Below are 144,179 nucleotides of genomic sequence, written 5' to 3'. Positions count from 1 at the left end.
ACAGACAAAGAGTTTTCCTGGTTTAAACCGTGATCTTCAAGTTATTTTTCAACTGATTGACATACACTGGCCATTTATCCATTTATTTACTAACATGAAAAGCAAAAGTTGATAACCTTTCTCAATAATTCTTTGTATACATTCATGTTCATTTATGTTGATGGAGAAAAATATTCACCAAATGCCATCCTAAATTTTTAATGATGACCAACTCTTAGATAACCTTTACCAAAAAAAAGCATAAGACCTATATTTAGACTTATTGAGGTGAGATTTCCTCAACATATCCATAATATTATAAACATTATCAATATTACATATTCATAACAAACAGAGGAAACAGATATATAAAATCCATTCTGGCATGCTGAAGTGTTCCTTTGGGCAACTTCCATGTTCCACCTTTATCATCAATTTCAGGATTATATTGGATATAATTGATGCACGAATGGTCATATCATCTGTTAAGTTAGAAAAAATTTCCCTGGTGACATTTCCTTAATATCATTTTAAATTTATTCCTATTGTTAAAGTTTAGGACTTCGTTCATAGCTCAGTGGATAAAAAACCTGTCTGCAAAGCAGGAGACCTAGGTTTGATCCCGGAGTCAGGAAGATCCCCAGGAGAAGGAAATGGCAACTCACTCCAGTATTCTTATTAGAAAAATTCCATAAACAGAGGAGCCTGGTAGGCTATAGTCAAAAGGGTCACAAAGAGGCGGACACAACTGACTGTGCACCCAGACTCTCTCTCTCACACACCCACACACACACACATTGTTAAAAGTTGTCTCATGACAATTTTAGAAAACAATCATGAAATTATCTGATGCCACTAGGTTTACTGTGGAGTTATCCCCATAGATTTTACAATCTGACCATATCCAGTGCTTTCTTTTAGAACTGAGGTAAGATTCCACACATCTATGTTGAGATATTTGAATTTATCTATGAATTTGTTTTGCTGTTTATTTTTTAAAAAATCTTTTCACAAAAACTTTTGTAAGAGCAGCCTTTCCAAAATGCTAATCTGCAGAGTTTTTAACTGTTCAAGGCATAAAATGGCAGGTGGTTTATTTATTAAGGATTGATATTTACCATTAAATATACAAATGATTCTATAAGATCTAAAGATAATTTGCTTAATTAATTCCAGTAAGCCATTGTGCTGAGGCACAGAGAATATGCTTTGGCTCTTGGATCAAGAGATAGGCTATGATAAGCTATGATTTTTGAAGTGGGCCATGTTATTGGGTTAATCCCAGTAAAACATGACCTAAATGTTCATACACATAAAATGGGGGAAGACTTAATCTGAAATATGATAAATTCTGATCCAAATGTTATAATTGGGCAGAATCTTTTGCCAGTAGATCTGCAGTCATTTTTAATAATTGGGTTATTTCTTGAGACAATAATTATGTATCTAATGTCAAGGTGTCAAAATCAATTCAAATTTGGTTGTGGGAAAAAAAATTGAACTTCTATTACCACACTTCCTACAAGATATTTTACAAATGGTAGTTCCATTTATAAATGAATTTACTATTAATCTTACATAAGCTGTGTCACAGAGTATAAAGGAGTATTCTTCTAATAATGATCTCAATTTTAGGGACATGTGAAAGAACTTCCAAGGAGTAAGCCTCTTTTAATTTCATGGCTACAAACTTGGAAGGAAAGTTATGACCAACCTAGATAGCATATTAAAAAGCAGAGACATTACTTTGCCAACAAAGGTCTGTCTAGTCAAGGCTATGGTTTTTCCAGTGGTCATGTATGGATGTGAGAGTTGGACTGTGAAGAAAGCTGATTGCTGAAGAATTGATGCTTTTGAACTGTGGTGTTGGGGAAGACTTGAGAGTCACTTGGACTGAAAGGAGATCCAACCAGTCCATTCTGAAGGAGATCGATCCTGGGTGTTCATTGGAAGGACTGATGCTAAAGCTGAAACTCTAATATTTTGCCCACCTCATGCGAAGAGTTGACTCACTGAAAAAAACTCTGATTCTGGGAGGGATTGGGGGCGGGAGGAGAAGGGGACGACAGAGAATGAGATGGCTGGATGGCATCACCGACTCGATGGACATGAGTTTAAGTGAACTCTGGGAGTTGGTGATTGACAGGGAGGCCTGGCGTCCTCTGATTCATGGGGTCGCAAAGAGTCGGTCACAACTGAGCAACTGAACTGAACTGAACTGAAAAAACTTAGTAGTAGCAAGCATTCTCATTTCACTAGTGATTTTGGTACTTTGAGAGATCCAATATTAATAGAGTATTGGTTAGATACAATATCACACATGTCAATAAGAAAGCTGTATTTTGTGCATCTATATTTCCTTTCGGAGAAGGTGATGGCACCCCACTCCAGTACTCTTGCCTGGAAAATCCCATGGACGGAGAAGCCTGGTAGGTTGCAGTCCATGGGATCACGAAGAGTTGGACACGACTGAGCGACTTCCCTTTCACTTTTCACTTTCATGCATTGGAGAAGGAAATGGCAACTCACTCCAGTATTCTTTCCTGGAGAATCCCAGGGATGGGGTCCCCAGATTCGGACACAACTGAAGCGACTTAGCAGCAGTAGCAGTAGCAACATATTTCCTTTGGGAATTTAAAAGATGGCTTTAACAATTATAGGCTACAACAACAAAAATATTACAATTTTAGTAGGGGCTAAAATCTCCTACAAACTGGCATCACTTTATAAATTTTTAACATCTGTCCATCTGATTCATAGTCAAGAGTTAACATTCCTTTCTGTTTTCCCCAGTGACCTTGAAGCTTGCACTGTCTAAGATATCCATACAAAGATTTCCAATTCTCAGAGAACAGCAGATAAATTAGTCTTGTTTTCTTTTAAGGAACAGTTATTTTATTTTGAAGTATAAGTTTTCTTTGATTTTCATACTTTTCAACCCTTTAGATCTTATTAAAAATATTTACCTACTTGAAAATTTCACTTAGATATTGCCCTTTCTAACTTAATTTTTCAAGCAAGTCTCTTTTGCATGTCTAAGCCCACTTACAAAAATAAAACTATGTTTTCTTAATTTGGATATTGGATCTATCCTAGAAAATTGTTCAAAATATGCTCGGATTCTATTTTTGAAGTTTCCTTTAAATTAATCTTGTTACATCACAATTTTGAAACTTTTCCAATCTACCCTCAGGAAAAGACTCTTGAAAAAGTTTTTGTCAGTCATTTACTTTTTGTTTTTTCTCTCTCAAAGCTGGGGACCATTTAAAAACCCTAACATAACAAAATGCATTCAAGACATATTTAAATAATTGAAAACTCAGATGGCTATAAAAACATTTATTTGGCAGTAAAAAAAACAACAACAACTCTATTTGGCCAAGATGTCTATCATAATGCTTTCATGTTCAAAGTTTGTATAGAATGCTTCCAAAAGATAGGCTTCAAAATAATAGTGGTGGAAGCTTCAGTTATCAAAGAATGAGGCTAACATTCAGTATCAGAATAAAACCTGAGTTTATTCTTGGTCAAAGGAGCAGATCTGTGCTGTAGGGCACTGTCTGTCTAAAAAAGGACACTGTTTATCCTGTTAGGATTATATGAATGTAGAGTTCAAGTACTGGCGGCCTTTCAGAAGAGTGAGGTTGCCACTAATTGACTGACATTCTGTTATCACAATTACTCATGGAAAGTTGTCATCAATTATGACAGATTTAGAGGAACTGAAGAATCTCTTGATGAGGGTGAAAGAGGAGAATGAAAAAGCTGGCTTAAAATTCAACATTCAAAAAAATTAGATCATGGCATCTGGTCCTATTATTTCATTTCAAATAGGGAAAAAGTGAAAAGAGTAACAGACCCTATTTTGGGGGGTTTCAAAATCACTGCGGACAGTGACTGCAGCCATGAAATTAAAAGATGCTTGTTCCTTGAAAGAAAAGCTATGACAAACCTAGATGGTGATTAAAAAGCAGTGATATCATTTTACGAAAAAAGAAAAAGCTATGGTTTTTTCATTTGTCATGTACAGATGTGAGAGCTGACGCTTTCAAACAACAATAAAAAGTAGTTTTAGTGATTACGAGTTGCTTTGATTAAAAAACTACTTTTTTTTTTGGAGAAAGTATAAGAGCAAAAATGCACTGTAGAACTGTGCAGGGAATCATATATAGTGCTAGTCAATTACAAAATAAATATAGAAATATTTTGATTATTGGACTTCATTGTAATATGTCAAAACATACATTGCTAAATCTTTAATTCCTCCACATAGATGTTAGGAGAAAATGACCAAAGATTCCTTAAGGGGGTCCAATGAGAGGTCAACTTGCTATCAGAGTTTGTGTGCATGAATATTCTTGTTCTAAATATTGTATAAAGCCACTGTGATTTATGTTTCCTAATGCTTGGCCAGAAACTGCCTTTGACTATTTTTGCCCAGCAATTTTCATGGTACCCTGCTCAGTCATATTATGACTAAGAAGCGATTAAAATCCTTTTACTGTTTGATCCACTCCTACCTATTCACCCTACACCTAAAACACAACTCCCTCTGTGTTTTCATTTCATTAAAATGCACCATATCTCATACAGATACTCAGGCCAAAAAAATTTGGCAAAACCATGCCTTCTCTGCTTTCTCATATTCCCAAACATATGCAAGTCCTGATGCTCTACTTTCAAATTATACTTATAATGCCCATCACTGCCATCTTCCCTTGCCTGTTCTCTTGGAATACGCCTTTGGAATAGCTTAGTGTTTCTCACTATCCACCTGTTCCCATCTCCTATTCTCCTCTAATTCAGCATCCAGACTGATTTTTTTTAAAGGAAAATAAAATATAAATATTATTTTGACACTTTTCTATTTGAAACTTCAATGGTTCTGTAGCCATTCCACTTAGCATACAATTAAACTAATTCTGGCAACCTCTTTATTCTCATCATCTGCTACTTCCTCCCACCCTGATTCATTTCAACCCTCATATACACCATGTAAACAATTATGATTCGTTTCAATCCTCATATACACCCTGTAAGCAATCAACACAAAGCCATATCTGCTGTTGTCTCTGGAATATCCACCTAAATACATCTATGTGGCTTACTCTTTACTTTTACTCATGTCTTTTAGGCTCTCCAACATAAAAGAGCCACCCGTATAAACTCCAGTTCCCTTCTCTCTTTTTTTAGCATATTATTACCTAATATAATTTATACCTGTGTCTCTATAGGGATATTTTTCTGCTTTTCCATTGCTTTATCCCCAGCAGCAGCAAAAAAAAGGGTCACATTTTAACTTTTTAATAGAGCTAAAATAAGCACTGATTATTAAATAGCTTATCCTAGAAATTCTAGTGGAAGTTTGGGGATTGAGGTATGATACATGCTGTCCCTTCTTCTACTGCCACACCCATTACATAGGACTCTAGCTCTCCACTTCAAGTGACTAGTGTTGAGGACACAAATCCATCTGAATTATAGAAATGAGCCAGAAAGGGCTTTAATCAACTTATATATAATCCACTCTGGAAACAATACTCTTCTAATAGAGATTCTATCCATTCACTTGAATCATCTACCTCTCTTCTTTGGTAAAAAAAGAAAAAGAGCAGAAAGCCCAACCAAACAAAAACAGATAAATAACATGGAATTTGAACTTACAAAAAAATATTTTCTAACCTCAGGCATAATGTGTTTAATCATTGGTAAACTGCTCCTTAAACTATTTAGTCCCATGGTAACCACTTAACTTACTATTCTTCAACCAAGAAATTACATGCTAATGAAGAGCAAATGAAGATATCAATATAAAAATTTGGCATTTATATGTACTAATTAGTTTATAACATTTATGTGAATCCTAAATACTTTTCAGTTATTCAGGGGTAAACTTATCAAATGCTTACATAATTTTGTTAATGAAAAATAACAGGAATCCTTCCGGGATACAAAATGTGTCTTTTGCTGTTACAAATCCTTTCAAAGAGCTGTAATAAGAGAAAATGGCTTTTTGACATGTTGAAATTTCATCATGCACTCTTGTATTTGTTAATGCTGTTCACTCACTTTTAGATAACTGTGATTTCTATTCATTTTATTATCAACATAAATATCTGCCAGGACAAAAATTATTCAGAATATCCTCTCAACCAAATTATTTCAAAAACTGAAATAAGAAAGTGAACAAAAATTTGGTTGACTTCAATAAAGAGGATTATAATTTTCTTTCTGTTCAACATTATAGTTCCAACTGTATCTGTATCATTTATTTCTTTTACAAATGCCTAGAATACCTAGGCACTCTCCCATATCAAAGATAATTATTTTAGATAATAAATCTTTGTCCAACATACAGTTTGCAAAAGTTTTCTCTCATTCTGTAGTTTGTCTTTTCATTTTGTTGTTTATTTTTCTTTGCAGAGGCTTTTAGGTTTGATTTAGCCCCATTTGTTGTTTTTCCATTTGTGTGTATGCTTTTAGCAACATATTCAAAAACTTATTGCCAAGACTAATGTCAAGGAATGTCTTTCCTTAGTTTTCTTCTAGGAGGTTTATGAGGTTTTACATTTAAGTCTTTGATTCAAGTTAATATTGTGTGTGGTGTCTGATAGGGGTACAATTTCATTGTTTTCTGTCTATCATTTTCCCAATGCCATTAACGCAAATTAGTTCAATGACTATGGAAAATATTATGGAGTTTACTAAATAAATTAAAAATAGATCTACCATATGTTCAGATTGGAATAAGTGCAATTGGTATAAATGCAATTCCATTTATACCTAAAAAAAATGAGGATAGAATTTCAAGGAGATATATGCACTCCCATGTTGATTATAGCGTTATTCACAGTAGCCAAGAAATGGAAAAAAAAACCCTAAGTGTTCAATAATAGATGAGTAAAAATAAGACAAATATAAGAAAGGAAGACATCCTGCCATTTGCAACAATATAGACAGACCTAGAGCGTAAGATGCTAAGTGAGATGTCAAAGAAAGATAAGGACTGTATCACAGCACTTGCATGTGGAATCTAAAAGATCCAGACTCCTAAAAACAGACTAAAATGATGATTACTATGGGATGACAAGTGGGGCATAGGACAGATCTTGTTTAAGGGTACAAACTTAAGAGGAATAATAAATAGTCCTACAGATCTAAAGCACAGTATAGTAAATATAGGCAATAGTGCATTATAATTATCAAACTTGCTAAAAGATTAGAACTTAATTATTTCAATCACTAAAAGATTTGACAATAATATAATGTGTTAGAGGTGCTAATTAGAGCTACCATGGCAATTGCATTATAATATATAATGTAATATGTTAACATGTTACATACCTTAAATTTATACAATGTTGTATGTGAAACATATTTCAGGTAAAATAGATTATATGAAAATATTCATGTCCTAAAGTATGGACCATATCAAGGATATTTGTGTATGTGTAAATGATTACATGAACATACTCTCAAGTTAAATCATGATAACTTATGTAAGAATCATTAACGAATTTAAATGTTAGAAACTACTTACTCACACTACCTTGTTCAGAAAGGTAAAAGTTTTTTCAAGTCTTCCTGGAAGTAGAGGCTCTGTTGACTTTTTTGTTTCCCGCTGTGCCTCATATAGTTGCATGACCACGTGCTAGATATGGCCCAAGAAAAACCAAGGGAGGGGGCGGTTCTGTGCATTCTTCACAATTCCTCTTTCAATGACATCATGATAATGCTTGAAATCCTCTATAATAGGGTTATTTACACCATACAGATTGTCAAAAATTACAAATTAGAGATTTAAGTGAGAGACTTGTGTGGTTTCCAGCATATAACTAACAGTGGTAAATCAACAAAACATATATATTGAACAAAACTTTGAACAAATATGTTTATTGCAAAATGGCTGCTATTAAAATAGTTTATTTTCAAAGTCTTTGAACTTTACTAGGTTCCATAAAAAGGACAGATGATTTGGTAACCAATTTACTGTGACTGGTATATTTCAGGAATTGTGAAAAGCATCAGTTAGGAAGGAAAACAATCTAACTTCATATTTCTGTGTATGTAATAACTTGGAATATAAAAAATACATAAACTTCATGAATAAAATTCAAAAGATACTTTTTTAATATTGCTAAATGAAATGAAAGTGAAAAAGGAGAGTGAAAAAGTTGGCTTAAAGCTCAACATTCAGAAAACTAAGATCATGGCATCTGATCCCATCACTTCATGGCAGCTAGATGGGGAAACGGTGGCTGACTTTATTTATTGGGCTCCAAAATCACTGCAGTTGGCTATTGCAGCCATGAAATTAAAAGACGCTTACTCCTTGGAAGGAAAGTTATGACCAACCTAGATAGCATATTAAAAAGCAGAGACATTACTTTGCCAAGCAAGGTCCATCTAGTCAAGACTATGGTTTGTCCAGTGGTCATGTATGGATGTGAGAGTTAGATGGTGAAGAAAGCTGATGGATGAAGAATTGATGTTTTTGAACTGTGGTGCTGGAGAAGACTCTTGAGAGTCCCTTGTACTGCAAGGAGATCCAACCAGTCCATTCTGAAGGAGATCAGTCCTGGGTGTTCATTGGAAGGACTGATGCTGAGGCTGAAACTCCAATACATTGGCCACCTCATGCGAAGAGCTGAATCATTGGAGAAGACCCTGATGCTGGGAAAGATTGAGGGCAGGAGGAGAAGGGGACGACAGAGGATGAGATGGTTGGATGGCATCACCGACTCTATTGACATGGGTTTGGGTGGACTCCGGGAGTTGGTGATGGACAGGGAGGCCTGGCGTGCTGTGGTTCATGGAGTCGCAAAGAGTCAGACACGACTGAGTGACTGAACTGAACTGAACTGAACTGAAACTAAATGAATTTCCAGTGTTTGGCAAGTCATTCGAATCTTGTAAGATACTCATTTTGCATCCAAGAATGCACTTCATCCAAAATGTGAAAGTATAGGTTAACAACAAATTAATATATTTCTTGCTATTTACTAGTTTGTGTTTTAAACCATGACATGAATCTCATGAATTGTATTTTATTATTTTGGGAGTTTTTTTAATACAAAGGATCTTTACTCCTGAAGCAAGAAAACTGCCTCCTTATATTTTAATAGCTTTGATATTAATGTATTATTTTTGAAATCCTAATGTAGGTAAATAAAAATATAGAGTTTCAAATTATGTTATTTTGTATTACAATCAAACACAAAGTTATCAATCTTCTCTTAAGGTAGTAAATATTCCCTGTATTTAGTAGCTTTAATTTGAGAACACTATTTGGGAATATGAGAGTAAATTAGAAATTATGATATAAAATCTTCAAGAAAACTAGAGATACCAAGGGAACATTTCATGCAAAGATAAACTCGATAAAAGACAGAAATGGTAGGGACCTAACAGAAGAGAGGTGGCAAGAATACATGGAAGAACTGTACAAAAAAGATCTTCACGACCCAGATAATCACGATGGTGTGATCACTCACCTAGAGCCAGACATCCTGGAACGTGAAGTCAAGTGGGCCTTGGGAAGCATCATTACGAACAAAGCTAGTGGAGGTGATGGAATTCCAGTGGAGCTACTTCAATTCCTGAACTGCACTCAATACGCCAGCAAATTTGGAAAACTCAACAGTGGCCACAGGACTGGAAAAGGGCAGTTTTCATTCCAATCCCTAAGAAAGGCAATGCCAAAGAATGTTCAAACTACCTCACAATTTTACTCATCTCAAATGCTAGTGAAGTCATGCTAAAAATTCCCCAAGCCAGGCTTCAGCAATACGTGAACCGTGAACTTACAGATGTTCGAGCTGGTTTTTGAAAAGGCAGAGGAACCAGAGATCAAATTGCTAACATCTGCTGTATCATCAAAAAAGCAAGAGATTTCCAGAAAAACGTCTATTTCTGCTTTATTGACTATGTCAAACCCTTTGACTGTGGGGATCACAATAAACTGTGGAAAATTCTGAAAAAGATGGGGATATCAGACCACTTGAACTGCCTCTTGAGAAACCTATATGCAGGTCAGGAAGCAACAGTTAGAACTGGACATGGGCAAAAGACTGGTTCCAAATAGGAAAAGGAATATGTCAAGGCTGTATATTGTTACCCTGCTTATTTAACTTATATGCAGAGTTCATCATGAGAAACGCTGGGCTGGAAGAAGCACAAGCTGGAATCAAGATTGCCGGGAGAAATATCAATAACCTCAGATATGCAGATGACACCACCCTTATGGCAGAAAGTGAAGAGGAACTCAAAGGCCTCTTGATGAAAGTGAAAGAGGAGAGTGAAAAAGTTGGCTTGAAGCTCAACATTCAGAAAACTAAGATCATGGCATTTTGTCCCATCACTTCATGGGAAATAGATGGGGAAACAGTGGAAACAGTGTCATATTTTATTTTGGGGGGCTCCAAAATCACTGTGGATATTGATTGCAGCCATGAATTTAAAAGACGCTTACTCCTTGGAAGGAAAGTTATGACTAACCTAGACGGCATATTAAAAAGCAGAGACGTTACTTTGACAACAAAGGTCCGTCTAGTCAAGGCTATGGTTTTACCAGTGGTCATGTATGGATGTGAGTTGGACTGTGAAGAAAGCTGATTGCCGAAGAATTGATGCTTTTGAACTGTGGTGTTGGAGAAGACTCTTGAGAGTCCCTTGGACTGCAAGGAGATCCAACCAGTCCATTCTAAAGGAGAACAGTCCTGCGTGTGCATTGGAAGTACTGACGTTTAAGCTGAAACTCCAATACTTTGGCCACCTCATGTGAAGAGCTGACCAATTGGAAAAGACTCTGATGCTGGGAGGGATTGGGGGCAGGAGGAAAGGGGACGACAGATGATGAGATGACTGGATGGCATCACCTACTCAACGCACGTGAGTTTGTGTGAACTCCAGGAGTTAGTGATGGACAGGGAGACCTGGCCAGCGGCGATTCATGAGATTGCAAAGAGTTGGACACGACCGAGGAACTGAACTGAACTGAACTGAACCTTAGAAAACTTACATTTTCAGTTGTGTGATTAAATAAAATAGAATTTTTAAACCTTTGATCAAATATACTTCTTAGATTTACCTATAAAGAATGGAAAAAAGATTGACATAATTCCAATTCCAATATAAATTTCTAAGGTCCTTTACTATATTATACTGCATTATTGAATAATTGATAAATGTGTGATCTTTGGCTTTTCTGCTTATGACTTTTATGATCCCAAGTGTTATTAAATCTCCTTGTCCACAATTGAAGCAGTTATATGAGTATGACTTAGTACAAAACTTAAGGTTTACATGAAAATTAAATGAGAAAGTATTTGTAAGATATTTAGAACAATGTCTAGCACATAATATTCGCCTTTTTTGCTATTAATTAGTGTCCACTAAATAAATATAAGCATTTAAAAAGGTTTGCTTCTTCTCATTCCTAATTGACTTCCTTACTTATCTCTTCAGTATATACTCTGAAATGACTGGTATGTGATAATTTGTCATAGAAATTGGTATTGATGAGGTAAAATTTAATAACTATTTTATTTTGATTTTTAGAAACCTGAGTATTATTAAGCTGCAAAACTTCATTTATATGTGCTATTATTAGTACTTTCGCCATTATGTGCTTTGCACTTGATATCTACTAAATTATTTCTTTTCCTTTTGAAGAATTTACCCAGCCAAAGAAATTGGCAAAGACTCTTTTCTGTCTCCTGTCAATATTTTTAAAGTCAATACTCCTAAGAGATGCTCTAACTATTAAAATTAGTAATGATACAGTATTATGTAAGAAGAACATCTTTCAGAAACTTTTTAAAATCATGTTTTTCTCAAGAACCAGTGTAAGTAAAACATTATTTATGTTTCAGTTAATTGTCACTTTTTTCCACATAAATTTGTGTGAACTTAACTCTACCTTTCAAAATGGAAGAGTAGCTTACTTATCTCTGAATCACTTAAAGACTGGATAAAGTCAGCAACTTTGCATCACTTTAAGGTACTCACAATTTCAATTCCATTTTCTGATTCACATTTCATGGAGTATTACGACAGAGACATTGCACTACCAAATGCAAGAGTATAAATAGAGAACAGGAGATAAAAGTTAGATTTATGATGATAAAATTGATCATGGTAATCAGTTCAATGAAAATTATCTAAAGGAACAAATTTCACCCTCCATTAGCACACATAGAGAGAGTAGGTACCAGATGCTGATTTCTTTCTCTGTTAGATGCTATATTGCAAGAAAATTATGTATTAGTTCAAAGGACTTTCATGATCAATCCTGGGTGTTCATTGGAAGGACTGATGCTAAACTGAAACTCCAATACTTTGGCCACCTCATGCGATGAGCTGACTCACTGGAAAAGACTCTGATGCTGGGAGGGATTGGGGGCGGGTGGAAAAGGGGACGACAGAGAGTGAGATGGCTGGATGGCATCACTGACTCAGTGGCATGAGTTTGAGTGAACTCCGGGAGTTGATGATGGACAGGGAGGCCTGGCGTGCTGTGATTCATGGGATCGTAAAGAGTTGGACACGACTGAGTGACTGAACTGAACTGAACTGAACTGAAGTAAATTGTAGAGTATTCAACAGAACTAGCCTGAGTTTTTCCTTATGACACCGCTGCCACCATTTGAGGTGTCTTCCAGGTTCATGGACTTTGACACATTTCTGTTAGTAAAAGCACATAAAATAAATGCACACATTTACTCACACACACACAAAAAAAAAACAAAGGACTTTCATGCATGGGCTCGTTTTACCTTCTAACTTTTGTAAGGAGCTGAACAACAACAAACTCAGATTATCCATTTATATCAATGATAACAAACATGATTCACAAGACTAGAGAAAATAATGAAGAGAAATTGGAGATTGTTACTTCAGCTCTGCCAGTCCAACCTGTTTATCAAATATTAAGTAAAATTTATTATGATTATATCAATAGTGTGAACAAACACACTCAATTAATCCAATGTTTTTCAACAATTTCACCATAAGGTATTAAATCTATTTGAGTTTGACATGTGAAGATGATTTTATAAAAAGGAAATTAGTGGATATTTTAATTGTTTAGCAGTTTTCTCTTTGGGTATTCATAGCAACTTGATTGTCACTACAGCAGTTGAGGTTATATGGAGTAACTGACATATGAACATCATTCTTATTACACATTGTTACAGGAGGAAAAGGGATTCTTTCAGTAAATAAAATGTCCCCCATATTTAAATATCAAATATCAAGAAGCATTTTAATGGTAAAGATCAATAATTTTCATTCCAATACAAGCCTACTAACTCAAACAAAATTCCATTTATTGACATCAAATATTTATTTTCATCTATTAAAAATTATTAAATTATTACAGAATTGTGATGAAAGAATATGTAGACTATTATTGCTTGGCTATTCCTAAATTATTGAGATTCTTCAGGATGTTTAGTCTACACTGAAACTTCTTGGTTACTTTGAAAATTAAATAAGAAGTACATAGCTATAATTATATATAGGCATGTGTTAATTTTCCTCTGACAATAAAATTATAGAATCTATAATATACTTGATTCTTGAAAACTTTTAAGGCAAAAACATTGATGCTGCATGTACACGCTAAATAACACTCATTCAGGAAATGGCAATACATTTCATGTGCTTTTCAAAAGTGAGAAATAGGTTTCACAGGGTTTACCATTATATTCCTCAAAGTGAAATAAGTCTTTATCTGAAAAATAAATCTGGAGATTCCAACTGTAGATTTCATGTTATATTTGAGTTTTATTTTAAAATATTTTGAAGTTTGAGATTCTTTTGTGTGGCCATATTTTGCATTTACTTGTCAGTTCCAAATTAAACTTAAAGAATCTGATCTGTGGTGGGAGAAATATCTCTTCAGTGTTATCATAAGCTATTCATTTAGATGATTGTAGAATTATGTCCTTTAGTATAAACATTTTAAATGCTTAAAGCCTTATTGAACTATTTTCCAGCTACTAGGAAACAGAGAGAAGAAACTATATCAAGAGGATTTGTTTGTTTGTTTATCTTTTTTGGTGTACAGTAGTTGAAAAGTCATACCTAATTTCTCAAACTGTTCCTTGAACTAAGATTTGTTATAAATTCATATCAGTCCTGTTGCAGCACTTCCTCGATTTTAAAGTTGAGAATTTCTGTCTTATAAAGTTATAATGGAGAAAAAGACATACAATTTTATAGAAATTATACTTTTACCTAAGATAATGCTTTAAACATTAAATAGAATGCTAAATTCATTTGGTTTGGACTGCATTTCTATTACTTTTTATATAACAAATTTTGATCTGTTCTGAAATTTAACTGGAAATATATGTATTTAACAAAATATAGAAATCAAATGTTTCATAATGCATATCAATATTCAATTCTGAGTTACCTGGTAAGAGCTAATGATAAAAGTTTTTCATTTTAGAAAGGTAGGAATTTACTGACCTATTTTAGGTAAAAGAAAAGAAATTATAGGCCATTCATTTTTGCAAGAAAATATTTAACATATTTTAGTTTATTTTCTCAACAGGCACAGTTATTTTGTTATGAAGGTATAAATAATGCAATTAAAATTACATATCAATATTGTAGGATAGTAAAAGAAAATATAACTATTTGGTAATTAACAGTGAAAGGAACAATAATGATATTAAGTTTTAACCTTCTAATTAATTATAAGAAGATAATATTCAAGTACTAGAAAATTAAGCTTTATGTCTTTAATCTGGTAACACTGAATTAAAATAAGACTTTATACATCACTGATTATTATTTTATTATAGGCTAAACCTAAAAAGGATTTGAACTGAAGCAAATGGGCTTCCCTGGTGCCTCAGACAGTAAAGAATATGCCGGCAATGCAGGAGACCTGGGTTCAAATCCTAGATGGGGAAGAGTCCTTAGAGAAGTGGATGGCTGCCCCCTCCAGTATTCTTGTCCACTCCAGTATTCTTGTGCACACCAGTATTCTTGCCTGGAGAATTCCAAGGACAGAGGAGCCTGTCAGGCTACAGTCCATCAAGTGACAAAGAGTCAGACAGGACTCAATAACTAACACTTTCACTTTTTTATTTTCATTTCCTCTAATAAGTAATATGATTCTACAAACGAAGTACCATTTTCATCAACTCCTATTTACATATCTACATATAGGTAAATGAAAAATCCAAAGATGTTAAAAAAAATAACATTTCTAAATAATTCCAGGCTCAATTATTTAAATGATATCATGTCACATTTAGTATATTTTGCATATTTTATGGATATAAGAATTTTCTCATTGCCAGTTTTTAATAAATGAATCATTAAATTAAGCAATCAATTTCCTTTTTACAATTTTAATTATGTTAGCAATTAGAATTTGGATTTTTGTTGTCTGAATTCAACTGTTAAAGAGATATAAACAGAATTTTTAATGTTAATTATAACTCATTCCTTGAGTAAAAACTAAAACAATTCTTTTCTTGTTATTTAAATGTGACTCAAATTTTTAGCTGGCTATGTTATCAGATGCAATTCTAATTTTTTAAATTTTCCCATATGTTTAAATTCATTTGTTGTCCATATATTTTAGTGTTTTCAAAGTACTAGGTATTAAAAATAAAGTTTCCTAATTTTATTAGTGCAGTAAAGACCTCATTATCTATTGCTATCATGTTTTGAGGTAAGATTTAGGAGCCTTGTATTTGAGTTTTGAGTCAAAGTTTTGTAGCTCTATGATCTCACAGAAGTCGAGCATTTATTACCCAATTTAAAGTAAATATATTATCTCTAACACAAATTAATATTAAGAAATAAGAATGGTAATATAGGCAAGTGCTTTCTGTAACCTGTAAGGTTTAATGTACAAGTCATTAGCTATATGGACTAAAAGGTCTCACTTCATTTAAAAATGAAGTCCTTTCAAAGACTAAATATTTTAATGAGTATTTTTTCTTCATGGAACATATTTTAAAGTATAATAAAAAATGATGCACTAAAATTATATCCAAAGGATTGATAATATCTTGCTTGATAGATTTTGTATTTTTATATCCATAACATCTTAAAGTTGTTCGAAATATTAATAATTAACACTTTCGTTACTGTTGTTCAGTTCTAAGGCACGTCTAACTCTTCGAAGTGTCATTCACTGCAGCATGTTAGGCTTCCCTGTCCTCACGATCTCCCATAGTTTGCTCAAACTCATGTCCATTGTGTCGAAGATGCCACCCAACAATTTCATGTCTGTCTCCCCCTTCTCTTCCTGTGTTCATACCTTCCCATCATCAAGGTCTTTATTAATGAATCAGCTCTTCGCATCAGGTGGCCAAAGTATTGGAGTTTCAGCTTCAACATCAGTCCTTCCAATGCACATCCAGGACTGATCTTTAGGATGGACTGGTTGGATCTCCTTGCAGTCCAAGGGACTCTCAAGAGTCTTCTCCAATACCACAGTTCAAAAGCATCAATTCTTCGGGGACATATATAGTAAATATAGATGGAGTTTGATGAAAATTTATACATAGTTTGAGATAAAATGCTTTCTATTCAATTCCATTTCACATCTTTAGCATCTGGGTGTAACATTAAAATGGTCTCCTAGCCCATGGTGTGGAAATGTTATTTGAAATATTAATATATTTTATTTTATTTTATATTTTATCAATGTGTAATTATGTACTTACATTAAGAAAATCATTTTTTTATTTTCACGGGAACAGTAAAAAGATATTCTCAGTGTACCAAACAGTTGCTGTATTTTTAGCCAATTTCTTTCTATTCAGCACCAACATTTGTGGCTATCACCACAGTTTTTTAAAAATAGTGTGTTTGGTGAGAACTTAAAGACTATCAATTTCATTAGCCAGACAGTATTTTTAATCACAAATTCTTAAAACCAAATAGATCCTGACATTGGGCTTACAATTTCTCCACCCCCCAATAAGCTTTCCTTTTGCAAATTTACTGTAAAGGAACTACACATTAATCAAGTTCATCAGGCTGTAGGATTGATTTGCACACTTATTTCCTACTATTTAAAACTGTCATTCTTTTTTTCCCCATGTTTTATTTTAAGCTCTGTCAGTCATTACTCAATAAATTTATATTCCACTCTATAGTTGAAAATATGCTGATAATTACATATAAATGAATAACTGATGGATGAAAGGAAAATCAACTTAAGTATTTACTTCATAACAGTATATTAAATAGGTGAAGAAAAGACATAAAAATAGAGTATCAATTTAAATGAATGTACAAATGCAAAAGTAGTTGTCAAATTGCTTTTAAATCTGACTGTAAACTTTAAAAATAAACTTTGTATCTCATATTCTTTATACCTTTCATTATTTGTGTTTATTGCAAATAACTTTAAAAAATAATAATTTTGACAAAAATCTCACTTCTAAAAGTTTAAGAGTTACCTCTCTCAGTGTGTCTCACCACACCAAAACTGAAAACAAATATTTAAGTTGTTCCCAGATTATTAAGTAGATCATGTTTTGGCTACTCTGTGCTCAACTCAGAGGTCTGCTTCTTTGGTGTGATATAGAAATGAAGTCACCTTCATCTTGTGGTGTGTTATCTAAAGTTGCCTCATTCACATGCCTCTTCTTTCATTAAAGTCTGATTCATTTCAAGTTAAGAGTGTGTGCAATGTCTGATGGGGTGAAATTTCATTGTTCTGTGTTGGTCCAGTTTTCCCAGCACTATTACCTCAAATTGGTTCAACCACTGTGGAAAACATTGTTGAGTATACTCAAAATTTAAAAATAGATATACCATATGGTTGTATGGTCAAGAAATTCTAGTTATACCTTAAAAAAAAAAAAGGAGAACAGGATTTCAAGGCAATATATGCACTCCTAGGTTGATTACAGCATTATTGGTGGTGACTTTTCCCACAACTTTACTAATATATATTCCATATTTAACACTGCAAGTTTAAGGTGTACATTTTGTTGATTTGATATATTTAGATATTACAAAGTGATTGGTACATTATGTTAGCTACCACTTTTTGTGGTTAGAACTTTTAAGATGTACTCTCAATTTTCAGGTACATGATACATTACAGTTAACTATAATCAAAATGCTGTGTATTAGGTTCCCAGAACTTAGTTATCTTCTAAATGAAAGTTTATAGTCTTTGACAAACATCTCCCCATATACTCCCATCCTGAAACCCCTGTTACAACAATTTTATTCCACTTATGCAAATTTGACTTGTTGATATTTCACATATAAGTGAGATTATACAGTATTTGTCTCCTTCTTCCTCTTTCTGACTTATTCACTTAGTATGATATCTACAAGGTGCATTCATATTGTCAATACTATTGGTGGGATTTAGATTACATACCCACTAACTTGTTCTTTAAATCCTAACTTTCAAACAATTTTCATTTAAAGTTAATGGATAAATTACATAAAATAAAAATCAAAACCATGCAAGTCAAATAAAGCATATTATTTTGATATTATAAATGGTACTTTCTTGCTTGGTTTAATTCTCCAGTCTGGGCTTAAAAGGAAAAATGCACATTTGTAATTTCTACATTTGCTAGTTAATTTGATTTTTATTTTAAGGATGACAAAACATCACTTTAACAAATATTAATCAATGTTATCCTTGCAGAATAATAAATATTGCAGCATTAACAATGCTAGTATAGACAATAATTTGCTAAGCTTTGAGGATTTAACTTATATGCAGAGTACATCATGAGAAGCTCTGGGCTGGAGGAAGCACAAGCTGGAATCAAGATTGCCGGGGGAAATACCAATAACCTCAGATATGCAGATGACACCACACTTTTGGCAGTTACTGCAGATGTTGATAGCAGCCATGAAACTGAAAGACCCTTACTCCTTGAAAGGAAAGTTATGACCAACCTAGACAGCATATTAGAAAGCAGAGACATTGCTTTGTCAACAAAGGTCCATCTAGTCAAGGCTATGGTTTTTCCAGTGGATGTGAGAGTTGGACTATAAAGAAAGCTTGAGTGCCGAAGAACTGATGCTTTTGAACTGTGGTGTTGGAGAAGACTCTCGAGAGTCCCTGGGACTGCAAGAAAATCCAATCAGTCCATCCTAAAGGAGAGCAGTCCTAGGTGTGCATTGGAAGAACTGATGTTGAAGCTGAAACTCCAATACTTTGGCCACCTGATGCGAAGAGCTGACTCATTTGAAAAGACCCTGATGCTGGGAAAGATTGAGGGCAGGAGGAGAAGGGGACGACAGGGGATGAAATGGTTGGATGTCATCATCGACTTGATGGATATGGGTTTGGGTGGACTCCGGGAGTTGGTGGTGTACAGGGAGGCCTGGCATGCTGCAGTTCATGGGGTTGCAAAGAGTAGGACACGACTGAGCAACTGAAGTGAACTGAACTGAAGAAGCAATCTGTTTGATACCTAGAATGTTGTACTGAAGGAAAAAAGTCATTCCTTGAATACTTCTCATGGAATATTTAATTTTTTGGCATATTGTTTGGGCTGATCAGCTCATGCCACCTTTTCTTGCAGCATCTATTTTTGATGAAACACTCTCCCACTCTGATTTCAATGATTCAAGCCAATCTATCACTTTATTTCAGTTATAATCTATTATCTAGATCTTACCCTTAAATGTCCTCTTTTTTTTTATTGGAGGCTAATTATTTTACAATATTATATTGGTTGGTTTTGCCATACAATGACATGAATCCGCCCCGGGTGTACGTACGTTCCCCTCTCTGAATGCCCCCCCCTCACCTTCCTCCTCCCCTTATCCTCCCTCTGAACATATCCTGGTTTAGTCATAGTCTGATAAATCAATTTTGTCAAAAGTGAGACTGGCTATTTTGAATAGAATATACCTATCTTTTTTTTTTTTTCTTTTCTGAATCTACTGGTGACAGTCTTTTGTATAATGTGAGCCTAACTTTCAGTGATACTACAGCCAACACATTTGAAATAGAACTATAGGATAAAAAACACAGTGTCCTGATGACATTTACAATGTTGAGATTCCAGCATTCTTCAAATCAGATGCACCTCTAGAACTTTAGATTCACAAATCACTAAACTTCCAACTTTGCTTCAGTCACTTAGAAGTTGTTTTCTATCACAAGTCATAAGTGGTACTAAAAAATGAAATATTTATTGATACAGTTTAACAAGTGGGCATAAGTAAACAGGAATTCAGAGACTATCAGATCATTTTTATTTGAATGTCTATTCTGTGCAATTAGTTTGTTCGGGAGTTGGTGATGGACAGGGAGGCCTGGCGTGCTGTTGTGATTCATGGGGTCGCGGAGAGTCGGACACGAATGAGCGACTGAACCAAACTGAACTGAACTGATCATTGCCTTTTACTATTTGGAATACCACAAAAATCTCTGTTCATAGAGTGTGGAATGATGTCATTTGCCTTTTATTTGGGAATGATGCATAGTTTGCATATTAAATGGAATAGTTTATTCATTTAAATTAAATTATTTCTTCACACTTTCATTGTGTCAAGAGCAAATTTCAATATTACACTTTATAGGATTAAAATGCAAATTATTTTCAGTTGAATTTATCAGGACAAAGACAGCAGAATACAATATCAGCACAGGACAATTTCAGTTAATGTTAGTGTCAAGACTTGAGTATAGGAGCAGCTATGTATGTTTTAAACACAAAGTGCATGGTGGAGAACATTTATACACTTTATAATAATTTTTAGCTATTAAATATTTTTCATTTAATATTTTGAAATATTTTTATTTTTAATGGTTTTTAAAAGTGATTTGAGAAAATAAATTTAAGGTATCTGTTTTGAAGTATGTTAGGTAAATTATTTTGACTTTCGATTAATGATTATTTTTTCAAATTATCATGGATTTAGTTTCCTAATAAATCTCAATGAAATTTGTTTCATTGATCAATGTCATTGATTAATACTGGCAACTGTTTAAGGAAGTGTCTTATTTAACCTACTTGAAAGATAATCTCTAAGTAAATGGTCTCCAATTGAGTATTGATATTCCTTAAAGAGTCTGCAGTTTTCATCCCCACTGTCAAAAGTACATGTTAACTGGGGAAACCAGTATACCCATGTCAAAACTTTAAACCAAAACAGAATAGCTGTTTCAACCCAAACAGTAATAAATGCTTCATTTTTTCCCCCTCACACAATATAACCAAATATTGCCTAAGAAAATTTTGTACAAAATTACACAACAATACAAAGAAGAAAAACAAAAAATGAAGAAATGGTGGTTAAAGAAGATGAGACAGTAAGATGAAAATAAAAATGAAAAAGAAAATTCAAAGCAAAAAATAGCACAAAGCACTAAGTTGCTAGGATATACTTTTCTGATTCTAAGAAATTTAACCTAAATAGTACAGATTTAGAAAGGTCTCCAGTGGGCATGTATGGATGTGAGAGTTGGACTGTGAAGAAAGCTGAGCGCCGAAGAATTGATGCTTTTGCACTGTGGTGTTAGAGAAGACTCTTGAGAGTCCCTTGGACTGCAAGGAGATCCAACCAGTCCATTCTAAAGGAAATCGGTCCTGGGTATTCACTGGAAGAACTGATGCTAAAGCTGAAACTCCTATACTTTGGCCACCTCATGCAAAGAGTTAACTCACTGGAAAAGACTCTGTTGCTGGGAGGGATTGGGGGCAGGAGGAGAAGGGGACGACAGAGAATGAGATGGCTGGATGGCAACACTGACTTGATGGACATGAATTTGAGTGAACTCCTGGAATTGGTGATAGGGAGGCCTGGCATGCTGTGATTCATGTGGTCACATAAAGTCGGACACGACTGAGCAAGTAACAGTTAATAAGTGTGATCATGCAGTATTTATCTTTCTTATTCTGAGTTATTTTTTTATTCCTCTTAGAATTATGCACCATAGCACTCATTGCTGGAGAAGGCAATGGCACCCCACTCCAGTACTCTTGCCTGGAAAATCCCATGGATGGAGGAGCCTGGTAGGCTGAAGTCCATGAGGTCGCTAAGAGTCGGGCACGACTGAGCGACGTCACTTTCACTTTTCACTTTCATGCACTGGAGAAGGAAATGGAAACCCACTTCAGTGTTCTTTCCTGGAGAATCCCAGGGATGGGGGAGCCAGGTAGGAGGCCGTGTATGGGGTCGCACAGAGTCGGACACGATTGAGGTGACTTCGCAGCAGCAGCATTCACTGCAGCTTTTACTCAAGATAAAGAAGCAACCTACGTGCCTACTGGTAGACAAATAGATAAAGATGTGGTGTATACACACACACTCACAAACAGCATAATGGAATATTGAAAGTGAAAGTGAAGTCACTCAGTCATATCCGACTCTTATGACTCCATGGACTGCAGCCCACCAGACTCCTCCGTCCATGGGATTTTCCAGGTAAGAGTACTGTAGTGGGTTGCCATTGCCTTCTCCGATATAATTTCTAGGATATCTTTATTAGTAATTTTACCATACATTATAACATGAGCGGATTTATTACTCATTTGATAATATTTTTCATGTAATTTAACCAACTAAATAAACACAGTTTAAGATCTCTCTTTCGGAGAAGGTAATGGCAAGCCACTCCAGTACTCTTGCCTAGAAAATCCCATGGATAGAGGAGCCTGGTAGGCTGCAGTCTGTGGGGTCGCTAAGGGTCGGACATGACTTAGCGACTTCACTTTCACACATTGGAGAAGGAAATGGCAACCCACTCCAGTGTTCTTGCCTGGAGAATCCCAGGGACGGGGGACCCTGGTGGGCTTCTGTCTATGGGGTCACACAGAGTCGGACACGACTGAAGTGATACAGCAGCAGTAGCAGCAATATCTCTCTTTGGGATGTTTCAGGGGCCCTCTGAAGCACCCCAAAGTTAGCTAGAGGTCAAAGGAACTTAAAAAGAATTTGATTTAGGACGTTTTATCAAAAAGGTCAATTAAAAGCGTTTAGTACATTTGGTCAGATTTACTCAATGTTGATGTGTCACAATGGGCGTCAATACCAAGGTCTAGTGAAAGTCAGCTCCGCCATCTTGGACCTAGCTGACCTTAACCAGTTTTTTATACTCAGCCATTAAAAACAAAGTTTTTAATTTGTGATAACATATTCTAGATCTAGAGAGGGTTAAGCTAAATGAAACAAAATTATTTTTAAATCATGTATAACATTTCACTCAAACCTAATAAGGACTTTTCCCTAAAAGAAGTAACTACATATCAACCTCAATTACTGACATTAATAAAAAAATTTACATTTGTAAACAGAATTTAGCAGATTGTTAAAACAAGATTAAATGAGCTTATCCCAGAAATACAAAAAGTGTTCAGGGGTGAAAAATAAATAGCAAATATTCCTCATTTTAATAAATCTAATGAGGAAATATCTCTTTTTGCAAACAATGAAAAGGTATTTGACAAAATTCAACACATATACTACAGAAAGACACTCAAAAATCAATAGGAACTACGTCAATGAGATAATGCACATACAGGCCAAAAGCCATCATCATACACAACAGTGGAACAATGAAACACCCAAGACATAGCCACTAAATCCAGGACCAAAACAATAATAGGTGCTGGATACTGTGCGATTTATCATTCTTTTGCACTTCTTAACTTATATTAAAAGAGGGGTAAATTTAGAAATGTAATCATTGGCAAGGAGCAGGTAAAACTGTTGCTATTCATCACTGATATGACAGTATAATGGAATGATTTTCAGAAACAGATGAAAATTATCATAACCAGCAAAAGAATACAGTCAAGTAGCAGTGAAAGTGTAAGTGTTATTCGCTGAGTCATATCTGACTCTTTGTGACCCCATGGACTGTACCCCACCGAGTTCCTCTGTCCATGGGATTTCTCAAGAATACTAGAGTGGGTCAGGTAGCAGCGTATATAAAATTAGCCTATAGAACATTCCTCCTTTTGTATTTGTCAGATTAAAGATTCAGTGTTTTATTAAAATCATATGGATGTGTAAATACATATACATATATATATGAAGTGTATATATATATATATATATATATATCAGGTAGAATACATAGTACTTAACAAAAACTATGGACCATTTTATAAAGGAAAAATCAAAACTACTGAAAATCTTCAAAAAGAATTCCATTAAAATTATATTTAATTAGAATCACTAAATTTTAGCAATTATACATTTTCTTGACTTATGTCTCAAATTAAAAAGTCAAGAATATTTGAGTTACTGGTGCAATACAGTTGTGGTATCTGTCTTTAGGTGAGAAATATTCACTCCAAAAATGTTTTCTGAGTTTTCAGTCTCTCTTCCCACCCCTTCATGTGATGCATCTGCCTTAGAAATACCAAAAAGGAACAAAGCTTGCATTTGAAAAGCAGCTGGAATAGAGGTTCATTTGTTGCTGCCCAGAGATTTATGTCAAGCAAACAAAAAGCATTCTAACCTCCTCTGGTGGACAGTAACGCCTCCATCTAAACGCTACTATGGTTAGTCTCAGGCTTTGGAAAACTCTCACAGTCAGAATATTTACCACAGAATGGCACTCTGACAACTGGGTATGTTTAATGTCATTTATCTATAGAAAAGGCTAAAAACTGCCCTAAAAAGCCTCTGATAAATGGTATCTCTTAACAGCACCTTTTCCCAGTAATATTTCTATTTTATAACATTGTTCAATGAAACTATTTTTCCAAGACTGCAATGCTCATTGCATGCTATTTATTCTCAGAAATGTTTATAGAAAATTAAAATATAATTTATGTGATTGTTATACAGAAAATAATCCATGTGGCCTGTAAATAATCTGAAGTTAAAAGTAATCCTAATTTCAGTCTCAGCTTAAAGAGCATTTGATTCTGTGAAAAGCAAGGCTGTGTCACTGTAGTCTTGGAATCAGGAATAAGATCTATTTAAACAACATATGTAATAAACCAGCATTATAATCAATATGAAAGTGAAAGTGAAGTCGCTCAGTCATGTCCAACTCTTTGCGACCCCATGGACGGTAGCCTACCAGGAGGCTCTGCGGTCCACGAGATTTTCCAGGCAAGAATATTGGAGTGGGCTGCCATTTCCTTCTCCAGGGGATCTTCCCAACCCAGAGATTGAACCTGGGTCTCCTGCATTGCACACAGATGCTTTACCATCTGAGCCACTAGGGAAGACCTAATCAATATGATTCAATATTAAATTAAGTTGTCAGAAAGATGGTAAAACTATGAATTCTAAAATCAACCTAAGTTTGAATTCTGGATACTCAACATATGACTACGCAACCTCATGAAAACTTCTTAACTATCTGCACTCAGTTTCTTCATCTGTGGAATAGGTATAATAGAAATAGCTCCTGAAATGATGGCTATAAGAATTAAAGGAGATAAATATGAAAGTCAGTAGAGTATTTAGCATCTAATCAGCACTCAGTAAGCATTAGGTGTTTTTTATTACTGACATTATTGATATTATTATTCATTTTTTCCAGATGTAGTACATTAAAAATTGATTAGTCACAGAACACTAAAAAGCGATTTCATTACTAAGTTCTTTAAAATTCAGTTTTGCTCACATCTTGACATTAAACCTAATACTTCACAGCAGTCAATAAATTTGAGATAGATCTTACAATTTCTTGAATTACCATCGTAATTGTGCTTCATATTTGCTACTCACAGGCCATGTCAATTCTTGATATGCTTATTAAAAAATGAAAACACTTATCAACTTCAAGGTCAAGGCAGAGGATTGAACACATATTAAGATATATTTTACTGATCCGAGCACATTAGCATCATTGGAATACATTTAAAATACTTTATACTTCCAGATGCAAAGGTAACAAAGAAAAACCTCCAGAACTAGAACAGGAAGGAAATATGTCACCCTGAATGTCAGAAAAATAAAGTCATAAAATGGATACTGTGCAGATATCAAACGTAGACATTCGGGGCTGTGGTTTGAAAGCCATTTTAGATAGAATCTGGGGCTACTTCCTGAGAGTACCTCAGAGCCAGCTCTGGACTTCCTGTTGTAAGTCAAGGAAGCATTATGCACAGAAGAGGATGAAGCTAACTTTTTTCAACCTTAGCCATGTTTGCAGGAAAACATGTCACCCAGTCCTCACCATGCTGATCCAATGGAAAAATTGATTCAAAGCAGGAGAATATTTTAAGATCAGGGCAAATTAACATACCAAACCCACATGTGCTCACACACATAGAAAATGAGCCAGAGTCACCTCCTGGAAAAGACATTATCCAGGAACAATAAATTCACAGCAAAGAAACACATAAACACAAAGTGATAAAACTGAAAATCACAAAAAGCATTGTAGTCACTCTCAAGAATGTGAGAATTCTTATCATTATGAGAGATTATATAGCAATATAAAACATTATACAATGTAAAATTTAAAAGATGTAAAATTACCCATTGAACACAAATAAGGAATACACTGCAAAAAACATGTTTAAAATAATCAAGGAGGAATATATTACAACGACACTAATAATGACTAAAGTAGTTGAGTGCTGAACAGTCCTCTTTTTCTAAGGCCTCTATATGCCATATCTCATGTAATCCCTTTAAAACCGGATCAAAACAGCAGAAAGATTATATAGTGGCAAACATAATTGGGAGAGTCTTTGGAATATATTTAAATGTTGAATGTTGAATATTCATAATATGTCAAAAATCTACAACAGCTAAAACACACTATATCTGTAAAACTATTTTTATAGTAAGTCAACCTGATAAAATTCAGCTGACCTATTTTGATTCTCAAATGATGCACAGAGAAGAGAATGGCCATGATTTTTTATCCTCCCCAAACATCCATGTTTCAGTTGAGAATCTGACATGAATTGCAATTAGCTCTCATTGTTGTGAAAAATGGAGCAAAAATTGCAATATTGACAAAAATGTGCTAAGTATAAATAATATAGACAGATATTTTCAGATCAGTTCTTTAGAGAGAATTCATAAGCTGCAACAAAATATTTTGTGTCAAATATAAGTATTTGTTGTTTGTTTAGATTAAGATTTTTAGAAATATGTGTAAAATAATTCAGTCCATAAATCTCAGTGCAAACAGTTAGGTGACAAAGTTTCTGGGTATTGAATGATTTTTTTTTTTTCTTTGCGGCTTTTCTATTTTAGGGTAAGGTGATATCTTTTGCCATTCGTAATTCAAACTTATGCCTCACAGGGGAACTTGAATGATCTTATCAATTGTGTTATTTTGGAATTTCTCAATATATGTCAAAATTCTTAGTAGGAGGCATTCTTTTTCAATTGCTGCAAATATATTAAAGCCATTGTTGTCATTCCTCAAATCAAATAGTGTGACTTTTTGATCTCTTTTTCTTTTCTTTTCACCTTTACTACATCTTACTTTGTAGTGAAGGATATGCTAGTTTCAAAAAGGACCAGAGTTTGTTTTCAGCAGTTACCTATTCCACCAAATGTTGATTCTTTATTTCCTCCTGTTTGGCACTCCTATTTTCGGGGGGGAGGGTTCACTTAATTTCTCTACTTCCCTTGCTCCATTATTTTCCCACAAAATATTGCTTTGGTTCTCTAAAAGTGTATTCAGTGTGTATATATTTTCTTTTCATTGTCATATGTTTATTCATATATCAATTTGTAAACATATTCACAGTCACATATTAATAGCAACAGACAGTTGATTAGTCCAATTACCAGTCAATGGGTGAATTTAACAAGGCCTCCTAGTTTTGCTTTTTTTTCAACTGCACATCTTAGCTATGCTGACCCTCAGTCTGAGGCAGGTGTTATCTGAACCAATGTAATATGTGAGAGAGAAGTTCAGGTGCTGTGACTAGCCAGTACTTTTGGGCAAGCTGATCTTAGGGCAACCAAACATATACTCAAGTCAGTTACTTATTTTTATAGTTGAGTGGTAATTTGCCCCTTCTTCAAAGGAAAGTTAGAGTGAGAGACCCTACTTTCCCCCCACAGCTCATTAAAGGTAGTGGTTAGAACAATCCCATAAAATGAAGGCTGAATTAATGTACATTGTCTATTTATCAGCTTAAAAAATTTAATAACCCAGTCTACTGTAGGAACCCTGGCATTTACTGCGTTTAGTACAAAGTCCTTCTCCAATCAAAGCCCTTTATTTTCACTGTATCATGATTGCTTTCTTGTCTATTTCTCTATAAGTTCTACGAAGAAAGGCTGACTCTTACTTTATCTGTTAGGTGCTAGGCACAGAATTTGAAGCACAGGAGATGTTAGTAAATTCAGATGGAGAGAGACTGCTTTAAAATCTCTCTGCATTCTTCCCACTGGCATAAACCCAACATCCATTATAAGTTTAAGTAGACCAGAGTGTTGGAAAAATTATTCATTGTTTAATTTCAAGCCTTCTGGAAACAGGCACTTTTCCCCTCTTGGCTTTATTTGCAAATTTAAAACCTGTCAAAATCACAAAATCAGCTAATGGTCAATATCCCTGAGCTAATCACAAAGAGTCGGACACGACTGAGCGACTGAACTGAACTGAACTGAACTGAATGCTATTGTATCAGCAATATGTGATACTCATGAGTGAATTTGTGATGACTACGATAGTCTTAACCCAGCATTCATGTCCTCAGATCGAAACCATTGTTTTCATGGTAATAAACTACATTTTCTGTGACACCCCATTCAGAATTGTCTATATGTTCACAAGGGAACAACAGCCATCGAGTCATTGGGCAACAGAAGTTATACTTCCAGTTACAACAAAATAAGAAATTTATTTAGCATTATTGAAAAGTAGCAATCATCAAGTCACTTCTGCTAAGGTAGAAAATCATCAGGCAGATGAAAAATACCATCTATGTAGGATAGAGAGAATATATTTGAAATAAGAATGATTTCCTTTGGATGTGGCAGGTAAGACATAGAGAAAAATGGTGTTTGAGAAGAAAAATTAGGATTGTTTATATGGAATTACTGCAAAAAATATATTATGAATTTAAAAAATATATCTTGAAGCAGTGTTTTGATATTTAAATTATTAAATACATTTTTAAATAAGATGATTTGTAGTTTGATTAATCAACCTTTGGACACATGTAAATTTAAGATAAATTAAAATACCCTTTGAAAAGAATGAATAACAAGTCATGTTGATTTAAAAACTTATTCTCTATATATTGTCTATCTAGTGATATTACATATATTGCATTATATGAAACTCTTCATTGAGTTCAGGCTGGGAGGCATTTGAAGTAATAGTCATATGGTGAACAGATAAGTCATACAAACATTTGGATGCTACATGCATATTTATTCTTATTTTCATAGATAAGAAACTTCTAATCTGGACATGATAAACATCGTTCAAGTGTATTTTATAGAAAATATCTGCAGTTTTATTCAAAGAAATGTAACATCAAGGAAAACTTTACTGAATAAAAGGCATAGTTTCTGTGATATTTTTAGGATAACAAGTAATGTAACCTAAAGAGAAAAAAAGTAAAATAAGTTTAAAGGAAAATTGAATTTGTGCCACACATAAAAATGCATTCATTAATCAGAATGCTTTTTATCCTGGTTTTCGTAAACATTCCATTTTCATAAACATGGTTCTTCTTATAACATGTGCATTTAAAATGGGCATTTTTCAACAAAAAGACCTCATAGACTGTGTAGACACTTTAAATTATATTAATACTTTCCTTTCCTTCCCCTCTTAATTTTCACTCTCCTAGAATTTGTTTCATTTGAAATAAAATTAAATAAAAAAACTTGAGTATTATTCCAAGACAATTTTGTTCCAGTTTTTATATTTTTTCATTTGATAATTCAACTATACCTTTGTTGATAAAAGAATAGGGACCAACAGAATATAAATTAAAGATATATTCACTTTATCTTGATATTTTGTATCACAATCAAAATCTCATCCTGGACATATAGCAAAGAGATGGGAGATAAGATACTTGGGTGTTCGTGGTGACATAATCTTGCCATCAACTAATTCATTCCTTACTGTAAAACTTTAAATCTCAATTACCAAGAGGTGAAGATTTCAAGGTGTTAATGTGCGGCAATATGCCAATCTAAGGCTGAGAAAAAAGTCATTTGAGAAGGTTTGGCTTTTTGCCTTGTTTGAATAAACATTTAAGTGCTATGCCAGCAATTAATAGCAAGAGTAGGCAAATGTCCAAATATTATCATCTATTATGCACTTTTTAAAGCTACCTACAACTTACTCTATATTTATCACAGGTCGTTATATTCATTATCTCATATAACCTTCAAAAACAGTATAAAGGCTCTTTCTCTTGCTCTCTCTCTCTTCCTCTCAAACATGGTAACTGATGCTCAGAGGAGTAAAGCCCCTTCCCCAGGTACATAGTGTTATATTTTGACTCAAATATGTTGTTTCAAAATACCAACATTTGTCATTAACTTATATTGATTTAACTTGTTACTTGTAACTGAAGGATAGCTTAAAAGAGTAAGTTAATGAAGAATAAAATTTTCTTGTTTCTTTACCATATATTTTAAATTATTAAATGATTTCCTTCTGTCTTGAGGCTTTTCCTCTAAAGTACATTGAACGTTATGATTTCATACCTATGATGTTCATGGAGAAATATGGCTGGAATCAGTCATCAGCCATCTGACTTAAGAAAGATCTACCATTTTAAATGCAGAAAAATATCTGAATTATTCAATAAGATCTGTCAATTGCTAACTTTTTAAATACTCTGAGTCAAAATACCTAAAGAAAAAAAGCTCAGAAGAAAATTTCTGATAATATTACTTTTCTATTATGAGTGATACCAAAGTTGAAAACAATTCTGAATTCTATGCTCTATTATATTTTGATATATTCCATGATATTTTAATATTTTTAGAATTTTAATGTCAGTAAGTCCAAATGAACAAATACAATTGAAGCTAAATTTACTATGGATTCATAAGATAGTGAATGAAATATGTATTGAATGTCTAGTACTAGTAAGATGATTTTGTTCTGTCATTTCTTAGAATTCTTGTTTTAGGATTTTTTCTACTGGAAAGAAAGACAAAAATTATAGAAATAAAATAAGTGTTCTGTCTTTCTGAAAAAAATATATTTTATACATTTATAAGTAAGGATTCAGACATAGTTGAACATTTTACATTCATATATTTTTATCTTTTCTTCATGTTACTATTATAGACTAACTTTCCACTTGGTAATCATCTTCAGTAATTCAGGTTTGTTCCTAGATGTATCAAGACTCTTATTCACTGATTACATTCTACACTTTCATGATTATTTACAGTTCTTTATGTGTTTGTCCATTTTCTGTGTATATTTTGGACAACTCATTTAGCCAAAGATGCATATCTAGTATTGCTAATAAATTCAGTTAATTAAGTAATTTATATTCTCAAAAATATTTACTTTTATTTTCTAGAAGATGAGCCCTACAGGTTGGAAGATATCTAATATGATACTGGGTAAGGGTGGAAAATTAGCTTCAGAAAGAATTAAGAGGCTGGGCCAAAGCAAAAATGATGCTCAATTTTGGATGTGCCTGGTGGTGAAAGTAAAGTGTGATGTGGTAAGGAACAATATTGCATAGGAATCTAGAATGTTCAGTTCAGTTCAGTTCAGTTCAGTCGCTCAGTCGTGTCCGACTCTCCGCGACCCCATGAATCACAGCACGCCAGGCCTCCCTGTCCATCACCAACTCCCGGAGTTCACTCAAACTCATGTCCATCGAGTCGGTGATGCCATCCAGCCATCTCATTCTCTGTCGTCCCTGTCTCCTCCTACCCCCAATCCCTCCTAGCATCAGACTCTTTTCCAGTGAGTCAACTCGTCACATGAGGTGGCCAAAGTATTGACGTTTCAGCTTTAGCATCAGTCCTTCCAGTGAACAACCAGGATTGATCTCCTTTAGAATGGACTGGTTGGATCTCCTTAGACCCATGAATTAAGGTAAATTGGAAGTGGTAAACTGGAGATGGCAAGAGGGAACATGGACATGTGACGAATCAGTGAACCAAAAGGGATGGGAATGGGTAAATTAAATTTAGATGACTATTATATCTAGTACTGTGGGCAAGAATCCCATAGAAGAAATGGAGTAGGCCTCATAGTCAACAAGAGTCTGAAGTGCAGTACTTGGGTGTAATCTATAAAACAACAGAATATTCTTGGGTCATTTCCAAGGCAAACCATTCAATATCACAGTTATCCAAGTCTATGCCCCATCCACTAATGCCAAGGAAGCTGAAGTTTAATGGTTCCATGAAGACCTACAAGATCTTCTAGAAATGACACCAAAAAAAAAAAAATCTATTTTTATCATAGGGGATTGGAAAAGAAGGAAGTCAAGAGATATCTAGAGTAGCACAAAAGTTGGGCTTGGAGTACAAAATGAAGCAGGACAAAGGCTAAAAGAGTTTTACCAAGAGAACACTGATCATAGCAAACACTGCCTTACAGCAACATGAGACAGCTCTACACATGGATATCACCATAAGGTCAATACCAAAATAAGATTAATTATATTATTTTCAGTCGAATGTGGAGAAGTCCTATACAGTGCAAAAACAAGACCTGGAGCTGACTGTGGATCAGATCATGAACTCCTTATTGCAAAATGCAGGCTTAAATTTAAGAAAGCAGGGAAAACCACCTTATGATCATACAGTAGGGATGATGAACAGATTCAAGGGATTAGATCTGGTAAACAAAGTGCCTAAAGAACTATGGATGGAGGTTTGTAGTAGTATACAGGATGTAGTGACCAAACCATCCCAAACAAAAAGAAATGCAAGAAGGCAAAGTGGTGTGTGAGGAGGCTTTACAAATAGTTGAGGAAAGAAGAAAAGCAAAAGGCAAAGGAGAAAAGGGAAAACTGAATGCAGAGTTCCAGAGATAGCAAGGAGAGAGAAGAAAGCCTTCTTAAACAATGTAAAGAAACAAAGGAAAACAACGAAATGGGAAAGACTAGAGATCTTTTCAAGAAAAGAGATATCAAGGGAATATTTCATATAAGGATGGACACAATAAATGGCAGAAACAGTAAGATCCTAAGAGTACCAGGAGAGATTAAGAAGAGGTGGCAAGAATACACATAACTATATTAAAAAAAGGTTTAATGACCCAGATAACCATGATGGTGTGGTCACTCACCTAAAGCCAGTCATCCTGGAATGTGAAGTCAAGTGGGCCTTAGGAAGCATTACTATAAACAAAGCTAGTGGAGGTGATGGAATTCCAGTTGAGCCATTTCAAGTCTTAAAAGATGATGCTGTTAAAGGGCTGCACTCAATATGTCAGCAAATCTGGAAAACTCAGCAGTGGCCATAAGACTCGAAAAGATCAGTTTTCATTCCAACCCCAAATGAGGCAATGCCAAAGAATGTTCAAACTACCACATGATTGTGCTCATTTCACATGCTAGCGAAGTAATGCCCCAAATCCTTCAAGCCATAATTCAGCAATTTGTGAGCCAAGAACTTTCAGAAGTACAAGCTGGATTTAGAAAAGACAGAGGAACAAGAGATCAATTGCCAACGTTCTTTGGATCATAAATAATGTAAGAGAATTCCAGAAAAACATCTGCTTCTGCTTCATTAATTATGCTAAAGCCTTTGATGGTGTGGATCACAGTAAACTGTGGAAAATTCTTAGAGAGACAGGCATGCCATACTCTTGAGAAACAGACTTCCAAAATTGAGAAAGGAATATGTCAAGGCTGTATATTTGTCATCCTCTTTTTTAACTTATATGCAGAATATATCACGTGAAATGCTGGGCTGCATGAATCACAAGCTGAAATCAAGATTGCTGGTAGAAATATCAATAACTTCAGATATGCAGATGATACCACTTTAATGGCAGAAAGTGAAGAGGAACTAAAGAACCTCTTGATGAAGTTTAAAGAGGAGAGTGAAAAAGCTGGCGTAAAACTCAAACTTCACAAAACTGAAATGGCAAAAAGATGGGGAAAACTGGGAAAAGTGACAGATTTTATTTTCTTGGGCTCCAAAATCACTGTGGATGGTGACTGAGGCCAGGAATTTAAGACTATTGCTCATTAGAAGGCAAGCTATGACAAACCTGTGAGTGAGTGTTGCATGTTAGTCGCTCAGTCATGTCTGACTCTTTGTGACCCATGGACTATATGGACTGTAGCCACCAGGCTACTCTCTCCATGGAATTCTCCAGGCAAGAATACTGATGTGAGTTGCCATTTCCATCTCCAGGGGATCTTCCCAGCCCAGGAATTGAACCCAAGTCTCCTGCATTGTAGGCAGATTCTTTACCATTTGATCCTCTAGGGAAGTCCACGACAAACCCTGATAATGTATTAAAAAGCAGAGACATCACTTTGCCAACAAAGGTCCATATACTCAAAATGTGAGAGTTGGATCATAAAGAAGGTTGAGCACCAAAGAATAGATGTTTCTGATCTGTGGGGCTGGGGAAGATTCTTGAGAGTCCCTTGGACAATGAGAAGGTCAAACCAGTCAATCCTAATGCAAATCAACCCTGTTTATTTATTGGAAGGACTGATGCTTAAGCTCCAGTACTTTGGCCCGGTGAAGAGTCAATGTGTTGGAAAAGACTGTGATTCTGGGAAAGATTTAGGACAGAAGTGGGCAGCAGAGGATCAGATGTTTCGATGGCATCACTGACTCAATGGGCCTGAGTTTGTCCACACTCTAGGAGACACTGAAGGACAGGAAGCCACATGTAGTGCAGTCCATGAGATCTCAAAAAGTCAGACATAACTTCTCCTCTGAAAAACAATAACATGCTGCCTTTGACTTTCCTTGGGAAAAAATGGGCAATGTTTTAATCACCACTGACAAAACTAAGTCAAAATGGCAGAGCTAATAATGGGTTATAGCATAGATATTTGATTTATTTTGCCATTCCTGAAACTAATCCATGATAACCATTGCCTATTTGATCTAACGCGAAAACCACAACATGAAGATTTCTGATATATATATTTTTAAATTTATGTACATGTTGCTTTTACATTTGTATTATTCTCTATAAATGATTTATTTTGTTAATTTTTTCTTAATTAGGTCATAGTCAAAACAAAACATATGACAATTATTTTTAGTGAAATGATTTCTGAATTATGTTTCACTGTTTTAATTGTATCACAGATCACTGTTGGTACTTCTGACCAACCATTTATCGTACTTCACTGTCCTCACTTCTAATGTCTGGCACCTGGATTATTTTTCCACAACTGCCCTTGAACTACTGCAGTCATTACCCACAGGAACATTGTACCGGGGATTTCAGTCCACACACTCCGTCCTCAGTGACTAAGCACTGCTGGAGTAGGAATGTCCAACTCTCCTTCTTGGATTTTGACCAAATTCTGAGACATCATTTCTGCTCAGCTGCATGATTACACTGAAGCTTGGACTCTATCTAGAGCCAAACACATTCTTCCGCTGTCAAAGTGTTTTCTTCCACTGTCGACCTGTCCCTCCTGTTCGCTTACTTTTTTTTTTTCTTCTGAGAACCAAATTCTTAATAAATCACTTGCACAAGAATTCTTATCTGGGTTGTTATTCTGGAGGACGCAATAACAATGATGTTTTACTCTATTTTTCCCAAACCTCGAGGAAAATAATTCAATATGGATTATGAATATGTGCTATAATTCATGGTATTGAGAGTGTATTAGTGATAATTATGTTAGGCTGAGAGTGACCACAAACCCTCTCTCTCACATCAGTTCAGTTCAGTCACTCAGTCGTGTCTGACTCTTTGCGACCCCTTGAATCACAGCACACCAGGCCTCCCTGTCCGTCACCAACTCCCGGAGTTCACTCAAACTCATGTCCATTGACTCGGTGATGCCATCCAGCCATCTCATTCTCTGTCGTCCCCTTCTCCTCCCACCCCTAATCCCTCCCAGCATCAGACTCTTCCAGTGAGTCAACTCGTCGCATGAGGTGGCCAAAGTATTGGAGTTTCAGTTTTAGCATCAGTCTCTCTCACATATGTATAGGCAATTCAGGGTTGACCATCAAGGACAAATGCCCCTTCTATTCTTTATCTTGTCCAGTAAGAAAACTTATGCATTGTAATCAAATATGACTGAATCTCCTGGTGGCCCAGGTGGTAACGAATCTGCCTGCAATGCAGGAGATTATCCCTGGGTCAGGAATATCTACCAGAGAAGGGAATGGTTAACCACTCCAGTATTCCTGTCTGGAGAAATCCAAGGACAGAGGAGCCTGGCAGTCTATAGTCCATAGGGTCACTGATAGACACACGGAGTGACTAACACGTTCACACATTCACTGCTTCACAAAATTCAAGAAGATTCAAGAGAAAAGGGAGCAATTCTCCCTCCAGTTTAAAGAGGCAAAATTTATATGTAGGCATATCGTTGATACACTCAGTTAGTACAGAAACTAACACAATATTGCAAAATATTTATAGTCTAATAACAGAACTGGATAAAAATAAAGACACTTTTTCAGTATGATAAAAGATCAGCTTCAAACCAAGATTATCGCAAATACAAGTTTTTGGGCAAAGGAGAATGAGAAATCCAGCTTTTATTATAAAAGGTCATTTGTCTATTAAATATTGATAGTATACATTAAACAGAGAATAAAGGGAAAATGAATATTGGGGAAGAAAGTGCAATATCTGTTACAGAAAGAAAAAAAAAAAGAGTATTTTTTCTCCCAAGTATCAAATTTACTATATAAATGTGCTTTAAGTATTGCAGAAACATCAATTAAAAATATCTTAAAGCTTTTTTATAACCAGTTAACTATACTTCTGTTGTTATTTCAATTGAAGCAATAAGTTTAAAATTAAAAAAAAAATAAATTTGAGGCAAATCTAAAAAGCGTAAATGTCTGTTAAATGCCTACAGATGACTTTTAAAGCTACTCAGTGTATTCTAGCATTCAACTCATTATCCCAAAAGTCTGTTTGCATGCAAGACTTCCTCTCCAGCAAGAATTCATTCTTGTTATATGACTCCAAAGAACTGTTTCTGCTATTTAAATAGGCAGAATTGTCGGTCTCCTTTGTGCTGTGGTTTTGCAGGACAGTTCCCATGAATAAATATTTTGAAACCATCAATTCAAGTATCTAACATTCAGAGAGTCTGTTTAGAAACCTATTTACTGAGAAAATTACCATTTTTTCTCATAGAAAAAGAGTCTGTATCTATAAACATGTATCACTGGGATGACAAATATTCCATTTTACTCTGACTTTAAAGAGTCTCAGAAGTCTTACCACTAATTCATTCAGGTTTGCAGAGAAATGTACTTAATTAATATAGCTATTCACTAAAATGTGGTTTAAAACCACCAATTTCACTTGGTTTTTAAGAATTTTGAACTCCACAGAAACAAGGGTTATAGGAGTTTTCATATTCACATTTTATCACTAACACTTAAAATAGTGTCTGGCCTGAAGTAGAAATGTGATATTTTTAAAATTAAGTATTAATACATAAGTGCATGAATAGAGTGCATGTTAGTAGTTTGCCATTTTTAGTTATCCAAAATAGGAGGAGAAATTATCTTATTAAATTATGTAAGTAATGCCAATTGTCAGAAATCCAAATGGTAAACCTAGATTTATTTCCCCTGAAAAGGTTAAAATCACTTTCTTTTTAATACAAATATCAAACAAAAGTTGAAAAGAAAAGCATACATTTTTCTAAAAGTGAATATAATCTTGCTTAGTATGTGTTATTTCTGTGCCACTCTAAATTTGAAAAACTATAAAGATTAGCAGCCTAACTATATTATTTATTAATGTATGCATGTTTATAGATGTTATTTTTGTGATATAATGGAGTGTTTAGTAACTTTAAAAAAAAATAGGTTCAGTTCAGTCATTCAGTCATGTCCTACTCTTTGCGACACCAGGCTTCCCTGTCCATCACCAACTCCTGGAGCTTGCTCAAACTCATGTCCACTGAGCAGGTGATGTCACCTAGCTATCACATTTTCTGTCATCCCCTTCTCCTGACTTCAATCTTTCGCAGCATAAGGGTCTTTTCCAATGAGCCAGTTCTTTACATCAGGTGGCCAAAGTATTGGGAGTTTCAGCGTCAGCATCAGTCCTTCCAATGAATATTCGGGACTGATTGCCTTTAGGAGTAACTAGTTTGATCTCCTTGCAGTCCAAGGGACTCTCAAGAGTCTTCTCCAATACCACAGATCACTAGTAAGAATTCTTCGCTGCTCACCCTTCACATCCATACATGACCACTGGAAAAAACATAGTTTTGACTAGATGGACCCTTGTTGGCAAAGGGATGTGCCTGCTTTTTAATTTATTGTCTAGGTTGCTTCCAAGGAGCAACCATCTTTTAATGTCATGGCTGTAGTCACCTTCTGAGGTGATTTTGAAGCCCTAGAAAATAAAAGTTTGTCATTGGTTCCATTGTTACCCCATCTATCTGCTGTGAAGCGATGGGACTCGATGCCATGATCTTCACTTTTTGAATGCTGAGTTTTAAGCCAACTTTTTCACTCTCCTCTTTCACTTTCATCAAGAGGCTTTTTAGTTCCTCTTCACTTTCTGCCATAAGGGTGGAAACTGCATATATGATGTTATTGATATTTCTCCTGGTAATCTTGATGCCAGCTTGTGTTTCATCCAAACCAGTATTTTGCATGATAAATTCTGCATATTAGTTAAATAAGCAAGGTGACAATATACAGCCTTGACATACCACTTTCCCAATTTAGAACCAGTCCATTGCTCCATGTTCAGTTCTCACTGTTGCTTCTTGACCTGCATACAGATTTCTCAGGAGGCAGGTCAGGTGGTCTCATATTCCCATTTCTTGGGAATTTTCTACACTTTGTTGTGATCCACACAGTCAAAGGCTTTTGTGTAGTCAATAAAGCAGAAGTAGATGTTTTTCTGGAACTCTCTTGCTTTTTCAATGATCCAATGGATGTTGGCAATTTGATCTGTGGTTTCTCTGCCTTTTTAAATCCAGCTTGAACATCTGGAAGTTCTCAGTTCATGTACTGTTGAAGCCTGGCGTGGAGAATTTTGAGCATTACTTTGCTAGTGTGTGAAATGAGTACAATTGTGTGGTAGTTTGAACATTCTTTGGCATTGTTTTTCTTTGGAATTGGAATGAAAACTGACCTTTTCCAGTCCTATGGATACTACTGAGTTTTCCAAATTTGCTGATATATTGACTGCAGCACTTTCACATCACTATCTTTCAGAATTTTAAATAGCTCAACTGAAATTCCATCACCACCTTCCACTAGCTTTGTTCGTAGTGATGCTTTCTAAGGCCCACTTGACTTCACATTCCAGGATGGCTGGCTCTAAGTGAGTGATCACACCATCATTGTTATCTGGGTCATGAAAATCTTCTTTTGCACAGTTCTGTGTATTCTTGCCACCTGTTCTTAATATCTTCCTCTTCTGTAAGGTCCATACCGTTTCTGTCCTTTATTGTGCCCATGTTTGCATTAAATGTTCCCTTGGTATTGATAGCTTACGGTGAACAGTGTCGGATTCATGATCTCCAAAGAAGATTTAAAATCAGGGACCAGGATTAATTACTCAAGAGCTTTTGTGTAGCAGAGTTTTATTAAAGTGAAAAGGGACAGAGGAAGCTTCTGACATAGACATCAGAAGGGTGATGATGAGTGCCCCACTCACTAGCGTTAGCAAGGGAGTTGTATACTTTTTAAATTAATTATTACAATAAGTCAAAAGAATGTCTCAAGGTTGTAAAAATTTTACCAGACTCACTCCCACAATTTACATTTTAGGTTAACAGGATTAGAAATTGTCCTACTAGACCCACTCCCATAATTTACATTTTAAGATATCAGGATTTGTCAGAATGTTTTCGGGAAGGAAAAACTGTCCTCAAGCAGGATATACTGTTGTTATATAATCCCTAGAGTGGAAGCAGTGTCAGACTTTATTTTTGGGGGCTAGGAAGGATTGGGAGTGGGAGGAGACGGGGACGGCAGAGAATGAGATGTCTGGATGGCATCACCAACTTGATGGACATGAGTTTGAGTGAACTCCCGGAGTTGGTGATGGACAGGGAAGCCTGGTGTGCTGTGATTCATGAGGTCGCAAAGAGTCGAACACGACTGAGCGACCTAACTAAATAACTAAAATCATTGCAGATGCTGACTGCAGCCATGAAATTAAAAGATGCTTACTCCTTGGAAGGAAAGTTATGACCAACCTGGATAGCATATTAAAAAGCAGAGACATTACTTTGCCAACAAATGTCCGTCTAGTCAAGGCTATGGTTTGTCCCGTGGTCATGTATGGATGTGAGAGTTGGACTGTGAAGAAAGCTGATTGCCGAAGAATTGATGCTTTTGAACTGTGGTGCTGGAGAAGACTCTTGAGAGTCCCTTGGACTGCAAGGAGATCCAACCAGTCCATTCTAGAGGAGATCAATCCTGGGTGTTCATTGGAAGGACTGATGCTAAAGCTGAAACTCCAATACTTTGTGACGAGTTGACTCACTGGAAAAGACTCTGATGCTGGGAGGGATTGGGGCGGGAGGAGAAGGGGACGACAGAGAATGAGATGGCTGGATGGCATCACCAACTCGATGGACATGAGTTTGAGTGAACTCTGGGAGTTGGTGATGGACAGTGAGGCCTGGTGTGCTGTGATTCATGGGGTCTCAAAGAGTCGGACACGACTGAGTGACTGAACTGAACTGAACTGACTGAGTATGGAGTTTAAACTGAGTTGTGTAATCATCAGTTCCAGGCTTAAAGGAAAAAAAAAAATGTTTTATGTGACTAAGATTAAGGAATGTAGGGAAAGAAAAGTTTGTCCTTTACTCTTCCTTGAGAATTCCAGACCCCTATTTCCTCCATGAGAATCCCAGACCCCTTTCTCCTCTTCGGGGAACCCCTGACTTCTTACCAACCTGCCTAGGAATTGACTCTCTCATCCCCTCCTTTTCTTTTAGGAGAATTATGTTGCCAAGTAAAGGAGCATTGTTTTCATTTCATAACTACTTCCTGATGTGATGGGGTGCTGTCCCTAAATTGTTGAGGCAACATATTCTCCTCACCTTCATGTTGAGTGTCTCTGATCTGGGGTCCCCACGTAATAGCTGGCGGAGGTTGTGGTACTTGTAGGAGCCTGGGCAACCATTTGTAGCTTAAAAGCTTTCAGATGGTTAGAAACAAACACTGTTATACAGTTACAGATGTAAGGCAAAAAAGTCATTAAATCAAGTTAAAACATAATCAAAATTAAAAGTTACAGTATGTCCATAGTTACATCAGTCCATTTTAGGATTGTTAGATGTCATCCCAGAGTTGAGGAAAGTCCTTTCCCTGAAGCGGAGAAACCCACCATGTGTTCATTTGAAGAGGAGGGGAGTGCTCCACAGATCCAGCAATTATGTCAATTGTGGAATGCAGCATAGGAATGAACTCAAGACAGGAAGGCATTGTCTTGAGGGTCAAATGGCAGACTCATTACTTTTAGAATCAGCAGAAGCAAGCCCACCTAGATTCGCAGGCCCATCTTGGTTTCTTGCTCAAACAAAAGCTATCTTGACTTGAAGTCTGGGTCAGGAGTTAACCTCCTGGTAATGTCTGTTTATAAGCTAAAAGCTGAGTCACATAATTAATTTTAAGTCTTCAGGATCTATTACAATATCTGTGCACAAAAACAGTCTGTCATAGACACAGTCCCTTCTTCTTAGGGGCAATTTGAGGCCTCATTAAAGCTACGGGTAAAACTTTAAACCGTCTTGTGTTTCTTGAGTTAGCTTACGCAGATGTCTCTTAATAACGTCATTAGCTTTTTTTACCTTTCCCGAAGATTGGGGTTTCCAGGAACAGTGTGATATTCTATTCCTAGAGCTTTCAACACCCCTTGAGTTACAGAAGCTTTAAAGGTGGAACATTGTTGTTCTGAACTTTGGAGTTTAAGATCCCACTTAATGTCATGAGAAGTCAGTACAGTAAAATTTCAACCATTAGTAAACTTATGAGTTTTAGGTATTAGCAAAACAATAGTAATAACTACCCTTAGGCAATGTGGCCATAACCTTTATTTTCAGTAACAAACAAATTAAACTCTGATTCTGTGGGCAAGCTCATAGTTGGAGCCTACAAGAGAGCAATTTGAAGAGTCTTAAAAGCCTTTTGAATAACTAGAGACCAAACCACTTTGTCGGTTTGGGCCTGCTGAGTCTTAGTCATAAGTTTTATAAGTTTATATAAAGGCCAGGCAAGTTCCCCATAACCTGGAACCCAAATGTGACAGTAGCCTGTAATTCCCAAGAATCCTTTCAATTGTCTTAAAGTCATAGGTAGAGGATGATCTAAAATAGACTTAACACTGGAAAGCATCAAATATTGAAAAATATTTGGCTTACCCAGACAGCCACATTACAATAGTGGATCGAGAGGAAAGCAGACCAGGAGCTTTAACGAGCAGAGAGAAATTTGCCCCAGTATCCAAAAGAAATCGACTGGTTGGCCCTCCACAGTTATTAATACGCAGGGTTTGTCAGGTGTAATTAGGACAGGAGCTTGTGTGGGGATCCCCAGGCAACTTCAGTCCTGATTGTCTTGAGAGTCACACCTCTGGGGCCCACACCACAGAGGACAGGCTCTTTTCAATATGGTCCTTTGCAGACCTGACCTGGAGCCAGGGGCGGCTTAGATGCCTGAGGGCAATCCTGCTTGAGATGCCCGTCCTTTCTACGGTGATACCTAGTCCATCCCTTTTCATCTTGGTTCCTCTTGGCATTTTTCTCAGGCTGTTTCAGAGCAGATCTATTTTTTTTAATTTATTTATTTTAATTGGAGGCTAATTACTTTACAATATTGTAGTGATTTTGCCATATATTGACAAGTAGAATTTATTTTATTTTTTTTCCTTTTTTCTTTAAATTTATTTTTTTTATTTTACAATATTATATTGGTTGGTTTTGCCATACATTGACATGAATTCGCCCCAGGTGTACATGAGTTCCCCCTCCTGAACCCCCCTCTCACCTCCCTCCTCCCTTTATCATCCCTCTGGGTCATCCCCGCACACCAGCCCCGAGTATCCTGTAACATGCATTGACCCTGAACTGCTGATTCGTTTCACATATGACAACATACATGTTTCAATGTCATTCTCTCAAATCATCCCACCCTCACCCTCTCCCACAAAGTCCCAAAGACTGTTCTATACATCTGTGTCTCTTTTGCTGTCTCGTATACAGGGTTATATTTCCATCTTTCTAAGTTCCATATATATGTGTTAGTATACTGTATTGGTGCGTTTCTTTCTGTCTTACTTCACTCTGTATAATAGGCTCCAGTTTCATCCACCTCATTAGAACTGATTCAAATGCATTCTTTTTAATGGCTGAGTAATACTCCATTGTGTATATGTACCAAAGCTTTCTTATCCATTCGTCTGCAGATGGACATCTAGGTTGCTTCTATGTCCTGGCTATTATAAACAGTGCTGCGATGAACATTGGAGTACATGTGACTCTTTCAATTCTGGTTTCCTCGGTGTGTATGCCCAGAAGTGCGATTGCTGGATCATATGGCAGTTCTATTTCCAGTTTTTTGAGGAATCTCCACACTGTTCTCCATAGTGGCTGTACTAGTTTGCATTCCCACCAACAGTGTAAGAGGGTTCCCTTCTCTCCACACCCTCTCCAGCATTTATTGCATGTGGACTTTTGGATAGCAGCCATTCTGACTGGTGTGAAATCGTATCTCATTGTGGTTTTGATTTGCATCTCTCTGATTATGAGGGATGTTGAGCATTTTTTCATGTGTTTGTTAGCCATCTGTATGTCTTCTTTGGAGAAATGTCTGTTTAGTTCTTTGGCCCATTTTTTGATTGGGTCATTTATTTTTCTGGAATTGAGCTGCAGGAGCTGCTTGTACATTTTGGAGATTAATCCTTTATCAGTTGCTTCATTTGCTATTATTTTCTCCCATTCTGAAGGCTGTCTTTTCACCTTACTTATAGTTTCCTTTGCTGTGCAGAAGCTTTTGATTTTAATTAGGTCCCATTCGTTTATTTTTGCTTTTATTTCCAATATTCTGGGAGGTGGGTCTTGGAGGATCCTGCTGTGAGTTATGTCAGAGAGTGTTTTGCCTACGTTCTCCTCTAGGAGTTTTATAGTTTCTGGTCTTACATTTAGCTCTCTAATCCATTTTGAATTTATTTTGGTGTATGGTGTTAGGAAGTGTTCTAGTTTCATTCTTTTACAAGTGGCTGACCAGTTTTCCCAGCACCACTTGTTAAAGAGACTGTCTTTTCTCCATTGTACATTCTTGCCTCCTTTGTCAAAGATAAGGTGTCCATAGGTGTGTGGATTTATCTCTGGGCTTTCTATTTTTTTCCTAACAGCCATTGTTGGGGCTTCAGTCTTTCGGCTGGTTCTTTTTTTTTTTGGTCTATTTTCATCCTCATATTCTGTATTGTAATATTCCATCTGAACCAGTTGCAACAGATTATCTAAAGACTGATTTGGTCCAAACACCTGTTTTCATAACTTACAGCAGATACCTGGAGCCTACTGAGTGAGAAATCTATCTTTTAAGATCATTTCTCCCTCTGTAATTTCGAGATCAACATCACTAAACTTGTGGAGAGCCTCCCATAGTCTATCTAGGAATTTACTAGGAGATTTTTCTCCCTGTTCTATGTCAGCCAATCTAGAATAGTTTAAAGTCAGCATGTGCTTGCTTAAGTCCTTCAAGAATACATCCGGTAAAGTGACTCTGTTATGGGAACCGCTTGGTTCGAAGTTGAAGGAGAACTATTTTGTGTTCCCTCTTTTCCCTTGCCTCATGCTCAAGCCATTCATTTCCAAAAGTAATAGCCTCCCCCAAAACTCGAGTTCTTGAGTCAGGAGTCAGCCTCTGTCCCAAGACATACATTACATCTCTTCAAGTACACTCATAAAGTAAAGTTAGTCCCATAAATGCTTCTGTGTACTTTTGGATCCTCTAAATAGTCTCAACCACAATTGGGACTGTTTGAAATTCTACTGAGAATGAGGCAACCCCTCCTGGAAGGGTGCCCTGATTCTCAGCCTGCTCAGTTGGAACCCCCTGATACAGGGGCAAAGTAAGAGGACAGGAAGAAGCTGAAGGTTTCACACCCAAATCTGCACCCTTAGCTTTCCCAGAATGTTTCCCAAGCTAGCACTACTAGGGAAAGCATCTCCATTCACATTCCTGAATATAGTCCTGGCCGCAGTAGAAATAGTGAGTCATAAAGAGATGAATAACAACCAAGATGTCCCTTCTGAGTGTCACCACGCCACTAATGTGACAGCAAAAGAGGTGGTAGAGGGTTGGCCAGCGAGGTAAGAGTGATTTTTGTCCTCAGGCTTCTAGGACCAAGCCTGCTCTGGTCCGCTAAGAGCTAGTACTACCAAAGGAAGAAGCCCATTGCATTTCCAATCTGACCAGATCCTGCAATTCCTGATCTGTGTCCTCAAAAACCTCATGGTCCTCAAAAACCTCAAAAACTACATACCAGCAGTGCTTCTATCCACACAGCTAGAAGACACAGCAGTGACAAACACTCACTTTCAGGTCACTGGCCTCTGAGGCGGGCAGCCAAGAGAGTGAGCTCTAGCCTGAGAGACATTCCTGGAGCTAGAACTCCGCCTCGCTCCCAGACGTGTTCGGAACTGTCGGCTCCTAGCAAGGCTAGGCTTCCATACATGGGGTTTAAGTAGAAGTACATTGTGACAGCATGAATCACAAGTCCCTTGAAAGTCTATGATACGGCAGATTATGTTCAGTTCAGTTCAGTTCAGTTCAGTCGCTCAGTCATGACCGACTCTCCACGACCCCATGAATCACAGCACGCCAGGCCTCCCTGTCCATCACCAACTCCTGGAGTTCACTCAAACTCATGTCCACAGAGTCGGTGATGCCATCCAGCCATCTCATTCTCTGTCGGCCCCTACTCCTCCTGCCCCCAACCTTTCCTAGCATCAGAGTCTTTTCCAGTGAGTCAACTTGTCGCATTAGGTGGCCAAAGTATTGGAGTTTCAGCTTTAGCATCAGTCCTTCCAATGAACACCCAGTATTGATCTCCTCTAGAATGGACTAGTTGGATCTCCTTGCAGTACAAGGGACTCCCAAGAGTCTTCTCCAACACCACAGTTCAAAAGCATCAATTTTTCGGCGATCAGCTTTCTTCACAGTCCAACTCTCACATCCATACATGACCACGGGAAAAACCATAGCCTTGACTAGATGGACCCTGGTTGGCAAAGTAATGTCTCTGCTTTTCAATATACTATTAAGGTTGGTCATAACTTTCCTTCCAAGGAGTAAGCGTCTTTTAATTTCATGGCTGCAACAGCATCTGCAGTGATTTTGGAGCCCAAAAAAGTAAAGTCTGACACTGTTTCCACTGTTTTTCCGTCTATTTCCCATGAAATGATGGGACCAGATGCCATAATCTTTGTTTTCTGAATGTTGAGCTTCAAGCCAACCTTTTCACTCTCCTCTTTCACTTTCATCAAGAGGCTTTTTAGTTCCTCTTCACTTTCTGCCATAAGGGTGGTGTCATCTGCATATCTGAGTTTATTGATATTTCTCCCAGCAATCTTGATTCCAGCTTGTGCTTCTTCCAGCCCAGCATTCCTCATGACATACTCTGAATATAAGTTAAATAAGCAAGGTGATAATATACAGCCTTGACTTACTCCTTTTCCAATTTGGAACCAGTCTGTTGTTCCATGTCCAGTTCTAACTGTTGCTTCCTGACCTGCATACAGGTTTCTCAAGAGGCAGGTCAAGTGGTCTAGTATTCCCATCTCTTTCAGAATATTCCACAGTTTATTGTGATCCACACAGTCAAAAGCTTTGGAATAGTCAATGAAGCAGAAATAGATGTTTTTCTGGAACTCTCTTGCTTTCTCCATGATCCAGCGGATGTTGGCAATTTGATCTCTGGTGCCTCTGCCTTTTCTAAAACCTGCTTGAACATCTGGGAGTTCACGGTTCACATAATGCTGAAGCCTGCCTTGGAGAATTTTGAGCATGACTTTACTAGCGTGTGAGATGAATGCAATTGTGCGGTAGTTTGAGCATTCTTTGGCATTACCTTTCTTTGGGATTGGAATGAAGACTGACCTCTTCCAGTCCTGTTGCCACTGCTGAGTTTTCCAAATTTGCTGGCATATTGAGTGCAGCACTTTCACAGCATCATCTTTCAAGATTTGAAATAGCTCAATTGGAATTCCATCACCTCCACTAGCTTTGTTTGTAGTGATGCTTTCTAAGGCCCACTTGACTTCACATTCCAAGATGTCTGGCTCTAGGTCAGTGATAACGTTATCGTGACTATCTTGGTCATGAAGATCTTTTTTGTACAGTTCTTCTGTGTATTCTTGCCACCTCTTCTTAATATCTTCTGCTTCTGTTAGGTCCATACCATTTCTGTCCTTTATCGAGCCCATCTTTGCATGAAATGTTCCCTTGGAATCTCTAATTTTCTTGAAAAGATCTCTTGTTTTTCCTATTCTGTTGTTTTCCTCTATTTCTTCGCATTGACCACTGAGGAATGCTTTCTTATCTCTCCTTGCTATTCTTTGGAACTCTGCATTCAGATGCTTATGTATTTCCTTTTCTCCTTTGCTTTTCACTTCTCTTCACAGCTATGTCTAAGGTCTCCTCAGACAGTCATTTTGCTTTTTTGCATTTCTTTTCCATGGGGATGGTCTCGGTCCCTGTCTCCTGTACAATGTCATGAACCTCCGTCCAGAGTTCATCAGGCACTCTATCAGATCTAGTCCCTTAAATCTATTTCTCACTTCCATTGTATAATCATAAGGGCTTTGATTTAGGTCATACCTGAATTGTCTAGTGGTTTTCCCTACTTTCTTCAATTTAAGTCTGAATTTGGCAATAAGCAGTTCATGATCTGAGCCACAGTCAGCTCCTGGTCTTGTTTTTGCTAACTGTATAGAGCTTCTCCATCTTTGGCTGCAAAGAATATAATAAATCTGATTTCTGTGTTGACCATCTGGTGATGTTCATGTGTAGAGTCTTCTCTTGTATTGTTGGAAGAGGGTGTTTGCTATAACCAGTGCGTTGTCTTGACAAAACTCTATTAGCCTTTGCCCTGCTTCATTCCGTACTCCAAGGCCAAATTTGCCTGTTACTCCATGTGTTTCTTGACTTCCTACTTTTGCATTCCAGTCCCCTATAATGAAAAGGACATCTTTTTTGGGTGTTAGTTCTAAAATATCTTGTAGGTCTTCATAGAACCGTTCAACTTCGGCTTCTTCAGCATTACTCATTGGGGCATAGGCCTGGATTATTGTAAGATTGAATGGTTTGCCTTGGAAACGAACAGAAATCATTCTGTCATTTTTAAGATTGCATCCAAGTACTGCATTTTGGACTCTTTTGTTGACCATGTTGGCTACTCCATTTATTCTAAGGGATTCCTGTCCACAGTAGTAGATATAATGGTCATCTGAGTTAAATTCACCCATTCCAGTCCATTTTAATTCACTGATTCCTAGAATGTCTATGTTCACTCTTGCCATCTCCTGTTTGACTACTTCCAGTTTGCCTTGATTCATGGACCTAAAATTCCAGGTTCCTATGCAATATTGCTCTTTACAGCACCGCACCTTGCCTCTATCACCGGTCACATCCACAACTGGGTATTGGTTTTGCTTTTGCTCCATCCCTTCATTCCTTCTAGAGTTATTTCTCCACTGATCTGCAGTAGCATCCTGGGCACCTACCGACCTGGGGAATTCCTCTCAGTATCCTATCATTTTGCCCTTTGATACTGTTCACGGGGTTCTCAAGGCAAGTATACTGAAGCGGTTAGCAGTTCTAATTCCCCATACAATTATGGAATGGTCAAAGAGAAAAGGAAAAAGTGACTGAGAAAGGAAAGTTCAGTCCACACGCTTTTCCCACTTCTGGCCGCTCCCCTAGCAGGGACCTTGGGTGTCTTTTGGCATTGGCAGGTCGGTATAAACCCCTGTCTAGAGCAGGGAAGGACATTTCCAGGGGAAAAAAGCTGTGGCTGTGGATGCCACTTTTTTCTCTCTTACAGATGGGAGCTAGCAGTTCCAGAACCACTTCTTTAAAATGTATTTTTAAAAGTTGGGGCAAGGTTGATTGTCCCATCTTTGCATGAAATGTTGCCTTGGTATCTCTAATTTTCTTTTTTTTTAATTTAATTGGAGGCTAATTACTTTACATTATTGTATTGGTTTTGCTATACATTGACATGAATCTGCCTCAGGTGTACATGTTTCCCATCTTGAACCCCCCTACCATCTCCCTCCCCATCCCATCCCTCTGGTTCATCCCAGTACACCAGCCCTGAGCATCCTCTTTTGCTTTCTATTGTTTGACTCTATTTCTTTGCATTGGTCACTGAGGAAAGATTTCTTATCTCTCCTTGCTATTCTTTGGAACTCTGCATTCAGATGGATATCTATATATATTTTTTTCCTCCTTTGCCTTTCACTTCTCTTTTCTCAGCTATTTGTAAGGCCTCTCAGACAACCAGTTTGCCTTTTTGCGTTTCTTCCTGTGGATGGTTTTGATCAGCGCCTCTGTACGATGTTACAAACCTTTGTCCATAGTTTTTCAGGAATTCTATCAAATCTAATCCCTTGAATTTATTTCTCACTTCCATTGTATAATTATAAGGTTTGACATACGTTACACTTGAATGATCCACTGGTTTTCCCTACTTTCTTCTACAATTTCTCCCTCTTCAGCTGCAACGAATATGATCAATCTGATATCAGTGTTGACCATCTGGTGATGTCCATGTGTAGAGTCGTCTCTTGTGTTGTTGGAAGAAGGTGTTTGCTATGACCAGTGCATTCTGTTGTCAAAACTCTGTTACCTTTGTCCTGCTTCATTTTGACTTCAAGGTCAAACTTGCCTGTTACACCAGGTATCTCTTGACTTCCTACTTTTGCATTCCAGTCCCCTATGATGAAAAGGACATCCTTTTTGGTTTAATGAATAAGTAAATAAATAATAAGATAAATAACTGAAATTCATAAGAAGATCTAAAATAACTAGAAATACTTTAATACCTTGCAGAAATAGATGTTCAGTCATTAGAGATTATACTCTGGGAACTATTCTATATTCATATCATACAGTCTCTGACATAATAGAAACGATCCCAGTTTTCTAGTGAGAGTTTCAATTTGAGTTTTCTGTCAAGAACAGCTGGATTCATGGACTGTGTATGTAGGCAGATCTCACAGGATAGTAAAGGGTATAGAATGGCCTATGCATTGTCACTACAACAGAGTTCAAATTCAGTAAAATTTCATCCATTTTTGAGATTGCATCTATTATCTGTCTGTTTTTGAGATGGCATCTATTGGCAAATAGATGGGGAAACAATGGAAACAGTGAGAGACTTTATTTTGGGGGGCTCCAAATTCACTGCAGACGGTGATTGCAGCCATGAAATTAAAAGACTCTTGCTCCTTGAAAGAAAAGTTATGACCAACCTGGACAGCATATAAAAAGCAAAGACATTACTTTACCAACAAAGGTCCATCTAGCCAAAGTTATGGTTTTTCCAGTAGTCATGTATGGATGTGAGAGTTGGACTATTAGGAAAGCTGAGTGCCAGAGAAGGGATGCTTTTGAACTGTTGTGTTGGAGAAGACTCTTGAGAGTCCCTTGGACTACAAATAGATACAACCAGTCAGTCTTAAAGGAAATCAGTCCTGAATATTCATTGGAAGGACTGATGCTGAAGCTGAAACTCCATACTTTGGCCATGTGATGTGAAGAACCAATTCATTGGAAAATATTCTGATGCTGGGAAAGATTGGAGGCAGGAGGAGAAGGGGACGACAGAGGATGAGATGGTTGGATGGCATCACTGACGCGATGAACATGAGTTTATGTAGGCTCTGGGAGTTTTTGATGGACAGGGAAGCCGGGTAGGCTACAGTACATGGGGTCGCAAAGAGTTGGACATGACTAAGCGACTTCACTTTGTGACTTATGTAAATACTTGAGAAATTATGAACTAATTTTAACTTCACACTGATTTTAAATTTTCAGATGAGCAATAAGTGATGGATTAGAATTCTTTAAAAATATAATCATTTTGATTGTATCCAAAGTTAAGAAAGGCAAAAGCAAAAAAAAAAAAAGGTTAATATTCTTAATTTTTATAATTCATGAAATAATAATTATCATTAATTATAGATTACTTAACCATATACTATTGTCACTGATAATTTAGACAGAACAAAATATAATACTAGAAAATTCTACATTTGTGTTACATTTACTAGAAACTATAATATACTATGCTTACAATTCAGTATCAAAGATAGCAACCTTTACCTCCAAAACTATTTTCTGTTGAGAGGTTTTCAGTATATTAAAAGCAACATAGTCAATCACTATTTGCATTTACTTGGTTTGCTTCAATAATGTTACAGCATTTTAATGAATATAATTCAGACTGATTTGTAAGTATGGGTTTAAAAAAGTTTTCTATTTGAATTATTCCTTATAAAAGAAAAAATAACACAAGATGAATACAAATGTGATCAGAGATGTATAATGGCAGCTCAATAATAATCACCCATGGTGAGAAGAAATTTCATGGAGTGAGAATCTAAAGGCATTGCTTGTCTTCCTCTTAAAATGAAAATCCACTAGCTGGAATGAGAATGGGTTGCTCACAGGCATGCCTTAATTCACTGAATAATGACTATGCTTTTATGGCAGAAATTCAAGTCAGCTGAAGGACTAAAAGACTACTCAGTGGGAAGTAACTCTACTTCCCAGAGCTGATGAACTTTGGAACTGAGGTAAGTTGAGGAAAAAATGAAAATCAGGCATCCTACTGTATCTGTAGCAAGCCCTCACACTGATAATTTAATAGATATTGATGCCTGCCTACAGAGATGAATGGTTTGAGAAGAAAAGAGACATTTTTCAGCAATTGTTGATTCCATATTATTCTTCTCAAGAGTACTGCTTGAAAGCTTAGTAAAATGATTCAAGAATACCATTACCTCTGGGATGTATCTAATTGGATAAATGGCAGTGGGTCACGGTTCCCACAGATGGAGAGGTAGTTACAGTCAGGCCGTAGTTTTGTTTAAGGAAGCTTTATAATGCTGAGTGAATTTTGTTATTTTTGAAAGACTACTATAATAATGCTTTTATCCCTGTTTCTTTAGACCTGTATCAGCACTTCAGACACTGTATCCAAAACTTGTCATATTCCAGTGCTCGCTTCGGCAGCACATATACCAAAACTTGTCATATTCCATTATCAGCAAAAAACTAAAGGATAACACCTGCTTTAAACCAAGAACATAAAGCCTTTCTGGGTGTCATGTGATTATCTAATAACAAGTTATTCTTCCAAAAACAAAATTTTAATAACCTAATCTTGATCAGGTGTACATGACACTCCATTTGGACACCATAATTTTCCTCATGGTGATCTACTGATAAGTTTAGTACAAGATGATTTGTAAAAATACTTTGGAAAGTTGCTCTGTAATTTTAAACATTTACTAAAATATTATTTTTGTGGTTAATTTTTCATGCCAAAATATAAGTGGTGTTCACTGTATCAACATATGACACAATGAAACAAAATGGACAATATCTATGAGAATAGAAAGGATATGCTAAATTTTTATGGGCTTAAACCTTTTGAATTCTAGGTCATTTTCTGATTGATTTGAAAGCTTTGTTGTCATTTTAGATTTGGTATTGTTAAAAAATTATATAAAGAAAAGAAAGATAAATTGTTTTTTTCTTCCATTTCAAATGGAACCAATTTCCTTTCATGTCTCAATATTATAATTGCAAAATATTACATTATGCTTAGTACTTGACTATGCATATAATATTCTAACATTTTTAAGTCAAAATGTAGTCATTTAACATTTGTGGAAGTGGTTTCATTCTTTGATACATAGTAACGTATGATTCTATATATGGACAATACCATGTCTCAGATGAAACAAATGTTTGTGTGATTCACATGCTCATATGCTCATAGTTCTTTGAGAGGATTCTTGGTTTTGTGTATGTGCATAGAAAAGGGATAGCAATCTGCCAAATCTCACAATGAATGCCTGATAAATGAATCATAATACAATTAAACTTTATCAAAAGGTATGTATCTGTTTATTTTATTTTGAATATAAGTTGTTTCAAGGAGGATTAAAGTTTTATTCTCTTAGGGAATTATACAGCGGAAAAAGTCTGTAAGTCATTCACTCTTATAAGAAGAGTGCTGGACTGTTTTGTTCAAATTATGAATGTGTGGTAAAGCCAAAGCCAGAATTCTCCCATCAATCAAGAGGAGGTAGGAGGGTATAAGGATACCTAAATAGATGATATGAATTTTGAGTCATTCCTACTGTAACCCCCAATCCACATATGTGGCATTGATGATGGTTCATTCATGGGAAACGTAGGTGCTGAGAAAGTTATCTCCTTCTGTGAGCACATTATCCAATTGATTTTATGCAGCTTAAAGTTACAAGTATGATTCCATATCCTCTGTTTGAAGGAAACCTATATCTCACCTATATTTAATGTCATTTTTCTCACAATACTACAACAGACCTTACATTGAAAGTGAGTTTTATGTATATTTTATGATCTGGATTTATGATTAGCATACTCTCAATAAAAAATTAGTTAACTGTAATACTTGAAAAATAATTTCTATAAAAAATAAGTAGAAATTAAAATACAGATTAAAAAATCTCTGTTCTCTATTTTGCTAAAGGCCCAATCCATATTTATCATATATGTATGTAAGTTGATAAGTTAGATACAGGAAAAAATTCAGTTTCTTTCAAGAAAGTAATATCTCGTTTTCTCTTTTTTCCATCAATAAAATAAAATTTATAGGTATTTTAAAAAGTTCTAGAAATCCTATGTGATATGTAATGGAATCTAAAATTTACTAATTTTATAAATATAAAAAATTATGTATGTTCTTCAGCTTAAGAAGAATGTGATCTTATACAATTTTACAGTGATCAAATCTAGACCTAACATAGCAATTTAAAAGGTCAAAATTATAGGATATTAACAAAACTTGTGCTTATTTACTCAATTCAACCTTTTAAAGGAACTTGATTAAAAAATCTCACTATTAACATTAATCTTTTTATTTTCCCTGTTATGTGATCAATTGTGCCACCTTCTTTGCAACCCTATGGACATCCTGCCAGGCTACTCTATCCATGGGACTTTCCAGGCAAGAATTCTGGAGTGGGTTGCCATTTCCTCCTCCAGGGACTCTTCCCAACCCAAGGATCGAAACTATTTCCTGCATTGGCAAGTGGATTGTTTACCACTGATCCACCATGGAAGCATTAATCGTATATAAGAGTAAATACACTAGAGAAGACTCTACACATGGACACCACCAGATGCTTAACACCGAAATCAGATTGATTATATTCTTTGCAGCCAAAGATGGAGGAGCTCTATACAGTTAGCAAAAACAAGACCGGGAGCTGACTGTGATCAGATCATGAACTCCTTATTGAAAAATTCAGACTTAAAATGAAGTAAGTAGGGAAAACCACAAGATCATTCAGATATGACCTAAATCAAATCCCTTATGATTATACAGTGAAAGTGAGAAATAGATTTAAGGTACTAGATCTGATAGATAGAGTGCCTGATGAACTATGGGCAGAGGTTCGTGACATTGTAGAGGAGACAGGGACCGAGACCATCCCCATGGAAAAGAAATGCAAAAAAGCAAAATGGCTGTCTGAGGAGGCCTTAGAAATAGCTGTGAAAAGAAGAGAAGTGAAAAGCAAAGGAGAAAAGAAAAGATATAAGCATCTGAATGCAGAGTTCCAAAAAATAGCAAGGAGAGATAAGAAAGCCTTCCTCAGAGAGCAATGCAAAGAAATAGAGGAAAACAACAGAATAGGAAAAACAATAGATCTCTTCAAGAAAATTAGAGATACCAAGGGAATATTTCATGCAAAGATGGGCTCGATAAAGGACAGAAATGCTATGGACCTAACAGAAGCAGAAGATATTAAGAAGAGGTGGCAAGAATACACAGAAGAACTATACAAAAAAGATCTTCACAATTCAGATAATCACAGTAGGGTGATCACTGACCTAGAGCCAGGCATCTTGGAATGTGAAGTCAAGTGGGCCTTAGAAGGCATCACTATGAACAAAGCTACTGGAGGTGATGGAATTCCAGTTGAGCTCTTTCAAATCCTGAAAGATGATGCTGTGAAAGTGCTGCACTCAATATGCCAGCAGATTTGGAAAACTCAGCAGTGGTCACAGGACTGGAAAATGTCAGTCTTCACTCCAATCCCAAAGAAAGGCAATGCCAAAGAATGCTCAAACTACCGCACAATTGCACTCATCTCACACACTAGTAAAGTCATGCTCAAAATTCTCCAACCAGGCTTCAGCAATACGTGAACTGTGAACTTCCAGATGTTCAAGCTGGTTTTAGAAAAGGCAGAGGCACCAGAGATCAAATTGCCAACATCCACTGGATCATGGAGAAAGCAAGAGAGTTCCAGAAGAACATCTATTTCTGTTTTATTGACTATGCCAAAGCCTTTGACTGTGTGGATCACAATAAACTGTGGAAAATTCTGAAAGAGATTGGAATACTAGACCACCTGACTTGCCCCTTGAGAAACCTGTATACAGGTCAGGAAGCAACAGTTAGAACTGGACATGGAACAACAGACTAGTTCCAAATGGGAAAAGGAGTATGTCAAGGCTGTATATTGTCACCCTGCTTATTTAACTTCTATGCAGAATACATCATGAGGAACACTGGGCTGGAAGAAGCACAAGCTGGAATCAAGATTGCCAGGAGAAATATCAATAACCTCAGATATGCAGATGACACCACCCTTATGGCAGAAAATGAAGAGGAACTAAAAAGCCTCTTGATGAAAGTGAAAGAGGAGAGTGAAAAGGTTGGCCTGAAGCTCAACATTCAGAAAACGAAGATCATGGCATCTGGTCTCATCACTTCATGGGAAATAGATGGGGAAACAGTGGGAACAGTGTCAGACTTTATTTTTTTGGGCTCCAAAATCACTGCGGATGTTGATTGCAACCATGAAATTAAAAGACGCTTACTCCTTGGAAGGAAAGTTATGACCAACCTAGATAGTGTATTAAAAAGCAGAGACATTACTTTGCCAACCAAGGTCCGTCTAGTCAAGGCTATGGTTTTTCAGTGGTCATGTTTGGATCTGAGAGTTGGACTGTGAAGAAAGCTGATCACCGAAGAATTGATGCTTTTGAACTGTGGTGTTGGAGAAGACTCTTGAGAGTCCCTTGGACTGCAAGGAGATCCAACCAGTCCGTTCTAAAGGAGATCAGTCCTGGGTGTTCATTGGAAGGACTGATTCTAAAGCTAAAACTCCAGTACTTTGGCCACCTCATGCTAAGTGTTGACTCACTGGAAAAGACTCTGATGCTGGGAGGGACTGGGGACAGGAGGAGAAGGGGACGACAGAGAATGAGATGGCTGGATGGCATCACCGACTCGATGGACTTGAGTTTGAGTGAACTCCGGGTATTGGTGATAGACAGGGAGGCCTGGCGTGCTGTGATTCATGGGGTCGCAAAGAGTCAGACACGACTGAGCGACTGAACTGAACTGAAGAGTAAATCACCAAGGTAGCCAACAAAATACTTTAAGCAAATATAATGGACATGAATTTCCATGGTAGATCAGATGGTAAAGAATCCACCTGCAATGCAGGAGAGCTGGGTTCTATGCTTGCATTGGTAGGATCTCCTGGAGGAGCGTATGTACTCTTGCCTGGAGAATCCCCATGGACAGGGGAGCCTGATGGGCTACAGTCCATGGGTTCACAAAAATCAGACACGACTGAGAGACTAAGCACTGCATAGCACAATAAACATGAAATTGTTCTAACAGGTGATAGATCTTTGGAGATGAATGTAATAATAGAATGAAAATTCATGATAAATATATTCAAAACACAATAGTTGACAGTGCAGGAGTGCATCCTATTCAAAGTCCAGGACTACTGAAGGCCAAGGGACATTACTACAAGATCAGTTTTGGGGGAATTTATTCCAAATGAAAACTTGTATTCTACGAGAGTTTGTAAGACACCTTTTTGTTCCTACACGTTTTGTCTCTTAGGCTCGCATCCTAGCTTTGACATTATATTTCATAGAATCATCTCTCTGGAGAAGCCCAACATACAATTTCAGTATTTCTCAATTCATTACAGTTGTGTTGATTATGTTTAAACATGTATAGTGTGCAACTAAATTCCATCAACCCCTGTCCCCAAAGATCACAACCTCATTTTTCATAATTATTTTACCTTTCCTTTCCTTGACTCTATCCTTATACCACTGACTGAATAATTGTGGATGATTTGAAAAAGTAGACAGTGTTAAATGAAGAACAGTCTTTAATTTTTCTTTACATAGGTTTGAAAAACTTCAAAGAGAGATCAAAAGTCATTTTATACCCTATGCTTTTTGAGGAAAGAGTGTAGCTAACATACATTTAATTTTACTAGAATAATCTATCCCAAGGTTCTGATTAAGATTTTATTATACTGTAAGATGATATATAGTCAGCTTTTAAATAAATCTATTACTCTGAAGATTGTCCAAGCTCTTATTTGCATAAAACTGAAATTTACAGATTTGGTAAGTGAAACTCCTGCATACAGTAATCAGCAGATATTAGTACATAGAATTTAAAGCCATAAAGTTTGCTGAGTATAGCCAAATTTGGTACTTTTTAGTTTTGTTAGATAATTAGATAAATATAACATGTTAATATTTTAAGAAGAAACTTCAACAGAATAACTATACCTATTGGATTACTCATAACTGCCTAGAGAGCACTCAATAAAATCAAGGATCTCTCATCGTACACTGCTTAGTAATTTAACAATGGAATTAACCACTTTTCCAGTGAAGGAGGACCTTTACAATTTATTCTGTCTCTAAAAAGTTAAGATTTAATATTTTAAGAGTATTAACTATGCCAAGGCAATGGCAAGCCACTCCAGTACTCTTGCCTAGAAAATCCCATGGATGGAGCAGCCTGGTTAGCTGCAGTCCGTGGGGTCGCTAAGGGTCGGACACGACTGAGCAACTTCACTTTCACTTTTCACTTTCCACTTTCACACATTGGAGAAGGAAATGGCAACCCACTCCAGTGTTCTTGCCTGGAGAATCCCAGGGAAAGGGGAGCCTGGTGGGCTTCTGTCTATGGGGTTGCACAGAGTCGGACATGACTGAAGTGACTTAGCAGCAGCAGCAGGGTTGAATAGGTCATACATCAGTGACAAGCAATCTACAGAGATCTGCAGCAAGGGGTTCTGTTTTTAGACACCCAGGGATCCAGGCTGACAGCAATTCAAGCACCTTATATGGTAACTTCAGGACCATGTGGGCTACCTCAGTTGCTGCAACAGAGAAAGACAGAACGATAATTGAGTGTCCTTTGCTCTGTGTCCCTCTGCAAGTGATGTATACCATCATTCAGAGCTCACTAGCCAGAATAAGAAACATTACTTTGGCTAACTACAAGGAGGATGAGAAAATATGGTGAACAAATAGAATACTTGGTATGTGTTTTCATTACAAAAATTTGTATGGGGAAAAATGAGAACTGAAACAGAAATGACAATTTACTATAAATTTTCTATGCTAAGGGACAAAATGATTTAAAATATAATGAACTGATTCAAATATGCCTAATTATACTATGCATTTACATGTCTATATTCCATCTGGATAACATCAGTGCTTAATTAAACTGACCTTCATAATATAAGCCTTTGCACATATCATTCCAAATGATTTTCTCAAGACCCCATGGGCCAGAAGTTTAAGTAAGTATTTATCTGTTTTCTGTGATTTAAGAAGCTCTCCAAAAGCAGTTTTCCCCAAAATCCTTCAATCATTCTCATAGCACTAAACTTGCTGAAGCATTACAAATATTTTCTACTCTAAATGTACAGTTTATAAATTAAATTTTTGCATGAAAATTAACAAATAAAATTTACAAACAAATTTTATCCAACACTAAATTATAATTGCCTTTGGTAAAGATAGAAAATAAACTTAGTATGAGCTCTTGAAAATTTAAAATTTGTGTTTGTGTTAATTAGGTGGCACAGTGGTATAGAATCTGCCTGCCAGGAGATACAGATTCAATCCCTGGGTCAGAAAATTCCCTGGAGGAAGGCATGGCAAACCATTCCATGCCTGTATCCTGGTATTGTATTCTCCATGCATGTATTCTTGCCTGGAGAATCCCCATGGACAGAGGAGGCTGGTGGGCTACAGTTCATGGGGTCTCATAGAGTCAGACACAACTGAACACACAGCCATATATGCATACATGTAGGCATTGGGCCAGGTAAGCAGCAAGAATGAAGAGCACTTAAAGAGTGGATGATTTCTCTGGGTATATATCTAGGAGTGGGACTACTGTGTCATATGGTAGTTCTCTTTTCAGTTTTTTGAGGAAATTAATACTGTTCTCCAAAGTGGCTAAACCAACTTATATTCAAGGTATAGGAGGATTTCCTTTTATTTAAATCTCCAGTATGTATTGTTTGTAGATTTTTTGTTGATGGCCCTTCTGAGTGGTGTGAAAGGATATTGCATTATATTTTCATTTGCATTTCTTTAATAATTATTGATGCTGAGCATCTTTTCATGTGCCTTTTAACCATCTATGGTTAAAAGAAATGGTATGGACCTAACAGTAGCAAAAGATATCAAGAAGAGGTGGCAAGATAATTCCATTTGAGCTATTTCAAATCCTAAAAGAGGACGCTGTGAAAGTGCTGCACTCAATGTGCCAGCAAATTTGGAAAACGCAGCAGTGGCCACAGGACTGGAAAAGGTCATTTTTCATTCCAATCCCAAAGAAAGGCAATGCCAAAGTATGTTCAAAGTACCGCACAATTGCACTCATCTCACATGCTAGTAAAGTCATGCTCAAAATTCTCCAAGCCAGGCTTCAGCAATACGTGAAACAAGAACTTCCAGATGTTCAAGCTGGATTTAGAAAAGGAAGAGGAACCAGAGATCACATTGCCAGCATCCATTGGATCATTGAAAAAGTAAGAGAGTTCCAGAAAAACATTTACTTCTGCTTTATTGACTATGCCAGAGCCTTTGACTGTGTAGATCACAACAAACTGCGGAAAATTCTTCAAGAGATGGGAATACCAGACTAACTGACCTGCCTCTTGAGAAACCTGTATGCAGATCAAGAAGCAACAGTTAGAACTGGACACAGAACAACAGACTGGTTCCAAATAAGGAAAAGAGTGAGTCAGGGCTGTATACTGTCACCCTGCTTATTTAACTTATATGCAAAATATATAATAGAAATTCTGGACTGGATGAAGCACAAGCTGGAATCAAGATCACCAGGAAAAATATCAATAGCCTCAGATATGCAGATGACACGACACTTATGGCAGAAAGTGAAGAAGAATTAAAGAGCCTCTTGATGAAAGTGAAAGAGGAGAGTGAAAAAGTTGGCTTAAAGCTCAGCATTCAGAAAACTAAGATCATGACATCTGGTCCCATCACTTCATGCAAATAGATGGGGAAACAGTGGAAATAGTGACAGACTTCATTTATTTTTGGGGGGAGCTCCAAAATCACTGCAGATGGTGACTGAAACCATGAAATTAAAAGATGCTTGCTCCTTGGAAGGAAAGTCATGACCAACCTAGACAGCATATTAAAAGGAAAGACATTATTTGCCAACAAAGGTCCATTTAGTCAAAGCATGGTTTTTTCAGTAGTCATGTATGGATGTGAGAGTTGGACTATAAAGAAAGCTGAGCACCAAAGAATTGATGCTTTGGAACTGTGGTGATGGAAAAGACTCTTGAGAGTCACTTGGACAGCAAGGAGATCCAACCAGTCCATTCTGAAGGAAATCAATCCTGAATATTCATTGGAAAAACTGATTCTGAAGCTGAAACTCCAGTACTTTGGCTACCTGATGCAAAGAACTGACTGATTTTGAAAAGACCCTGATGCTGGGAAAGATTGAAATTGGGAGGAGAAGGGGACAGCAGAGGATGAGATGGTTGATGGCATCACCAACTAAATGGACACGAGTCAGAGTAAACTCTGGAGTTGGTGATGGACAGGGAGGTTTGGCATTCTGCAGTCCATGGGGTTGCAAAGAGTCAGACACAACTAAGTGACTGAATTGAACTGAACTTAACCATCAACATACCTTCTTTGGGAAAATATCTTTTTAAATCTTCTTTGATTAGGTTATTTTGTTGATATTTAGATGCATGAATTGTTTATATATTTTGGAGATTAATTCCTTTCTGTTGCTTAATTTGCAAATATTTTCTTCCATTCTGAGGGTTGTCATTTCATTTTCTTTATGATTTTGATCTCTATGCAGAAGTTTTTAATTTGGTCTCATTAGTTTATTTTCATTTTTATTTTTATGACTTTAGGAGATTAACATAAATTTCAGCAAGATTTCTTTTGACCAAAGTATGTTCTGCTCATGCTTTGCTCTAAGGATTTTGTAGTGTTCAACTTTAACATAATTGTAAAAGATATATGTACCCCAATATCATTGCAGCAACACTTACAATAACCAGGACATGGAAACATCCTAAATATCCAATCAAAGATGGATGGATAAAGAAGAGGTGGCACCTTGATACAATGGAATATTAGTCATAATGGAGAAGGAAATGGCAACCCACTTAAGTACCCTTGCCTGGAGAATACCAAGGACAGAGGAGCCTGGTGGGCTACAGTCTATGAGGTCTCAAAGAGTCGGACATGACTTAGTGAGTAAACAGCAACAATTTGTCATAGAGGAAAAGAATAGTACCATCTGCAGAGACATGGTTAGGCTGTCTAACCATTAGACTGTCATACAGAGTGAAGTAAGTCTGAAGAAGGAAAAGCATCATAAATCTGGAAAAATGATACAGATGATCACATTGCCAAGCAGAAATAGAGACACAGATGTAGAAAACAAATTTATGGAAAGCAAGGGGGGCTGCAGGAGGGTGGGATAAGTTGGGAGATTGGGATTGACATTTATATATGGCTTCCTTAGTGGCTCAAAGAGTAAAGAATCTGCCTGCAATGCAGGAGACCCAGGTTGAATCCCTGGCTGGGGAGAATCCTCTGGAGAAGGGAATAGTTACCTACTCCAAATCCTTGTCTGGAGAACTCCATGGACGGATGCTCAAAAAAGTTGGACATGACTGGGCAACTAAGACACACACATGTATATATACATACATACACACACACACACACACACACACACACACATAACTGATTTACTTTGCTGTTCAGCAGAAACTAACACAACATTATAAAGCAATTGTACTCCAAAAAAATTAAAAAACATTTTAAAAGTACAGGAATATGTCAAAATGGCAATTCACTAAAACATACTTTGAAATTAAGCTTTGTTAATCATTCTTCACTGAAAAAGAAATGCAAAGCTACAAGAAATACTATATCCTCTGAATTTCAATAATAAAATGCAAAGAAAAAATGTGATGCAGGAAAAACAAGCTAACATTTCTGCTACAATAAATTGTGAATGTTTGGGGAGGAAATTAATTGCATCCTTGTCTATCAAAATTTCTGAACTATGCAATGCACTAGTTACAATCATGCTTGTATATCTGTGGAAAAATGTACTGCTTTTTATACAAAAATGTCACAAATCTTAAAAATGAATAATCAAATAAATCATGGAACATATATTCTATGAAATATATATATATTTTTTAAGTCATTAAATTCAAGTCCAACTCTTTTGAAACCCCACAGACTGTGGCCCACCAGGCTCCTCTGTCCATGGGATTTTCCAGGCAAGAATACTGGAGTGTGTTGCCCTTTCTTTTCCCAAAGTATCATCTTAACCTAGGGATCGAACCTGCATTTCCTGCTTGTCAAGTGGATTCTTTACCACTGAACCATATGGGAATTCCCCACGAAACACTATGAAGCTATTAAAATTGTATATGAAGTAACTGTGGAGATGTTTCTGATAATGAAGACTAAGAAATGGGTCAAGTGATAAAATTACTATCATAGTAAATATATATTGGGTTCTTTCTCAATGTCAAATATTGTCATAAACATCTCAAATACATTACACTTACATTCACACATTTCTTATGTAGTACAGGTACAATTATATCCCTCTTTTCACAGATGAGGAAGTGGAGTCTCTGAGAAATTTAGCATCTTGCTCAAGATTGCAGAACTAGTGAACCTGGTGAAACTTGGAAACAAACCAAGGCAGCTTGTTCCTCAGGCTGTATTATTCCTACTGGGAGATATAATATTAATACACATATACATACACATACATATACAGACAGACATAAACTCATTAGTGAGTGTGCATGTGGGTGAAACTTAAAGATAATGAGATATTAAAGGATCCTGTTTGTACAGGGAAAAACTAGGATAAACATCAAACTTCCACATGTGGCCCCAGAATATAGGCTATTATATTAATCTTATAAAAGCTGTTGCTGTATCTGCTTGTATAAAGATCTGCTGTATCTCTAGCCACAGAGCTTTGCTGAGGTTAAGCATTTGATAAATATGTTGCTAAATTACTGAGTAATGAGACGATTGAATGTTCACAATGCTTGTGAAGTGCTTGTGGTTAGTTGCTCAGTCGTGTCTGACATTTAGTGACCCCACAGATGGTAGCCCACAAGGCTCCTCTGTCCATAGGGATTTGCCAGGCAGGAATACTGGAATGGGTTGCCATGTCCTCATCCAAGGGATCCTCCCAACCCGGGGATCGAACCCAGGTCTCCCTCATTTTAGGTGGATTCTTTACCATCTGAACCACCAGGGAAGCTCAAGAATACTGTATGGGTAGTATTTTCCAGGGTATCTTCCCGATCCAAAGAATGAACCGGGGTCTCCTGCATTGCAGGCAGAGTCCCTGTCAGCTGAGCTATGAGGGAAGCCCCCTTTACACTCTATGTACTCTTAAATTTCTCTACCACAAATTCTCCTATCAGGGCAGTTTACAAATATGTAACCCTTGATATATAGAAGAAATGCTACATCCAAATTTGCCACTATTAGTCAAGGCAATGGTTTTTCCCGTGGTCATGTATGGATGTGAGAGTTGGATTGTGAAGAAAGCTGATCGCCGAAGAATCGATGCTTTTGAACTGTGGTGTTGGAGAAGACTCTTGAGAGCCCCTTATACTGCAAGGAGATCCAACCAGTCCATTCTAAAGGAGATCAATCTTGGATGTTCATTGGAGGGACTGATGCTAAAGCTGAAACTCCAATACTTTGGCCACCTCATGCGACGAGTTGACTCACTGGAAAAGACTCTGATGCTGGGAAAGGTTGGGGGCGGGAGGAGAAGGGGACGACCAAGAATGAGATGGCTGGATGGCATTACCGACTCTGTGGACATGAATTTGAGTGTACTCCGGGAGTTGGTGATGGACAGGGAGGCCTGGCGTGCTGTAATTCATGGGGTCGCGGAGAGTCGGACAAGACTGAGCGACTGAACTGAACTGAAAAAATGTTCATTGAATGGAATTTAATGCATTTAAATCATAAAATGGCCTGCTCTCATTTTGTCACAAGAGAAATGCTATAACCAATGATAGTATTCCTGACCTAGGAAGCAGCAGCAAATCCAGTCACCTTGGAACCTCATTTGCCATAAATGACAAGATAGAATAACCATAAAACCCTATTATCATAGTGTACTTACATGTATACATTTACTGACTGTATATGATATAAACAATGTACTACATGCACAATATACTATAACTAAAGTACTAACCTTTCTTCACCAAGGGGAAAAACAGAAACAGTACCTCATCAACAATGGCCAAAAAAAGAGTAAAACAGAATTACATACACTAAAAAAATCCATTAAGGTTTTTTTAAGGTTCCATCCTTCAGTTCAGTTCAGTTCAGTTCAGTCGCTCAGTCGTGTCCGACTATTTGTGACCCCATGAATCGCAGCATGCCAGGCCTCCCTGTCCATCCTTAAGTTCCATGAAAAATACAGCTCAGTGATATTGCAAATATGATAAATATAACCTAAAAATAATCAAATTTTGATGAGCAACATTCTCACACTAACTTTAAAGACAGGATTGCTTTTATCACTTAGGTTTCTTAAGATTTTGAGAGGAATAAGGATTCTACACATAATGATCAAAGGTTCAATACAAAAAGAAGATATAAAAATTATAAATATATATGCACTTCTTTTAGGTTCGTTGAATGATTGGAAATGAGGTCATATTACTCATAGCCTTATGCTATAACAAATTTTGAAAATTATCTCTAGACATAACTAAGTTTTATAAATATTTTAAGTTCATGCCACCTTAGGGTATCAGTAAGATTTTCAGGCCACCCCTAGTAAAGAGAAATACTCAGTTGAAAAACAGAACTTAAGCATACAGTTTACTAAATTTAGTCAAAAGTTTAAGACCAAACCACTTAATATCATCGTTTATATGATTTTGATAGATGTTTCTATGTTTCCTTTGAAAATTTTAAATATCCTGGGTCACCTTTATAAGTTCACTGAGGTTGTTTCACAGGGGGATGTTTTCATGCATGTGGAAACCACAGTATCAGAATTTAAATTCCTTAGTTTGAAAAAAAATATTTTCAAAGGTGGACTTTAATTCCAAATGTAAATTGTTTTAACTTAGAATTGTTAATTAACTTTGAATTAAATAACAGAATTAAATAATACATTATTATTAATGATGTTAATATCAACATCCTTGGCTAATGTAATTTTTTTTCAAGTTTTTAGGATACTGTTTAGGGGCGTGGTCCTTTTCTGATCTATATAGTAACTGGCAATTTCTTATGGGTTTCTTCTGCTTTTAGTTAAATGGTAAATGTATAGTTCACTGGAATGTTTCTTCATGTTTTCCTGACATTCATTTCTATATTGATAGTTATGTTAACCTGTCAGAATGAAGTATGAGCTTGATGGCATCAATAATAGCTGTTTGAAAAGTGGCTATTATACAAATAAAGAGAGAGGGGCTTATGACTCACATTTTATCATTCTAAATATATATATACTTTTTTTCTATGATGTGCAATATTTTTATATTGTGAGAAAGCCATAAACGTGACACTAGAAATGTCTCCCCAAGAAAATAAATTCTGGATATATTTAATGGTGATATCAACATAAAATCATGCTTTTAGAAATCATGTGTATAAATGAATACTTTCCAATAATTTAACATTGTAAACTGAAAGCCAAATTTCACTAGAGATAAATAAGAGTTACCAAATTAGTATCTAGTACTTTTAATACTACTATTAATGCAACCATAAATGAATTAACTTTGTTAACTTCAGCATGATATGTAAAGATATAATCTTGCTCACAAGTCAATGCCAGAGTCAACTGAACTAAACTTTATCAATAATGCCTGGCACAAGGAAGTTATTAATCTAGTAGGTACAGAATCTAGAATTGCAAATTTATTTCTGAAAAACTAAATTGTTCATCTGTTATTTTACTTAAATAGTTTACATTTCATCAATATTTACTGGAAAAATATTTACAAATATTTCTCTCTAATCTGTCAATCATTATAGTAAGCACTAGAGATGAAAAATTGAGCAAGACAAATGTTTTTGGCCACAATGGAGCTTCCTTTATTAGTATGTATCTGAGATGTGGGGATATAGAAAAGTACTCACAGGATAGAAAAATGTAACATTTCAAAAAGTGATCAATATGATGATTAACTACTCACTGAGAAGTTATTTTAGATAGACTGGAAAGGGTCATAAGACAACATCTAAAATCAGGACTTAATGATATGGAGGAACAAATCCCATCTCCTAGAAAAATAGATTCTCAAGCAGATGCATCTGTACAAAGACCAAGAGATGGGGATAAACCAGAACTAACTGATGCGTGAGACAAATGTTAGAGAAGAACTGACTTATTGGAAAAGACACTAATGCTGGAAAGATTGAGAGCAGGGGGAGAAGGGTCCAACAGAGGATAAGATGGTTGGTTGGCCTCATTGGCTCCGTGGACATGAGTTTGCGCACACTTCAGGAGATAGTGAAGGACAGGAAACCTGGAGGGCTGCAGTCACTGGGGTCTGTAAGAATCGGACACAGCTGAGCGACTGAACAACAAGTATAGAGACAACAGAATGAGGAATGTTGCAGGGGGTCTCACTGCAGGAGAAAGGAGGGGTCAGGTTTCTAAATCACGATAGGAAGGCTGTTGTTGGGCTTCCCTTGTGGCTCCGCTGGTAAAGAATCTACCCTCAATACAGGAGACCTGAGTTTGATCCCTGGGTTGGGAAGATCCTCCGGAGAAGGGAAAGTCTACCCATTCCATTATTCTGGCCTGGAGAATTCCATGGACTCTAGCCCATGACATGAGTCAGACACAACTGAGTGACTTTCACTTCACACTTTCAAAGCTGTTGCTGTTGTTCAGTAACCCAGTCGTGTCTGACTCTGTGAACCCATGGACTGCAGCATGCCAGGCTTCCTTATCCTTCAGCATCTCGTGAACCTTCCTCAAACTCATGTCCATTGAGTTGGTGATGCCATCCAGCCATCTCATCCTCTGTCGTCCCCTTCTCCTCCTGCCTACAATCTTTCCCAGCTACCAGGGTCTTTTCTAATGAGGCAGCTCTTCGCATCAGTTGGCCAAAGTACTGGAGTTTCAGTACCAGTCCTTCTAATGAACATTCAGGACTGATCTCCTTTAGGATTGACTGGTTTGATCTCCTTGCAGTCAAAGGGACTCTCAAGAGTCTTCACCAATACCACTGTTCAAAAGCATCCATTCTTTGGTGCTCAGCTTTCATTATGGTCCACCTCTCACATCCATACATGACTACTGGAAAAACCATGCTTTGACTAGGCGGACCTTTGTTGGCAAAGTAATGTCTCTGCTTTTTAATATGCTGTCTAGTTTGTCATAGTTTTTCTTCCAAGGAGCAAGTGTCTTAATCTCATGTGTGCAGTCACCATCTGCAGTGATTTTGGAGCCCAAGAAAATGAAGTGTGTCACTGTTTCCATTGTTTTCCCATTTCTTTCCCATGAAGTGATGGGACCAGATGCCATGATCTTAGTTTTTTGAATGTTGAGTTTTAAGTCAGCTTTTTCACTCTCGTCTTTTATCTTCATCAAGATGCTCTTTAATTCCTTTTTGTTTTCTGCCATAAAGTTGGTGTCATCTTTATATCTGAGGTTATTATTATTTCTCCTGGCAATCTTAATTGTGATTCCATCTTGTGTTTCATCCAGCCCAGCATTTTGTGTGATGTACTCTACATATAATTTAAATAAGCAGGATGACAATATACAGTCTTTATGTACTACTTTCGCAATCTGGAACCAGTCTGTTCTTCCATGTCCGGTTCTAACTGTTGTTTCTTGACCTGCATACAGGTTTCACAGGAGACAGGTAATGTGATCTGGTATTTCAATCTGTTGAAGAATTTTCCAGTTTGTTGTGATCCACACAGTCAAAGACTTTAGCATAGTCAATGAAGCAGAAGTAGGCAGGAAGGTTGGATTTGTTCTAATACTAATAGAAAGATTTGGGGGTGATTTAATCAAGACACGACTGAGCGACTGAACTGAACTGAACTGAAGCAAGTTGTAGATGTGATTAAATCTGTTTAAAACAGAAACCCAAAGTTAGCTAATTGTTAGGCTTTTGCATTAGTTTAACTGGGGGAAAATGGATTTGTAATAAATGGTATTAGAGGATATGTGGAGAAAAAATTCATTTGAGAAATATTTTGGAGGTACAACCAAGAGAATGAATTTTCTGAAAGCAGGCATGGATTAGATTAATTTAGGATAATTTATGCCACAGAGGAATTCTGATGCCATAATGAGAGAATGAATGAATGATGAACTGATGTAAGGGAGTGTAGAGGAAACAAGTCAAGATATCTTATTTTGGACATATAAAATATGGATATCTAGTACATTTCCAAAGGAAGAATCTGAGTAGTTTGTTAGATAAATGGACATATGAGTCTGGCACTCATGGGAGATCAGGATAAGAAAGCTGTGGTTCAGTTCAGTTCAGTTCAGTTCAGTCGCTCAGTCGTGTCCGACTCTCCGCGACCCCATGAATCACAGCACGCCAGGCCTCCCTGTCCATCACCAACTCCCGGAGTACACTCAAACTCATGTCCACAGAGTCAGTGATGGCATCCAGCCATCTCATTCTCCGTCGTCCCCTTCTCCTCCCACCCCCAACCTTTCCCAGCATCAGAGTCTTTTCCAGTGAGTCAACTCGTCGCATGAGGTGGCCAAAGTATTGGAGTTTCAGCTTTAGCATCAGTCCCTCCAATGAACACCCAGGATTGATCTCCTTTAGAATGGACTGGTTGGATCTCCTTGCCTTATACTGCAAGGAGATCCAACCAGTCCATTCTCCATACACAATGGAGTCAGTTCAGTTCAGTTCAGTCACTCAGTCGTCTCCGACTCTCCGCGACCCCATGAATCACAGCACACCAGGCCTCCCTGTCCATCACCAACTCCCAGAGTTCACTCAAACTCATGTCCACAGAGTCGGTGATGCCATCCAACCATCTCTTTCTCTGTCGTCCCCTTCTCCTCCCACCGCCAATCCCTCCTAGCATCAGACTCTTTTCCAGTGAGTCAATTCGTCACATGAGGTGGCCAAAGTATTGGAATTTCAGCTTAAGCATCAGTCCTTCCAATGAATACCTAGAATGAATACTCCTCTAGAATGGACTGGTTGGATCTCCTTGCAGTCCAAGGGACTCTCAAGAGTCTTCTCCAGCACCACAGTTCAAAAGCATCAATTCTTCGGTGATCAGCTTTCTTCACAGTCCAACTCTCACATCCGTACATGACCACGGGAAAAACCATAGCCTTGACTAGACGGACCTTGGCTGGAAAAGTAATGTCTCTGATTTTCAATATGCTATCTACGCTGGTCATAACTTTCCTTCCAAGGAGTAAGAGTCTTTTAATTTTCTGGCTGCAATCAGCATCTGCAGTGATTTTGGAGCCCAAAAAAATAAAGTCTGACACTGTTTCCACTGTTTCCCCATCTATTTCCCATGAAATGATGATAGCAAGACTATAACAATAAATCTGGCAATCATTGGAATATAGACTATTTTAAAAACTTGAGGGTAAATGACATTATGAAATGTTATGCAATACAAGGAGAAAAGAGCCCAAGGTGAAGCCTTAAAGTACCCTAGAGTTTTGAGACCCCTTTAAGAGAAGCCTTAGCAGTGGGGCTAGGGTACAAAGAAAATCAGGATACTCTATTGTCACTAATTCCTGGCAATGGAGTTTTTTGTTTGTTTTAAAAAATTGGGAATGATGTTCAATCATATCCTGCTGAGAAGAAAATTAAGGTGAAAATATAGGATTAATATTTTGCAAGGTATAAAATGCTGGTATTTTTAGTAAGGACTCTTATTGACATGTTAATGAAGAAAACTATTGCAAACTTAAGAAAAAAAATAAGGATAAAAAATGACAGTATTTACACACATTTGTTGAATTCACTGTACAGTCTTATGGAAAATAGTGGACTTTAGATTAAGTTTCAGCACTTCAGCTTTCTTTAAAAGTAACAATTTAGTGATTAATGGAAGATAATTCTATTTATTCTGCTGATGAAAATACAGAAGCGGCAATGATTTATTACTTTTTTCTAAAAAAAATAAAAGAATGTTCAAATTTTTAAACATCAGTAAAATCCCCATTTAATTGTAAATCTAATTGTAATAAAGCTTATATTTGAGCCACTTAAATATGAAATAGAAATATATTATAATTTAAAAGACCTTTTAAGATATTTAATTTCATTTTCAAAAATATTTATTATATTTATTGAGAATATATTTGTCAAGACTCAGTAGTTCAGCTCTATTATTATTTTAGCACAATCTTTTTTGTAATAAAAATACATGCATGTGAGTATCTGTGTTTGGAGACAGACAGACATACATAGAAGAGACAAAGAAGAGGAAATGAGCTTTGGGAGGGATGAAAAATTTTAATAGCATAAATGTATCAGCTATATGAAGACATTGCTATTCAACTATAATTTAAACAGGAAGATATTTTTACTTGTCCTTCCAGACTAAATATAAGCTAACTTTCAAATTTGTTTTGTATACTTGTTAATAAATTTTTAGACTGTAAAGTCCAGAAATATAATTAATGGACATGCTTCGTTATATCAAATGCCAATTAGGAGTGTTGTAGACCATTTTATATACCATATTTAAGAAGGGATAAACTTAAAATATAAATGAATACTAAATATAAGTGAATAATAAGTATTTCTTAGAATAGTTCAGTTCAGTCGCTCAGTCGTGTCCGACTCTCCGCAACCCCATAAATCACAGCACGCCAGGCCTCCCTGTCCATCACCAACTCCTGGAGTTCACTCAAACTCATGTCCACAGAGTCGGTGATGCCATCCAGCCATCTCATTCTCCGTCGTCCCCTTCTCCTCCTGCCCCCAACCTTTCCCAGCATCAGAGTCTTTTCCAGTGAGTCAACTCGTCGCATGAGGTGGCCAAAGTATTGCAGTTTTAGCTTTAGCATCAGTCCTTCCAATGAACACCCAGGATCGATCTCCCTTAGAATGGACTGGTTGGATCTCCTTGTGGTACAAGGGACTCTCAACATCACAGTTCAAAAGCACCAATTCTTCGGCGATCAGCTTTCTTTACAGTCCAACTCTCACATCCATACATGACCACGGGAAAAACCGTAGCCTTGACTAGACGGACCTTGGTTGGCAAAGTAATGTCTCTGCTTTTTAATATGCTAGCTAGGTTGGTCATAACTTTCCTTCCAAGGAGCAAGCATCTTTTAATTTCTTGGCTGCAATCAACATCTGCAGTGATTTTGGATCTCCAAAAAATAAAGTCTGACACTGTTTCCACTGTTTTTCCATCTATTTCCCATGAAGTGATGGGACCAGATGCCATGATCTTTGTTTTCTGAAAGTTGAGCTTCTTTTTTTTTTTTTTTTCAGGAATGTTTATAGACACTATTTATTTATTTATTTTTTTGACTATACAGACCTTTATTGGCAAAGAGATGTCTCTGCTTTTTATTTTTTATTTTTTTTTAAATCAAATAATCCAATTTTATTTATTTATTTTTTTTCAAGTTGAACACACTAAATTTCTTTAAACAAACTTACTTATACTCCAGAGTCCTTTAAAAACTTAATAGCATTTATACATTGAAGGTATTTGATTTTCTTGTAACTAGCACTTCAAATGCAACAAGCATTTGAAGCAACAAGCATTTGACCCAACAAGTAAAACTTTCTACAGTTCATAACTTTTATAAATAAAATAAATTAAATGTACAGTGAATAAGTTCTCTGAAATATTTCAATATTTCTGCAGGTTTAGTAACATCATAAAATACATTTCCGATGTAACATTGGTCTTCATTTCCAACTTAAAACGCCTAAAAGTGCCTAACAGGTTTTTAGATTTGTGAACTTTAGTTGAAATGAAAGTTGAGCTTCAAGCCAACCTTTTCACTCTCCTCTTTCACTTTCATCAAGTGGCTTTTGAGTTCCTTTTCACTTTCTGCCATAAGGGTAGTGTCATCTGCATATCTGAGGTTATTGATATTTCTCCCAACGATCTTGATTCCAGCTTGTGCTTCTTCCAGCCCAGCGTTCCTCATGATGTACTCTGCATAGAAGTTAAATAAGCAAGGTGACAATATACAGCCTTGATGTACACCATTTCCTATTTGGAACCAGTCTTTTGTTCCATGTCCAGTTCTGACTGTTGCATCCTGACCTGCATACAGGTTTCTCAAGAGGCAGGTCAGGTGGTCCGGTATTCCCATCTCTTTCAGAATTTTCCACAGTTTATTGTGATCCACACAGTCAAAGGCTTTGGCATAGTCAATGAAGCAGAAATAGATGCTCTTCTGGAATTCTTTTGCTTTCTCCATGATATAATCACATTCAATAATTCAATGAAGGCACATGGAATTTTAAATAGTTTTTCAAATAGAATTATATCTTATAAAATTTGGTTTTGTATTACTCAAAAAGGTATATTTGTTGTTTGAAATTTCCTACTGCTAACTGGATGTGAATCCAGATGAGTATATGCTCAGTAGTAGATTCTTAGAATGCAAACTACTTAAAAAATATTTCTCCTTGGTATTACTGAACACTTCTGTTTGCATAACATTTTGTATCACTATACTGAAAAATTCCCTTACTTCCAGGTGGTAATAATTCTGATAAATTAATGAAGAACAAAGAAAACTCCGTAACACCACACATTATCCCTCACTGAAATTTCATGATGACAGGATTAAATGAGAGCTTTTACACTGAGCCAGTGTTGAGGGAGAAGGCAAAGGCAAGCCACTCCAGTACTCTAGCCTAGAAAATCCCATGGATGGAGGAGCCTGGTAGGCTGCAGTCCGTGGGTTCGCTAAGGGTCGGACACGACTGAGTGACTTCACTTTCACACACTGGAGAAGGAAATGGCAACCCACTCCGGTGTTCTTGCCTGGAGAATCCCAGGGATGGGGGAGCCTGGTGGGCTCTCGTCAGTGGGGTAGCACAGAGTTGGACACAACTGGAGCGACTTAGCAGCAGCAGTGTTGAGGGAAAGAGGGAAGGGAAAGTTATGTGAAATCCTTAAACTCACTAATAAAATTTTCTTTAAGCTTATGAATCAATGAAGAATTCAAACTTTATGTGAAAGGAAGAATTTAATGTCTCCTTTCATGAAAACATCTGAACACAGAAACAGTTGGAGAAAACAAAGGATCAAAACAAAACTTTTCAAACTTAAAATGTTGAGCTATATAGTTGAAAAATAGAATACTCCAATTCCAGAGAACATAAATAGTTAGCATCTTATAATGAATAGAAAAATAATGATGCAATATGAAACTAATGGTTAAATTTGCTTTATAAACATTGAATAGATAAGTCAAATATTAGATGTTTTCCAAGTTTTTATACATTTTATACATGTCTCCAACAGAAAAGGATAAATCAAAATAAGAAATTAAAATCTGGACTTTACTATATTAATTATAGCTATCATTTGGTTAACTTTACATAATCCCATTATATATTTATAAGTATAATATTGTAAAGCCTTAGCCAGTTTTTCAAAGCAAGTTTTGGCCCCCATTTAACAAAATGGAAAAAGACTGGAAGTTGTTTGATAATGCCTAAAAGATATTTCAGTCATTTCCATTTCAAGACATATTGTTTATCTTATCCCCAACCAAAATCTCTCATAGGCACACACTGACTTTTTTAAATTTATCAACTACTTGTTTGGAGTTTATATCTAAATTCAATACTGTCTGATTTAACTATGTAGATAAGATTTGCTTTTATTTCACAGAATATGCTCCATAAATAAAATTAATTCATTGTTTTTTGAATGTTACAATGACAATATTTTAAGTGTATAGTAAGTGCTTTTGTTTTGACTTTTGAATATGCATTAATAGGTCATAGTGTAGGTAAGACTCTCCTCAAGATGTGGCAAGTGGAATGTTCTCTTAGGTTTGGGAATTAGAATACTTTCATATTGAAGATTGTTTTTCTGTATATGTTACATTCAGTTCAGTTCAGTTCAGTCGCTCAGTCATGTCCAACTCTTTGCAACCCATGAATCGCAGCACGTCAGGTCTCCCTGTCCATCACCAATGCTATATCAAATGTATGTTTTACATAGAGAAATGTGATATCAAGTATATGACAAATGGGTACATTAAAAGAAAATGGTAAGTACATTTTTAAAATATATTTTTCATTTAAATACTAGAAATTTATGTCTGCATAAAATATAGTTCAGTTATAAAAGTATGTTTCTGTTAAAGCTGGCCATAACAATCTATTTGCACAAAGTGCATTTATGCATTAAATTGAAAATAATAGCACATATTGTTTTAAAAGATTTGATTGATGTGTAATATGTGAATTATATAATTTATGTAACATAAAAATGTTTATATAATTGGCCCCTTTTGACAGATATTTTCTGGACCAGATGAATAAATTCATAAATGATCCCTTTATTGCCATTAAACTTGTCACTTCTGTTTTCTTATCCAAATGACAGAAGCACTGATATTTTATAAAAGCAAATTTATTCTTCTTGTTCTCTAGCTTAATTTCACTCACTCTATCCCTATTAAATTTAGAGTGCATTTCAACATGCCTAGCAGACATAAGCTCTTGCTTCATCTTGACTTAATTTCATTGTAGTCTTTGCTTCATTCATTAATCTCTAGCTACCTTGGTCTCTTGTCTCTATGGGCCTTTATTGCTACAAGAACTCTGTACTTCTTTTCTCTATATTTTGAATACTCGTTCACTTTTCCTTTACCTTGCAGGCACCAGATATAATATCACTTATTTCAAATTAGACTAGTGTTCTACTCTTTAGTGCTTCTATAGATTTATTTTCCTTATTATAATTTGAACATAATTTTTTCAAAAAATATGTTTTCTGTAAATGTCAGAATAGAATGGTGGTTACCAGGACCTGGTGGGTGGGAGACCTGGCTATATGTTGTTTCTGCTAAGTCACTTCAGTTGTGTCCAACTCTGTGTGACCCCTTAGACGGAAGCCCACCCGGCTCCCCTGTCCCTGGGATTCTCCAGGCAAGAACACTGGAGTGGGTTGCCATTTCCTTTTCCAATGCGTGAAAGTGAAAAGTGAAAGTGAAGTCGCTCAGTCGTGTCCGACCCTTAGCGACCCCATGGACTGCAGCCTACCAGGCTCCTCCATCCATGGGATTTTCCAGGCAACAGTACTGGAGTGGCTTGCCATTGCCTTCTCAATATGTTAAGAGCACAGAATTGCAACCAGTAGATAAATAAATGTAGTGATTATACACAACATTGCAGGGTTATAAACTTCAAAGTTGCTAAGAGACTAGACCTATATTGTTCACATCACAGAAAGCAAACAGTTAAGTGAGATGATCGCGCTATTAGCTAACCCTATGGTGGTAATCCGGAGAAGGCAATGGCACCCCACTCCAGTACTCTTGCCTGGAAAACCCCATGGATGGAGGAGCCTGGTAGGCTGCAGTCCATGGGATCGCAAAGAGTCGGATACGACTGAGCGCCTTCACTTTCACTTTTCACTTTCATGCATTGGAGAAGGAAATGGCAACCCACTCCAGTGTTCTTGCCTAGAGAATACCAGGGACGGGGGAGCTTGGTGGGCTTCTGTCTATGGGGTCGCACAGAGTCATTCACGACTGAAGCGACTTAGCAGCAGCAGCAACAGCATGGTGGTAATCAGGCTTCCCTGGTAGCTCAGATGGTGAAGAATCCAGCTGCAATGCAGGAGACTCTGGTTCAATTCCTGGGTTGGGAAGATCCCCTGGAGAAGGGAGAGGCTACCCACTTCGGTATTCTCAGGCCTCCCTGGTGGCTCAGATGGTAAAGAATTCACCTACAATGAGGGTGACCTGGGTATAATCCCTGGGTTGAGAATATCTCCTGGAGGAGGGCAACCCACTCCAGTATTCTTGCTTGGAGAATTCCATGGACAGAGGAGCCTGGCAGGCTACAGTCCATAGGGTCACAAAGATTTGGAAATGACTGAGCAACTAAGCACAGCACATGGTGGTAATCATATTGCAATATATAAATGTATCAAATCAACATTTTGTAAACATAAACTTACACCATTTTAAATCTTATTTTTTTCAAAATCATGGTTTTCTTTGTGTTGTGTAGGCTTTTTATTTATATTTTTGGAATGTTCTAACAGCTATTACAATACTCAAAATGATAAAATGCAGTTCTCAAAGCCTGAAAAGAATTTGGGCAAGCATCAGTATAATTTTTTCTAGATTCCTCTCTCAAATACTGGTGCAAAGAATTACAGTGAGTATGTAATGAAAATAGTTTAAAATCCAATTAAAGATTTTCTCCATGATGAAGAAATTGAATTAAATTTGTATTTGCTTTTAAAACACTAAGATAAACTAAATTTTTTATTTTTGGCATCTCCAGTACTATTGCCTAGAAAATCCCATGCATGGAGGAGCCTGGTGGGCTGTAGTCCATGGGGTCGCTAAAGGTCGGACACGACTGAGCGACTTTACTTTCACTTTTCCCTTTCACACATTGGAGAAGGAAATGGCAACCCACTCCAGTGTTCTTGCCTGGAGAATGCCAGGGACGGGGGAGCCTGGTGGGCTTCCGTCTATGGGGTCACACAGAGTCGGACACGACTGAAGTGACTCAGCAGCAGCAGCAGCAGCATACAAAGGGAGAAGTTAGCACACACAAAAAAGAACATTATTTTCTAGTTAATTGTTTTAATGTTATAATTTATCAGGTAGTATCACGATAATGTGATCACTGACCTAGAGCCAGACATCTTGGAATGTGAAGTCAAGTGGGCCTTAGAAAGCATCACTACAAACAAAGCTAGTGGAGGTGATGGAATTCCAGTTGAGCTATTTCAAGTCTTGAAAGATGATGCTGTGAAAGTGCTGCACTCAATATGCCAGCAGATTTGGAAAACTCAGCAGTGGCCACAGGACTGGAAGAGGTCAGTCTTCATTCCAATCCCAAAGAAAGGCAATGCCAAAGAATGCTCAAACTACCGCACAATTGCACTCATCTCACACGCTAGTAAAGTCATGCTCAAAATTCTCCAAGCCAGGCTTCAGCAGTATGTAAACCGTGAACTCCCAGATGTTCAAGCAGGTTTTAGAAAAGGCAGAGGCACCAGAGATCAAATTGCCAACATCCGCTGGATCATGGAGAAAGCAAGAGAGTTCCAGAAAAACATCTATTTCTGCTTCATTGACTATGCCAAAGCCTTTGACTGTGTGGATCACAATAAACTGTGGAACATTCTGAAAGAGATGGGAATTCCAGACCACCTGACCTGCCTCTTGAGAAACCTGTATGCAGGTCAGGAAGCAACAGTTAGAACCGGTCATGGAACAACAGACTGGTTCCAAATAGGAAAAGGTGTACGTCAAGGTTGTATATTGTCACCTTGCTTATTTAACTTATATGCAGAGTACATCATGAGGAACGCTGGGCTGGAAGAAGCACAAGCTGGAATCAAGATTGCTGGGAGAAATATCAATAACCTCAGATATGCAGATGACACTACCCTTATGGCAGAAAGTGAAGAGGAACTCAAAAGCCTCTTGATGAAAGTGAAAGAGGAGAGTGAAAAGGTTGGCTTGAAGCTCAACATTCAGAAAACAAAGATCATGGCATCTGGTCCCATCACTTCATGGGAAATAGATGGAAAAACAATGGAAACAGTGTCAGACTTTGTTTTTTTGGGCTCCAAAATCACTGCAGATGCTGATTGCAGCCATGAAATTAAAAGACGCTTGCTCCTTGGCAGGAAAGTTTTGACCAACCTTGATAGTATATTAAAAAGCAGAGACATTACTTTGCCGACCAAGGTCCGTCTAGTCAAGGCAATGGTTTTTCCCGTGGTCATGTATGGATGTGAGAGTTGGACTGTGAAGAAGGCTGATCGCCGAAGAATCGATGCTTTTGAACTGTGGTGTTGGAGAAGACTCTTGAGAGTCCCTTATACTGCAAGGAGATCCAACCAGTCCATTCTAAAGGAGATCAATCCTGGATGTTCATTGGAGGGACTGATGCTAAAGCTGAAACTCCAATACTTTGGCCACCTCATGAGACGAGTTGACTCACTGGAAAAGACTCTGATGCTGGGAAAGGTTGGGGGCGGGAGGAGAAGGGGACGACGGAGAATGAGATGGCTGGATGGCATCACCGACTCTGTGGACATGAGTTTGAGTGAACTCCGGGAGTTGGTGATGGACAGGGAGGCCTGGCGTGCTGTGATTCATGGGGTCGCGGAGAGTCGGACACGACTGAGCGACTGAACTGAACTGAACTGAAAATAGTACCTTGTAGGGAAAAGTAGAGTTGACATAGCAGTATTCTATAGACAGTACAGCCTTTGGAAAATTGTCTAATTTAAAAGTAAGATATTTTGGTTATGGTTGATTAAGCTATCTAAACTATCTTTCCTATTATATGCTGCTGTCTTTACATAATCTGAAACAAAATATGTAAAACAAATATAAATCTTTATCTCCTGATATATTGCTGTGTATATTTTTATAGTTTAAAATGCACATTATTGTGGTTTTTAGGCTAATTCTACTCTGGATTGAAGATGAGTATTTTAAGAAGTTAGTTACTTCCCATCTTTTGTAGTAGATTGATTCACATCACACATATACATACACACACACACACACACACACACAAACACTCCTTGGACTTATTGTTCTGATTACATTTTAGAATTAGATTTTATAATATATTTAAAGCATATTTATTTGACTTATGGAGTGGATTATAAAGATTATGAAGGGTTTATATATAACCTTTATTTACCTTGTTGGTCCCACATTATTGTGAGTTATACAATGTTTATAGTTAGTATTTTCAATTCATGGATGGAAATTATGTTTCTGTGTTCATCAGTTCAAATAAACATGTTTGATAACCAGAACTGCTGGTTCCAAACATCATATCTTCTTCATCCCAGTGACTTTATTAACATGGAGAAAATCCTTAAGTCTCCAGCAAGCAATAGAGAAGACATGCCATATTTATTTTTGTACACTCTTATTCAGAGGATCTGCTTTTGTTGTGCCTTTCAATCACGCAGTGCCTCCTCCTGTGCTTCCAGCCTAATTAATGCAATCCATCGATCTGTAAATCTCTTAGGACTTCTCTAACCTCAAATACAACTTTAGGTCACTGAGGCAGAAATTTAAGAAACCTTAATGTAATTAATGTAGCTTTATTTTGCATTGCATGTTATGCTAAATTCTAACCTGGGTTCCCAAAGATTTGTAGTTGTTTATCTACATTTTGGGAGGCAAGCAAGGCAAAATGCCTTTCTGTGGGATGAGTCACTTCAAGGAGTATGACTAGAGACAGCATATTAGCATTGCTTGACAAAGCACCTTATTATTACAAGCACTGAAAGGGACAAGAAATTGTATTTGAGTGAAAGGGAAAGAGGAGGCAGAAGAGGAAAATCATCAGTGCAAACCATAACAACCAGAAAATTGGATGAAAAGAATGAAGTCAAAGTTGTAGGAGGAATACCAAATGCAAGCATAGCTTGCTGCTCTACTTATCAGCTGCATACAGGCCAAGCTCCTCTAGAAAATCCAATTTGTTTAGAGGAAGTGACCAAAAAGATAGAGCCAGGCAAATGATCCGATGTGCCCTGTAACAAAACATACCAGAGAAGCAGCTTTCCACAATTTGAACCATTTCCCACTAGGCTTTGTCATGAGAAACCACCCACTTCAAAAAGGCACACAGAATCCTTAATTTGTTCAGTTATTATTGTATATATATATATATTCAAAAATTTATGTACTGGGAAAAGGTATAGACCACTGAAACAGTGAATTCATATTCTTGTAAGTAGTAAACTTCTAAGACCTGTAACATTCATTCTCAAATATCTGAAAATATTTTCTTGATCATTTAAAGAAAGCAAAACCTAATTAAGGAAAATAAAATCAAAAGAGTTTGGCAATAATTACATCAGATGAAGATTCAAAAGTGCAAGTAAACTATATGGACCATCAGATGCATACTAAGTCACTTCAGTTGTATCCAACTCTTTGTGATCCCAGGAACTATAGCCTGCCAGGCTCCTATGTCCACGGAATTCTCCAGGCAAGAATACTGGAGAGGGTTGCCATTCCCTTCACCAGGTCATCTTCCCGAGCCAAGGACAGAATGAAAGGTCTCACGTCTCCTATATTGGCAGGCAGGTTTTTTACCACTAGCACCGCCTGGGACACCCTTGGAATCATATGGACTGTAGTATAGCATAATTCTGAAAGACAAGTGCTATCCTGATGGGAATGTGCTACGCTAATAATCCATAATGGAATTACCCAATTTGAAGGACATGCAAGAAACTCAGTCCCTATCATCTTGAACATAAAAAATGAGGTATAACTAAATACGAAAAATGCAGGCTTAAAGAAATATAAGTTTGCATCAAGCTAGTAATTAACATGGACTTCCCTGGTGTCTCAAATGGTAAAGAATATGCCTGCAATGTGGGAGACCAGGGTTCGATTCCTGGGTCAGGAAGATCTGCTGAAGAGGAGAATGGCTACACCTTCCAGTATTTCTGGGCTTCCCGGGTGGCTCAGCAGTAAAGATACAGCCTGCCAATGCAGGAGAAATTGGTTCAACACCCAGGTTGGGAAGATCCCCTGGAGAAGGAAATGACAACTCAATCGAATATTGTTGCTTGGGAAATCCCTTGGACAGAGGAGCCTAGTGGGCCCTAGTCCATGGGATCACAAAGAGTCAGACATGACTTAATGACTAAACAACAACAACAGCAGTTAACATAGTATAGTAAGTTCCAAAATTGGTCATAGAATCACCAGGTTGCCAAATTTCAAATTGTTTATCTACAGATATGGGTTAGTACAACTCTTGGGATCTAGAAATAGACTGATATGTGTGTGTTGTATAAGTTTTTCTATCTCTAATTTTGTTTGGAAGCAAAGAATTTGTGCTGTGGAGTCACAGTTCAGTCTTTACATATTTACATGCAAACCAGAATGATTTTCCTTTACCCCAGTTTCTTTCAATTCTAACTTACTTTGCTCACACTTTCTTCATTTGGTTTATAACTGCCTGAACGTTGCTTCTATGGTTGTCAGTTGCCTCTGTGAACAGTAGAAATTAATTGCATCACAGTTGTTTAAAAGTACTGCAACATTAAGAATTCTTGAAAGTGTTTTCAGGCTTAATATTGTGCAAAATGACCTATTGGCTAAAACTATATTTAAGCCTATGTTGTCTTTACGCTGAAATAGATGAATTTTTCAGTTTGATGGAAAAATGCACTAAGTGTCCTCTAAGTATCATTTTCTAATGTGTATGAATTAATATTCTGACAATTTTCCTTTATAGCAATTACATAACTTTTTATGGTTTCTTTCATCTATATTTCTACTTACAGTCTTATTTCACATGTGGGAGCATGCAAAACCACTGAATTTCTTCCCATATAATCTTCCCAATCCAGGGATCAAACCCAGGTCTCCTGCATTGCAGATTCATTACTGTTTGAGCCACTAGGGAAGTTCTAATGGAAGTATAATTATTTATAATTTATAGTGCAATACATTCCCAAAATGCTAGAAGTGGTTAGATGGATAAAACACTTAGGTGTTAGTTTGTTGCTGTTGTTGTTAAGTTACCCATTTGTGTTTGACTCTGTGAGTCCATGGACAGCAATATGCCCAGCCTCCCAGCCCCTCACCATCTCCCAGAGTTTGCTCAAGTTCATGTTCACTGAATCAGTGATGCCGTCCAGCCATCTCATCCTCTGACCCCCTCTTCCCCTTCTGCCCTTGCTCTTTCCCAGTATCAGGGACTTTCTCAAGGAGTTAACTGTGAGCATCAGATGACCAAAATACTGGACCTTCAGCGTCAGTCCTTTCATTGAATATTCAGGGTTGATCTCCCTTAAGATTGACTGGTTTGATCTCCTTGCTATCCAAGGGACTTTAAGGAGTCTTCAGCACCACAGTGTGAAGGTAACAATTCTTTGATGTTCTTCCTTCTTTCTGGCCCAGCTCGCACAACTGTATGTGACCACTGGGAAGACCATGCCTTGACTTATACAGACCTATGTTGGCAGAGTAATGTCTCTGCTTTTCAACATACTATCTAGGTTTGTCATCGCAAACTTTTTTGTCATCACAACTTCTTCTTGCCAAGAAGCAATCATCTGATTTCATGGCTTCAGTCACTGTCTGCAGGTATTAGTTTATATGGAGTCTTTTCAAGTTGTTTCAAAATATTTAGAAACAATTGATTTTATGTGTATTATCTAACCTACTCTTATTTATTTGGTGCTATTCCATGATAATCACAGTTTGAAGGTCTGGAATGAATTTCTGAACAAAACAGTTCTCTCCTCCTAGAATGCTGTCATCCTTCTTAAAAGAAGGGACAAAAAAATTGAGTAGTTGGTCAAATACCCTATTGAAAGATTTTAGTTTGTTGTTCATATTTTGCATATAACATATGGTAAAATGTAGTAAGACATAAATGATAAATGCAGATTGCTTTGCAATGGGAGTGGGCTCTTACAACATTACACACATATCAAGGTATAGATAATAAAAAAATAAAATACAGTCATAAAAATATGAGAGAGGGCATTTCAAAAAGAAATATCGGGTTGGCTAAAAAGTTCATTTGTGTTTTTCTGTAACCTCTCATCAAATGAACTTTTTGTCCAACCCAACAGATAGCACATTTTCTTATCAATATGCCAAGTTCTCTCCAAATATCAGATCTACCTTTTTCCATAGAATTCCTTACAGGGTATAAAGTGAAGTGACTCAGTCATGTCCGACTCTTTTCGACCCCATGCGCTGTAGCCTGCCAGGCTCCTCTGCCCATGGGATTTTCCAGGCAAGAATACTGGAGTGGGTTGCCATTTTCTTCTCCATGGGACCTTCCCAACCCAGGGATCGAACCTGGGTCTCCTGAGCTGCAGGCAGGCTCTTTACCATCTGAGCCACCAGGGAAGCCCTTACAGGTATACTCCTGAGTAATATTTACATCTCCACATTTCCTTCTCCTTCTCAATATGGGCCAAATTTTTGTGAACAGAAATAGTATGCAGTTGATGCCTGGGAAAAGTCCTCATAAAAAATCAGCTAGTGCCCTTGACTTACATTTTTCTCTTCCAGTTATCTTTTTGACAAAAAGACGGGAGATATCTGAAATTAAATTCTAACTACCAAGTTGTACCATGAAGTTGAGGGTCTATATCCATGTGGAAGGAGTTGATCATTTCATCATGAGGACCAAGAGAATTTCATGAAATACAAGGCATCTTGTCAGCTACATCCTGGTCACCAAGGGAGTATTGCAGGAAAAGAGAAGGGCCATGGTTATCTCAGACATTTTTCTCAACAGATCCCTAGTTTATTGCTATGTATAGGATTGTTCAAGTATAACAGAGAAAATAATTGAAATAATTTTGCAGTGAAAAGAATAAACTAAAAAATATATATGTATTAATTGGAAAAATTACCAGACACTGTATTTCTGAATAAATCACAGACAATGTGTCATTGGACCTGATTTCCATGTGTCAACAGAGAACTCTTGCAACTCAGAATAGATGGTAGTCTCATTAAACCTTTTTAAATTACAGTTGATTTATAATATTACATTAGTTTCAGTTACACAACACAGTGGTTCAGTATTTTTATGGATCATACACCATTTGAAGTTATGTGTAAACTATTGGCTATAATCCTACTGTTATACAAGACATCCTTATTTCTTAGTTTTTACATAGGGGTAGGGATTTAAGACCGGAGAAGGCAATGGCAAGCCACTCCAGTACTCTTGCCTAGAAAATCCCATGGATGGAGCAGCCTGGTAGGCTGCAGTCCGTGGGGTCGCTCAGGGTCGGACACGACTGAGCGACTTCGCTTTCACTTTTCACTTTCACACATTGGAGAAGGAAATGGCAACCCACTCCAGTGTTCTTGCCTGGAGAATCCCAGGGACGGGGGAGCCTGGTGGGCTTCCGTCTATGGGGTCGCACAGAGTCGGACACGACTGAAGTGACTCAGCAGCAGCAGCAGCAGGGATTTAAGAGGTAAATGCTATTATTTTGTCCCCCATCCCTTCCCCCACTGGTAGCTATTAGTTTGTTCCCTGTATCTGTGAGTCTGCTTCTATTTTGTTATATTCATTTATTTTTCAGATTCCACTTACAAGTGATAAAATGAAGTATTTGTCTTTGTCTTATTTCAATAATCATAAAACCCTCCATCCATATTGTTGCAAATGGCAAGATTGAAATATTTTTATGGTTTAATAATATTCTATTGTCTGTATAGATCTACAATATCTTTATTCATCTGTTATTGGACACTTTAAATTGCTTCTATTTCTTGGCTATTGTTAATAGTGCTGCAATAAACACTGGGGTGCGTGAATCTTTTCAAATCAGTGTTTTCACTTTCTCTTGATATATACCAAGAAGTGGAATTGCTGGGAAATATTATAGCTCTATTTACATTCCTACCAACAATGTAAGAATGTTCCATTTTCTTCATATCTTCATCAATATTTGCTGTCTGGTCTTTTTGACAATAACCACTCTGACAGGTGGGAGGTGATAGTTCCTAAATTGGAGAGAGATGATCTATAAATAGAATTTTATTTGATTTCAGAGTATAATTTTGTGACTAGTTTACAATGAAACTAGTCGGTTGTGGGAGTAGATGATATTGATGACATAGTTAAGAGGCAAGGAACTTACATTTATTGATCACCTAAAATGCTTTCAGAATATTCATATATTTTATGATGAAACAAACATTCTGATGTATATCTCATTTAACCCATTTGTAGCCAAAATAGTTTAAAACAATTTAAGCAAATTTCTGAAAGTAAAAGATTAGGGTAACCTAAAAAGAAACTGGAACTGTTTCACATGATTTATTATATACTACATATTGATTCCTGGGTCAGGAAAATCCTCTGGAGGAGATCATGGCAATCCACTCCAGTCTTCTTGCCTGGAGAAGCCCATGGACAGAGGAGACTGGTGAGCTCTACAATCCATGGGGTCGCAGAGTCAGGTAGGACTGAAGTGACTAAGCACTCAAGCACACCTATCTATATAAGATTAACCACAAAATGGTAGTAACCCAGTTCTTTTTTGAGACAATCCATCTATTCTCAGTTTAAAAAAAGTCACAGTAGTGAAGAAAAATCACTAGTTAGTGAAAAAAATAAATCACTAGTTAGTCAAAGATATATGTCGATATTAAAGAATTATGCATGTGTGCTCAGTCGTGTCTGACTCTTTGCAGCACCATGGAGTGTGGCCCACCAGACTCCACTGTCCATGAGATTTTCCAGGCAAGAATAATGGAGAGGATTGCCGTTTCCTCCTCCAGGGGATCTTCCCAACCCAGAGACTGAACTCGCATCTCCTGCATTGGCACGTGAATTCTTTACCACGGAAAGAATTATAACATATAACAAATTAAAATAAATTGCATAACTGTGATACCAATCACCTTACATGAAAGAATATTCCAATGTGAAATATATATATTTTAAATTTCAACAATCCCAAATTTTATCTATAAAATTCAGAAAGTAATATGTTTATTATTATAAGATTAACGTTCATTGTAAGATTAAATGAAATATTAAATATACATCAGATTTTGACAAATATTAAATATCAATCAATATTAATTGTATGCAAATAATAAATGATAAACATATACTATTTTAGTTTACTCAAATAGTAAAGACATGAAATCAGAACAATTTTCTATTACTAAAATCACTAAGCTCATTATATATTGTATATTTATGCAAAAAAAAATGTTCCATTACTTGTGGTTACATTAAAAAGTATTTACTGCAACGTTAAACACATGATCCAGCAACCCTACTTGGGCAAATGTCCAGAGAAAAACATGATATATATCAAGGGCAATATGAACCCCAATGTTCATTGCACACTATTTATGATAGGCAAGACATGGAAGCAGTCTAAATGCCCATCAATAGGGAAACAGATAAAGATGTGGTATATATATAAGTGAAATACTATTCAGCCATTAATAAAAATGAAATAATGCCATCTGCAGCAATTTGGAGACAGGTGGGGTGGATGAAAAATTAAGAGTCTGGGATGGACATGTACACACTGCTATATTTAAAATAGATTACCAACAAGGAAGGAACTACTGCATAGCACAGGGGATTCTGCTCAATATTCTTCAATAAATACAATAAGAATTTGAAAAAAGAAGATATACACATATAACTGAATCATTTTGCTGTACACTTGAAACACAACATTGCTAATCAACTATACTCCAATATAAAATAAAATTTAAAATTAATAAGCTTTGGTACATATACACAATGGAGTATTACTTAGCCATTAAAAAGAATGCATTTGAATCAGTTCTAATGAGGTGGATGAAACTGGAGCCTATTATACAGAGTGAAGTAAGCCAGAAAGAAAAACACCAATACAGTTTACTAACGCATATATATGGAATTTAGAAAGATGGAAATGATAACCCTGTATACGAGACAGCAAAAGAGACACAGGTGTATAGAACAGTCTTTGGGACTCTGTGGGAGAGGACAAGGGTGGGATGATCTGGGAGAATGGCATTGAAACATGTATATTATCATATGTGAAATGAATCACCAGTCCAGGTTCGACGCATGATACAGGATGCTTGGGGCTGGTGCACGGGGATGACCTAGAGAGATGATAAGGGGAGGAGGGAGGTGGGATGGGGGTTCAGGAAGGGGAACTCATGTACACCCGGGGCGGATTCATGTCAATGTATGGCAAAACCAACCAATATAATATTGTAGAATAATTAGCCTCCAATAAAAATTTAAAAATAAATAAATTAAAATACAAAATTTGATAACCTAAAAAAGGCAAAATGTGTGTAATAGATTGTATCTGATCTAGTTATACAAACAGGGTAAGATTTCTTTTGTTCTTTGTAATCTCTTTAGCAGATTAGCTGTGATGCACTTTATAAAGGATAAAGCTGTTTTATTCTTTTTAAAAATTTATGGATAGGTTTACTGGCAGGATAACAGTATATTTTTAATTATATTTCTCCAACAACTGAACAATGAGGACAGGATTAATTTGGCCGTTTCTGAACTGAGTGGACACAGCTGAGGATCTTGTGGTAGCACAAATATCGGGTACAAGTCTTACTTCTGGCTCTCTTCTCTTTTAGTATGAAAGTAGAAGTGTTAGTCACTCAGTCATGTCTGACTCTTGCCACCCTGTGGACTGCAGGCCACCAGGCTCCTCCATCCATGGGATTCTCCAGGCAAGAAGACTGGAGTGGGTTGCCATTTCTTTCTCCAGGGGATATTCTCAACCCAGGGATTGAATCTGGGTCTCCCGCATTGTAGGTTTGTAGGTGGATTCCTTACCATCTGAGCCACCAGGAAGGCCTTTGGTATAGAACCAGACAAAACATCCTCTCCAAGTTCAAGATTTTATGGTGGAGTGTTCACTTTTCACTTTCACATATTGGAGAAGGAAATGGCAACCCACTCCAGTGTTCTTGCCTGGAGAATCCCAGGGATGGTGGAGCCTGGTGGGCTGCCATCTATGGGTTCACACAGAGTCAGATACGACTGAAGCAACTTAGCAGCAGCAGTTCACTTTTCACTTTCACACATTGGAGAAGGAAATGGCAACCCACTCCAGTGTTCTTGCCTGGAAAATCCCAGGGACAGGGGAGCCTGGTGGGCTTCTGTCTATGGGGTCACAGAGAGTCGGATATGACTGAAGTGACAGCAGCAGCAAGCATTGGTAATACAAGCTCTCACATCTTGTAAAGATCATTGCTAGTTTTTTTTTTTTCTTTTGATGGTATAAAAATATTGTAAGCCGGAAATGTACTCTGCAGGTCTTTTTCATAAGTGACTTATATCTCTCCATCATGTTTGAAACAGGTTTACATATATGAATCCAATCTTGCAGTAAGCCAGAGGATGGATGTCTCAGATTTGGATAAATAAGGTATTTATAGGTAACCCGTCACAAGTAAATGGTTGTTATTTGTGGGATGAGTATCTTCTCAAGAGGAAGTTAAAAAAATAGCCAGAAGAAAATACGAAGAGAAAAACTGAAGGGGAACTGTGATTATTTATGCTACTTTCTTGCTCACAGAACCCTTTTTTCTCTACTGCTGCCTCCCTCTTTCATCCTCCTGCATCTCCTAGTCCCTCCGTTCCTCAAAACCAACTCCTGGGAAGAGGGAGACAATGATCTTTCAGATGTATGGCCCCCTTCACGTGTTCATTTCCATACAAAAAGAGACAGGTGCACACCATATCTTTAGCTGGTAATGAACCATTTTCTCTGAGCACCCAAGTTGTGAATCTCATGACCTAACTGAGATCTCTGCATGTGTTAGCCTGGATTTAACATTTATCATCCACATACCATGTGGCTAGGAAGCAGGAATCACAGAGATATGATTAGAGGATAACTGAGAACTCGAGTAGGAGGCTGTGTCCCTACATGAAGTCAATAATTTGACCAATCTTTGTGCTTGGCACTTGGAGAAGGCAAACAGAAATACTGGGAGGAAATACCCACACGGGGGAAAAAAAGCGTTAAATTCTATGTTTTTATCTCAATAGGAGGAAAATCAGCCCTTCTTATTCAGACTGCCAGTGGAGCTGATGCCAGTGCAAAGCTCCTCAGGCCTCCTATATAATTCACCTGCCATCCACCTGCTTTTATTACTCATTTATTTTTTCTTCTTCCCTGTGTTCTCTTGTCAACTATTCAAGCTCGCATGAGGAACAAGAGAGTAGAATGGCAAAGATAGACTATTACTTAAAATCTTAGCAGCAGCTACTTAGTTTAGGGACAACACAGAGATAAGAAGACATAAAATAATTTTAAAAATACAGTGTCTGCTTCTGCGTTTGAACTATTTATTCTCAATATAACCCTTTCTCTGCACATCCTTTGAAGGGAGCTAGGGAAGAAAGAAACACTGTATTACTGCAAGAGGCCGGGACGATGGAAGATGGATTGGAGAAAGAGACTTCAAGAAACACAGAAATGGCAGCAACAGGGATTCAGGAAATCCCAGAAGGACAAAATCCTCATCTAGGGAATAACTAGCAAATGGCTTAACATTGATGGATTGAAGGAAATCTCTGAGGCAGTGACTGGTGAAATATGTTTCAATATATTTCCTTTATGCTCTCTCTTCCTTGTCATTCCTAGTACACACTTGTGCTATTTTTTCCATACAAGTCTGTTACTTTTGATCTCATGATACAACAGTATCAGTTGTTGGTATTTTTAGTCAGCTTTTCACTTTACTTTTTATTCAGTATTTTTCATTCAAATATTTTCTTTTAACTGAAGAACATAGTTTCCCCTTCCAATCACCTGTAAACTGATTTGGAAGACAACGGCTAGGCAAATTAGGCCTCAGTATTCTGTACGCCGGATGGAATAATTATGGAGTCCCCTGGGGAAATAAAAGGCATTTTATCTATTTTGTCCTTTCTGAAAGAAAAGGGGGTAAGGCAGTGGAAGTCTCGCAGTATGTTGGAAAAATACCCTCAATGGCAACAAATAAATGTATCAGTGTGGGCTCTGAAGATAATGATGCTGGTTTAATTTGACATGTAAAACAAATATAGCTAACAAAACAATAAGCCATGGCTAAGTGTAAAACAATATCCTTTGTCAGCACTCAATTAGAATCAAAGCAGTCACACAAGAATTAGAAAAAGAGGGATAGGTAAAACGAGAAGTCACTCAATATTTTCATATATTCAGTAAAGAGGAAGGTAAATTTGATCAAGGTGGTTACCCCTCTCTCAAGGCTATGTATAAGATTTTGATGAATTAGACAAATTGCTATTTCAATAACCATACTGTAGTTCCTAACCCTGCAACTATTTTTATTTCAGTACCATCATCTACAAAACTTTTCTCTATACTTGATCTACATTCTGCTTTTATCCCCTTATTCCTCTTGTGAATGACTATTAAAGTTTTGTTGGTGTTCACTTATAAATGAGTCCAGAATTTATGGCAAAGGAGTTTGCAGGATTTCAGGTTTCTTATTTTCTCTTGTTATTTACAGGAAAACTTGAGGAAAGATATCCCACCTGAGAGATTTATGAATTATTCACAATGTAGATGATTTGTTGGTACCCTTGGAAACTAAATAGCAATGCAAAACTGATACTTGGACTTGGCTAACTATCCTTGCTTCACAGGGGCAAAGGATGTCAGTAGACAAACTACAGTACTGCTGGAATGAAGGAAAGTATTTAGGGCATCTGTTGTCAGCTAAAGCCAACAAGCACTGCAATCTACAAGTCAGATATTCTACACTGGGGGTTTCTAAAAGCCAAAAAACGTATGCAAACAAACCCCAAATAGACAATTTAGGGACAAGTAGGGTATTATGGAGAGTGGGTCCCAGCTTTAGTGAAAGCCAGAAAACCACAATAGAGCAGTTATGTGGCAATACTCTAATTGTCTTGGCTAGTTCCTAGGAGCTAAAGAGACTCTGAACCACTGAAATGGGCTATAGTCTCTCTCTCAGGTTCAGAGATTCAAGATTTTGAGAAGCCTTTCCACTTGTTTTGTTATGAAGGTAAAAGTGCTGCTAGTGAAATTTTAACTTAAAACTTGTTAGCAAACTAGAGATAATAAAGATAATAACATATTTCTCCATTCTTCTGCAAGTGTGGGTGCATGGAGCGTCTGCACACCTCCAAGAAGATAAACGGAAACGGCACTTTTGAATTACCATGGGTAACTGAGCTATCTTGGGTTCAGTTCAGTTCATTCGCTCAGTCGTGTCCGACTCTCCGCGACCCCATGAATCACAGCACGCCAGGCCTCCCTGTCCATCACCAACTCCCGGAATTCACTCAAACTCATGTCCACAGAGTCGGTGATGCCATCCAGCCATCTCATTCTCTGTCGTCCCCGTCTCCTCCCGCCCCCAACGTTTCCCAGCATCAGAGTCTTTTCCAGTGAGTCAACTTGTCACATGAGGTGGCCAAAATATTGCAGTTTCAGCTTTAGCATCTGTCCTTCCAATGAACACCCAGGATTGATCTCCTTTAGAATGGACTGGTTGGATCTCCTTGCAGTCCAAGGGACTCTCAAGAGTCTTCTCCAACACCACAGTTCAAAAGCATCAATTCTTCGGTGATCAGCTTTCTTAATAGTCCAACTTTCACATCCATACATGATCACGGGAAAAACCATAGCCTTGACTAGACGGACGTTGGTTGGCAAAGGAATGTCTCTGCTTTTTAATATGCTATCTAGGTTGGTCATAACTTTCCTTCCAAGGAGTAAGCGTCTTTTAATTTCATGGCTGCAATCAGCATCTGCAGTGATTTTGGAGCCCAAAAAAATAAAGTCTGACACTGTTTCCACTGTTTTTCCACCTATTTCCCATTACCTGAAAGCTATCTTACAGGTGCACAGGATCTAGCATTCAATGCACTATCAAGCTAGTTATGAATGAGTGCCCTTTTCTACTTATGATATTTACTTAGGAAACATTCCCCAAATTCCCTAAATCTAACTTGAAAAATCAGATCTTGAGGAAATAGAAGATGGTGATCATCACAGGGATAATAGAAGATATTAGACCTGACTAGAATGTCTGATATTCCTGTTCCAAATACACATGTGATTATATGATGTTAGTGTGAGAGAGAGTAATACACATAAGTGCATGGGTATGCATGTTTGGTCTAACACAGCAGGGGACATTTGGAAAAGCAGGGAATTCTTGATCTTGATGAGAACTAAACTGTCACTTGGAAAATTCATGGTCGATTTATAGAGGCTTTACAACTGATTTTCTGCTTAGATATTAGTAATCCATTGTAGAGCTTAAAAAAGGCAGAACAACATAAATTTTTAAGGCAGTGATTTTTCTGACAAAGTTAGAAGAAAAAAAAATAAAATAACACAGTTAAAACATGACAGACTCAAAACTCAGAAGCCCCATTTTTAATAAGAAATTTTCAAAGAATAGATATATGTATAACTGAATCACTTTGCTATACACCTGAAACTAACACAACATTGTTGCTCAACTATACCCCAAAATAAAATAAAAATTTAAAAATTCAAGTGGTCCTAACTATCTGGAATTGGAAATGTAGATCGCTAATACAGTGCTGCCAACAACTCAAAAGTGATTTTTAAATTTGAATAAATCTTAATATTTTGTATAACTCTCTGCAATAAACCCTCAGTGTATGAAGAAACAATTCTGAATGGCATAGAATAGTTTTATGAAAGTGCTGAAGGCAGAAGTTAAGCTCAAAAGCACAAATGAAAGTAAGTCTTAATGAAATTAAATCATTCAGGTATATTGGAACTTGATGATGTTTGCATCATGATTATCATCGTAAACTGCTCAAAAATTTCTCTAGGAATTAAAATCTGAGTTGCACCTGACTGAAAAAAAAAAGAAATTTTCATTCATTTTAAAAAAGTTTCCACAAGAGAATTACCTGGATTTAGAAAGATAAAAGAAACTCAGTGAGTTATGGGAATTATCTTATGAAGCAATTCCTATATCAGACTTTATTGGCTTTGTTAAAATTGCTGTGTCACCAATAAAGCCAGAGTAACTAGACTCTGTGTGTGCTCAGTTGCTCAGTCTTGTCCGACTTTTTTGAGACCCTATGGACTGTAGCCCGCCAGGCTCCTCTATCCATGGAATTTTCCAGGCAAGAATACTGGAGTTGGTTGCCATTTTCTATGCCAAGGGATCTTCCCAACCCAGGGACTGAACCCAGACCTCATGTTCCCTTCACTGGCAAGAGGATTCTTTACCACTATGCCACCCAGGAAGCCCCTACCGAAAAGATAAAATTATTCAAAACTTATTAAAGAGGAATGCTTTTGTCAGAGTTCTTTGTATGCCAATTCCAAGATACCTGCAGAAGATTCCTCATCAACTTTATAAGAAACCTGGTGGCAGTTGGGTCTTATAGAATCAACATCCATGGAAGGTAAGAGATTTGGTCTAATTACATTATGTATGATGTCTGAATTACCTATTATCTTTTCTTTTTCAAAAGCTGATTATCAAACAGTAGTACTAGTTCTCATAATACACAGAATTCCTACTTCAAGGTATCAGAGCATATTGTCTTTTTTTTTTTTTTTTCTTTTTTTTTTGAATCATCTTTATTTTTTTTTTTTTTTTTTCATGATCTAATATTTCTTTTTTTTTTTTTTTTTATTTTATTTTTTTTTTTTTATTTCTAAAAAAGAATTTTATTAAAAAAGCACAAATGCGAAGATATGAACAGAGGAAAATTTATGCGTCGAACCTGGACTGGTCACTTATGATAATATACATGCTACAATTCCATTCTTTCCAATCATTCCACCTTCACCCTCTCCCACAGAGTCCCAAAGACTGTTCTAAATGCCTATGTCTCTTTTGCAGTCTCTTATACAGGGTTCAGGTTACCATTTTTCTAAATTCCATATATATGCGTTAATATACGGTATTGATGTTCTTCTTTCTGGCTAACTTCACTCTGTATAATTGGCTCCAATTTCATCCACCTCATTAAAACTGATTCAAATGCATTCTTTTTGATGGCTGAGAAATACTCCATTGTGTATATGTACCAAAGCTTTCTTATCCATTCATCTGCAGATGGACATCTAGGTTGCTTCCATGTCCTGGCTATTATAAACAGTGCTGCAATGAACATTGGAGTACATGTGTCTCTTTCAATTCTGGTTTCCTCGGTGTGTATGCCCAGGAGTGCGATCGCTGGATCATATGGCAGTTCTATTTCCAGTTTTCTGAGGAATCTCCACACTGTTCTCCATAGTGGCTGAACTAGTTTGCATTCCCACCAACAGTGTAAGAGGGTTCCCTTCTCTCCACACCCTCTCCAGCACTTATTGCATGTAGACTTTTGGATAGCAGCCATTCTGACTGGTGTGAAATGGTATCTCATTGTGGTTTTGATTTGCATTTCTCTGATGATGAGGGATGTTGAGCATTTTTTCATGTGTTTATTAGCCATCTTTATGTCTTCTTTGGAGAAATGTCTGTTTAGTTCTTTGGCCCATTTTTTGATTGGGTCACTTAGTTTTCTGGAATTAAGCTGCAGGAGCTGCTTGTATAATTTGGAGATTAATCCTTTATCAGTTGCTTCATTTGCTATTATTGTCTCCCATTCTGAAGGCTGTCTTCTCACCTTGCTTAGAGTTTCCTTTGCTGTGCAGAAGCTTTTGATTTTAATTAGGTCCCATTTGTTTATTTTTGCTTTTATTTCCAATATTCTGGGAGGTGGGTCTTGGAGGATCCTGCTGTGATTTATGTCGGAGAGTGTTTTGCCTATGTTCTCCTCTAGGAGTTTTATAGTTTCTGGTCTTACATTTAGATCTTTAATCCATTTTGAGTTTATTTTGGTGTATGGTGTTAGGAAGTATTCTAGTTTCATTCTTTTACAAGTGGCTGACCAGTTTTCCCAGCACCACTTGTTAAAGAGACTGTCTTTTCTCCATTTTATATTCTTGCCTCCTTTGTCGAAGATAAGGTGTCCATAGGAGCGTGGGTTTATCTCTGGGCTTTCTATTTTGTTCCATTGATCTATATTTCTGTCTTTATGCCAGTACCATACTGTCTTGATGACTGTGGCTTTGTAATAGAGCCTGAAGTCCGGCAGGTTAATTCCCCCAGTTCCATTTTTCTTCCTCAAGATTGCTTTGGCTATTCGAGGTTTTTTGTATTTCCATACAAATTGTGAGATTATTTGTTCTAGTTCTGTGAAAAATATTGTTGGTAGCTTGATAGGGATTGCATTGAATGTATAAATTACTTTAGGTAGTATACTCATTTTTACAATATTTATTCTTCCAATCCACGAACACGGTATATTTCTCCATCTATTCGTGTCCTCTTTGATTACTTTCACTAATGTTTTATAGTTTTCTATGTACAAGTCTTTTGTTTCCTTAGGTAGATATATTCCTAAGTATTTAATTGTTTTCATTGCAACAGTGAATGGAATAGTTTCCTTAATTTCTCTTTCTATTTTCTCATTATTAGTGTATAGGAATGCAAGGGATTTCTGTGTGTTGATTTTATATCCTGCAACTTTGCTGTAATCATTGATTAGCTCTAGTAGTTTTCTGGTAGAGTCTTTAGGGTTTTCTGTGTAGAGGATCATGTCATCAGCGAACAGTGAAAGCTTTACACAATAATAGTGGGAGATTTTAACACCCCACTTACATCTATGGATAGATCAACTAAACAGAAAATTAACAAGGAAACACAATCTTTAAATGATATAATAGAAGAGTTAGACCTAATAGATATCTATAGGACATTTCACCCCAAAACAATGAATTTCACTTTTTTCTCGAGCGCACACGGAACCTTTTCCAGGATAGATCATATCCTGGGACATAAATCTAGCCTTGGTAAATTCAAAAAAATTGAAATCATTCCAAGCATCTTTTCTGACCACAATGCAGTAAGATTAGATCTCAATTACAGGAGAATAACTGTTAAAAGTGCCAACATATGGAGACTGAACAACACGCTGCTGAATAATGAACTAATCATAGAAGAAATCAAAAGAGACATCAAAATATGCATAGAAATGAATGAAAATGAAAACACAACAACCCAAAACCTCTGGGACACTGTAAAAGCAGTGCTAAGGGGGAAGTTCATAACAATACAGGCATACCTCAAGAAACAAGAAAAAAGTCAACTAAATAACTTAACTCTACATCTAAAGCAACTAGAAAAGGAAGAAATGAAGAACCCCAGGGTCAGTAGAAGGAAAGAAATCATAAAAATTAGGGCAGAGATAAATGCAAAAGAAACAAAAGAGACCATAGCAAAAATCAACAAAGCCAAAAGCTGGTTCTTTGAGAAGGTGAATAAAATTGACAAACCACTAGCCAGACTCATCAAGAAACAAAGGGAGAAGAACCAAATCAATAAAATTAGAAATGAAAATGGAGAGATCACAACCGACAACACAGAAATACAAAGGATTATTAGAGAATACTATCAGCAATTATATGGCAATAAAATGAATAACCTGGAAGAAATGGACAAATTCCTAGAAAAGTACAACTTTCCAAAACTGAACCAGGAAGAAATAGAAAATCTGAACAAACCCATCACAAGCACGGAAATTGAAACTGTAATCAAAAACCTCCCAGCAAACAAAAGCCCAGGTCCAGACGGCTTCACAGCTGAATTCTACCAAAAATTTAGAGAAGAGCTAACACCTGTTCTACTCAAACTCTTCCAGAAAATAGCTGAGGAAGGGAAACTTCCAAACTCATTCTATGAGGCCACCATCACCCTAATCCCAAAACCTGGTAAAGACCCCACAAAAAAAGAAAACTATAGGCCAATATCACTGATGAATATAGACGCAAAAATCCTTAACAAAATTCTAGCAATCAGAATCCAACAACACATTAAGAAGATCATACATCATGACCAAGTGGGCTTTATCCCAGGAATGCAAGGATTCTTCAATATACGCAAATCAATCAACGTAATACACCACATTAACAAACTGAAAAATAAAAATCATATGATTATCTCAATAGATGCAGAGAAAGCCTTCGACAAAATTCAACATCCATTTTTGATAAAAACTCTCCAGAAAGTGGGAATTGAAGGGACATACCTCAACATAATAAAAGCCATATATGACAAACCCACAGCAAACATTATCCTCAATGGTGAAAAACTGAAAGCATTTGCCCTAAAGTCAGGAACAAGACAAGGGTGCCCACTCTCACCACTACTATTCAACATAGTTTTGGAAGTTTTGGCCACAGCAATCAGAGCAGAAAAAGACATAAAAGGAATACAAATTGGAAAAGAAGAAGTATCAGAGCATATTGAATCAGAGAGGAATCAATTTTGTTTTCCCTGCCATGTAGAAGTCACATAAGTGTTTGTGGGTACCTATTGGTTATTACATTTCTTTATCCTCAGCCCTTTGGATAAATAGAATGGATGAACCAAACTCTAAAGAAATCAAAACCCAACAAAATGATTCAACAATTTATTGGTTAACCTTCCACAATCTATTGGATTAAAATGGTCTGGAGCTTTACTATTATACTAGTTTTGGTACAAAGTACAGAATTCCTGCAAGCAAGAATATACTTTTCCCTTTGAACTTATGTTTGACACGTCTACAAATTGGGTCTGAGATGCTGCCCTGGGCCTGATTTATCTGAATGCTCCATAATTGTTTCCAATATTTTAAAAGGGCTTCTCCCTTCCCTGGAAACTAAAGTCATAAGGACCTGGAGGATCAACATAGAGAAGTCTGCCATTTCTCTTGGGAGATTTCATCTACATAAAAGTGTTACAGAGGAAAGATAGGCTGTCCCCATGCTGAGAGGGACCCTTTCAAGTGTTACTTATCATTCAGAAAGCTATTAATGTGAACTGAATACCTAGTGGGATTCATGTTTCCTACGTGAGCCAGCACCTCAGGAGGACTAAATTGTGGCTTCCACAAAACACCGGAAATCTAAGTTTCCAGACTCACTGATACTGAACTCAACTGAACTGGTACTGAACTCAATTGAAAAGAGGTCTTCTAAAGAACTTACTACCAATATTTTACCTCACTATACTATTCTTATACTTTATTCTAATGCCCTATTCATAGTGAGAGTTGTTTCAATGACTTAAAGGACCAAATTTACATTTAACCTGCTATACTACTTTTCTTCCTATACTTCCAATAATACACAGAAGGGAACAGCTGGGTACCGACAAAATGAGGCTACCTCAGAAAAGACAAGAGAAGGCAATGGCAACTCACTCCAGTACTCTTGCCTGGAAAATCCCATGGATGGAGGAGCCTGGTAGGCTGCAGTCCAAGGGATCACTAAGAATCAGACACGATTGAGTGACTTCACTTTCACTTTTCACTTTCATGCATTGGAGAAGGAAATGGCAACCCACTCCAGTGTTCTTGCCTGGAGAAAGAATCCCAGGGATGGTGGAGCCTGGTGGGCTGCCGTCTATGGGGTCACACAGAGTCAAACACGACCAAAGCGACTTAACAGCAGCAGCAGCAGAAAAGACAGAAAGATGTAGAAAAGGAAAGCTTTTAACTAATAGAAATCAGTCATTTACAAACAGATGTTATAAAAGACAGGTCTAATACTATTCAGTTAATATTGGAAGGTAAATTCTTGCTGCTAAAATACAGACAGATAAACAAAGGTGAATGCCTATTATTCATGGAGACATAATTAACTTATCATAATAAAGCTATTGATTTTAACCTATGTGAAAAATGGCCCACTGTTTGTATTTGTTTTAATGAGTTAAAACAATTAGAGCTATGTACATTAAACACTATAATTTCAATCTGAACACTTCAATGAGTGCCTCCTAATAAGACTTCAAAACCTGCTAACAGCCATGGGCATCGTTTTCTTTCACATCCAGAAAAAATTGTCTGGGAAGACAGAATAATTACCACAACACCTAGATTAGTGTGTAAATGTAATGTTGCTTATGTAATTGATGAAAACAAGAAAAATTTAGTGGCTTTACAAGAAAAACTCACAGAAAAGACAGAAAGATGTAGAAAAGGAAAGTTTTTAACTAATAGAAATCTGGCATTTACAGACAGAGGGTGCAAAAGACAGGTCTAATATTGTTCAGTTAATATTGGAAGGTAAATTCTTCCAATTTGAAAAATTTAAATGTTATTTATTAAATATTTATTATTATAAATATAAATATATAAATACATAAAATGTTAGTTTTTAATAAAACAATATTTTAAAATAAATTAATTAACAAGCTCAACAGTCAAGCAATAAAGATATAACAATTTGTGTAATTAATTTTATCATGTTGTTAATCAAGAATGTGCCTTAATCATGCATTATTAGCATGATATATTTAAAGGTAATTCTCCAAGACAAACAAACATTGATTTTAAGAAAATCCATCCCATTATTATTCTGACAACTGCTTTGCTTTTTATTTTGATAGGGACTTGCTAGATATTTAGACAGCTGGATTTCTCTGCAGCTACAGAGAAAGGTTGAACCAGTAGTAGAGATAATGGAAAAGTCAAAAATGTTACTAACAGTTATGAACAATAATAGGAGACAACATATAGGTAAACACAAATCTAAAAATAATAAATTTTAGATTTTTTTGATGCCAAAGGGAGAGTGAACTAAACCTCTCTTTTAGCATTTTTCCTTTTAAAAAATGTGTTTGTATGTTATTCCCCTGTATCTATGAGATGTGTACAATTTTTCAAAAAGATAAATTAATTTCTTGTCAGTTTTGCATTCCAAGGGTGTCTTTCTTGAAAGTCTTGAAATATTAGCATCAAGGAGGTGGCAACCTGTAATCTATTCTCTGTGGGAGTTTATCCAAGGCACTTGGCTCCAAGTTACATCTTCCAGTTGTCAAAAAAAGATACAAGAAGTGACTGCAGTAACAAAATTTCATTTTCTGAAACTGAAACCAATAAACAAGGGTAAGAATGCATTTTAGAACACCAACCATGCTTACAAGAATAAAATTCATACAATACTTTCCTTCTTTATATATCCACCCTTATTGCTCATTACTATACTCACTTCCACTATTTGATTTTTCATATACCCATAAATGCCAATAAAATATGCACACATTATTTCTGATCTTGGTAAGATATATCATCACAGTGTCTGTGTGTGAATAATCCTACTTTGAACATAGGAGAATTCCTATTTAAAAAATGAATTATCTGAGTTGAAACATGTTTTACATTTTATAAACTATTGGTTGTTTATTGTTGTCAAACATCTTGGGAAAATTTAATTTTGGTGAGGTCCCCACCACTAGATGATTTCTCAAAACTCCAACGTTTTTTGGAGTATTTATTTTGTATTGGGGTATACATGAGTTTGAGTGAACTCCAGGAGTTGGTGATGGACAGGGAGGCCTGGCATGCTGTGATTCATGGGGTCGCAGAGTCGGACAACTGAGCGAGTGAACTGAACTGAACTGATAGCCAATTTAAAATGTTGTGATAGTTTTAGCTGAACAGCAAAGAAACTCAGCCATACATATACATGTATTCATTTCTCCTTCAACCTCCCCATCCCCATCTTGGCCCCCCACATCCAGACTGCCACATAACATTGAACAGAATTCTATGTGCTATACAAATATGTTCTTGTTGGTTATCCATTTTAAATATAGCAGTGTGTATGTGACCATCCCAAACTCTGTAACTATTCCTTTCCACCAGTCACCAGAAGTTTGCTTTCTAAGTCTGTGAGTCTCTTTCTTGGCTATTGTAAACAGTGCTGCAATGAACATTGCGCTGTATGTATCCTTTTGGATCATGTTTTTCTCTGAACATACGTCCAGAAATGGGGTTGCAGGGTCATATGGTAGTTCTATATTTAATGTTTTGGGAGGAATGTCGACGCTGCTCTCAATGGTGGCTGCACTAATTTACATTCCCACTAACAGTGTAGGAAGATTCCCTTTTCTTCACACCCTCTCCAGCTTTTACTGCTGGTGGATTTTTTTTTTTTTTTTTTGATGCTAGCCATTCTGGCTGATGTGAAGTGATATCTCATTATAGTTTTGATTTGACTTTCTCTAAGAATTAGCAGTGTTGAACATCTTTCCATGTGCCTATTGACTATCTGTATGTCTTCTTTGGGGGAATAGCTTCTTAGTTCTTCTGCTCATTTTTCAAGTGGACTGTTTGCTTTGATGCTGTTAAATGTCATAAGATATTTGTAAATTTTGGAGATTAATCCTTTATTGGTCACATAATTTGCAAATATTTTCTCCCAATCTGTGGGTTGTTGATTGGTTCTGTTTATCATTTCCTTTGCTGTGCAAAAGCTTTTGAGCATGAGTAGGTCCCATTTGTTTATTTTTGTTTTTATTGCCATTATTCTGGGAGATGGAACAAAAAAAGATGTTTCTGTAATTTATGTCAGGGAGTATTCTTCCTGTTTTCCTCTAGGAGTTTTACAGTCTCTGGTCTCACATTTAGGTCTTTAATCTATTTTAAGCTTATTTTTTGTACGGAATTAAATAATGATCTATTTTCATCAAAACAGAAATGTTTAAAAATGTGGCTGCAAAGGATTTAGGATGGCTTCCTTTGGAGAAGGAAATGGTGACCCACTCCAGTGTTCTTGCCTGGAGAATCCCAGGGATGGCGGAGCCTGGCGGGCTGCCGTCTATGGGGTCGCACAGAGTCGGACACAACTGAAGCGACTTAGCAGCAGCAGCAGCAGCAGCAGTAGTAGTATTTTCTTTGCCCAATTCTTAATGAATTCCTAAAGTGTCAGTTCAGTTCACTTGTCCAGTCATGTCCAACTCTTTGCGACCCCACAGACTGCAGCACACCAGGCTTCCCTGTCCATCACCAATGCCTGGAACTTATTCAAGCTCGTGTCCATCACTTCAGCAATGCCATCCAACCATCTCATCCTATGCCATCCCCTTCTTCTGCCTTCAATCTTTCCCAGCATCAGGGTCTTTTCCAATGGGTCAGCTCTTCTCATCAAGTGGGCAGAGTATTGGAGTTTCAGTTTCAGCATCAGTCCTTCCAATGAATATTCAGGACTATACTGAAATATAGTTTATAATAAAATATTAATGTACCAATATGTTAATGCAATAAACTATAGTTATTAAGAAAAACTAAATGTTTAGTTTAGTTCCTGAACAGGTTTTAAAATTGTTATATATTTAAATTTTCTACATCTACTTCTAGATATTCCTAAGAGAAACTGTTTACAATGTTTGCATAGATGCTAAAGCTGAAACTCCAATACTTTGGCCACCTCATGCGATGAGTTGACTCAATGAGTTGACTCACTGGAAAGGACTCTGATGCTGGGAAGGATTGGGGGCGGGAGGAGAAGGGGATGACAGAGAATGAGATGGCTGGATGGCATCACCAACTCGATGGACATGAGTTTGAGTGAACTCCGGGAGTTGGTGATGGACAGGGAGGCCTGGCAGGCTGTGATTCATGGGGTTGCAAAGAGTCGGACATGACTGAGCGACTAAACTGAACTGAACTGATAGAGAAGTAACTACTGCTCAAATAGTGTCCGTAGCATGTAATATGTACCTGTTCGCATTTTCTTTTGATAAAATTAACATGAATTTACATTCCAAACAACAGAGTAGAAGAGTTCATTTATCTCCACAGCGTCTACAGAATTTATTGTTCGTACTAATGAGAATGTACTGTATAGCAGAGGGGACTCTACTCAACACACTGTGGTTACATAAAAAGGAAGAAATCCAAAAGAGAGAGGTTACACACACACACACACACACACACACACTCCTTTCCAGTATTCTGGCCTGGAGAATTCCATGGACTGTATAGTTCATGGATTGCAGAGAGTCGGACACAACTGAGCAATCTTCACTTTCACTTTTCGATGATGTCAGTGACTTTCTCGGAGAAGGCAATGGCAAGCCTTGTACTCTTGCCTAGAAAATCCCATGGACAGAGGAGCCTGGTGGGCTACAGTCCATGGGGTCGCTACTAGTCAGACACGACTGAACGACTTCACTTTCACTTCTCACTTTCATGCATTGGAGAAGAAAATGGCAACCCACTCCAGTGTTCTTGCCTGGAGAATCCCAGGGACGGTAGAGCCTGGTGGGCTGCCATCTGTGGGGTGGCACAGAGTCGGACACGACTGAAGTGACTTAGCAGCAGCAGCAGCAACAGCAGTGACTTTCTATGGCATGATATCAAAAGTGAAGAACTGAAATGGTAGAAAGCAAATAGGTCATTTCTTGGTGGTAGAAACATAGTGAATAATATGGATAGGAGTGTAATGGACAGAAATTTTTGTCACAAAATTAGGAAAGGCTGCAGAGCCATGTTTAGATTTCTATGAGTCCACTGATATGGGAAAAATATATTCTCTCTCATAGTCAGTGAACCCTGAGAGAAGATAATCAAAGATATAACCTTAAGGAATGCATCCAATGGTCAAGCATTCTCTACAGTTAGAAAAATTTTTAAATATATATAGTTAGAGAATCAGACTTCCAGTCATAAAAAAGAAGAAACAAAAGAGAGTGCAATATGCCAAAATTCTCCCTGGAGAAAGCTCTCAGCTAAACAGAAGAGTGTTCTTAGAGATTGATATATTCATTATTTGGAAAAATTTAGAAAACACATAGGAATAATTGCTTGTTAATCCTCCACTCAATGTCAATTGCTGCTAATATGTATACATATACATTCACACTAATGTATACTTACACACCTTTTTCATTGATATGTATTTACAGGTTGTATACATTTTATTCATAATGCTATTATTCTACATATTTAATATAGATTGAATACTATGCCATTCAGCATTATTTTTTAAATGACTTTCATGGTTATATGATATCGTATAAAATTTGTTATATAATCTCCAATTTCTTCTAATTGAACTTGGGGACTATTTCCAATATTTACTATTCAATACAGTTGTACAACAAAGAACACATTTTTAAACTGTCAATATGCATTTAAAAATCAGTGATCTTGGGAAAACGTGCAACCACATTTTAAAATGAGTCTATATATATCCAGAAGACATATCAAAGGTATCAAAATTATATATCACAATTTTGTATATGTATATTTTCAAAAATATACAGAAATATATTATGCAGAAATATAATACCAAATAATCAACAATTTAGTTGAGTGATTGTTGTGTACCTATTTCAAAGCAAAACAGAAATAATTTAGAATTTTTTTCTCCAATTCCTACTAAGTCAATTTCCCCCCACAGCTATCAGGATTTTTTTATGTTACCAATAATTTATTCTGGCAAGCTGTAGCATTTTTATTACTAAAACTTTGACGCACATAAACCAGGAAGGAATACATGTAAACACTGTTGCAGGTGAAGTTCTCATCAGCATGCAGTGAGATGGGTATTAGCATGTAGAGGTTGAATAGGGAATGCTTTGGTATCAAGCACTGTGGGTCTGAGGAGACTATAGGAAAGGAAGCTAAGTTTTCTTGAAAGAAAATGAGTTAGACATCAAAGTAGTCACAACAAAGCCCCAACTAACCCTGTGGTAGCTTTGAAGCTAGAAGAGCCATCAAAATGTTCCAGACTTGGAGCAGGAATGTTGAGCTATTAAATTAGCTAGGGCTAACATAACAAACTGGAAAAGACTCTGATGCTGGGAAAGGTTGGGGGCGGGAGGAGAAGGGGACGACAGAGAATGAGATGGATGGATGGCATCACCGACTCTGTGGACATGAGTTTGAGTGAACTCCGGGAGTTGGTGATGGACAGGGAGGCCTGGCGTGCTGTGATTCATGGGGTCACGGAGAGTCGGACACGACTGAGTGACTGAACTGAACTGAACCAAACATAACAAAAATCACAAAGTGAGTAGCCTAACAAAAGAAATTTGTTCTCTCATAGATCTGTTGGCTCAGAAACCTATATTGAGTTGGTGGAAGGTTTGGTTTCTCCTGAGGCCTCTCTGGTTCAGATTACTACTTTACTCACCTCACGTGCACGTTTAGTCCTGTCATCTCTTGCTTCTTATAAAGGTACTAATTCTATTGGATTAGGTGTGTGTTTGTGAGCATATGCACTCAATCATGTCCAACTCTCTGCAACCCCATGTTCTATAGCCTGACAGGCTCCTCTGTCCATGGAATTCTCCAGGCAAGGAATACTGGAGTGGGTTGCCATACTGTTTTCCAGGGGATCTTCCCTGGACCCAAGGATAACCTCATCTCAGTCCAAATTATGAAGAAGGTACAAAATGATAAAAAAAAAAAAAAACAGCAAAAATAAGGTGTTGGGAACAAAAGCAAGGTACTACACATGCACCTTACACAAAGCATCGATAAGAGATTGGGTAAGCTAAACTTAAGCCACCCCTCCAACCCTATCTCTGAACCCAACTCTACCCTCACCCTCAATAAGAAACAAGTACACTCACTCCCACAGGAGTAAGGGAACCCATTGCTTGTTTTTACTCCCTTGTGCTGTAAAATGAGTCCTATAAATACCTTGCCTGAATTTCTTGTCTGACCTCTTATCAATTTTTGTTGATTAAGGAGTTGAAGAACCCTGGTCAGTAATGCCTGCAAAATCACTTCCTTCTCCAGAATGAATAACCCTAAATAGGGGCTATCCAGCCTAGAAGATTATTTACCACCATGCAGTATTCCATGAACGAATGAACGCCGTACTGTCATGAAAGTACAAAAGACTAAAAATGAGTAAACATGCTACTACATAAAGTCATTAGAAATTGCCTGGGACATACTAAGTAGTCAATACTTTATCTTCTACACCATTATCATTGAATATAGAAAGGTGAAATACATTGTTAGGACAACCACCAAATTCATCAACCATAACTTTACTCACTTTGAAGGACATGCTTCATTGGGTTTCCCAGATGGGTTTCCAGGCAAAGCCCTCATCCAACACAATTTTTTTTTAATTGCCTGAAAATGCTAGTGATCAAACTGCTTTTATCTAAAAAACTGAATTATTTAAAATATAACCTATTAAAAATACCTAAGGACTTTAACTACAAATAGCATAATGGATTGCAATTTTAAAATCTCTGTCATTTAGATTTACTGCATATATTAATGGTAGATTGGCAAGGCTGAAAGATATTATAAAAATGCAAATAAAGTTTATGTATTAGTGGAGATTTTATATACTCAGGAAAATACTATTAGTATTAGAATTGAAGAAATAATGAACTAGAATCTCTAGAGTTTTAGGAATAAAATGAGATTTAAGGGTCAAATTGACTTTAGTTTCCTCCTGAGAAAATTTTATATTTTTTTACTTTATAGAGTGTAAATATCAAACTCAGAATTTATAGAAAAACAATATTAAGGCTACTGTCACAAAATGTTAAATTATGGAAGCACTGAATTTGGTCTTTCATGTGAACAGAGGAAACATTATTATGTAAATATTTTATGGGGTTATAAACATAAAATTTGTATCTTATCTAAAATAAAAAAATTATACATTTTAATATTCAAATATAAAATTTATGAATGCAAAATTATTTTCATATATAACAAATACTGATTTTTAAAATTTTACAAAATAAGTTTTTAAACAAAAAGGAGCATAAAATGAATTAAGCAAATACTAAGATTAGTTTAGTTCATATATATATTCAAATTAAAACACTGTATATTTCCAGATTCCTCACATCATATCTCTGTTATTTTAAACTATTTGAAATACTTATTGGGTAAATTAATACATTCAAATAATTATCATTGAGTTTGTGATCTGGAGAATATAAGATGTACATTCACCATAATAAGATAGGTAAACTTAAATTCAATGTCAAGTATATTAGAAATAGTGCATTAGGTGTTTGAATGGAGAAAGTTATAAAAATTAATTACAAGATGCAATGAAGAATAAAGACCCTTATTCTACTAAACATCAGGATTACTAGAATGTTCAATCATCCTTCATCCAATAAGTATTTGTTGAACTGTTATATGTGCCAATCATGTAGTTACATGAGTTGTTAAGTTTGTAATTATGATAGGTTATTAGCCACTACACCACTATCCTCCCACTAGTGCTGTTCTCCAACCTCCTGAGCTTTATAGCAGAACCCCTAAACTCCCTACAATTAAAGGCTCAAATTAAAGTAGAATTAGTGGTTACCTGGACACTACTTCAACTCTGACTCCAATCTACAGTGAATAGGCAGTAATACATTATGTGGTTTCCAACATTCTGGATACTATTGCACGATTTGTATTCAATCAACTACATTTCCCAGAATTCTCTTCACTCTAGAGAAGGGAACAGAGATAGCTTGAGATATTGAAGATGGAGGTGAAACAGTAGCTATGTTTCTCTTTTAATCTCAGAAAGTCAGTGCAGGGCATGAGAGATTACAGCTGGTCACATAATTTTCTCTTCTGCCATTGATGTGAGGCAGCAACCAGGCTCCTCTACCTCCTGATGGATTTCTTAAGATCATCCAATACTGGGCCAGGTGTATATTTTGCTTCATGATAAAGGGCATTACCTTTTCCTGTGGAATATCTCTATCTAGGTGACATCCAGGTGTTGAGAGACTAAGGAGGGTTTTAGGCTATCCTTGTGGGTTCCAGCACATCCTCACAGATTCAAGTTTTTCCTTTTTTCCCCTAATTTGTGCCTATATTTCTTTGCTGATGGCCCTACTGATTTCAGGGTCTAACTGCAGACGGAAAAAAAAAAAAATCAGCCTCATTTAGCCTTTTTAATGATCCCCAATGATGCCGCAGGGATTACCTAGTAGCTCAAATGGTAAAATGTCTGCCTCAATACAGGAGACTGGAGTTCAATCCCTGGGTTGGGAAGATTCCCTGGAGAAGGAAATGGCAACCCACTCCAGTATTCTTGCCTGGAAAACCCCATGGATGGAGGAGACTGGTAGGCTACAGTCCATGGGGTCACAAAGAGTCCGATACGACTGAGCAACTTCACTTTCAATGATGTCCCTAACAAATGCTTTTATACATATTCTTTAGTAAGTTCTGTTTCTCTTGTTTTCAGATATAAAATTTAGTACAGCAAATGTTTCTAGTGGAACAGAACCCTAAAATGGATGATTTGAATTGTGTACAGTTTATCCATAGTGATCTTATATGATTACAGATACTAATGACAGTATTTCCAATGGTAAAGACACTGTTTGAACATCATATTATGTGGTAAAACATGGAAATTGACAAAACAATGCCTTAAAATATCACCTGTAATCAAGAGATTAGACAACAAAAGGTATTAGGTAACACATTATTTGCTACCATAAGAAATGTTGTCAAAATAAACAGTATAATAAGGTTAGGTGTTTGTTTTAAAATATACTGGAGCATTTAGGGATTAAAAGAGGAACTCATAATATTAACTACCAAGCCCAAGCTCTTGCTTCATTGAATACCCTAAACTTTTACAGCTCCACGGTTAAGATTTCTGAAAATAAAGTCCTAAATTTAATCCTGCTAGCGATCAAGTTATACCGCAAAAGAAATTCCAAAATATTTAAGGTGTATTATTTTGAAGTAGGGAAACAATTTTGTAGGAGTGGAATTTTGAAAATTGGGATGCACCTATAGTTAAATCCCATGGAACTTAAACTTCTAAATTGTTCTGATCCTCCTTCAACTGTGGAAATATCTCTTCACACCTTGTTCAGGGAGGTTAATCTTCCCTTGCCTCAAAATCTATAGCTTCCTCTGAAATAATAGCTTTATTAGACACCGATGACCTTCAGGATTTATCCCCTTAGTTTCCTGTTGCTTTTATAAACAAACTATAAAAATTTCTGCTGAGTACTAGGAGAGAATTTGTTTCCTTATCTTTTTCACCTTCTAGTGTGTGTGTGTGTGTGTGTACTTAGTCACTCAGTTGAGTCCAACTCTTAGTGACCCCATAGATGTAGTCTGCCAGGCTCCTTTGTCTATGGGGAGTCTCCAAGCAAGAATACTGGAGTGGGTTGCCGTGCCCTCCACCAGGGGATCTTTTCAACCCAGAGATCAAACCCAAATCTCTCACATTGCAGACAGATTTTTACCAACTGAGGCACCAGGAAAGACCAAGAATACTAGAGTGGATAGACTATTCCTTCTCCAGGTGATCTTTCTGACTCAGGAATCAAACCAGGGTCCTCTGCATTGCAAGCAGATTCTTTACCTGCTGAGTTACCAGGGAAGCCCACTTTCTAGAGAACTCTCATATTCCTTGGCTTGGGGATTTTTTCTCCATTTTCAGAGACAGCAGTGTGGCATCTTCCAAACTCTTACTCCATTTTCATCATCACCAGGTCTCCTTATCTGATTTTGGTCCTTCTCTCTTACTCTTAGACTCACCCAGATAACCCAGGATAAAATTTCATCTTGTTTCTTAACTTAATCATAACTTGCAAAGTCCCTTTTGCCATAACAGGTGACAGATACACAGGTTGCAAGGAAAAAGACAGGAACATTTTACTGCATCTATTATTTGGTTTATTGTACTCTTCCACTTTCTATTGTCTGCATCTATCATTAGACTCAGGTTTAAAATAAGTTAGTGTGTGTGACAAAGTATGACCTATGAGATGTGATACATAGCAAATCATAACAACAGAAACTTGGGAACACACAGGGATGCAATTTCAAACTGAGGATCACTGTGGAAAGGACATTAGCTGGATTAGGTTCAGTTTATTAAAATGAGTTCACTAAACAGATTTACAAGTAGCTACAATAATGTGATCCAATTCGGAATTAAGGATTTTAATAGGTGTAAGAATTTTAAAAAACTTAGTTTGAAATAATTTCTACATAATATTTTTTTCTCCTCTGTTTCTTATCACATGCATAATGGTTTAAGATTAGTTAACCATGTATCTCAGTATTAAGTTACAGGATATTAAAGGAGGAATTCCACAGCTTGAAGAGGAAAAAACTTAGGATTGGTAAAAATACTTCCCATCCAATTTGGAAATGATTGCTGTGTTCTCAGGTATAAGAATAGATATTTCATTGATGAAAAGTTGACTTTGTGACTATATTTACTTGTAATATATATTAAATCTGGTTAAAAGTAGTATGTGTGAATACCAACCTGATATTTATTTGTAGTGGGTTTTTATGGTATCAGTCTAATTAAACTAGAATTCCATTTTTTTTTTTTATTGTTCCAAATTATTGTGGGCCGTAAGATGTTTTGTGAGACTTGAAAGACAGAAATGAGGGAAATAATCATGGTTAAAAGTTAGAGGGATTACTTGCATTTTAAAAGAGGACTAAAATAATTATTAATACAAGGAATAAAGAAAGTGTTCACTTAAAAAGACAGCATAAGAGGTAAGAGGTAAGGGTCAAACAGAGGAAGTAGAGACTAAGAGGAAACAAGTTATCCTGCGCTAGCAGTAATGGCATTTTCGTTAGGTTTAGAAGAGCAAAATTCTACAGCACCTTGAAAAAAAAAAGGAGTACAACATTGTTACTTACAGATAATACCAGAAATACAGCAATTATAGAACTTAAATTATTAAATCTATGCTTGATTTTAGATTTTGTTGGAGTTTTCTCAAGTGCAAAGGTAAAAGTACGGTAACAGGGTCAATCACAATTTAGAACTTCACACATTGTAATCTACTCATTTCCCATTTGCCGAGAGGGTTAATCTTTGGGATTCAGAAAAATGAAATCAGAATCTCTAAGAATTCTAGAGCCATGAGTCATTTTTAAAATATTTTGAATATTTTCACACAGTTTACTCACCATTATAGATGTATCTAAAAATTAAATCCTGAGAAATACAAGTTTAGTACTGCTTACAATGGATTGCAGCCCATGTTGAATAAGGATGAACAGAGAAATTCCAGCAAATTTTATCAGGTAGTGTTTAAGTAAACATAACCTTCAAGTTTCCTTGTAAAATACCAAGGTTAGGACATAATTTGCTCCAAAAATGTGTTATTTTTTTTTGTTATTACCAATCATAAGGCTTGTATAACATGTACTTTGTATATAAACAATATGTTCTTTATACAATGGGTCACTTTTTACAAAGACAGGGCCACAAACACCACAAACATTCAGTTTTAACATTGTGATGACAGGAAGAAAGGCTTGCTAACTAGATCATGACCACTTCCTGTTCTGTCTGGTCCTTGACTGAGACTCAGAAATGTTCAACCTATCCCTTGAGGGAATAGCAGCCTGTCCTGCCCTTGCTTTTGATTTGATGTCGGTGGATCCCTTTGTACCAATAAATTCCATTGACTACTAAAAACCTAATTCTCATGGGTGAAATTTCCTAACCAATTTTCCCCAGACTATGTGAATGAAAGTTGTTCAGTCGTTATCAGTCTCTTTGAGACCCCATGAACTATACAGTCCATGGAATTCTCCAGGCCAGGATACTGGAATGAGTAGCCTTTCCCTTTTCCAGGGGATCTTCCCAACCTAGGGATAGAACCCAGGTCTCTTGCATTGCAGGCAGAGTCTTTACCATCTGAGCCACAAGGGGAGCCCTCCCCAGACTATAAGATTCTGAAAAACAAACCAAGCAAACAGACATAAAACTTCCTAAGAATGTCAAGAAAATTCTTACCTGGAAACTATTCCAACTAGATTTCCTAAGATTTTTATATCAGTTCCCCAGGATCAAGGTAGATAAGCTGTGCCACTCTTGTCTATATCCAAGAACAAGAAAACTTTTAACCTCTTATCTTTCATTTGACTTCCCTAACATATGCAGGCATTCTGCCTTTCCTCTTTCTACTACATCCTACCTTGTAGTTTCTTTGTCTATTAAGCAAAGTATTAAACAAACAACTTACCTAAATATTCTGCTGTATAACCTATTTTTCTTGTGGGTAATATTTTATAATCCTTTCAGCTCTATTTCTTTTCAAACTAAAGCCAATTGTACTTCATCTTTTTAGAAGATAAAGATATGAATATATTTATATTGAGATCTTTATGAACATATTGGCTTTTATAAAAATTTATTTGCTCTTCCTATAAAATACAGTGCTTTGGCACAAATATCAGCTGACAAAATAGATGTAAAGTGATTTTATACACAATAAATGAATAGTATATCTCATATGAGAGGTACAAAAGAAAGAACACACAGAAGAAATCTCTCTTTCTGGATAAAGAAGGTGAAAGAGATAATTCTGTGGATTTTAAGAGGTAAAATATATTCAGTTCAGTTCAGTCGCTCAGTCATGTCCGACTCTCCGTGACCCCATGAATCACAGCATGCCAGGCCTATATTAGGTTGGTGCAAAAATTGTGGTTTTGTATTTTTGAATTTTGCCATTTGATAATAGAATACATTCTTAAATAAATGTGGTTATGTTATACATCATCTTAATGCACATTTCTTGCTTTATATTTTTTTTACTAATGACTTATTACTTGCTGTTTTTTATATATATTTTAGACTATAGAAATGATGTTAGACAAACAGAAAATTCAAGTGATTTTTCTGAGTTCAAAATGGGTTGTAAAGCAGCAGAGAAACCTCACAACATTAACAACGCACTTGGCCCAGGAACTGCTAATGAACGTACAGTGCAGTGGTGATTCAAGTGTTTTGCAAAAGAGATGAGAGCCTTGAAGATGAGAAGTGCAGTGGCCAATCATCTGAAGTTGACAATGACCAACTGAGAGCCGTCATCAAACCTGAGCCTCTTACAACTACTAGTTGCCAAAGAACTCAACGCTGACCACTTTACAGTCATTTGGGCTTTGAAGAAAATTGGAAACGCAAAAGAGCTTGATAAGTGTGGGCCTCAGAAGCTGACCAAAAAAAAAAAAAAAATCATCATTTTGAAGTGTCATCTTCTTTTATGCTATGCAACAACAATAAACAATTTCTTGATCAGATTGGGATGTGCAATGAAAAGTGGACTTTATCCAACAACTAGTCATGACCAGCTCAGTGGCTCGACTGAGAAGAAGCTTCAAAGCACTTCCCAAAGCCAAACTTACACCAAGGAAGATCATGGTCACTGTTCGGTGGTCTGCTGTCCATCTGATCTACTACAGCTTTCTGAATTCTGGTTTACATTTGAGAAGTATGCTCAGCAAGTCAATGAGATGCAACAAAATCTGCAAAGGCTGTGGCTGGCACTGGTGGGCAGAATGGGCCCAATACTTCTCCATGACAATGCCCAGTCACATATTGCACAACCAATGCTTCAAAAGTTGAACAAAGTGGGCTATGAAATTTTGCTTCATCTGCCATATTCACCTGACCTCTTGCCAACTTTCTACCACTTCATCAAGCATCTTGACAATTTTTTGCAGGGAAAACTCTTCCACAACCAGCAGGAGGCAGAAAATGCTTCCCAAGAGTTTGTTAAATGTTAACACACGGATTTTTACACTTCAGAAATAAACAAACTTATCTATTGTCGGCAACAATCAACTTTGTTGATTGTAATGGTTCCTATTTTGATTCATAAAGTTGTGTCTGAGTCTAGTTACAATGATTTAAAATTCACAGCCTAATGGTGGAGGTGGGGTATAAAATACATTCAATTTTGTATATGTTGTTTTGAGGAAGTTGTGACATCCAAGTAGTCATGTCTTACCTTAGCCAAGAAATGTTGAGTCAAATTTAAAAAGGAGACGTGCTTTATTTAGAGAAATAAAGGCACATTGATGATAAGGAAAATTTCTCAGGTATTTAGTGAATACAAATAAGAGATGTGAGTAAAGGAAACACAAAAAAAGTGACAGTGATAGAGAAATTAAAGATGTTATTAATATGGAGGGTGACCAAAGATAAACTGTGATGACTAATGAGAATCACTGAATGTTGAAGGCAAGTTAACGGAATGAGACCTAAGGAAGGAAATTATATTTGTACTTGAAGATAGCACAGGTGATATACTATGGTGGTGGTTTAGTCACTAAGTCGTGTCCGATACTTGCAACCCCATGGACTGTAGCCTGCCAGGCTCCTTTGTCAATGGGATACTATAAGGTGATACTATAGGATGAGCTAAAAAATATACCCAGTTCACTAAGGTAAAAGCAAACTGAGCTTTGAGGATATTCACTATAGAGGAACCAAGTGAACCCCAAATGCCTACTAAAACTTTTGGATACATTAATCAATAATTCTTGTGTACCAACTGGAAGAAAATAGATATTATATTCGGTAAATGATCATACCATTTATTTCTCTACAATAAAAAATATTTTTAATATTAGCAAAGAAAAAATATATCCAATTAGGTCCATCAGGTATTTCTAAATGTAATGACCTAGAAATCACCTGAATATTCTGTTCATAATTTTTTTTCAGTAAAAGACCTTTCTATTAAGAACCAATAAATGCTTAACAAATACATACTAATTCCTTTAAAGAAAAAAAATCATAAACTATACTTTTCAAATCCATCTATCATTGCCTTTATATTTTTCCTATTTTCCTCAATCCCAGGGGGGCAAAGAATCTCAGCAGATGCTTTTATTTTCTTCTATTGCAAAAATTGCTCCAAAGAAATAAAGCACATGAGAACCGCTTTGATTCTTAAAGTCTGCAAAAGGTTGAAAAATAGGGAAAACCTATTTTTCAGTTTTCTTTCCCCTAAGAATAATCACTGAAACTACAGTTTTGGTATAAAAGTTCTTACTTCTAATACCAAAATAATATTTATTTATATGATTTTTGTGACATGTATTCATGAAATAATCTGGAACTGGACAAATAGCGATGAATCAATTGGAGCAATTTTCCCATGAATGACGCTTGAATCAACAAAGATTGAGGCCTCTGAACACCTCCATGACTCACAGCTGCAGGATGCTACACTTATTCAGGAAGTTCAGTCATGCACGCACCAAGCCGTGCTTGTTCAGCAGGAAAGAAGCCCTCTTAGAACTATGGACTCAGCAGAATCCCTCGATATAAGCTCCATAACGGCCTCAAAATGCTATAAACACTCCTTTCTTGTCTCCATATATAGCAGTTTTCACTCTGCATTTACATTGACATTTGTATCACAAGTATAAATATATGTTTTGTATATAAATGTAATATATGCATACACACACACATATATGTATGTAATCCATGGTGATAGAACACTGGAGAAGCAGAGACTTTTCTCCAATTGAATATGTTAGGTGCCAAATATTCATTAAATAACCTTGCTACTGTTAATAATTTGAATTTATAAGCCACTTCATTAACTCATAATTTATATTGAACACTATAAATTAAACTCTGTGTTAAGTGCTCTAAGATTTGAAGAATAAGTGTACATTGTTTTAACACTGTAGGTACTCAAAATTTTTAGAGCATTTGGACAAGAAAACGAATAATTAATATCTAGCAACAGAATGTGGTACCACAGTATTATAAAGATTTTTGATTAAAGTATACGTGTGAATTTAAATCAGGCACCCACCTCTACCATCAGAATATTATAGTTCTCTTTCAAATTTTAACTCTTCTGAATGCTATACTAATTCTTATTTGTCCAGAAAATAAAATTACTTGCTATTACTTTCTAATAATAAAGTATTGGGGAATAAAGTTGGAAAATAATGAAAAAATTCTAAGCTTCAGATTCTTTTCTCTAAATAAGATTTTAATATACAAAATTTTGACTTTCAAAAATATAATTGCTTAATTAGGTCCCATTTAATTTTTGTTTTATTTCCATTCCTCTAGGAGGTTAGATAAAGAGGATTTTGCTGCAATTTATTTCAGAGTGTTCTGCTTATGTTTTCCTCTAAAGTTTGATAGTTTCTGGGGGGAGGGAAGAAGATGGTGGAGGAATAGGATGGGGAGACCACTTTCTTCCCCACAAATTCATCAACATTTGAAAGCTGAGTAAATTCCACAAAACAACTTCTGAATGCTGGCAGAGGACATCAGGCACCCAGAAAAGCAGCCCATTGTTTTCGAAAGGAGGTAGGAAAAAACATAAAAGTTAAAAAGACAAAAGAGGTAGGGATGGAGCTCCATTCTGGAAAAGTGAAAGTGAAGTTACTCAGTCGTGTTCAACTCTTTGAGACCCCATGGACTGTAGCCCACCAGGCCCCTCAGTCCATGGAATTTTGGAATGGGAGAATACTGGAGTGGGTTGCTATTTCCTTCTCCAGGGGATCTTCCCAATCCAGGGATCGAACCTGGGTCTCCCACACTGCAGGCAGACACTTTACAGCCTGAGCCACCAGGGAAGCCCAGGGATGGAGCTCCGTTCTGGGAAGGGAGGCTTAAAAAGAGAAGTTTCCAAACACCAGGAAACACTCTTGCTGGCGAGTCTGTGGCGAGCCTTGGAACCTCAGAGGGCAACATAACCTGGAGGAAAAAGAAATAGATAATTAAAACCCAAAGATTAAGCGCCTAATGGTAACTCACAGCGGAGAAGCAGCGCAGACGCCCACATCCGCCATTAGCTAGCGGGGGCTGGGCAGGGAGGCACGGACTGCATCGCTTAGAGTAAGGACTGAGCCTGAATGCTGCGAGGGCAATCTGAGAGAGCTAACGAGATAGCAAAGCAGACTGTGGGATAGCTTCCCCATGAAAAGGCAAAAAGCCCTAACCTAAGACTTTGCCAGACCTGCTCACAGAACAAAGGACTGAGCAGAGCTAGCCGGCTGCGGATGGCTCATCCTCCATCCCCCACCGAGACAGGCAGGGGAGGGCAGCCAGAGCCAGAAGCGGGCAATTGCGGCCCAAGAGAGGCATCCGATACCAAACTGCAAGCAGGCTTCGTTGCTAACCAAGACTTCTTGGGTTTCTGGCCGGTGGACATCTGCCTGAGAAGGCATGCCAGCTGTACACCCATAAAACTGAGCAGCAGGGACCAGGGAGGCGATAAGTCGCAGCAACCGCTCTCGCCAAACTCCTGGTCACCTGAGCTGCTCAGACCAGTGAAGGGCACAAAACCAAGCCCAACCGAGCCTGTGCCTTTGTGGAGTACTCAAGAACCTGAACCTGAGTGGCTTAGACCTGGGATGTGCATGCAACCCAGCACTGGCCTCAGTTCCCGGCCGAGCAACCTAGAGCCTGTGCAGTGTAGACTGGGACAGCACACACACCGTGAGCAGGGGCAAACCCAGTGTGGCTGAGACACTGCGAGCACTCCCCACAGACGCCAGTGATATTTGTCTGCAGTGTTCCTCCCTCCCCACAGCACGACTGAACAAGTGAACCTTAAAAAGTGTCCACCACTGCCCCCTAGTGTCAGGGTAGAAATTAGACACTGAAGAGACCAGCAAACTGAAGAAGCTAAAACAGAGGGAACTACCTTGGAAGTGACAGACGGAGAAGTCTTGAGGCTACTGCAAGAATAAGACTGAAAACCAGAGGCAGGAGGCTTAAGTCCAAATCGTGAGAACACCAGAGAACTCCTGACTCCAGGGAACATTAATCAATAGGAGCTCATCAAACGCCTCCATACCTACACTGAAACCAAGCACCACCCAAGAGTCAACAAGATCCAGAGCAAGACATACGACACAAATTCTCCAGCAACACAGGAACATAGCCTGAGCTTCAATATACAGGCTGCCCAAAGTCACTCCAAACCCATTGACATCTCATAACACATTACTGGACACTTCATTGCACTCCAGAGAGAAGAAATGCAGCTCCACCCACCAGAACACCAACACAAGCTTCCCTAACCAGGGAAACTTGACAAGCCACACGCCCAACCCTACCCACAGTGAGGAAACTCCACAATAAAGAGAAATCCACAAACTGCCAGAAGACGGAAAGGCCACCCAAAACACAGCAATATAAGATAAAGAGGCAGAGAAATACCCAGCAAATAAAGGAAGAGGATAAATGCCCACTAACCCATAGAAAGATTTCCTCAGTGATCAATGCAAAGAAATAGAGGAAAACAGCAGAATAGGAAAAACAAGAGACCTCTTCAAGAAAATTAGAGATGCCAAGGGAACATGTCATGCAAAGATGGGCTCGATAAAGGACAGAAATGGTATGGACCTAACAGAAGCAGAAGATATTAAGAAAAGGTGGCAGGAATACACAGAAGAACTCTACAAAAAAGATCTTCACGACCAAGATAGTCACGATAACGTGATCACTGACCTAGAGCCAGACATCTTGGAATGTGAAGTCAAGTGGGCCTTAGAAAGCATCACTACGAACAAAGCTAGTGGAAGTGATAGAATTCCAGTTGAGCTATTTCAAGTCTTGAAAGATGATGCTGTGAAAGTGCTGCACTCAATATGCCAGCAGATTTGGAAAACTCAGCAGTGGCCACAGGACTGGAAGAGGTCAGTCTTCATTCCAATCCCAAAGAAAGGCAATGCCAAAGAATGCTCAAACTACCGCACAATTGCACTCATCTCACACGCTAGTAAAGTCATGCTCAAAATTCTCCAAGCCAGGCTTCAGCAGTATGTAAACCGTGAACTCCCAGATGTTCAAGCAGGTTTTAGAAAAGGCAGAGGCACCAGAGATCAAATTGCCAACATCCGCTGGATCATGGAGAAAGCAAGAGAGTTCCAGAAGAGCATCTATTTCTGCTTCATTGACTATGCCAAAGCCTTCGACTGTGTGGATCACAATAAACTGTGGAACATTCTGAAAGAGATGGGAATCCCAGACCACCTGACCTGCCTCTTGAGAAACCTGTATGCAGGTCAGGAAGCAACAGTCAGAACTGGACATGGAAAAACAGACTGGTTCCAAATAGGAAAAGGAGTACGTCAAGGCTGTATATTGTCACCTTGCTTATTTAACTTACATGCAGAGTACATCATGAGGAACGCTGGGCTGGAAAAAGCACAAGCTGGAATCAAGATGGCCGGGAGAAATATCAATAACCTCAGATATGCAGATGACACTACCCTTATGGCAGAAAGTGAAGAGGAACTCAAAAGCCTCTTGATGAAAGTGAAAGAGGAGAGTGAAAAGGTTGGCTTGAAGCTCAACATTCAGAAAACAAAGATCATGGCATCTGGTCCCATCACTTCATGGGAAATAGATGGAAAAACAGTGGAAACAGTGTCAGACTTTATTTTTTGGGGCTCCAAAATCACTGCAGATGTTGATTGTAGCCATGAATTTAAAAGACGCTTACTCCTTGGAAGGAAAGTTATGACCAACCTTGATAGTATATTAAAAAGCAGAGACATTACTTTGCCAACCAAGGTCCGTCTAGTCAAGGCTATTGCTTTTCCCGTGGTCATGTATGGATGTGAGAGTTGGACTGTGAAGAAAGCTGATCGCCGAAGAATCGATGCTTTTGAACTGTGGTGTTGGAGAAGACTCTTGAGAGTCCCTTATACTGCAAGGAGATCCAACCAGTCCATTCTAAAGGAGATCAATCCTGGATGTTCATTGGAGGGACTGATGCTAAAGCTGAAACTGCAATACTTTGGCCACCTCATGCGACGAGTTGACTCACTGGAAAAGACTCTGATGCTGGGAAAGGTTGGGGGCGGGAGGAGAAGGGGACGACAGAGAATGAGATGGCTGGATGGCATCACCGACTCTGTGGACGTGAGTTTGAGTGTACTTCGGGAGTTGGTGATGGACAGGGAGGCCTGGCGTGCTGTGATTCATGGGGTCGCGGACAGTCGGACATGACTGAGCGACTGAACTGAACTGAACCCAAACAAAAGAGGAAGAGATAGGGAACCTACCTGATAAAAATTCCGAATACTGATAGTGAAAATGATCCAAAATCTTGAAAACAAATCAGTTACAGATAGTTTCTGGACTTGCATCTAGGTTATTAATCCATTTTGAGTTTGCTTTTGTGTATGCTGTTAGGAAGTGTTCTAATTCAACAAATAAATAAAGAAGTTGTGTCTATATACAGTGGAATATTACTCAGTCATTTGCCTCAGTTGTAGTGAGGCAGATGAAACTAGAGTCTGCGATACAAGAGTGATGTAAATCAGAGAAAGGAAAACAAATATCATATTAAAACCTATATATAGAATCTAGAAAGATAATGGTACTGATGAACCTATTTGCAGGGCAGAAATAGACAATCAGATGTAGAGACCAGAATTGTGGACACTGTGGGAAGGAGAGGGGGGAACAAATTGAGAGTAGCTCTGACATGTATACACTGCTATGTGTAAAACAGATAGCTAGTGGGAAGCTGCTCTACAGTCCAGGGAGCTCAGCTTGGCGCTCTGTGACCTAGAAGGGTGGGAAGGGGAAGGTGGGAACAGTTCAAGAGGGGAGGGATAATGAAGGAGCAGGAAACTACTTTTCACTGCCCCAAAAAATGGGAAGAAAGAAATGTGAACTAAACTTGACCACCAATTTAATGCTTCCATAAAAACCTCAAGTCTTCAAGGTACAATGTAAGGGGATGAGACAATTGAAAATTATAGTTTATGTGTAGCAATTGAAATTCTCATTCATCATTGTGTGTTAGGCGCTCAGTCGTGGCAGACTCTTTGCGATCCCATAGACTGCAGCCCTCCAGGCTTCTCTGTCCTTGAGATTTTCCTGGCAAGGATACTGGAGTCGGTTGCCTTTTCCTTCTCCAGGGGATCTTCCTGACCCAGGCATTGAACCCGGGTCTCCTACACTGCCCTCCTTCCCTGGTGGCTCAGAGGTTAAAGCATCTGCCTGGAATGCGGGAAACCCAGGTTCGATTCCTGGGTCCGGAACATCCCCTGGAGAAGGAAATGGCAACCCACTCCAGTATTCTTGCCTGGAGAATCCCATGGAGGGAGGAGCCTGGTAGGCTACAGTCCACGGGGTCGCAGAGGTGAACAGGGCTGAGCGACTTCACTTTCTTCTTTCTTTCACTTTCTCCTGCACTGCAGGCAGATTCTTTACCAATTGAGGTATAAGTGAAACCCACCATTCATTACTGATGGGAATGCAAAATGGTTCAGTTCAGTTCAGTCGCTCAGTCTTGTCCGACTCTCCGCGACCCCACGAATCACAGCACGCCAGGCCTCCCTGTCCATCACCAACTCCCGGAGTTCACTCAAACTCATGTCCACAGAGTCGGTGATGCCATCCAGCCATCTCATTCTCGGTTGTCCCTTTCTCCTCCCGCCCCCAACCTTTCCCAGCATCAGAGTCTTTTCCAGTGAGTCAACTCGTCGCATGAGGTGGCCAAAGTATTGCAGTTTCAGCTTTAGCATCAGTCCTTTCAATGAACACCCAGGATCGATCTCCCTTAGAATGAACTGGTTGGATCTCCTTGCGGTACAAGGGACTCTCAAGAGTCTTCTCCAACACCACAGTTCAAAAGCATCAATTCTTCGGCGATCAGCTTTCTTCGCAGTCCAACTCTCACATCCATACATGACCACGGGATAAACCATAGCCTTGACTAGACGGACCTTCGTTGGCAAAGTAATGTCTCTGCTTTTTAATATATTATCAAGGTTGGTCATAATTTTCCTTCCAGGGAGTAAGCGTCTTTTATTTCATGGCTGCAATCAGCATCTGCAGTGATTTTGGAGCCCAAAAAAATAAAGTCTGACACTGTTTCCACTGTTTTTCCATCTATTTCCCATGAAGTGATGGGACCAGATGCCGTGATCTTTGTTTTCTGAATGTTGAGCTTCAAGCCAATCTTTTCACTCTCCTCTTTCACTTTCATCAAGAGGCTTTTGAGTTCCTCTTCACTTTCTGCCATAAGGGTAGTGTCATCTGCATATCTGAGGTTATTGATATTTCTCCCGGCCATCTTGATTCCAGCTTGTGCTTCTTCCAGCCCAGCGTTCCTCATGATGTACTCTGCATAGAAGTTAAATAAGCAAGGTGACAATATACAGCCTTGACGTACTCCTTTTCCTATTTGGAACCAGTCTGTTTTTCCATGTCCAGTTCTGACTGTTGCTTCCTGACCTGCATACAGGTTTCTCAAGAGGCAGGTCAGGTGGTCTGGGATTCCCATCTCTTTCAGAATGTTCCACAGTTTATTGTGATCCACACAGTCGAAGGCTTTGGCATAGTCAATGAAGCAGAAATAGATGCTCTTCTGGAACTCTCTTGCTTTCTCCATGATCCAGCGGATGTTGGCAATTTGATCTCTGGTGCCTCTGCCTTTTCTAAAACCTGCTTGAACATCTGGGAGTTCACGGTTTATATACTGCTGAAGCCTGGCTTGGAGAATTTTGAGCATGACTGTACTAGCATGTGAGATGAGTGCAATTGTGCGGTAGTTTGAGCATTCTTTGGCATTGCCTTTCTTTGGGATTGGAATGAAGACTGACCTCTTCCAGTCCTGTGGCCACTGCTGAGTTTTCCAAATCTGCTGGCATATTGAGTGCAGCACTTTCACAGCATCATTTTCATGATTTGAAATAGCTCAACTGGAATTCCATCACCTCCACTAGCTTTGTTCGTAGTGATGCTTTCTAAGGCCCACTTGACTTCACATTCCAAGATGTCTGACTCTAGGTCAATGATCACGTTATCGTGACTATCTTGGTCGTGAAGATCTTTTTTTGTACAGTTCTTCTGTGTATTCTTGCCACCTCTTCTTAATATCTTCTGCTTCTGTTAGGTCCATACCATTTCTGTCCTTTATCGAGCCCATCTTTGCATGACATGTTCCCTTGGAATCTCTAATTTTCTTGAAGAGATCTCTTGTTTTTCCTATGCTGTTGTTTTCCCTATGCTGTTGTTTTCCTCTATGGTACCAACACCTTAAAAGTTTGGCAGTTTCACAAAACTAGATATACCAATACAGAAATTGTGCTCCTTACTATTTGCCCAAATGTGCTTAAAATTTATGTCTACACAAAAACTTGTAAATGAATGTTTATAACAGCTTTATAAATAATTACCAAAACTTAGAAGAAATCAACATATCCTTTAGTAGGTGAATGGAGAAATTTTCTTACATCCAGAATATAAAATATTACCCAGCATTAAAAAGAAATGAGCTATCAAGCTGTGAAAAGACATAGAGGAACTTTAGATACATACTACTAAGTAAAGCAATCCAATCTAAGAAGGATACACACTGCTTGATTCCAACTATATAATACTACAAAAAGCGAAAGACTATGGAGATAGTTAAAAGATTTTGTCTCATTGCTTTCCTAAGGAGTATAAAGTGGAATGTCATGGTGGTTTGGAGAAATTTGCATTTCTCTGATGACTGGTGATACACATCTTTTTCTTTGCTACAGGCCATATGTATGTCACAGTCAGAGAAATGTTTAGTCAAATACTTTGACTATTTTTTATTTTTGTTGTTGCTGCTGAATTTTATGAGTTCTTTACACATTCCTGATATGAACCCCTCATCGAATATGATTCGCAAACATTTTCTACTACTTGGTTTACTGCCCTTTCACTATTAATAGTGTTATCAGTTCAGAGTGTTATAAGAGGAAAAAATATTTTTAATTTTTATGTAGTTCAACATATCTAACTGAAGAAGCCTAAACGCTGTTCTTTCCACTTTCAGTGGCTACATGGCTGCAGTTTTCAAAGCCATTACAGCAGTGGGTCTTGAAGAAAAGAAACAGGGCAAACTAACTCATCACACAATATATGGCAAAACCAATACAATAATGTAAAGTAATTAGCCTCTAATTAAAAAAAAAAAAAAACACTGTTAATGTTGGAATTACTTTGTTTTCAAAATAAACATTTTCTACTTTATGACAGACTTTCGCTGATATCCAGAGTTCTGGACTAGCTGACTGTTTTGCCAGTTTTTCCTGTCATTGTTACAGGAGAGAATTTTCAGATGTCTTCACCATTTTCACAGACATCACTCTCAGCATGTATACTAGCAACGTATTTGTCAAAAAATTGAGAAATAAGAACTCATGGGAAAGATTGGAGTAAAATAACATTAATTTACAGGCTGAAAACGTCATCATCTTCTATAACTCAGCCTGAAACTTAAAGAGCATGTTGAAAAAATACTACTATTCTAATGTTCTGTAAATTCAGCTTTACTTAGTATTTCAAAATATTCTCCAATATTCTTAATAAATTATTAGGCTTAAAAATAGTTGAGTCTATTTATGAAAGCATGAACTTTATCTATAGTTAAATGAGACACAATAATTATCCTGTTTATTCTAGCCCTTGTTTCTTTCTCTACTATTTCTTGTATATATATTTTTAATTTATTTATTTTTATTGGAGGCTAATTGCTTAAAAATATTGTATTGGTTTTGCCACACATTGACATGAATCCACCCAGGGTGTACATGTGTTCCCCATTTAACCCCCCCCCACCTTACCTTTGGTGATTAAAATGTCATAATTTGGCCCTGTTGCCCTAGGATTGTTCAGTTCAGTTCAGTTCAGTCGCTCAGTCGTGTCTGACTCTCCGCGACCCCATGAATCACAGCACGTCAGGCCTCCCTGTCCATCACCAACTCCCGGAGTTCACTCAAACTCATGTCCACAGAGTCGGTGATGCCATCCAGCCATCTCATTCTCTGTCATCCCCTTCTCCTCCCGCCCCCAACCTTTCCCAGCATCAGAGTCTTCCAGCGAGTCAACTCGTCACATGAAGTGGCCAAAGTATTGCAGTTTCAGCTTTAGCATCAGTCCTTCCAATGTTACACCCATTGAATTTAGGGATCCCAGTTCAAGGCTAACAATTTCTATTTTGATTTCTGACTTACAGAATGACCATGAAAAAGAAAGTGAAAGTGTGAGTTGTTCAGTTGTGTCCAACTCTTGGCAACCCCATGGACTATAGCCTGCCAGACTCCTCTCTCTATGGAATTCTCCAGGCAAGAATATTGGAGTGGGTTGCCATTCCCTTGTCCAGGGATTGCTTGACCCAGGGACTGAACCCGAGTATCTTGCATTGCAGGCAGATTCTTTACCATCTGAACCACCAGAGAGACCCACAGAATCACCATAGAGCTCCTTAAGAATGGTTGAGCTCCTCTCACAATTCTGGTAAAAGGTGTGTCCTCCAGATATTGCTGGGGCAGGTGAACAGTTTTTACAAAATAAATCTACTCTAGCATTCCAACCTCCATGAACTTCTCTATAGTATATAAAAGAAGTTCTGATAATTCACCTTATTTATGGTGAACGAGTCCCTTGTACCGCAAGGAGATCCAACCAGTTCATTCTAAGGGAGATTGATCCTGGGTGTTCATTGGAAGGACTGATGCTAAAGCTGAAACTCCAATACTTTGGCCACCTCATGTGACGAGTTGACTCACTGGAAAAGACTCTGATGCTGGGAAAGGTTGGGGGCGGGAGAAGAAGGGGACGACCGAGAATGAGATGGCTGGATGGCATCACCGACTCTGGACATGAGTTTGAGTGAACTCCGGGAGTTGGTGATGGACAGGGAGGCCTGGCGTGCTGTGATTCATGGGGTCGCGGAGAGTCGGACATGACTGAGCGACTGAACTGAACTGAACTGATGGGTCTATGTTTCAGAAGATATACCACACAAACTGTTACAGACATTTTAAAATCTTCAAGCAAAAACACCAAATCTGGAATCTTGATTTAGTGGAGAGCAGTCAAAAAATTACGCTTGATCCAAGTTTATATTTCTTTTACAATGAAGGCCATATCCTTAATTATTTTTTAAACATATTTCTCAGATTTTATTTTATTTTTTGGTCTAATTTAAACAGCCATGAAGTTTTCTTGGTGTGTAGAACAACTATGTGGCTAACACTTGCTTCTCACCCTTTATAGCCTTTGGGATTTGTTCTGTGTCTAAAAACAAAGAAGGGTAATGGGAATAGGTTCTGAAGAGCATTATCAGTTCCATGTATGGAAGCTAATTCAGTGGAGATAATCACAGTTTCTTTGGGAAAAAGAAGGTTAAACTCCACAGTCTGTGGTAGAAGTCATTTTTACAGGCAAATACAACTTGGTAGCATCTAGATGTCAGTGTCCCTAGGTTCATCAAGATCTAACCATATGTTCCCGTTTTCAATTTTCAGGATGCTATTCCTACCCCCCCCCCGACGTAAATGCCCTAATTTTAACTGAAGTTTCACTGCAAAGTTGAGAATTCAATCTGTATTGTAATTTAGCTCCTCACAGAACTTGATTTCCAGAAAGTGTGGCCTTGAGGCTTCAGGACATGAATTTATTTGAGAGCAGATATAGAATATCTCAGTCATTTATGTGGAACTTAAGCTTGTAATTTGAAACCTAGAGATCATCCTTTTATCTTCTCTAGCTTGATCATGAGCAACTAGCCAAATTAACCATAGACTATTTTTCACACTAATAAGTATGCTCTCAAATCTTGTCAAACTCTTTCTTACAGAGGTCAAAGCTAATACAATCAGTACCAGTGGTAGCCCTAGAAAAAACTTCAGGATAAAATTTTAGAATATGGTCTATTGTTGGTGGGGGAGGTGATACCTCCTGATACTGGTATTTAGGGTGATGAAGACCATTGGAATATGGGTAATATTGCAGTTACTGATGTTTTCTTATTAGGGACAACAGGGATATATGTGGAATTGTTGGCACCTGAATGTCATCTAGTTGTAATTGGGACAGTAGAAAATAATGAAATCCTGGCTAATTCATGCAAAACATGGTGAAGTACAAAAAAAGTGAAGCTATAGATACAGTTGGTGGTATTTCACCACAATCAACCACTTTATCAAGATGAAAAAATCAGCAGGCAAAACATTGGTTCTGTGATGTGTGGAGTTCTGGAAGGAACCGAATCTGGAATTATGCCTCCACACCCCTTAAAATTAAGATACAATTCTTGCATCAAACTCACACTGGTTATCTATTTTATATATGGTAAACTAATCCTGGGTGTTCATTGGAAGGACTGACGCTAAAGCTGAAATTCCAATACTTTGACCACCTCATGCGACGAGTTGACTCACTGGAAAAGAGTCTGATGCTAGGAAGGATTGGGGGTGGGAGGAGACGGGGACGACAGAGAATGAGATGGCTGGATGGCATCACCGACTCGATGGGCATGAGTTTGAGTGAACTCCGGGAGTTGGTGATGGACAGGGAGGCCTGGCGTGCTGTGATTCATGGGGTCACAAAGAGTCAGACACGACTGAGTGACTGAACTGAACTGAACTGAATCTATATGTTTCAATTCTATTCTCCCAAATCATCCCACTCTCTTCTTCTCCCACTGCATCCAAATGTCTATTCTTTACATCTGTGGCTCTTTTGCTGCCCTGCACATAGTATCATTCTTTGACAACCCGGAGGGATAGGGTGGGGAGGGAGGTGGGAGAGGGTTTCAGGATGGAAGAAACACATGTATACCTATGGCAGATTCACACTACTGCTGCTAAGTCACTTCAGTCGTGTCCGACTCTGTGTGACCCCATAGACGAAAGCCCACCAGGCTCCCCCGTCCCTGGGATTCTCCAGGCAAGAACACTGGAGTGGGTTGCCATTTCCTTTTCCAATGTGTGAAAGTGAAAAGTGAAAGTGAAGTTGCTCAGTCGTGTCCGACTCTTAGGGACCCCAAGGACTGCAACCTACCAGGCTCCTCCATCCATGGGATTGTCTAGGCAAGAGTACTGGAGTGGCTTGCCATTGTCTTCTCCAAGATTCACACTAATGCATGGCAAAAATCCATCCCAATATTGTAAAGTAATTATCTTCCAATTAAAATTTAAAAACCATAAAAGTTTAAGATACAATTCTAAATAATACAAGATAATTCATAAAAGGAAACAAGTATGATATTTCAAAAAGGTATAGGAGTCGAAAAGCTGAAAGGGAATTTTATGCTTAGATATATGAAAGAAAAGGAATAGGCTTCCCAGGTGACTCAGTGGTAAAGTATCCACCTGACAATGCAGGAGCCAGGGGGTTCCATCCCTAGGGTTGGGAAGATCCGCTGGAGGGAAAAATGGCAACCTATTCCAGTATTCTTCAGTTCAGTTCAGTTGCTCAGTCGTGTCCGACTCTTTGCGACCCCATGAATCACAATACGCCAGGCCTCCCTGTCCATCACCAATTCCCGGAGTTCACTCAAACTCATGTCCATCAAGTCGGTGTTGCAATCCAGCCATCTCATTCTCTGTTGTCCCCGTCTCCTCCCGCCCCCAATCCTTCCCAGCATCAGACTCTTTTCCAGTGAGTCAACTCGTTGCATGAGGTGGCCAAAGGATTGGAGTTTCAGCTTTAGCATCAGTCCTTCCAATGAACACCCAGGATTGATCTCCTTTAGAATGGACTGGTTGGATCTCCTTGCAGTCCAAGGGACTCTCAAGAGTCTTCTCCAGCACCACAGTTCAAAAGCATCCATTCTTTGGCGCTCAGCTTTCTTCACAGTCCAACTCTCACATCCATACATGACCACTGGAAAAACCATAGCCTTGACTAGACGGACCTTGGTAATGCCATGATCTTTGTATCCTTACCTGAAAAAAAATAAAAATAAAAGATCACAAAAGAGTCAGACACAGTAGAGCATGGATGTGCACTATGCAACAAGAAAAGGGATAAGTCTGAATATGTGCTATATTCTTCATATCAACATTCAGGGGAAAATACCAATCAAACTGAAAGAAAATGTGAGGAACTAAATAAAGGCAACAGCAGCATATTAAAGAACTAGTATATAGTGGAGAAAGAAAATAAGTGGATATTAGGAACAGTTTTACTTCACAGAAAAATTAGATTAAATAAAACATATTTTTCAAAAGCACAACTAAATATGACTCAATGAATAAAGATTATATACTTTGTTGGTTCACAGTAATTATTAAATTCACTCACACCCCATAAAACCTGTACTACTTTATATCTTCTCTGTTGCAACATTTGAAACATTTAATGAATAAATAACACCAAAATTAAATAAACTCTTAATAGGAATAAAGGAAACATTACCATGCCTTTTATGATTCCAGAGTAGCCTACATTAATACAGACCACTAACAAAGATAGCACGAGAAAGTTATCTCCTGAATATAGATGCAAAAAAATAATATTGAGAGGACAAGTCCAACAATACATAAAAAGATAAATCAAAAGTAAGTTTTCATACCAAGAATGTTTATTAGAAAAATATTCAAAACTCAACCAATGAAACATGATAGAAGTAGAAAAATCATGATAAAAGTCAGCATCTTACCTGGATATGTTATAATAAAAATGCTGAGAGTCAAAGACAATGAAATTTTGAAATAAGCAAAGTTACTCATAACATACAAAAACCCAGTGTAATTAAAGACTGACTATTCAACAAAACAATTGAGTTTAGAGGGCAATGCAAAGACAGAGCCATGGGCTTAAAACATTACTCAACCAAGAATCTTATAAACAGCTAAACTGTTTCAAAAATTGAAAACAAGATTCCAGTTTCAGCCCTGGCTTGGTAGTTCTCAATCCCATTCTTACAAGAAAACTTCTGAACAAATTGAGAAAAAAATTTTTTCTTGAATCCCTCAGAGAAAGGAGAGCACGGACCAAACTGACAGCAAAATCCAGAGAGATAGGCAACTACAAAATATTGCAGATAAAGCTTAACTAGAGCAGAAGCTGCTAGAACCATAAACTAGTCAGAATACATAAACATTAATTTTGACAAATTGCTGGAGTTGGTATGAAGTAGTGTGAATCTCATGAGATTTGCAGTTTGGGGTGAACCCAGTATTTTGTGGGTTTTTCCTATAAGAACACCAAAATGTTACAACTTTAAAAAAATCAAGACACAAGAAAAAATGCACCTCATATCTCTAGCAGGAAGAGAGGAAGATAACCATTGTGAAATATGTTGGGAGTGTTCTCCATAACAAAGGCCTACTTTCCAGAAAAACAGACTTCCAGAGCATTAGTTCCCTGGTCTAAGGGTATTTCTCTGATGCCAGCTTGTTCTGACCTTCCTTTCTCACCTACAGAAGAAGAGACAATAAAGAAACACTGTGAAGGTTGTAGTTCAGAGGCACAGATTCACTAAAATGCTGAAACTTAATCATAATATCACAGAAGATTGTTTCCTCTCCTGCTACTTACCACTGTACCACCAGAGCTCCACAAAGGAGAAGAGTTGAAAGAGCTGCACGGTTCAGTCTTTATTGAAGAGGCGGCTGCTGCTGCTAAGTCACTTCAGTCGTGTCCGACTCTGTGCGACCCCATAGACGGCAGCCCACCAGGCCTCCCTGGGATTCTCCAGGCAAGAACGTGGGAGTGGGTTGCCATTTCCTTCTCCAATGAGTGAAAGTGAAGTCGCTCAGTCTTGTCCAACTTTTAGCGACCCCATGGACTGCAGCCTACCAGGCTCCTCCGTCCATGGGATTTTCCAGGCAAGAGTACTGGAATGGGTTTCCATCACCTTCTCTGACTGAAGAGGCAATTTTGGGGAAAACAAGGTACACCTGGGAAGGCAAGAAAGCACACCTAAGAACGTGAATCCTTTTGCATTTAAAGTTACAGGAAACATTAAAAACATCCCAGTGTCACCATATTAACAGAAAGTCCCATATGAAAGGTTTATTTACAGCAATTTTATCACCCAGTGTTGTGAATTAAATTGTATCTTCCAAATAGATGTTGAATTCCTAACCCATGGTAACTGTGAATATGACCTTATTTGAGGTGTAATCAAGTCAATATGACATCATATTGGATTATGGTGATCCCTAATCCAAAGACTAGTGTCTTCATAAGAACAGAGAAATATTGTTTCACACAGAAATAATATTGTGTGAGAATGAAGACAGATATTGGAGAAAGACATCTGCAGACCAAGGAATACAAATGGTTTCTGGCAACCTCAAGAAGCTAGAAAAAGGCAAAGAAGGATACTCCCCTAGAGCCTTCAGAGAAAATGGCCTTTTCAACAATTTTGGACTTCTAGATTCCAAAACTTCATATGAAAGAACAAATAATTTTTTTTCTTTTGTTTAAAGCCACCCAGATTGTGGTGCATAATGGACTACCTAGTATACTAATGCAGACTTTTTAATGACAGTGAGGTCCTAGTGAAATAAATACTTGAAAACTTTGAAGTGGATTTTGAATTGGGTAATCAGCGGAATCTGGAAGTGTCTTAAGGTTCATGGCAGAAACAGTCTGAAGTTTACATGGAAAGAAAAAAAATAACAACATTAGAATAGTGATAATAACAGTGAAAAAAAGAACAGACAGGACTGAGGCTACCCAACATCAAAATATACTATAAAGCAACAATAATAAGAAAGTGTGGTATTGGCAAGAAATGAACATCTAGATTAAAGGAGAAGAAAAGAGAGCCCAGAAATAGGTCTAAACAAATATATTCTATTAAATTTTGTGACTAAGGCGCAAAGACAAAGGGAGTAAAATAGTCTATTCATAAAATGGTGCTGGAACAATTCGACATCAAAATGCAAGAAAAAGTTAATCTTGAAAAGTAATTTATAAATCTCACAAAATTACCTCCACATGAATCATAAACTTAAAAATAAATGCAAAAACAAAAATTCTAGAATAGAACATAGTAGAAAATCTGGTTCACCTAGGTTTGCAAATAATCTTTTAAACACAACACCAAAATCATGATCTATTAAAAAAAAATAGAAAAATTAGAATTAAGTAATTTAAAATCTTCTACTCTGTGAAAATCACTATTAAAAGAAAATCAAGCCCCAGGAAAGGCAAATCTTACAAAACCATTATCTGATAAAGAACTTTATCTGAAGCTCTAAACAACTTTTCAATTTCAAGATAAGAAAACAAAACACCCTAATTTAAAAAGCGAAGTGGGTGGTGTGCCAATAATCTGAACAAACACCTTACATCAAAGAAAATATACATATAAAAAGATGCCCAAAATAATTTATCAGGGAGGAATTACAAAGTAAGAAACAAGGAGATGCTGTGGTACACCTATTATTGATAGAATATTAGAAATAATAAAAATAATTAAAACTGACATTATGAAATGTCAGCAAGGATAGGATATTGCATGAAAATTCTGTATTGTGAGAATGCTAAATTTGTAGCCACTTTAGAACATTGTGTGACAGTTTCTTTTGAAAGTAAGCAAGTCTTAACCATACTTTAGCAGTTGTGCTTCTAGATATTTGCACAAGTGGTTTGAAAATTTATTTCCACACAAAATCCTGCACATGTTTCTAGCAGTTTTATTTATAATCAAAGCAACCAAGATGTTGCTTTGTTAATGAATAAACATGTTTATGATTGTTTATTCATTATATTAATGAATAAATAAACTGAGGCACATCCATAAAATGGGATCTTTTCAGTAATAACAGTAAATGGAATATTAAGCCATGCAAGGTGTGGACAAACCTTAACCATCTACTTCTAAGTAAAAGAAGCTGGTTTTAAAAGGCTACCTGCTGTATGATGCCAATTATATGTCTTTAGAAATGGCAAAACTATCAAAAGAGTAAAAGGTTCACAGATTGACAGTGGTTTGGGATTTAAGCAGGCATGTTTGAGATTTAAACATGGAATTTTGATGGTAGTGAACTTTGTGTAATGGTTAATATATGACATTTTAGATATGTTTAAATACATAAAACTTTACAGCGCAAAGAGTGAAACTTAATGAACCTGGGTTTTCTTTAAAAACAATATTTAGGAAGTTTAAAAATACCAAGAAGAAAATGTCACCAACAAAGCCCACTGGCGTCCCCCAGAAAAATCAGATGAAATCTAGGCAGTACTATACAGTCTAATCTCTTTTTTTGTGCTTAGTCTAGTTTTCCTAGGTTGTAGGGAGTCTGTGTGCCAAGGCCTTATATCTAACATGTAAGATTACAGCTCCCCGCACAGAACCACTGGGCAGCTAGTGCTTCTCATTCCAACTTGATGGGACTTTGTGCAGAGGACTGCTCAAGACCCTGCAATTCATGATGGCAACAGTGTACTGTGTGGAGAGGTGCTAAAATGAAGTGACAGTCGCTCAATCATGTCTGACTCTTTGCGACCCCATGGACTGTAGCCTGCCAGGCTCCTCTGTCTGTAGAATTCTCCAGGCCAGAATACTGGAGTGGGTTGCCATTTCCTTCTCCAGGGGATCTTCCCAACCCAGGGGTCAAACCCCGTATTCCTGCATTGAAGGCAAATTCTTTATCCTCTCAGCCATCTACACCGGGCATTTCAGACTGAAGCAGCAGAACTGAGAGAACTCTGTCCCTCTCTCTGCAGAGGAGAGGAAGGGTAACAAAGATCAGCAAAGACTTATAAGGGAAAGTTACACAAGCAAGGGCAAATGATCGCTGGAGTCTGCTGCGAACATCATCTCCCTCAGCCAGATAGCAAGATGAGTTTTCAGCTGTTGCTCAGACCTGGGGGAAGTTAAAATTCAGGAATTTGCAGGCAGGAGAGAAGCCTGACTAATGTTTAGTGAAGACATAATGTTTGGTATTTTGAGGAATGTACTAACAGTTTGGTGCTGGTTCGCTATTCCACTGCAAAGCTCCTCTTGTTTTACCTGCACTTCATAGAACTTTCTTGTTGAACATACTGTTTTTCATATGATATCACTAACTCCTATGTTATTGAAAGATTGTATTTTTCTGTTTTTTCTCTCTATCTCATATTCTTACCTATATCTGATATATTTTATCAGATATTACATATTTTCTATTTTTCCATCGAATAAAACAAGCAGTATAAAACTGAATTATTGTGCATCTTACGCATCAGTTATGTGTCTCTACTAACCAACTTCTTCCACCAGTTCGTAAAAAGTTGCCGCAACTATTTTTATCACTCATTATTCACCTCATTATAATTTGGACTTCCTCCATTGCATTCCCTAAAATATATTTTGCTAAGATCAATAGTGATTTCACTACAGTCGCTCAGTCATGTCCAACTAATTGCACCCCCATGACTTCCCTATCCATCACCAACTCTCAGAGCTTGCTCAAAGTCATGTCCACTGAGCCAGTGACATCATCCAACCATCTCATCCTCTGTCATCCCCCTCTCCTCTTGCCTTCAATCTTTCCCAGCATCAGAGTCTACTTTAATGAGTCAGCTCTTCACATCAAGCAGCCAAAGTACTGGAGCTTCAGTTTCATCATCAGTCCTTCCAATGAACATTCAGGATTTATTTCTTTTAGGATGGACTGGTTGGATCTCCTTGCAGTCCAAGGGACTCTCAAGAGTCTTCTCCAACACCACAGTTCAAAAGCATCAATTCTTTGGTGCTCAGCTTTCTTCATGGTCCAATTCTTACATCCATTCATGGCTACTGCAAAACCACAGCTTTGACTAGATGGACTTGCGTCAACAAAGTAATGTCACTCCTATTTAATACTCTGTCTGGGTTTGTAATAGCTTTCTTACAAGGAGCAAGCACCTTTTAATTTCATGGCTGCAGTCACCATCTGCAGTGACTTTGGAGCCCAAGAAAATAAAGTCTGTCATTATTTCTATGGTTTCCCCATCTATTTGCCATGAACTGATGGGACCAGATGCCATGATCTTCATTTTTTTGAAATTTAAGTTTTAAGCCAGTTTTTTCACTCTCCTCTTTCATGTTCATCAAGAGGTTCTTTAGTTCCTCTTTGCTTTCTGCCCTAAGGGTGGTGTCATCTGCATATCACAGGTTATTGATATTTCTGCTGGCAATATATTGCAGCTTTTGATTCATTCAGTCTGGCATTTTGAATGATGTACTGTGCATAGAACTTAAATAAGCAGTGTGACAAATGACAGCCTTGGTATACTCCTTTCCCAATTTGGAACCAGCCCATTGTTTGCTGTCTGGTTCTAACTGTTGTTTCTTGACGTGCATACAGATTTCCCAGAAGGCAGGGAAGGTGGTCTAGTATTCCCATCTCTTCCCATTTCCACAGTTTGTTGTGATCCCCACAGTCAAAGTCTTTGGCATAGTCAATAAAGCAAAAGTAGATGTTTTTTTTCTGGAAATCTTTTGCTTTTTTCAATGGTCCAACAGTTGTTGGCAATTTGATACCTGATTCCTCTGACATTTCTAAATCCAGCTTGAACATCTGGAAGTTCTTGGTTCATGTACTGGTGAAGCCTCTCTTGGAGAATTTTTAGCATTACTTTGCTAGCATGTGAGACAAGTGCAAATGTGCAATACTTTGAATGTTATTTGGCATTGCCTTTCTTTGGGATTGGAATGAAAATTAACCTTTCCAGGTCCTGTGGCTACTGCTGAGTTTTCCAAATTTGCTGGCATATTGAGTGTAGCACTTTCCCAGCATCATTTTTTAGGATTTGAAATAGTTCAACAGGAATTCCATAGCAGTCTCTAGCTTTGTTTGTAGTGTTGCTTCCTAAGGCCTACTGACTTCACACTGCAGGATGCCTAGCTCTAGGTGAATGATCACACCATTGTGGTTATCTGGGTCATGAACATCATTTTTGTATAGTTTTTCTGTGTATTCTTGCCACCTGTTCTTAATATCTTCTGTTTCTGTCAGGTCCATATCATTTCTGTCCTTTATTGTGTTCATCTTTGCATGAAATGTCCCCGTGGTATCTCTAATTTTCTTGACGAGATCTCTAATCTTTACCATTCTATTGTTTTCCTCTATTTCTTTGCATTGATCACTTAGGAAGGACTTATGTGACTCTAAATCCTATAGTAGTTTATGTGGCTGACCATTCTGTTCTTGAAACCCTCACCTTTCTTGGTTTCTTTGATTTCAGCTTTTGTGTGTTTGTTTTTTAATGTCACTGGCCTCATCTTCTTGATCTTCATTTTTTCCCCTCTATCCTATTTGGGTTCTGTCAAATCTTGTTTGTATAACATGAGTCTCCTTATTTCACTTTTTAACACAATAAAAATATTCCTGTCAGTCAGTTGTCACATTTATCAGATTTATCTCACATTAATACTTCTACCTATGTATTTACATCCCTTTATGACAACTTTCTTTGAAGTCTCTATTCACCTTAAAAAGAACAACTTTGAGATAAAACCCAAGAATTCTCCTTCCTGTTTTATACTTTATAAGGATTTCTTATTTTAATACATGACACTCTCATAAACATTTAAATTTTACAACCTAAAAATCAAATTCAACATTTTTCAATATTTTTGTCATTTTATTACTTAGATACACCTTGAATCTATCAGTTTTTCTTCTTTACTCTCTAACTACCATTTCTAACTACTATAATTCTTAGTTTGAAATATTTCACAAACCCAATGGGATAATTCATTTTATCCTGATATATACAGAGTTGACCATAACAAAATCATTTCCTATGTGACAAGTAGAGTACTCTTGTCAAAATTCAGATCTGATTATATTGCCCTCTGCTTAAAGTATCTTAATTACTTTCATTTTTTTCTTAAATAAATGTCAAAATGTATCAAAATAGAAAACAAAACTACACATTTGACCCTACTTATGGATGTGAGAGTTGGACTGTGAAGAAAGCTGATCGCCGAAGAATCGATGCTTTTGAATTGTGGTGCTGGAGAAGACTCTTGAGAGTCCCTTGGACTGCAAGGAGATCCAACCAGTCCATTCTAAAGGAGATCAGTCCTGGGTGTTCATTGGAAGGACTGATGCTAAAGCTGAAACTCCAATCCTTTGGCCACCTCATGCGAAGTGCTGACTCACTGGAAAAGACTCTGATGCTGGGAAGGATTGGGGGCGGGAGGAGAAGGGGACAACAGAGAATGAGATGGCTGGATGGTATCACCAACTCTATGAACATGAGTTTGAGTGAACTCCGAGAGTTGGTGATGGACAGGGAGGCCTGGCAAGCTGTGATTCATGGGGTCGCAAAGAGTTGGACATGACTGAGCAACTGAACTGAACTGAACCTGTCCACTTACCTCTAAATATATTTGCATCTTGATCGAGGTGCTGCAGATGCACTATACTTTATTTTATTACATTGTTTTACTTTTTAAAGTACCTTTGTTTGCTCCAGCAGAGGGCCTTTGCCCATGCTCTCTTCTTTCAGTTTAGAACATTCCATTCATTCCTCCATTTGCCATATTAATTTTGATCCTACAATTTCAGTTCTATCACTTATTAGATTATCCTTTGCTAACCTCTCTAACTATAAATTTTCTTAACACTGCCTTTGCGTAGTACCAAGGATCTTTCTGCTGCTGCTGCTAAGTCACTTCAGTCGTGTCCAACTCTGTGTGACCCCATAGACGGAAGCCCACCAGGCTCCGCGGTCCCTGGGATTCTCCAGGCAAGAACACTGGAGTGGGTTGCCATTTCCTTCTCCAATGTGTGAAAGTGAAAAGTGAAAGTGAAGTCACTCAGTCATGTCCGACCCTTAACGACCCCATGGACTGCAGCCTACCAGGCTCCTCCATCCATGGGATTTTCTAGGCAAGAGTACTGGAGTGGCTTGCCATTGCCTTCTCCGAAGGATCTTTCTATCTAGCACTTAATAAATAACTTCATATTATGTTTGTTTGTATGATTCATTGATAAATATCAGTCCTTTAGTAGATTCTGTGCTAAGGAAACTGTTTATCTTTTTTCCTTTATTTTATTCCCAGTGTCTCAAACACACGTGATAGATGGAAGGTATCCCTTAAGTATTTGTAAAATTGATTAATAAGTGAACAAGTAAATAAAACTAGTTCCATGATTTCAATAAATACATTTTAATATATGAACATACATATATAGTTGAGAAAAATAATCTTATTTATACAAATATAAATATATATGATAAAAATATGATATTTTGTAAAAATCATGGAACTTGTTTTATTTCTTCATTTGTTCATTTATTAATCAATTTTACAAATACTTATGGGACACCTTCCATCTATATATAATAGCAGATACAAGTTTGTTTGCTGGGTCAGAAATATCCCCTGGAGAAGAAAATGGCAACCCACACTAGTATTCTTGCATGGGAAATCCTATGGACAGAGAAGCCTGGTGGGCTACATTCCATGGGGTTGCAAACAGTTGAAAATAACTTAGTAGCCATTAAGCAACAATAGCTATACTCACACACACACACACAAAAACACGTGTGTTTGTTAGTTACTCAGTAATGTCCGACTCTCTGCGACCCTATGGACTGTAGCCTCCTGGGCTCTTCTGTCCATGGAGTTCTCCAGGCAAGAATATTGGAGTGAGTGGCCATTTCCTTCTCTTCTTGGGGATCTTCCTGACCCAGAAATCAAACCTGGGTCTCCAGCACCGCAGGCACATTCTTTACCATCTGAGTCAATATATATATGTATTTTATAGCATGTGCTTTTCTGGTATTCTTATACAGTACAAAGCGGTTTTGTATCAGGTTGGTGCAAAATCAATTGTGGTTTTGCATCGTTGAACTTTGCTGTTTGATATTTGAATACAATATAAAATAACTATGGTTGTGCACATTTCTTGCTTTACTCACTTCCCATGTAGCTCATCGGTAAAGCTTCTGCCTGCAATGTGGGAGACCTGGATTCAGTTCCTGGGTCAGGAAGTTCCCCTGGAAAAGGAAACGGCAACCCACTCCAGTATTCTTGCCTGGGGAATCCCATGGACAAAGGAACCTGGCAGGCTACAGTTCATGGGATGGCAAGAGTTGGACACAACTTAGCGCTATCTTGCTTGCTTGCTTTATTTTTTTTTAACTAATGACATTACTTGCTGTTTATTTTATGTTTATTTTAATATAGTTTAATACAATTAATATAATAATTTTTATTAGACACAAGCAAATTCAAATGATTTTCTCATTCAAGTTCAAAATGGGTGATAAAGCGTCAGAGACAACTCATCACATCAACAATGCATTTGGCCCAGAAACTGCTAACAAGCATATGGTGCAGTGGTGGCTCAAGAATTTCTGCAAAGGAGACAAAAGCTTTGAAGATAAGGAGAGTAGTGGCTGGCCACAGGAGGTTGACAACAACAAATTGAGAACCATCTGAAGTTGATCTTCTTACAACTATAGGTGAAATTGCTGAAGAACTCAGCATTGATTATTCTATGGTCATTAGGCATTTGTAGCAAATTGGAAAGGTGAAAAAGCTCAATAGGTGGGTGCCTCATGAGCTGACTGAAAATTAAAAAGAAAATGTTGTTTTGAAGTGTCATCTTCTCTTATTCTGTGAAACAACAACAAACTATTTCTAGATCAGATTATGACAAGCAATGAAAAGTAGATTTTATCCAACAACCAGCCATGAGCAGCTCAGTGGTTGAACCACGAAGACACTCCAAAGCACTTCCCAAAGCCAAACTTACACCAAGGAAGATCACAGTCACTGTTTGGTGGTCTGCTGCCCATCTGATGCACTACAGCTTCCCCAATCCTGGTGAAACCATTACATCTGAGAAGCATGTTCAGCAAATCAGTAAGGTGCACTGCAAATAGCAATGCTGGCAGCTGACTTTGGTCAACAGAATGGACCTGATTCTTCACAACAATGCTGGACTGATCGTTGCACAACCAACACTTCAAAAATTGAACGAACTGGGTCACAAAGTTTTACCTTATCTGCCAAATTCACCTGACCTCTCACAAAATGACCACCACTTCTTCAAGCATCTTGACAACTTTTTGCAGGGAAAACATTTCCACAACCAGCAGAAGCCAGAAAATGCTTTCCAAGAATTTGTCAAATTCCAAAGTGTGGACTTATATACTATAGGAATAAATATTTCTTATTGGCAAAATGTGTTGTTTTTAATGTTCCTATTTTGATTAATAAAAATATGTTTAAGTATAGTTATAATGATTTAAAATTCGTATTCTAGAACCTCAATTACTTTTTCACCAGCCATAATATTTTGGAAAATAAAATATCTGCCAGAATTTTCTATTTATTCGTAACATTTTATCCCAAGCATTGCATTATCCATGGTAACTTTATAGGAATTGGCTGGGGTAGGGAGTGCATAGATCTGAAAGTGCTATACTTGTTTAGTAGTTATATACCCATATGAATAGAATATTCCAGACTTTTCCAGAAATAAAACCCCTTGATGGAGCCACACAATCATTATTGATTTAGTATGGAAATTGTTGCTTTTACTTTAACAAATGCATAATTTTTCATTCAGTTAAAATACAATCTACATAACATATACACTTTCAATGTTAATATTCAGCATAGGTAAAAAAAAAAGAAATGTCAAAAGGTAATGAGAAACTCTGTAATTGACTGTATTTCTACTCAGTTAAAAGACATCTGGGGACATGAGTCAGTAGGACCAGCCTCAAAATAAATTAGTGGATTAACAAGGGATATGGTTATCCAGGGAATTGCATGAGATGATAATAAAATACCTGGGAAAGTTTAATGATGAAATTTCCCCCAAGGAAAACTGCTGAACAGTCATTAAAGTATACTCTTACATCTCATAGATTTATTTATTTGTTTTTTATCATTCCTCCCGGTGCTTCAAATGTGAGTAATCACATTTCTAAAAAGGCATGTAACAGTATCTTTAAGCGAAACTATAAAAGTAGTTATGCCTGAAAAGACATAGGTGGCATTTTAAGGCTCTAGCAAAGAGCAACCATTCATGAATTAAAATGCATGTTGCATGTCATCTTATATTCTAATATTGGTTAAAACTAACATTTAATGAATGCATATTATGCTCTAGACATTCTCTTAGGAGCTATCTTGTTTAATTTTCATAATAACACTCTTTTAACTTACACAATGGAGAAGGAAATGGCAACCCACTCCAGTGTTCTTGCCTGGAGAATCCCAGGGATGGGGGAGCCTGGTGGGCTTCCGTCTATGGGGTCACACAGAGTCGGACACGACTGAAGTGACTTAGCAGCAGCAGCAGCAGCAACTTACTCATACGTTGCAGAAAGGAAACTGAGGCTCAGTGGAATAGAATGTGTGTGTGAGCTTGTGTACCCAAGACAAGGCTGAGCCAAGGTATAATTAATTGACTCCAAACTCTAGGTATGTTTCATTATGCCATATGATCCCTAGAATGAAAAGGCGTTTTTCCACTTAGAGAAAGATAAAACGTTAATATCCACGAGATTGTATCTCTTTTCTACACTGTGCATAATAACTAATAAAACTGCTTACACTTTAAATTATTCTCTGTCACAGTGTTACCACTTAACCTGAGAAGACACACTCATTTACATTCCAAGGGCAGTTTGCAATTTGAATTAAACATGAGTGTACATAAGAAAGGCATCCCATGATGTTTTCCAGGAAGTTAGTTTCTAAGCACTTATTAGCTAATATGTTTCCTTGCAGATAAATGATAAACTAAAATATACTACCTGTAGTTGGAAAGAAACTGAACTGAGGGCTATTCTGCATCCTCATCTGACACAATAACTTGCATGACCGTGAAGAAGTCATTATCTCATATTTCTGGCTCATATTTTTTTCTCTTCAATATGACGGAATTGATGAGACAATTTATATAGCTATTTTGAGACTTAAAATTTTTTTTTAATAAAATGATTGTTGTAAGAGCCCTTCTTTCAAAGATGGCAGTCCTCCTAGTTTCTCCACCTTAGTTAATCAACCCACTTGGACTGTCTTCAAACCAGAAAACATTTTTGCTTCCTTACTTTTCCTTATCTCCAATGGAATAATGAGACATAAGCACAAAGAACGTTCTTATCACATGGGCACACTGCAGATTGTTCTTCCATAAAGCCTTCTTATCCCACGGATACCCAGCATTTTTCATAACAGATGTGTGAAGACGGTGGATTTTGTTACCATTTCAATGATCTGGCACACAGAATGTGGGCACTCAGAAAACTGGGTGCCAGTTGCTCTGGGAGCTACACACAGCTCTGGTTACAGCAGCTACCCAGCAGTGTTGCCCGTATCTCTACAGCACCTGGGAGAGGTGAAGCTACCTGTGTCTCTAGGAAGCACACTGACTGTATAGCTGGTTTGTGCTATAAGAGTATGTATTTACACTTACCAAAAGCTTTGTTTTATTTTGTTTTATACTTTCAAAAATTGGCCTAAATTTGATCACTTCTCTTCCTGTCTACAACTGTCACTCCAATCAAAGCCTACCTCATCATGAGTAAAATTTTGTTAATTGCTCCTTGGTATCATTCCTGATCTGACATGATTCATTTTTTTATAAGGCAAGTATACTTATGCCAGTTCATCCTTTCTGACCCAGACCATCCACATTCTCCATAGCAATGCTAAATTCACCTCTAACCCCAGCTTCTTTGCTCAGTCTGAATTAGCCATACTAGCTCCTGTGTGTCTGCAGAGTATGCTAAACCAGTTCTCACCTTAGATTTTTGACTCTGTTCATTTTCTTTCACCCCAGGTTTTACATGGATATTCCTGTCCTTATGCATGTCTCAGCTCTCAGAAAAATCCTTCTCAAATATCTGTTTAAATTGTCCCAATGCTTTGTCCCTCCCTAGTGCTCACCATTTTTATTAATATTACTAGTCACCATCTTATGTTATATTCTTATTTTTTAACATTAATATTGTTTCCTATTTGGTTATATCCTCCAAGAGAGCACAAGATTGTCTTGTTTAATTGGGAATTCTTAGCAAAATCATTTGCATATATATTATATTATATAATAGAGACAAAGAGTTTGAGGGGTGAATGAGTATAGGAGTACAGATATATCAAAGTAGAGATGGAGTTTTCTGTGGCACTTGGGGTACAGCATTTTTCTTGCATGTATTTATTGAATGTTTTTCTTAATGAATGTGTTCATACTCACATGTGATACATATCTAATGTGAAATTATATGAGCTCTTCCCAACTATCATAACTTTATATATATCCATAAATAGGCTTCCCAGATGGCGCTGGTGGTAAAGAACCCGGCTGCCAATGCAGGAGACATGAGACAGGGGTTTGATCTCTGGGTCAGGAAGATCCCCTGGAGGAAGGCATGGCAACCTACTCCAGTATTTTTGCCTGGGAAATCCAATGGCCATAGGAGACTGGTTGGCTACAGTCCACAGTGTTGCAAAGAGTTGGACACAACTGAAGCAATTTACCATACATGCATACACATATCCATATATAGTTAAAAATCTTATGTTCAGAAGAAAGAATCTCATCAAGGTCAATATTAAATATATATATATATATATATATATATATATAAAACAGAATGCTGAACTTGTTCCTTTTAGATTAATATTTGTTTAATAAAGAGGGAAAAGTCATGTTTCTCAAAATGCTACAATTGTTTATTTGCTTAGATAAAAATATTCAGATACTTAAATATGCATTTACTTTACTATTAAACAGAAAGTTTTAGGTAAGAAACTGGTTAGCCGTGTTTTACACATTGCAGTAGTTTGTTTGCTGATGCAAGTTGATTTGTGCTTTTTGTAGCCGTATTTCTTGCTAAAAAATAAAATATTGGAACAATGTCTGTGAATAGCAGAAATTCTTTAGAATTGCTCCCTCAAGAGAATGAGTTCTCGATAGAATGTTGTTTTGAAAAGATTAATACTATTGCTGGACCATAGAAATCTTTATTGAGATATATTTTTGCTTTGTTGTATTGTAGTGTAGTACTGTAGTGTTATTCTTTTTCTCCAAGCATTATTTGGAATATAAGTTCAAAAACAATTCTAAAACTTAGTTGAAATAAAGACAAAAAGAGGAATAGCCAGGTAACAATGATAAAGTTCCAAAGACAGAAGCTAAAAGTAGTCAGGAGGGAAATATTAACTGAAATTGCTAAAAGAAAAGAAAATAAATGGATGAAAGAAATGTCATTTTAAGACATCAGAATAAAAAGAAAAACAGATAGGTTTCAATTTAACGACTACTTGATGGCTTATATGAAATGGATTGATTGTTTCAGTCTAACATTTAATAAAAAATCATCTATATTCCAAGACAAGGTTAAAATGTGAGTTAAAGAAACCTTTACACATTAAAGATTTCACATGATGTTTTCCACGCAAATAGTTATGAAGACTTCTTGGAAAATATTTTACAAGGTTAGAATAAAATTCTAGATTTTATTTGATAATTTTCATTGTTCTCAGCTCTAGGTTAAACTACATACATCAAAGCCTATTAATGAAATTTGCCATGTTTGACCACAATGTTTAAAATTTT

The 144,179-nt window shown here is 37.2% G+C and overlaps 1 pseudogene; it reads left to right on the top strand.

Annotated features, from left to right (window-relative positions):
• The first annotated feature begins 45,138 nt into the window (after positions 1 to 45,138).
• LOC148774964 (histone-lysine N-methyltransferase SETMAR pseudogene) lies at positions 45,139 to 141,998 on the top strand (annotated as a pseudogene).
• The last annotated feature ends 2,181 nt before the right edge of the window (positions 141,999 to 144,179 follow it).

Source organism: Moschus berezovskii, chromosome 18, assembly GCF_049115385.1.
Source record: "Moschus berezovskii isolate FMDL1 chromosome 18, NW_MosBer_1.0, whole genome shotgun sequence".
Taxonomy (NCBI): domain Eukaryota; kingdom Metazoa; phylum Chordata; class Mammalia; order Artiodactyla; family Moschidae; genus Moschus; species Moschus berezovskii.
The sequence above is the reverse complement of the archived record's forward strand: the minus strand, read 5'-3'. Positions and strand labels throughout refer to the sequence as shown.